Source organism: Oncorhynchus mykiss, chromosome 21, assembly GCF_057628025.1.
Source record: "Oncorhynchus mykiss isolate SJ-2025 chromosome 21, ASM5762802v1, whole genome shotgun sequence".
Taxonomy (NCBI): Eukaryota; Metazoa; Chordata; class Actinopteri; order Salmoniformes; family Salmonidae; genus Oncorhynchus; species Oncorhynchus mykiss.
The window spans coordinates 33,863,513-34,007,500 of record NC_143042.1 but is presented as its reverse complement, the minus strand read 5'-3'; the positions used below and the strand labels follow the sequence as shown (position 1 = coordinate 34,007,500).

The following is a 143,988-nucleotide window of genomic DNA, read 5'->3' as shown; positions in this document are numbered from 1 at the left end:
ATGAAGGTAACTTGCCTAAATAACTACAGACCCGTAGAACTCACATCTGTAGCTATGAAGTGCTTTAAAAGGCTGGTGTGGCTCACATCAACACCACTATCCTAGAAAACCTAGACCACTCCAATTTGCATACTGCCCCATTAACATCGACGGGGCTGTAGTGGAGCGGGTCGAGAGTTAAGTTCCTTGGTGTCCACATCACCAACGAACTATCATAGTCAAAACCTCCCAAGACAGTCGTGAAGAGGGCACGACAAAACCTTTTCCCCCTCAGGAGACTGAAAATATTTGGCATGGGTCCCCAGATCCTCAAAAGGTTCTGTAGCTGCACCATTGAGAGCATCCTGACCGATTGCATCACCACCTGGTACGGCAACTGCTCGGCATCTGACCGTAAGGCACGACAGAGGGTAGTGCGAACGGCCCAATACATCACTTGGCCCAAGCTTCCTGCCATCCAGGACCTATATAATAGGCGGTGTCAGAGGAAAGCACATAAAATTGTCAGACACTCCAGTGACCCTGTTTTCTCTGCTACCGCACAGCAAGCGGTACCGGAGCGCCAAGTCTAGGACCAAAAGGCACCTCAACAGCTTCTACCCCGAAGCCATAAGACTGCAGAACAATTCATAAAACCGCCACCGGACAATTTACAGACAACCCCCCCCCCCATTCCTTTTGTACACTGCTGCTACTCGCTGTTCATTATCTATGCATAATCACAACACCCCCACCTACATGTACAGATTACCTCAACTAACCTGTACCCCCGCACACTGACTCGGTACCGGTGCCCCCTGTACAAAAGCCTCGTTATTGTGTTACTTTTTACTTTAGTCTACTTGGTAAATATGTTCTTCTTCGTGAACTGCACTGTTGGTTCAGGGTTTGTAAGTAAGCATTTTACGGTAAAGTCTACACTTGTTGTATTCGGCGCATGTGACAACTAAAGTTTGATTTGATACTTTCCTAATGCACTGTACTCTTATATTAACTAATATGAAAGTCAATTAGGAATATTCTGGATATTCACAGATTCCATGGACACTCGTGAACAGGATATAAAAAGGTACATGTAAACAACTTATCCCGAATTAGACCTTAAGCGGAATATGAGTTACTAGCCGGAATACTGTGCGCATGCAAACGTTGTCACTGTTACACAAACAACAGAGAAACAAAGTACACACAACACCAATAAATACTCAAATGTACTGCACACACGCTTGACGCTGGTGGACAATTTGACCTCAGGAGGACTTTACCTTTGAGTAGAGACCACAGATCTTAGCAGCAGTCTGTCTGTCAGTCAGTCCCATAAGAGGGACCAGCTCATCCACAACAGCCCTCCAACCCTGTTCGGACTGACAACGGTCAATCATCTGAGTTAGTGCCGCCTCAACCTCTGACTCTCTGAGACTGAGGATGGAGAGGGAGAGATGGAAGGAGAGAAACAAATTGAAGGGGAGAGAAATGAGAAAGGGAGGTTTCTAGATGACAATTTAAGAAGTACTGCACACAAGAAGGAGAGCACCTGCGTAGTTAGGATCAAACACAAAGCCATAGATAAATAGCCTACATATACAGTGCAATCTGAAAAAGTATTCAGACAACTAGACTTTTTCCACATTTTGTTACGTGACAGTCTTACTGTAAAACTGATTAAATTGTTTTCTCATCAAATCTACAGTTGAAGTCGGAAGTTTACATACACCTTAGCCAAATACATTTAAACTCAGTTTTTCACAATTCCTGACATTTAATCCTAGTAAAACTGTCTTAGGTCAGTTGGGATCAACACTTTATTTTAAGAACGTGAAATGTCAGAAAAATAGTAGAGAGAATGATTTATTTCAGCTTTATTTCTTTAATCAAATTCCCAGTGGGTCAGAAGTTTACATACACTCAATTACTATTTGGTAGCATTGCCTTTAAATTATTTAACTTGGGTCAAACATTTTGGGAAGCCTTCCACAATAAGTTGGGTGAATTTTGGCCCATTCCTCCTGACAGAGCTGGTGTAACTGAGTCAGGTTTGTAGGCCTCCTTGCTCCCACACGCTTTTTCAATTCTGCGCACACATTTTCTAAAGGATTGAGGTCAGGGCTTGTAATAGCCACTCCAATACCTTGACTTTGTTCTCCGTAATATATTTTGCCACGACTTTGGAAGTATGCTTGGGGTCATTGTCCATTTGGAAGACCCATTTGCAACCAAGCTTTAACTTCTTGATTGATGTCTTGAGTTGTTGCTTCAATATATCCATATACATATGCCATCTATTTTGTGAAGTGCACCAGTCCCTCCTGCAGCAAAGCACCCCCACAACATGATGCTGCCACCCCCGCGCTTCACGGTTGGGATGGTGTTCTTCAGCTTGCAAGCCTCCCCCCTTTTCCTCCAAACATAACCATGGTCATTATGGCCGAACAGTTCTATTTCGGTTTCATCAGACCAGAGGACATTTCTCCAAAAAGTATGATCTTTGCCCCCATGTGCCGTTGCAAACCGTAGTCTGGCTTTTTTTTTTTTTAATGGTGTTTTGGAGCAGTGGCTTCTTCCTTGCTGAGTGGCCTTTCAGGTTATGTCGATATAGGACTCGTTTTTACTGTGGATATAGATACTTTTGTACCTGTTTCCTCCAGCATCTTCACAAGGTCCTTTGCTGTTGTTCTGGGATTGATTTGCACTTTTCGCACCAAAGTACGTTCATCTCTAGGAGACAGAACACGTCTCCTTCCTGAGCGGTATGACGGCTGCGTGGTCCCACGATGTTTAGACTTGCATACTATTGTTTGTACAGATGAACTTGGTACCTTCAGGCATTTGGAAATGGCTCCCAAGGATGAACTAGACTTGTGGAGGTCAACAAAAGTTTTTCCTGAGGTCGTAGCAGATTTCTTATGATTTCCCCATTATGTCAAGCAAAGAGGCACTGAGTTTGAAGGTATGCCTTGAAATACATCCACAGGTACACCTCTAATTGACTCAAATTATTAGCCTATCAGAAGCTTCTAAAGCCACAACATCATTTTTTTGAATTTTCCAAGCTGTTTAAAGGCACAGTCAACTTAGTGTATGTACACTTCTGACCCACTGGAATTGTGATACAGTGAGTTATAAGTGAAATAATCTGTCTGTAAACAATTGTTGGAAAAAATACTTGTGTCATGCACAAAGTAGATGTCCTAACAAGAAATTTGTGGAGTGGTTGAAAAACGAGTTAATGACTCCAACCCAAGCGTATGTAAACTTCAGACGTCAACTGTACACACAGCACCTCATAATGACAAAGTTAAAAACAGGTTTTTAGAAATGTTTGCAAATTTCATAAAAAATAAAAAAAAATCAGAAATATTAAATTTACATAAATATTCAGACTCTTCACTACTTTGTTGAAGCACCTTTGGCAGCGATTACAGCCTCAAGTCTTCTTGGGTATGACGCTACAAGCTTGGCACACCTTTCTCTGCAGATCTTCTCAAGCTCTGTCAGGTTGGATGGGGAGCGTTGCTGCACAGCTATTTTTCAGGTCTCTCCAGAGATGTTCAATCAGGTTCAAGTCCGGGCTCTGGCTGGGCCACTCAAGGACATTTAGAGACTTGTCCCGAAGCCACTCCTACGATGTCTTGGCTGTGTGCTTAGAATCGTTGTCCTGGTGGAAGGTGAACCATCTCTGAACTTTGCTCTGTTCATCTTTCCCTCGATCCTGACTAGTCTCCCAGTCCCTGCCACTGAGAAAAATTCCCACAGCATGATGCTGCCACCACCATGCTTCACCGTAGAAATGCTTGGCATTCAGGCCACAGATTTTAATCTTGGTTTCATCAGACCAGAGAATCTTGTTTCTCATGGTCCTAGGTGCCTTTTGGCAAACTCCAAGCAGGCTGTCATGTGCATTTTACTGAGGAGTGGCTTCCGTCTGGCCTAATTGGTGGAGTCCTGCAGAGATCGTTGTACTTCTGGATGGTTCTCCCATCTCCACAGACGAACTCTGGAGCTGTGTCAGAGTGACCATCAGGTTCTTTGTCACCTCCCTGACCAAGGCCCTTCTCCCCCGATTGCTCAGTTTGGCCGGGCAGCCAGCTCTAGGAAGAGTCTTGGTGGCTCCAAACTTCTTCCATTTAAGAATGATGGAGGCCACTGTTCTTAGGCACCTTCAATGCTGCACAAATGTTTTGGTACCCTTCCCCAGATCTGTGCCTCGACACAATCCTGTCGCAGAGCTCTACGGACAATTTCATTGACCTCATGGCTTGGTTTTTGCTCTGACATGCACTATCAACTGTGGGACCTTTTATAGACAGGTGTGTGCCTTTCCAAATCATGTCCAATGAATTGAATTTACCACAGGTGCACTCCAAGCAGGCTGTTGTAGAAACATCTCAGGATGCACCTGAGCTCAATTTCAAGTCTCATAGCAAAGGGTCTGAATAGTTATGCAAATAAGGTATCTGTTTTTTAAAATGTGTAATACATTTGCAAAAAAAATATAAACCTGTATTCACTTTGTCATTACGGGGTATTGTGTTTTGATTAAAGAGGGAAAAAAAGATTTAATACATTTTAGAATAAAGTTGTAAAGTAACAAAAATGTGGAAAATACTTTCCAAATGCTCTGTATACAGGCAACTTGCAAAATTGGGGTACACTGTATTTTGAAAGCAAGTGCTTCTACACAGGTGTGGTTCCTGAGTTAATTAAGCAATTAACATCCCATCATGCTTAGGGACATGTATAAAAATGCTGGGCAGGCCATTATTTTGGCTACCATGGCTATGCCCCATCCACAGAGCACAAGAAGTCACTGATAGGTTTGATGAGCATGAAAACGATGCAGTCTCAGTCGCCAGATGTCAACCCAATTAAACACGTATGAGAGATTCTGGAGTGGTGCCTGAGACAGGGTTTTCCACCATCATTAACAAAACACCAAATTATGAAATTTCTCATGGAAGAATGGTGTCGCAGACACTTGTAGAATCTATGTGAAGTTTAATTGAAGCTGTTCTGACTCACGGTGGCCTAACGCCCTTTACGTTGGCAGATACTTGTATGTATATATTGTCATGGATTCAGTTCCTAGATTCTAAAGTAGCCATTTCTATAGAAGCTTTGCAGGCACGTTTCCAACGTGCTTGCATTAATGACTTGAGAGTCGATAGATATGTATTACTCCCAATGTACGGGTTGTCACAGTGAAATACATATTTTTGTAAATATAAAAATGTGATAGGGCATTTGTAAACTGTTTTTCTGTAGCATCTTCCAAGGCCCGTCACACCTGTTCCAACTCAACACTAACAGCATCTCCCCATAATCCCTTTGTTCTACTCCTACAGGTAAGCCACACAGGTGACCACCAGGTGTAACTAACAAAATAGGAAGTTCCCATATACATACGTTTTCATACATTCTATACACAGTAACAAACAAGTTCTACACATGTCCTTCTCTAATACAAAATGGTTATTGTTATATGACTCTGCATACGCAATTGATGACTCCACACAGACACATAAACCACAGGTGACTGGTGGCACTTTAAATTGGGGAGGGCTGGCTCATAGTAATGGCTGGAACCGAGTGTACTTAACGGTATAAAAACAAATCAAACATAGATTGATACCAATTCATTTACTCCATTCCAGATATTATTATGAGCCGTCATCCCATCACCATCCTCCTGTGACACACACGTCTCTTACCCGTCTTTGTGCAGCAGTGAGAGGGTTTCTCTGGCTGGGGGTTCTAGGGGGAGGGAGAGCCCCCCTAGCATTCTGGTAGGAACACGCCCCTCCATCACATGGTCTGTAGCTGGGATACCCAGAGTCCTGAAACACATAGGATATGATACTGTTAGACCACACAGACACCTCTCATTCACATAAGCAGTGCCTACTACTTAAAACTGCATATTGTTTACTAATCGTACTACATATTTGGTGAAAACGCCCGCAGTAAGCAACAAATATCAGCATACTAGGCTGATCCTACTGAGAATGCATCATCTAATGCGCAATTCTACTAGATGAAAAGTGTAAATGAGCATAACATCCTGGCATTTAAACCATACTCATTATTTTCTTCTCAAAAAGCCTTTAAAAATGCATATACAGGTATTCGTACACAGTCATTAGCTGGGATACACAGAGCCCTGACAAGCTCAAAGAGGTCAACTCAGTACTGTTAGAATAACACGCATACCGCAACAACAAAACACACACCTCAAGAAGACTGAGCCCAAAGATGAGATAGACATACATTACAGGCAGAAATTCTGTGTAAACTTACTTGGCCATGAGTTTCTGGACATTGTCTGCATACAGGTTAGGGTCATCCTTCTCTTCCTGAGAGGGGGTGTATACTGGCAGATACTGTAACCAAATCAGAGTACAGGACATTAATACAGGTACTGTAGCCAATAAGAGAACATTACATTTATAGTTTATAGTGACAGGTAATACAGGCAATCAGAACAGGATATTAATACTGACAGGTAATATCGCTAATAAGAGAAGAGGACATTTACACCGACAGCCAATCTGAAAACAGAACACGATCATACCTCAACAGTAACGTTAGTGTAGAGCTGAGAGCAGGTGTGCCACAGTGTCTCAATCCTGGAGGGAACAACACCCATCAGTGAAATAACATTTAGAAAAAGCTTATTTCCGATATTATAGATAATGAAGTTGAATGATTATCATATTCCAAAGAAAAATTAATTTAGATGATGCCTTACCAGGTTGTGCCCTTGTGGGTCCAGCGCACAGTATCCTAGAAAAATAAGCCAGTTTTCTTTTAAACTCACACGTGCAGACAGTACGTCACCTGATTATGTTCAGAACATTGCATAGCCTACAGGTCACTCAGTTCAAAACACACCCTGTACAGACATGCTGTTGCACCATTGGAGTTCCAACATGGAAAGATTAACAAGAGTGCCCTCCACTTATATTGGCACCCTCGGTAAATATGAGCAAAACATCTTTGCTATTTATCCTCTTGGTCTTTCATTACAAATATTCACAAAAATCAAACCTTTAATTGAAGTAAAATTATAGAAAAAAAATAAAATGTGAAATAAATGACAAATATTTTTCTCTGAAACGTGTGACACAACTATGGGCACCCCTAAAAATTCTTATGAGTAAAATCTAACTGAAGTATATACCCATTCATATTTTACATTTAAGTTCACCTGAGTGATTAGGAACACTTAAGTGGAAAGCCATGACTTTACTGTTTCAGTTGGGGTATAAATATGAGGTGAAACACAGGCCAGGTTCCCATAGTCATCCATAACTATGGGAAAGACCAGAGAATACAGTAATGATGTGTGACAAAGGGTTGTTGAGCTGCACAAACCAGGAAATGGCTAGAAGATAAAAGCTCAACGGTTGAAAATGCCCATTTCTACCATCAGGGCAATGTCCTCTTTCAGGCCGATTGTTAACGTGTTTGAGGAGGATTGTTCGAGTGGCCAAAAAATCTCCAAGGATCACAGCTGGAGAATTGCAGACGTTAGTTGGGTCTTGGGTCAGAAAATCTCCAAAACTACGTTCACAAGTTGTTTGGGAGAGTTGCCATAAAGAAAAGGCCTTTGCTGTCAAACAACAAACTCAAGCACCTACATCTTGCCAAACATTACTGGAACTTTCATTGGGACTGGGTTCTATGGTCAGATGTCAAAATAGAGCATTTTGGAAACAAACACCAGAGGTGGGTTTGGCGTAGACAGAAAGATGCCCACGCAAAAAAGTACCTCATCCCCACTGTGAAGTATGGTGGTGGATCTTTGATGTTGTGGGGCTGTTTTTCTTCCAAAGGCCCTGGACAACTTGTTAGGATACATGGTATCATGGACTCCATCAAGTACCAGCAGATATTAAATCAAAACATAACTGCCTCTGCTAGGAAGCTTAAACTGGGGCGGGGTTGGATCTTCCAGCAGGGCAGTGATCCAAAGCACACCTCAAAATCAACACAAAAATGCTTCAATGACCACAGAAACAAGGCTTTGCCATGGCCATCCCAGTCCCCTGACCTAGGGGTGCCAATAATTGTGGCATACATATATTTGAGAACCAACATATATTTGTTTTATGATAAGAATATATTTTTTCTTTCAATTATTTTTACTTGAATTAAAGGTTTGATTTTTGTGAATATAAAGATGTTTTTCCTTCTTCCCCACAGCCAGTTTTGCTCATATTTACCAAGGGTGCCAACATTAGTGGAGGGCACCGCATCTATGATTAGAAAGCAAACAACATGCTATTTTCCCACGACCAGAACACTGTAGTCCTTAATAGGAAGGGTGTTCTCAGGCCCAATTCCAATCCATCGGCAAGTCAACTACTCTGTCTGGAGCTGGTCTAGTGGTAGTGCGGTCATCCCAGACCATATATGCTCCCAGAGGCAGCGGTTCATTCCACCACTCACTTTCTATTTCCCCTCTCTACTCACCAGTTTGTTGGGGTAGTGCAGCAGGACTGGTTGGACTGGGACTCCAGCCAGGAAGGCACCTTGAAGGGAGAGAGAGAACAGTAAACCAGTCAGCTCACACCTTTCCTTCTCCCCTCCCTACATAACACAACATGCCATCCATTTCTTTAGGTTCGGCATAAGTGACAGTTTGTTGATTTAAGCCAATATATTCTTTGTGTGCTCACCAATACCAGGTTCATATGCTATTAGAAATTATATGAACTATTGGAATAGAAGCAAAAGTGCAAACACCGCCAATCTGGCACCCTAGGCAGGCTAAAGCAAAGGCTAAAAGCATTTGAAAGATGTCAAATAGTATTTGAGCCAAGGTCTGGTTCTCACCACGTTTAAACTTGATGAGAATGGTGCCGTTCGTAGTGGTGCCTTCTGGGAACATCAGCATCTGAGAGAGGGAGAGAAAGACCGTGATTGATGAATAGAGACAATGACAGAGATGGGGAGTGAGAGAGCAAGGGAGTTCGTATAGCCAGTCCATCAGTAAGGTTCATTAGGAGGAGAAAGAGGGAGAGAGAGAGAAAAAGATGGAGGGAGGGATAGAGATTGAGACAGTGATTGATATATACTGAGAGAAAGAAGGCGTTAAACCAGTTCTATAACAGTCGTCCATTCATCAGTAACGTTAATTGTTCTATAGTTACATCATTCTAACGTGCCAGTTAACTCAGAGTCGTCGCGCTACATGGCACAAGACTGATGCAGTGAGGTTACATGTGTGTAACTGGTTGGATGTGAGCCCACGTCGCCTATGTGATAACCCAATATCTCAACCACTGGAAATCCTTGAACAATTGGGTTTACATGTCTCGGACAAGGCTACTCCGTTACACCTGTTACCTCCATTGGCCAAATAGGACCTTTGAACACTGCTTACCTGTGGCCAGTAGCCGTTGGAGGTGAGCCTCTCTATGATCTGCGCAATAGCTTGTTTCCTGGACTCTGGATTCTTCCTATTTACCATCACTGACTGGTTAAACTCCAGGAGGGCTAAAAGGAGAAAAAAAGGAACCATACACAAGGCTGTTATTATGTGACATAACCATAATAACGTGATCATTATATTAGTTAGGACACAAAAGCCACTGAAGGCCTATGCTACTGAAGAGATAGGAAAGGGAATACGAAGGGAAAAAGGTAAGAGAGAAAGAAAGCGGAAAGGTCGGGAAAAGATAGCAGGAGTACAAAAACAAGAAAAGTCATGAGGCAATAGTTTGTTTTAGGAGTTTGTCAACATTTCTCAATACTCCCTGTTCTCCAATCCCTCCCCCATCTCGCCTTCCTTTCCCAACCTCCCCCCCCCCCCCCTCTCATTCTCCATCTCACCCCAACATAGTAGAATGAAGTTGCCCCCAGTGCGGTATTTTATCCCCAGTGATTAAGGTTACCATTTGAGGACAGTAATCAGATACTAGATCTGTGTCTTTTAAGGGCAACTTTGATCCAGAGTCACTCCAAGTATCCCGCATAACACTCACCCCCTATTACAGGCAGGCTCTGGTTCTCCAATCTGGACACCACCTTAGCCAACTGTGTGTGTGTGTGTGTGTGTGTGTGCACGCGCATGTGTCCCACTCCCAGTTACCCCCACACTCACCCCCTATAACAGGGATTTTTTGGTTTTCCGATCGGGACACCACTGTAGCTAACTGGGTTTCCGGCAGTACCAACATGTCCAGGAAGCTACTGTGAGGCGCCACTGCCAGCACAGGAGCCTCCTTACGTCCTGCCCTACGTCCTTTAACCCGGACCCAGAACCCCAGGAAGAAAAACGCTGCCCGGCTCAGGAACCGGATGATGGAATGTAGCAGCCACCAACGCCACCCCGCCACTACTGGCCGGGAGCGTTCCTCCTCTGACAAGCCGGCCAAACGCAGCCGGGCAATAGGCCACATCATCAGAAAGCAGAGGGCGACCAGGAAGATTCGTATGGGGAAGAGGATGGTGCCCAACACAATGCCCTGTGGATTGGAGGGACATGTTAATATATGGAGAATAGTAAGTTAAATAGGGTAGGTAGCCTGCAATGTATAACATTCATTACACACACAGATGCACACATTCTGGCACAGGCTACAATGTATCATATTGTATCACAGTTCCTAGACAAGCTGCTACATGCTACAATGAATCCAGAATATAGATGCGTGCACGGTTGATAATCAACAATAGGTACATGCATGCAGACACACAAACCATCCAAATGTGTCCTCTTTTCAACTCAAACTCTTACCACATTTCCTCAAGCATAATAAGACAACTCACCCGTATTCTCTGTGCCCTGGTCAGTTTCAGTTTGTGTATAAATGGGTGAGGGTAATCGGATGTTGCTTGGCGACTGTCCCGCCTCTCCATGGCGACTAGGCAAGCCTTGACAGACTCAATATCTGTAAAAAGTAGGTCAGACCCAACCAGATTTCAAACTAACCCTTTGAGGTTTGATGTGCGAGGTATTCACTGAATGGCGATGAATATCCCGGTGCGTCGACAGTTTAATTCCGCCGCAACTATTTGGCGTTGCGTAAAAAGTTGTGATATAAAAGTTATAAAAGTGCCTCTCAAAATGTTACGTTATCAAGATGCAGAGAGCCAAAACCAGTCCGAGGGATAGGGGGAGTGCGACAGTTGGTTGGATAAAAAGAAACAAAGAAACAAGTTCAAAAGTGAAAACGATCCAAGTGAAATCGAAGATGTGAATCCGAATTTAAAAATTCGTTGATTTATTGTACTCTAATACAAGGAATTTAATACGAAATGTGCGCTCGTGTCAATGCATATGGCGTAAAAAATAAGAACAACAACTCGCATTGGTGATCTTCTTCGGTGGGGTTTTAGGGCGGACTATATCCTGAAAAGTTATATTACCGCCCACTTTTTCTTCTCCTTCCTCCTGAAAATAAAATATTCCATTGTGGGAAAGGAGGGGGGGAGAAAATAATATATAAATAACTCGAAACCCGTCCCACTCCTTCAATCACAATCCAATCATGTAAAGTGGTGGGCCGTAGCAAGCTATTTGCTTTCGTTTTCGAGATGATCGATCTGTCGAGGGAGGAGCTATTTATTCTGAAAACATTTCCGTTTGTTGGCAATGTCAAATCTCGGAAATGTTTTCAAAATACTTACTTTCATATTCGCTAGATAGACAGGCAAACGCCACCGAGTACTAAACTGTACACCAATCAAAACGGGTGTACCATGGTACTATCTCTGCTGGTCACGACTGCCAATCACGTTATACGTCTCTAAGGTAGTAGACAATTTTTTTTATATTGGGGGAGTTTTTCTTCTGCACTGTTCAGATTTGTTGAACAGTGCAGAAAACCTCCCCCGACCGTTTTTTGAAATTGTCGTCAAGCGCCTGCTATGTTATGTTAGTCTCAAGATGTCACCAGCTGTCTACTACCTTTAGATACGGATAATTTGATTGGCAGAGGTGATCAGCAGAGATAGTACCATGGTACACGAGTGTTTGTCTGTAACCTGATTTCTGAGAATTTCGTATTATTCTGTAGTTAGTCCTAAACAATACATTTGGTATGACATGTTACGTTTGTATGGTATTTATTAATTTATGGATGTCCATCACCCATTTCGTAAAATATGGTACACATTACAATTCGCATTATATGTTGTGAATCTGTACAATCTGTACAATATACATTATGTATGATGTATGATATATTGCAAGGTGGATGAGCGATCAAAATATTTTTCCCAGTCTGAGCTCGTTTTTTTCCGAGTTCCCAGTTGTCTTTAACGCACTGTAGTCGGACATTTGAGATTTCCCAGTTGTTTTGAACTCGGCATTTGCAACAACGTGATTCAGAATGACAAGGTGAACGCGATTGGTCGACAGTCTGCTGTGTGGGGCGTTATACAGTACGTTTCTCCATTCGTGGCCCAAATGAGCCCAACATAATACCCATAAAAACTAGTAGTAAAACACGGAAATGGTTCCAAACTTTTTTCAGCATTTAGTTTATTCATTGTGGATTTTAGAAACACTTCAAATAAGTGTTTCGTGTAGGCTTACCCTGGCGTGACGTTTTGATAAGAGTGTAAATCTCTCGGACAAGGTGACTTTTATTACTATATTTGGCGCTCAAATTCAAAAATACTAATTGGCATCAAAGCAAACATCTTTAAGAAAACATCATGCAAGACTATACACATCCTTGCAAGCTTCTGTACATCATCTCTAGCTGACACATTTGCTGTCAGCACACTAGCTACTAGCCACCTTGATCCAAAACTAAAATATATTTTAATTTACTGTTCCATATTTTATTTAACTAATATTTGTTGACTTATTTATACATTGTCTTGTGTCTTGCACATGATTCTATACTAGTAGCAGTAGCTTTTTGCAAAGATGCTACAGTGCATTTGGAAAGTATTCAGACACTTTCCCCTTTTCCACATTTTGTTACATTACAGGCATATTATAAAATTTATTAAATTCAACATTTTCTTCATAAATGGGGTGGCAGGTAGCCTAGTGGTTAGAGCGTAGGCCAGTAAATGAAAGGTTGCTAGATTGAATCCCTGAGCTGATAAGGTAAAAATCTGTCGTTCTGAAATAGAAATAGAAATAGAAAGACCTTATTTACATAACTATTCAGACCCTTTGATATGAGACCTGGAATTGAGCTCAGGTGCATCCTGTTTCCATTGGCCATCCTTGAGTTTCTACAACTTGATTGGAGTCCACCTGTGGTAAATTCAATTGATTGGACATGATTTGAAAAGCCGCACACCTGTCTATATAAGGTCCCACAGTTGACAGTGCATGTCAGAGTAAAAACCACGCCATGAGGTCGAAGGAATTGTCCTAGAGCTCCGAGACAGGATTGTGTCGAGACACAGATCTGGGGGAGTGTACCAAACTAATTCTACAGCATTGAACACAGTGGCCTCCACCATTCTTAAATGGCCACCCGGCCAAACTAAGCAATCGGGGGAGAAGGGCCATGGTCAGGGAGGTGACCAAGAACCTGATAGTCACTTTGACAGAGGTCCAGAGTTCCTCTGTGGAGATGGGAGAACCTTCCAGAAGGACAACAATCTCTGGCACACCACCAATCAGGCCTTTATGGTAGAGTGGCCAGACGGAAGCAACTTCTCAGTAAAAGGCACATGACAGCCCGCTTGGAGTTTGCCAAAAGGCATCTAAAGGACTCAGACCATGAGAAACAAGATTCTCTGGTCTGATGAAACCAAGATTGAACTCTTTGGCCTGAATGCCAAGCATCACGTCTTGAGGAAATCTGGCACCATTCCTACGGTGAAGCATGGTGGTGGTAACATGTTGTGGAGATGTTTTTCAGCAGCAGGGACTAGGAGACTAGTCAGGATTGAGGGAAAGATGGACGGAGCAAAGTACAGAGAGATCCTTAATGAAAACCTGCTCCAGAGTGCTCAGGACCTCAGACTGGGGTGAAGGTTCATCTTCCAACAGGACAACGACCCTAAGCACACAGCCAAGACAACGCAGAAGTAGCTTCGGGACAAGTCTCTGAATGTCCTTGTGGCACAGCCTGTGCCTGGACTAGAACCCTATTGAACATCTCTGGAGACAGGAAAATAGCTGTGGAGCGATGCTCCCCATCCAACCTGACAGAGCTTGAGAGAATCTGCAGAGAAGAATGGGACAAACTCCCCAAATACAGGTGTACTAAGCTTATAGCATCATACCCAAGAAGACTCGTGGCTGTAATCACTGCCAAAGGTGCTTCAACAAAGTAAGGAGTCAGAATACTTGTAAATGTAAATGTGGTATTTTATTTTATTTCTTAAAAACCAGTTTTTGCTTTGTCATTATGGGGTATTGTGTGTAGATTGATGAGGAAAATAAACAATTGAATACATTTTAGACTAAGGCTGTAAACTAACAAAATGTGAAAAATGTCAAGGATCTGAACACTTCCCGAATGCACTGCAGCTATCTACCTACCTAGATATTAGCAACATACCTTTATTTTACCAAATGCTCTTCTGCTTCAGCTGGTGGAGATTTTTCCTTATTTCTGACAGTTATATGAACAAAGTGAAATCTATTTCAATTGATGGTGTCAGAATGCACTGCTTTATTAAAGCAATTCAGAACTAACTTATGTTGCAGACTCAAAAGCCTGATTAACTCATTGCAGAATGTATCCATAAGAAGGAATGAATAAGCATATTTGACAATACACCTAATCACCCATCAATCACATTTGTTTTAAATAAATCAAAATAGTAAACAATGCATACATATGCCTTTTATACACAACATAACATATAAACATCTGAATTTAAGTAAACATTAAATTATTCATTCATCAATGCCACAAACCTTGGACTTTGAAGTGCACCGTATGAACTATTGTTACTATCCAAGAGCGCACAGATTCTTCTGCTTTTCCCTTTTAGGAATTAGACCAGTAAAAATAACACAATGTAAAACAGCATATTGTGCTTTTGTGGGTGAGTTACAAATGGACATTGGATGCTTAAGGTAGGTTTTATATAAAATACTAGGTCAACTCCGGTAGAATGAGAAACACTTAGACTCAAAACAAGGAAGCCATGCCTAAACGCAGCTACTGTATATCAACACCCTTCTTGTAAATTTAACAGGTCCATGTTGCTAGTGTCAATTGTAAGCAGTGCATTTACCACTGCATTCAGTCTGAACCCCAGAATAAGCAGGACAGCATTACACAGGTGACAAAAAGGTAGTAAAAACAGTACATCACAACACTTTTAAACATGTTATCAAATCAAGAGAAGAAAAAGCGAAAGAAGCAGCATTGGGAAAATGGGTGAAGCTAGGGTAGGTTTACAGAGATAAGATTGAGAGTTCTAAAGTGTTGACACAAATGATAAACTAAGCAATACGATGCAACAAACTACTACACATATGAAACAATGTACTCCACAGGCCAGTACAATAGCCTACACATGGAGGGGTACCTAATGGCACAAGTGTGCAGCACTTAGTGGTTGTGAGATGGTTTGGCTTGAAAAGGTTTTTTCACCTGGTCACAGACAGTTGGTGTTGTGCACTGAAGTTCAAGGTGAGAGGAGGAGAACACGTAGATGCGAAAAGGAATTATACAAAGATCAAAGTTTACATGCTATTTGCATGTGACTGCTATGAAGGTGAACTGTGTTTGCGTGCGATCAGTTGTGTATTAATTCTGCCGATTCTGTTGAAAAACGTTTCTTAAATAGAACGTTTCGGTTCCGGGATTAACATACCTGAATTTGTCCAATAGAAACTCTTGTTTGCAACTGTTGGACTAATGATTACACCCTAGATCAGCTAGATGCAGGCAAGCGTGGGCAAGGCGGTATTGAATGTGTCACTTTCTGTCACCTTGATTACTCACATTTCTCGACCTGTGCACCTGTTGTAAACTTTTATTCATAGGCTAGGTTGTAGCAACCTCATGATGGGTATAAGGAAGTAGTAGCCTAAATCTATCGATGTTACATTGAGCTGGGTGAATAGAATATGAATGACAGTCATCTAATATACTGTAATAGAAATAAGTGGCACATATAGGGGTGGTAATGTGTGAGATAATGGAGTCCAGGTGTTCCTCATGATGAAGTACAGGTGCGTGTAATGATTGATGCCTGCTGTGCATAATGATGGATCCCAGGACCGGTGGTAAGTATACAGTCGACGTCAAACGCCGGAGGGGAGGAGCGGGAGTAGACATGACAGTACCCCCCCCCCCCCGGACGCACGGCTCCAGCCTCAGGATGACGCTGACCCTGAGGATGAGGAGCGGGCCAGTCCAAGCGGCAAAGGTGGAAATAAGGTGAGATATGGTAGTCACTGGGAAGCTGTAACCTATACGTCACCTCGTTGATCCTCCGGAGAACCTTGAATGGCCCCACAAACCGGTTCCTCAGCTTCTTGCAGGGCCGGCAGAGTGGGAGGTTCCTGGTAGAGAGCCAGACATGATCCCCAGGGTGGTACAAGGGGTCGTACCGCTGTGACGGTCTGCCTGATCCTTTTGACGGTGGACGACGAGTTCTGGGCGTACTCCGTCCATGGAAGGAATTGAGCCCTGACTCCTCAGGAACCTTCCCAGCTCCTGGTTTATCCTCTCCACCTGCCTGTTGGACTGAGGCCTATACCCGGAAGTGAGGCTGACTGTGACCCCGAGCTTCTCCATAAAGGCTCTCCTTACCCATGATGTGAACTGGGGGCCACGGTCAGAGACGATGTCCTCCGGAAGACCATAATGCCGGAAGACCTGCTGGAATAGTGCTTCAGCGATCTGGAGAGCAGTAGGGAGACAAGAAAAAGGGATTAAAGGACAGGATTTTGAAAATCTATCCACAACCGGTGAAACTGTCAGAGGAGGGGAGATCAGTAACAAAGTCAATGGATAGATGGGACCAGGTAAGCTGAGGCACTGGAAGGGGAAGGAGTTTCCCTGCTGGAGCATTCCAGGGGGATTTGGTTTAAGCACATACGGAACAGGAGTTGACGTAGCGAGTGACGTCCTGCGCCAAGGTGGGCCACTAGTACTTCCCAGAGATGGATTAATTTGTGTGAGAAATAGCTGGATGTCCAGCGGCGACAGCTGTTTGTGCCCAGGTCAGCAGCCGATCCATTATCCCCATGGGAACATAGATGCGCTCAGGAGGACAGTTAGGGGGTCCGGGCGAATGTCCACATCTACATCCCAGACCACTGGAGCTATGACTGGGGAGGAAGGGATTATAATTGCACTCTGGACAGGTCCCTCTCCCAAATTGTAGAGACGGGACAGGGCATCGGCCTTAGTGTTCTTTAAACCTGGGTGATAGGTCAGTGTGAAGTCGAACCTTGTGAATAAAAGGACCCACCTTGCTTGGCGCGGATTCAGCCTCCCCACTGTTCGTATGTACTCCAGGTTCTGATGGTCAGTGAGGATGACAAATGGTTTCTTGGCGCCCTCCAGACAGCGTCTCCACTCCTCTAATGCCAAATGCACGGCAAGGTGCTCTCGATCGCCAACGTCGTAATTCCTCTCTGCAGGGGACAGTTTCTTAGAGTAATATGCACAATGATACAATTTGTGGCTGATTTGGTAGCCTAAGTAGGAGACAGTCTTCTGATGAAATTGGCACTTCTAAGCCTTGACGTACAGGTGGTTAGCCAGGAGGTGTTCCAGGACTGCTCGAACGTGAGTGATGTGATTCTCCAAGGTAGCTAAGAAGACCAGGATGTCATCGATATACACGACCACCTGGCGTTCGAGCATGTCCCTGAACACCTCTTTAACGAATGCCTGGAACACTGAACAATGCTAAACGCAGTCTTCCACTCATCCCCCAGGTGAGATTGTTTACACTCCGCAGGTCCAGTTTGGTTAAGAACCTGGCCCCGTGGTGCTGTAGGATGGCTGCCGGCACCAACGGGAGAGGGTAACTAACGGTACTTTGTGGCAATTTCATTGAGTCCTTTGTAATCAATACATGGACAAACCCCTCCATCCTTCTTGGCCATGATGAAGAAACCAGCTGACACAGGAGAAGTGGACGTGCGGATGAAACCTTGGAGGATTACATCCAAGAGGCGCTCCATGGCCTCCATGGCGTGGAGGCATAGACCCTGCCAGCAGGTTGATAGCACATTCCCAGGGACGATGAGGGGGAAGACAGGGGGCGTGGGTCTTGCGAAAATACCTCCCGCAGTCCTGGTATACCTCTGGGATGTTGGGCTGAAGGCCAACCACAGGACTCTCAACCGACGTGGAACCACATGGGATGGGGAAGCAGGTCCTCCAGCATTCGGGTGACCAGTCTGATTCTCATCCTCGACTATGAGTTGGTGGGGTTATGGCATTGAAGCCAAGGGAGGCCGAGGTTGATTTTGTGACCTGGTGCACTGGTGATGAAGGTGATGTTCTCCTGATTAATGGACTCCACGGTGAGTGGTTGGGTGATGTGTGTGATGTTCCGGATCCTAGTGGACAATTATTAAGGGGTGTGAACCGGGAAAGGAGAGTGGGTATGAGATGTTAAGAGAGGAGATAAGGGTCTGGTCTATAAAGTTCCCTGTGGCACCGGAATCCACTGACGCTGTAGACACAGTACATGCGGACAGTCAACAAGTGTGATGGACACCAAAAAGAGTTTAGCAGAAAGTGATGAAGATGGAATACTCACTCCTGCCCTATGAGGTGGAAGAGCACATATTCTGCCGTAATTAGAGTAAGTGCTCACCTCCCTCTCTGCCCTCCAGGGATAATCAAAGATGCATTTGAACAGGGACATGAACCCCTCATATGAATCTAGCTCCTCCACTCTCCCAGACGGCCGTGGCCCATTCCAAAGCCCGCCCAGTCAGCAGAGAAATAACCGTGGCAACCTTGGACCTCTCGGTGGTGGGGGCTTCCCTCTGGTGTGTAAAGTAGAGGGAGCACTGAAGTAGGAAGCCGGGGCATTTAGATGGGGTACCATCATATTTATCCGGTAGGGACAAACGGGCGTCGCTGACCTGAGCGGGTTGCTGAATAGGCTGTTGTGCAGGCTCGACTGATTGTAGAGTATCCTCCGCTAGTTGACGGCAACGCCTCCTGGGTATGTTTGAGATGTTGCACACTGCGAAGAAGCTCTCCAATAGCCGTCCCCAGTTGTGCTAGCTGGTCCTGGTGTAGAAGGTATCCCTGCTTGTCGACCATCTGGGAAATATTTTGTTCTCCTGCTGCTTCCATTGTTTAAGTCAGTATTCCATAACAAAGACGCTGTGAGTCGAGAAGCAGGTGCAGGTGAAACATTTAATAAAACAACAAACATGGAACGAGACAACATAACAGTAGCGTCTTTGCATAAACACAGGATCAATACTGACTGGGGAAGAAACCTAAGGGAGTGCCAGATATATGAGAGGTAATGAGTGAGGTAATGGAGTCCAGGTGTGCCTCATGATGACGTACAGGTGCATGTAATGATTGATACCAGGTGTGTGTAAGGATGGATCCCAGGAATGGTGGTTAGTATACAGGCGACGTCGAACGCCAGAGGGGAGGAGCGAGAGTAGACGTGACACACATACAGTGTACAGTCTGCAAGCAGTTTAGCAGTTACATCGGTGGACCCCGGTGGCAATACATTTATAAAACCAAAAGCTTACCTTGACTTGGAAGAGTACCAGTGTTGGATAGTCATAGCCAGCTAGCTAACATAGCATCCCTCTATGTTTAAGCCGGGTGTTTGAATAGGATAAACTAGCTAGCTGCATTTGCTAGCTAAGTAAGTGAAAGTGAAAAAAATCTGAAATATAGCTAGCTCTCTCTTGCTTTCAGTACTAGATTTATTATCTGGTCCTTTGATTGGTCAACATGTCAGTTCATGCTGCAAGAGCTCTGATAGGTTAGAGGACGTCCCCGGGAAGTTGTCATAATTATTGTTTAAGTCTATGGAATGGGGTGAGAACCATGAGCCTCCTAGGTTTTGTATTGAAGTCAATGTACACAGAGGACGGAAAGTAGCTGTCTCTGGCTACACTATGGTGCTACCCTACAGAATATGTTTGAGGCTAATGTAGACCTTCATTGCAAAACAGTGTGTTTTAATCAGTTATTTGGTGACCTGAATATATTTAGTATAGTTTTATCTAAAAAGGATAACTGCTATTGTTTCACTATTTTTATGAAATTCACTGAGGAGGATGGACGTTTGTTTTACTATCCTTGTTGGGCCCAACCATTTATTCCCATTCAAAATCCTTTTTTCCCCAACCTTAACCCCTAACCGTAACTCTTTGCAATTACAGTTTGTTTCCTTTCACAATATAACAATGTAATTGAATCACAATTAAACACTAAACAATAACTTGACAGACATGAATATACAGTGCCTTGCGAAAGTATTCGGCCCCCTTGAACTTTGCGACCTTTTGCCACATTTCAGGCTTCAAACATAAAGATATAAACCTGTATTTTTTTGTGAAGAATCAACAACAAGTCGGACACAATCATGAAGTGGAATGACATTTATTGGATATTTCAAACTTTTTTAACAAATCAAAAACTGAAAAATTCAGCCCCTTTACTTTCAGTGCAGCAAACTCTCTCCAGAAGTTCAGTGAGGATCTCTGAATGATCCAATGTTGACCTAAATGACTAATGATGATAAATACAATCCACCTGTGTGTAATCAAGTCTCCATATAAATGCACCTGAACTGTGATAGTCTCAGTGGTCCGTTAAAAGCGCAGAGAGCATCATGAAGAACAAGGAACACACCAGGCAGGTCCGAGATACTGTTGTGAAGAAGTTTAAAGCCGGATTTGGATACAAAAATATTTCCCAAGCTTTAAACATCCCAAGGAGCACTGTGCAAGCGATAATATTGAAATGGAAGGAGTATCAGACCACTGCAAATCTACCAAGACCTGGCCGTCCCTCTAAACTTTCAGCTCATACAAGGAGAAGACTGATCAGAGATGCAGCCAAGAGGCCCATGATCACTCTGGATGAACTGCAGAGATCTACAGCTGAGGTGGGAGACTCTGTCCATAGGACAACAATCAGTCGTATATTGCACAAATCTGGCCTTTATGGAAGAGAGGCAAGAAGAAAGCCATTTCTTAAAGATATCCATAAAAAGTGTTGTTTAAAGTTTGCCACAAGCCACCTGGGAGACACACCAAACATGTGGAAGAAGGTGCTCTGGTCAGATGAAACCAAAATTGAACTTTTTGGCAACATTGCAAAACGTTATGTTTGGCGTAAAAGCAACACAGCTGAACACACCATCCCCACTGTCAAACATGGTGGTGGCAGCATCATGGTTTGGGCCTGCTTTTCTTCAGCAGGGACAGGGAAGATGGTTAAACTTGATGGGAAGATGGATGGAGCCAAATACAGGACCATTCTGGAAGAAAACCTGATGGAGTCTGCAAAAGACCTGAGACTGGGACGGAGATTTGTCTTCCAACAAGACAATGATCCAAAACATAAAGCAAAATCTACAATGGAATGGTTCAAAAATAAACATATCCAGGTGTTAGAATGGCCAAGTCAAAGTCCAGACCTGAATCCAATCGAGAATCTGTGGAAAGACCTGAAAACTGCTGTTCACAAATGCTCTCCATCCAACCTCACTGAGCTCGAGCTGTTTTGCAAGGAGGAATGGGAAAACATTTCAGTCTCTCGATGTGCAAAACTGATAGAGACATACCCCAAGCGACTTACAGCTGGAATCACAGCAAAAGGTGGCGCTACAAAGTATTAACTTAAGGGGGCTGAATAATTTTGCACGCCCAATTTTTCAGTTTTTGATTTGTTAAAAAAGTTTGAAATATCCAATAAATGTCGTTCCACTTCATGATTGTGTCCCACTTGTTGTTGATTCTTCACAAAAAAATGCAGTTTTATATCTTTATGTTTGAAGCCTGAAATGTGGCAAAAGGTCGCAAAGTTCAAGGGGGCCGAATACTTTCGCAAGGCACTGTATATATACAATAGAGAATATATTAAAGGAAACAAATCTTTTAGCCCGTTTAAACATGAGCTTCAGTCTATCAATAGTGATATTCAGTAATAGCATAGCAGGATTTGCAAGTATTGTGGTACCCATTTATTCCCCAGTCTATTCCATTACAGAACATATGGATAATTTCACTTGTACATTTTGATGTTTTTTAAAATTTTGGTTATGATTTTTTATATAATTTACAGTTTTTTTGACCCCCTTTTCTCCCCAATTGGTAGTTACAGTCTTGTCCCATTGCTGCAAATCCCATACGGACTCGGGAGAGGTGAAGGTCGAGAGCCATGCGTACAACAAAACACAACCCCGTCAAGCCGCACTACTTCTTAACACAATGCACGCTTAAGCCGGAAGCACCAATGTGTCGGGAAGAAACACCGTACACCTAGACCGTACACGCTAGAGCTTGATGGGACAAGGACATCTCGGCCGGCCAAACCCTCCCCTAACCCGGACGATGCTGGGCCAATTGTACGTCGCCTCATGGGTCACCTGGTTGCAACACAGCCCAGTATCGAACGGGGATCTGTAGTAACGCAGCTAGTACTACGATGCAGTGCCCAAGACCGCTGCGCCACTCGGGAGGCCCATGTCACCTCTACTTGATTGACATCTTCAGTATAGGTTGGATTCTATCAAACCTATTCTGTTCAGCCTCAGAGGAGTCCAATAAATCCCATTGAACACTTTAAATTGATTCAGCATCCCTCATAGGGATCTGCATCTGTTGTACTATTTTGTTCCATTCCTCCTCTACAAATGTTACCTCTAGGTCTTTTTCCCCATACAGCTTTTAGGCCCTTACAAGTTTAATTAAATCCACCTATAAAAGGTGGCTATATATAAGCCCTGCGGTATGTGGTCATTTGCAGAGGATTTCTATCTTCTATCTTTTCTATCAGAATATACAGGGAATTTGTTGTTTTTCAGTCCCACCTTAAACATACGTTATCTCCAGTTTAGAGATTGTATCTCCAAAAGTGTTGTTCCTGTAAATTATACTTGGACCTTAGTTCTTCAAAAGAAGTACATGTGTTTTCTTGATATAGACACCCAGTGTTCTTTATTCCCTTTCTATACCACTGCGTCCTCCTATTTTCAATTTAGGATTGTTCCATAACAAAGCAGAGCTTGTCAAGAAAGGTGAAGATTTCTCTCTCTTATGAATCTGACTATTATTGGATTCTGCCGTCCCACCTTTTGTTGACTCTGATGCTCCAAATGGGGCATTAAGTTCTTCTTTGATGTCCACCAAAAATTGGCCTATTGGAGTTCTCAATGAAGAGAGAGCCTATTTGGGCAGTTATAAAGGCTTCTCGATATAACTGCATGTCAGGGAGCTTTAATCCTCCCTTCTCAGTCTTTGCCTATAATCTCGGCAGTTTCATCTTGGCCCTTTTATCAGCCCAAATAAAGGGAGTATTAATTTTGTCCCTGGATTTTAAAGGTACAGACAGGTATGGATAGTGGCAACATGCTGAGGATGTAATTCAGTTTTGGACAGTAGCTCCCACACTCATGGGGATTCTTTCCTTTCTTGAGGATTAGGGCGATTACTGTCTCACTCATGGAAGGTAGGAGCTCACCTGTGTTAATCAATGTGTTAAATGTTTCCAATAATCCCTGGGTAGCCCATCCAAGCCTGAAGTTTTACCAACGGCTGCTTGTTTTATAGTTTCGGTCAATTCTTCCAAAGTAATGGGGCGGTCTAGTCAATTCCTGTATTCCGATGTTAGATTATGCAGGTTCAAATTCTGAAAGAATGTCTCTGCCCTCTGCATATCTAAAGGACTATCTGAAGTATAACGTTTCTGATTGAAGTCTCTAAATATATTGTTTGTTTCTTTATGATTGGTAATCAACATGCCGGTCTTATTTCTGATTCCACCTATTTGCTGAATTGTTTCAATTGACTTGGACAACAGTTTTGCTGCCTTTTCACCTGATTTGTACCATCTCTGCTTCAACCTGTACAGGGAATATTCCACTTTTTTACTGTATAAAGTATTCAGCTCGTATTTGTTTTTTTGTTGTCAGATTTGCTGTTGTTTGCTGTTGTTGAGATTGGACCAATATCCCTCTCCAGCATTTTGAGCTTTGTTTCAAATTGATTCACTTTCTATTTATCCAATCTTTTAATAGTATCTGATCGTTGTCATTACTTCACGTATGTAAGCTTTAAAAGCTTCCCAAACAAGTATCTGTCATTGTTTGTTTCAAATAATATTGTAATGTGTGTTTTAAGGAATTCACAAAACACCTTGTCCTGTAAGAGGCTGGTGTTCATTTACCAACATTTCAATGTTTCTCTTTCTTCTCCTATTCCAGAGGTCAGATCAATGGGTGCATGATCTGTCATAGCTATTGTGCCCACACTGCCAATTGTACACCGCTCTATGGGACTCCCAATCCCGGCTGGATGTGATACAGCCTGGATCGACCAGTTTTAGATTAATCTCAAATGTATCAGGGACCTGATGATAATCCCCCCTAGTAACAGAGGAAAATCATCTAAATCCAGCATTATTTTGCTAAATAATTGATGTCACTTGTTAAATCCACTTCAATCAGTATAGATGAAGGGGAGGAGGCAGGTTAAGGAAGGATTTTTAAGCCTTGAGACATGGATTGTGTATGTGTGCCATTCAGAGGGTGAATGGGCAAGACAAAATATTTATGTGCCTTTGAACAGGGTATGGTAGTATGTGCCAGGTGCGCCGGTTTGTGTCAAGAACTGCAACGCTGCTGTTTTGTTTATGCTCAACAGTTTCCTGTGTGTATCAAGAATGGTCCACCACCATCCAGGACATCCAGGCAACTTGACACAACTGTGGGAAGCATTGGAGTCAACACGGACCAGCATCTCTGTGGAGCGCTTTGACACCTTGCAGAGTCAATGCCTTGACATATGGAGGCTATTCTGAGGGCAAAATGGGGGGGTGCAACTCAATATTTGGAAGGTGTTCCTAATGTCTGGTATAAATTCAGTGTGTGTGTCACCTCTGTGAACGCATTTCTCTTGTCCTGAACATCCTTGGAAAAGTCAGGGAAAATCTCCACCGTTGCCCCTTTCCAGTGAAAAGTTCCAAGAGCTTTTGCTCTGAGCCGGACCTTCTCCCTGTCGGTGTATTGTAAGATTTTCACCAGGTTGGGGCAGTGTCATCACTGTCCGATGTGTTCTCTCGATGGTAATGTTGTTAACATCCTCAGGTGTGTCTTAAAATGTCTTTCACACAATCAAATACAATCTTATTTGATTTAGCAGAGAGAACAGCCTATAACTTGGGTGACTGGAGTCTTTGACAATTTTTTGGGCCTTCCTCTAACACCGCCTAGTACATAGGTCCTGGATGGCAGGAAGCTTGGCCCCAGTGATGTACTGGGACGTACGCACTACTCTCTGTAGCGCCTTACGGCCGGATGTTGAGCAGTTGCCATACCAGGCGGTGATGCAACGGATCAGGATGCTCTTGATGGTGCAGCTGTAGAACCTTTTGAGGATCTGGGGACCCATGCCAAATCTTTTAAATCTCCTGAGGGGGAAAAGGTGTTGTCGTGCCCTCTTTACGACTTTATTGGTGTGTTTGGACAATGATAGTTTGCTGGTGAGTTGGACAACAAGGAAGTTGAAACTCTCGACCCACTCCACTACAGCCCGTTGATGTTAATGGGAGCGTGTTTGTCTCACCTTTTCCTGTAGTCCATGATCATCTCCTTTGTCTTTCTCACATTGAGGGAGAGGTTGTTGTCCTGGCACAACACTACAAGGTCTCTGACCTCCTCCCTATAGGCTGGCTCATCGTTGTTGGTGATCAGGCCTACCACCGTTGTGTCATCAGCAATCTTAATGATGGTGTTGGAGTTGTGCTTGTGTTGAGTGTGTGGCAGATGTGTTGAGGATCAGCGTGGCAGATGTGTTGTTGCCTACCCTTACCACCTGGGGGCGGCCCATCAGGAAGTCCAGAATCTAGTTGCTGAGGGAGGTGTTAAGTCCCAGGGTCTTTAGCTTAGTGATGAGTATTGTGGGTACTATGGTGTTGAACGCTGAGCTGTAGTCAATGAACAGCATTCTCACATAGGTGTTCCTTTTGTCCAGGTGGTAAAAGGCAGTGTGGGTTGCGAATGACATTGCGTCATCTGTGGATCTGTTGGGGCAGTATGCGAATTGGGGTGGGTCTAGGGTTTCTGGGATGATGATGATGTTGATGTGAGCCATCACCAGCCCTTCAAAGCACTTCATGGCTACCGATGTGAGTGCTACAGGGCAGTAGTTATTTAGGCAAGTTACCTTCGCTTTCTTGGGCACAGGGACTATTGCGGTCTGCTTGAAACATGTACGTATTACAGACTCGGTCAGGGAGAGGTTGAAAATGTCAGTGAAGACTTGCCAGTTAGTACGCTCATCCTCCCAGTACATGTCATCCGTCTGGCCCTGCAGTCTTGTGAATGTCGACCTGTTTAAAGGTCTTGCTCATCTCAGATATGGAGAGCATGATCACACAGTCGTCCGGGAACAGCTGGTGCTCTCATGCATGCTTCAGTGTTGCTTGCCTCGAAGCGAGCATAAAAAGCCATTTAGCCATTTCACTGGGCAACTCACGGCTGGATTTCTCTTTGTAGTCCATAATAATTTGCAAGCCACATCCGACGAGCGTCAGAGCCAGTGTAGAAAAATTCAATCTTAGTTCGGTATTGATGCTATGCCTGTTTGATGGTTCGTCTGAGGGCATAGCAGGATTTCTTATAAGCATCTGGATTAGTGTCCCACTCCTAAAAAGCAGCAGCTCTAGCCTCTAGCTCAGTGCGAATGTTGCCTGTAATCCTGGGATATGTACGTATGGTCACTGGGGATGACGTCGTCAATGCACTTATTGATGAAGCCGGTGACTGAGGTGGTATACTCATCAATGCCATTGATGTTTGTGCTAGCAAAACAGTCCTGTAGCGTAGCATCCTTATCATCTGACCCCTTCCGTATTGAGCGAGTCACTGGTACTTCCTGCTTTAGTTTTTGCTTCTAAGCAGGAATCAGGAGGATAGAAATATGGTCAGATTTTCCAAATGGAGAGCTTTGTACTCGTCTCTGTGTGTGGAATAAAGGTGGTCTAGAGTTTTTTTCCTTCTGGTTGCAGATGTGACATGCTGGTAGAAATTAGGTTAAACAGATTTAAGTTTGCTTGCTTTAAAAAAAAATCACAAAAATTTGCACAAATGCTAAGGAGCCTGGAAAACAGCAGCCATTCCCTTCGGCGCCATTCTTGGTATTGTATTTATGTGGACTTCGTGAATCCCTCTGATCTGAAGTGTGTTTCTCCGACTGCAATGTCCCTGGTATTGAAGTTTTTCAAGTTTTACGATCACAGTTGTCATTTTTTCAACAGTATCGGTGTTCTTGTCCTCTAAACTATCAAAATAAAGAAAGTTGCGCACTCCATGTATAATCTCCCAGCAATTGAATGGGTATTTACCAACGTTTCGGCATCACTGTGCCTTCCTCAGGGTCATGTCGTGAATACTTGAACCAGGTTATGTAGACACACAGTGCAATTAGTGTAGCCAATGACAGTAGTGAGGGGTGTGTCATAATGATTAAGTTAGTTAAAATGAATTAATGAAACTGTTAAAAAATAGTATATGGCATATTAAATAAATGATGCTATTGTTATCATATATAAACAATGGAATATTGTACATCATATTAGCATCCACATTCATTATTGTTTCATTCAATTTCACATAATAATTTTGTATTTCATTTTTGTTACATGTATTCTTTTGGTTCAACCTTAATATATAATGAACATCATCAACTGGAGGAAAATATTAGGTGTACGCTAATAAGCTGTAAAAAATCATTTTTAATTTATAATACTTGTTCATAGAGGAAAATTTGTTCATAAAAAGGGCCTGAGATCAAAGTTAATATTCAGACCACTCGGGGTCAATGTTTTTAGATTGGATCTCCAGTAAAGCCTCCCTGGGGTCAATGTTTTTAGATCGGATCTCCAGTAAAGTCTCCCTGGGGTCAATGTTTTTAGATCGCATCTCCAGTAAGCCTCCTTTTGTAGTATTAGGATCTCGATGTTACCTCCTCTCCTTGGTAGAGCAACATGCTCAATGCCTGTGTATTTGAGGGAGGAGATGGGATGGTTAGCTTCAACAAAGTGAGCTGATACTGGAGAGTCAATGTTCTTACACCTGTTTGAGCTGCTGTTTTCAGCTATGCATTGTTTCAATTGTCTTTTCGTTTGTCCTACATAAGCTTTTCCACATGAACACGTGATGAGATAGATTACTCCCTTGGTTTTGCCTGAGATGACACCCCTAACAGGGATCTTTCAACCTGTATGTGGGTGTCTGAAGAAAGACGTTTTTATAGTGCTATTACACTGTGCGCACGAGCCACCTTTGTAGTTCCCATTTGGGACAGGTGTCAAGAGTGTCTGAGTGGGCTCAGGGGGCATGTCAGATCTCACCAAAATATCCCCAATAATGCGACCACGCTTATAGACCACCAGTGGGGGTTCCTTGAAGAGGTGTGCGATTTGTTTTGTCTGATTGCAGAATATGCCAGTGCTTTTTCAGGATTGCTTTCATCTTCTCCGAACCCTTGATGTACTTGGTGCAAAAGACGGTAGCGTTGTTTTTCTTCTTTGGTTGAGTTTTTAGTAATTCCACTCTTGGTTATTGATATATTTTCATCATTGCAGCATCAAGAGTTTTGTCCTTGTAGCCTCTCAGTTTGAATTGATCTGTCATTTTTTTTAGCATTGCTGTCAAAATCTGACTGGTGGCCACAGATTCGTTTAACCATGCATAACTGGCTATATGGTACACCATTCTCGAGGGGAAGGGGATGCATACTATCTGCACACAGCAAGGTATTGCGATCTGTGGGCTTTGTGTATAAGTATGTGTGTAATGCATCACTCTCTTTGATAATCCATACATTCAGGTAGTTTATTTTTCTCTTATCAGTCTGTATGGTGAATTTTAGGTATTCAGAGCTCTCGTTTAGCAAAGTTTGGAATTAATTTAGTTCCTGCTGACTTCCTTCCCAGAGCACAAAGACATCATCTATGTATCTCTTCCGTATAAGTTTTTTAGAAAGTAAGGGATGTGTCTCTGTTTTAAAAAGGAATGCTTCTTCAAATTGTCCCTGATTAGCGTGGTAGACCTGTGTATACATGTCACTGAGGATGACATTTCAAGTGGAGTCATGTAAGTTTCACTCATATCAAAGAACTCACGCAATCTCAGATTACGGAAAAACTTCAATAGATCGATCTGGCCATCAAAGTCATTAGTGTATGCAGTGGGTACAAATGTTAACCCCTTATTGAGAACACGGAGGTGAGCGGATGTCAGGATCTTACTTGATAAGTTGAAGACGCATTTATCTCCTGTTGGACTGGGGGCCAGTCCTGGGTCTCAATTGATAGGTGTCGCGGGGTGGTAGTGGATTTCTTCTTCTTCTATGTGTCGAACTCTCTTGGTAATCAGGCCGGGGTTGGGTTGTTGGCCTCGACGTTGCCCCCGATGTCCCAGCCCTCTGTTGTACAAAAAACACTCACCGTTGGTAGAGGAGCCAGAGTTAGCGTTGTCTGTGGATAGTTGGTCTGTCAGAGGCACTCGGTCATCGGCTTGTCTCTTCCGACTCTTTTTTTTAACCTTTATTTAACCAGGCAAGTCAGTTAATGACGGCCTAGGAACAGTGGGTTAACTGCCTTGTTCAGGGGCAGAACGACAGATTTGTACCTTGTCAGCTCGGGGGTTTGAACTTGCAACCTTCCGGTTACTAGTCCAACGCTCTAACCACTAGGCTACCCTGCCGCCCCACTTCCTGACGGGCTGATCCCAGGTGGTGAAGGTAGGCAACAACAAATCTGCCACGCTGATCCTTAACATGGGGGTCACGGGGATTGTGTGCTCAGCCCCCTCCTGTACTTCCTGTTTACCCATGACTGCATGGCTACTCACATTTCCAACTCAATCATCAAGTTTGCTGATGACATGACAGTGGAAGGCCTGATTACCAACAAATGACGAGACAGCCTACAGGGAAGAGATCCTTGGTGGAGTGACTACAGGAGACAGATGAGGGAGCACGCCCCCATCCACATCGACAGGGTCCCAGTGGAGAGGGTCAAAAGCTTCAACTTCCTTGGTGTGCACATCACTGAGGACCTAAAATGGTCCCACCACACCGAAACCGTGGTGAAGAAGACGCAACAGCGTGTCTCTACAACCTCAAGCAGCTGAAGAAATTTGCCATGGCCCCCCGAGTCACAGTCTGTTCCAATATTCCATTCACCCAGCTCAATGTAACATTTATAGGTTTAAGCTACTACAGGATACTAGAATTTGCCCTATACCCATTATGATGTTGCTACAACCTAGCCTAGAAAATAAAGTATAGAATGTAGGTGCACATGTCGAGAGACAAATTGGAGTAATCAAGGTGACAGACGGTGACACATTCAATTGCACCTTGCACACTCTTGCCTGCGTTTAGCTGATCGGGGGTGTAACCATTAGTCCTACTAAAACGAGAGTTTCTTGGACAAATTCAGGTAGGTCTCTCCCATTTCATTCCGTTAGCTTCCATTTAAGAAATGTTTTGCAACAGAATTAGAGGATTTAATACACACCTGATCACTTTCATAGAAGTCACATACAGCATCAAAGATTTTTACAACTAACTGAAGATAGACCACAGCCTGTCGTTTCCAATGGGAGCAAATTAATCATAGAGGGCAGAACAAGCAATGAGTCTGGGCAGAGCCAAGACGAACTAGCGAGATCCTATTGACGCGTTCTACCATGTGTTTGCATATTTCTGTTAAAGAATGCCCACTCTGAAGTGCACGTGTGTAATAACTCAATTCGGCCTTGCACTCCTTCAAAACAAAGCAATTTTATAAACTTTGGCAAAGGGTAAAGTCAACAAAACTTTGTCCACTCTGTTTGTAACATATTTTTGGCAACAGAAAACTGTATTTTAGCTCAAATGTTTTATTGATGAGAAAATGAGGAGAATGTCGGACAAAATCCATCTCTGATCATCTTCTCCCACTGCCGGCCACTGGGCTTTCTCTGATCACCATATTTGGTGGCGAGTGGAAAAGCCAACCGGACATCCGGTGAAACATCTGGCTCATTGTTCTAGCTGTAGCATAATTTTGATCGTTTTATAATTCCTTCTCGCATCAACGCACTCTCCTCCTCTCACCTTTTCTCTTCGCTTGTGGACTTCAGTGCGCAACACAGCAGCTGTCTGTGACCAGGCACAAAAACCTCCCCAAACCAAACCTTCATACCATAACTGCTAACTGCAACACAGCCCCTACATACTCACCATATTAACGTTATAGTCAACAAACTAGAACTAACGCGTTAGTAAACCCAGAATCATGCAGTACAGTGTACAGCAAGCAGTTTAGCAGTTACACCGGCGTGGCCCGGTGGCAATAAATTAATGAAACCAAAGGCTTAACTTGACTTGGAAGAGTTGCAGTGTTGGATAGCCTTAGCCAGCTAGCTAACATAAATATAATTCCTCTCTGTTTGAGTCAGGTTGTTGAGTAGGCTACATTAGTTGCATTAGCTAAGTAAGTGAAACCAAGAAGAAAAAATACAAGGAAATATAGCTAGCTCTCTCTCGCTGCTGCTTCTCCTTCATTTTTGAAGAAATTAATTTGTCAACTATTGTCTCTCTTTTTGAGTCAACTACTCACCACTGTTTATGCAGTGCACTGCTATCTAGCTGTAGCTTATGCTTTCAGTACTAGATTCATTTTCTGATCCTTTTATTGAATAGACAACATGTCAGTTCATACTGCAAGAGCTCCGATATTATGATGACTTCCGGAGGACGTCCTCCAACCTGACTGTGTAAGTCTATGGAAAAGGGTGAGAACCATGAGCCTTCCTCAGTTTTGTGTTGAAGTCAGTGTACCCAGAGAAGGATGGAAAGTGGTTGTCCTCCAGTTATACCATGGTGCTATCCTAGAGGGTGCTGATGAGGCTACTGTAGACCTTCATTGCAAAACAGTGTGCTTTAATCAGTTATTTGAAGGGGTGAAAGTAGATTTAATTTCTTACCGGTACGGGACACCCAAGTGCGTGCACACATTTTTTTGAAATACTACAAAGATTACAGGGTAACCTACTCTGCTGAAAAACAGATCAATAAAGTCGCCACAGGACAATTTACATTGACCCCCCTTCCCTTTTGTACACTCGCGTTTGTTTGTTACCTATGCATTGTCACTTCGCCCCCACCTACATGTACAGATTACCTCAACTAGCCTGTACCTCCGCACACTGACTCGGTACCGGTGCCCCCTGTATATAGCCTCCACACTGACTCGGTACCGGTGCCCCCTGTATATAGCCTCCACACTGACTCGGTACCGGTGCCCCCTGTATATAGCCTCGTTATTCTTATTGTGTTACTTTTATTATTACTTTTTATTTTAGTCTACTTGGTAAATATTTTCTTCTTGAACTGCACTGTTGGTTAAGGGCTTGTAAGTAAGCATTTCACGGTAATGTCTACAGTAGAGGTCGACCGATTTATTATTTTTCAATGCCGATACCGATTATTGGAGGACCAAAAAAAGCAGATACCAATTAAATCGTCCGATTAAATTTTTTTTTTTTTTAAATGTATGTATTTGTAATAATGACAATTACAACAATACTGAATGAACTTATTTTAACTTAATATAATACATCAATAAAATAAATTTAGCCTCAAATAAAATTAAACATGTTCAATTTGGTTTAAATAATGCAAAAACAAAGTGTTGGAGAAGTAAAAGTGCAATATGTGACATGTAAAAAAGCTCATGTTTAAGTTCCTTGCTCAGAACATGAGAACATATTAAAGCTGGTGGTTCCTTTTAACAGGATTCTTCAATATTCCCAGGTAAGACGTTTTAGGTTGTAGTTATTATAGAAATTGTCCTATAATTCCTCTCTATACCATTTGTATTTCATATACTTTTGACTATTGGATGTTCTTATAGGCACTTTAGTATTGCCAGTGTAACAGTATAGCTTCCGTCCCTCTCCTCGGCCCTACCTGGGCTCGAACCAGGAACACATCGACAACAGCCACCCTCGAAGCAGCTCCAGCAAGGGGCAAGGGGAACAACCACTCTTTATTATTATTAATGTACTTGTTTTACATTTTTGCTGCACTGTTAGGAGCTAGAAATACAAGCATTTTGTTACAGCCAATTTAACATCTGATAAACTGTGTATGCGACCAATAAACTTTGATTTGTTATAAATCAAATCAAAGTTTGTCACGTGTGCCAAATACAACAGGTGTAGACCTTACAGTGAAATGCTTACTTACAGGCTCTAACCAATAGTGCAAAAAAGGTGAACAATAGGTAAGTAAAGAAATCAAACAGTAAAAAGACAGGCTATATACAGTAGCAAGGCTATAAAAGTAGCGAGGCTACATACAGACACCGGTTAGTCAGGCTGATTGAGGTAGTATGTACATGTAGATATGGTTAAAGTGACAGCTGTAATCGCAGCAAAAGGTGGCGCTACAAAGTATTAACTTAAGGGGGCTGAATAATTTTGCACGCCCAATTTTTCAGTTTTTGATTTGTTAAAAAAGTTTGAAATATCCAATAAATGTCGTTCCACTTCATGATTGTGTCCCACTTGTTGTTGATTCTTCTCAAAAAAATACAGTTTTATATCTTCATGCTTGAAGCCTGAAATGTGGCAAAAGGTCGCAAAGTTCAAGGGGGCCGAATACTTTTGCAAGGCACTGTATGATGAACAGAGAGATAGCCCGGTTACCCAATGTGCGGGAGCACTGGTTGGTCGGCCCAATTGAGGTAGTATGTACATGAATGTATAGTTAAAGTGACTATGCATATATGATAAACAGAGAGTTGCAGCAGCGTAAAGAGAGGGTTTGGGGGGGTTGGGGGGGACACAATGCAAATAGTCCGGGTAGCCATTTGATTACCTGTTCAGGAGTCTTATGGCGTGGGGGTAAAAACTGTTGAGAACTGTTGTCCTAGACTTGGCACTCCGGTACCGCTTGCCATGCGGTAGTAGAGAGAACAGTCTATGACGGGGGTGGCTGGGGTCTTTGACAATTTTTAGGGCCTTCCTCTGACACCGCCTGGTGTAGTGGTCCTGGATGGCAGGCAGCTTAGCCCCAGCGATGTACTGGGCCGTACGCACTACCCTCTGTAGTGCCTTGTGGTCAGAGGCCGAGCAATTGCCGTACCAGACAGGGATGCAACCAGTGCTCTGGTGCTCTCTATGTTGCAGCTGTAGAACCTTTTGAGGATCTCAGGACCCATGCCAAATATTTTTAGTTTCCTGAGGGGGAATAGGCTTTGTCGTGCCCTCTTCATGACTGTCTTGGTGTGTTTAGACCATTCTAGTTCATTGTTGATGTGGACACCGAGGAACTTGAAGCTCTCAACCTGCTCCACTACAGCCCCGTCGATGAGAATGGGGGCGTGCTCGGTCCTCCTTTTCCTGTAGTCCACAATCATCTCCTTAGTCTTGGTTACGTTGAGGGAAATGTTGTTATTCTGGCACTACGGCCAGGTCTCTGACCTCCTCCCTATAGGCTTAACAATGTAGAAGTGAACCAATTTTTACAGATTGACAATTGGAAACGTGCCAAGTCAAATGTGCACCAGGTGCAACACACCTTGTACGACCAGATGGAATACTGTTCATGTACTCTACAGTGCATTTTCTTTTCTTCACTTTACTAGCTCGTTGACCAATGCTAAACTATAGCTAACGACAGCCAGCTAGTAGCCAATGCTATTGGAAAACATTGATCAGTCACGTGTGCATTGGCGATTTTAGCATGTAAATCTTTGTGGGGCAAATTCAACATTTGTTTTTAGATGCATGCCAGCAAAGCTACAACACAACACTAAACAATACATTAGTTGCACTATAAAGGTGACAAACGGTGACCACAAACTGTTAGGACCTACATAAAGCTGTTCCAACAGCAGAGCTTCCTTTTCAGCACCATGGAGTGAATCCTTACCAAACGGTGCTTTTGCGATAGCGCGCCGGACCTCGGGCTGGAAGGTCGAGGGTTCGAGACCTGCTCCCTGCTGTGTCATTACAATATTTTCCCGAGTCCCCAGTTGTCTTGAACTCACTGACGTCTGACATTTCCCAGTTCCGAGTTTACAGTTGTTCTGAACACGGCAGAAGTCATGCTGGCTTGACAGCATGGCTATTGTATTCAACCTTTTCTGGCCCATGGTGTTGTTTGTGAATATTTATCACTCGAAAGCTCAGAAAAGAGACCCTTGAACCACACACCCTCTCCATCGAATAACAGGCAGGGGAAGCAAAATAGTGATTGCTTTGCAATGCTTGCAGTTTGCCACTGATTACTTCCAAACAACTCATTGCTGAATTTGCGATTTCCAACTTGTTGTGTAATGTTTATGTTCAATGAGCACCGATACATTGTATCTATAATTTATCTTCGTATGACAACGATTGAAAAGGATTCGCCAGCAGATTGTCGACATAATTCAGATGTTGACAATCAAAACTACGGTAGATATAACGTGATTTGACGTCATTTTATCTGTGGCCAATGACCTTGAGGCTTCTTGTATGGGCACTTCTAATGTAAATCTATGGCAGCACCCACGGGGCTGGAACTGCCTCGCTCTCCCTGTCGATTCTGCGGTGACGTAGTGTCCCCATGTATTCAGCCTTCTATTTTTTTGGCCAAGCGCTTTTTGATTTGGTGCCATCCAGTGGCTGATTTGTGTAGCCGCAGCTAACGTACTATGCTGTGCTACTTCTTTGCTGGTGGTGAAACAGGAAATTAGGCAGTTCAGCCTCATTGTTTAAAAAAAAATATATATATACTGCATTTTATCTTCTGCCATCTTTCTTGTTAAGCCTTCGTAAAGCATTGCCATTTTACACAGTTTCAACTATAAAATTGGAGGTTTATGGAAATCCTTGACTCTGGTTCAGTTCTTGATTGGAGTTTGGCTGGCTGTCAAATTATGGTTGCATACACCTTAATTGAGGAGGACAGTACACCATGAGTCACTGAACATTGAGTCAATCAACCGCTGGCTGCCTCTCCACCACAGAAAGCACCGAGCTAGGCTGAAACACCTGCATTTTGGAACTGCCTTACGCAAGAAAGCAAAAAAAGAGACCATGTTTGTTTGCAAACTGCTATGTGACACGTATTAATGCCAAATAACTACACAAAAGTTTTTTTTTTTATCTTAACAGGTGGGGCAGAGCCCCGAATGACTGGTCGCCACTGCATCCTGTCACTCGTTAAACAGTTACATATTGTTGACAGCAAAGGGTGATGCAAGTCTAACCTGCATTCTAATGCGATTTAATTACCTGTGTTATTCAGTGCAGGGTGGGTTACTACCACCTATTTCGAACACATTTTGAAGTGGTTTTGTATTTTCTAGTGAAGTAGCGAGTCATGTGGGAGTGCGGCTAGGCGTCCGAAGAAGGGGACCAAATACAAATGAATGGCATTCATTGGTTTAACAAGAGCGAGTGCTGCTCAACAATTGTGTATTTTCAGTCAGTCGTCTCATTTGTTTTCTTAATCCATTTTATTTACAAAGTTGTCGATTTGTAGCTTCCAACTTGCAAGTGTACATACATGAGAATTGTTTTTCAAATGACTTAAGACTTTGCAATGTACAAAATGTATAAGAAACAATATTTCTAACAACTAACATTCCGGATTTCGCCAGGACACTAATGAATTGCCTTTGTGATTCAATGCAAAAGTAACCTACATATACCTCTTCAAATGTATCTTCATAGCCTTCACCAATGTGCCCAACTTTCCCTTTCCTTCACTGCAGTGTTTATTCCAGAACAACATTTCCACATTTGCCAGTAAACTTAGTTCCACACATTTCTAATGACTGTCACCATTCTATTTAACAAACAAATTAACGAGTTAACCATTTTATTTGACACAAAGATAAATGAAAAATGTGTTATGGTGACACCTTAAATTGACCGTGTGGATTTAGTAGAATGATGAACGGTTTTACAAACATTACATTTTCCTATTATCAGATGTTGAATGTGTTCTGTAACATTTTATAACCTGTGACAAATAATCTCAAATGACAAACAAAATGTAGATAAATAAAAAGCTTGAGGAGTCCACAAAAACCTAAAAGCCAGAGAATTGAAAAGACTTGGAAGAGATTTAATGTATTAACAGAACAGTTCAGCATATTTCAGTATGTGTGCGTCTTCTGTCCTCTTCACAATACCATCCCTCCACCCATGATCTCCATCCTCTGCAGAGAACAGAAAAATATCAGTTTATATATTTGTACTACCCATTACAACAGGAACAGACATTGTAAAATGTTATGCATATTAGGCTTATGGGTTGTTGTATGTATACTGAACAAAAACGCAACGATCATTGATTTTACTGAGTTACAGTTCATATGAGGATATTAGTCAATTGAAATGAATTCATTTGGCCCTAATCTATGAATTTCACATCACTGGGAATACAGATATGCATCTGTTGGTCACAGATAAAAAAATAAAAATGGGCCTCAGGATCTCACTGTATTTTTGTGCATTCAAAATGCCATTGATAAAATGCAATTGCGTTCGTTATTCGTAGTTTATGCCTGCCAATAACCCCACCGCCACCATGGGGCACGTGCTCTGCGGTGATGAGGCCCGTTAGACGTACTGCCAAATTCTCTAAAATGACATTGGAGGCTTATGGTAGAGAAATGAACATTAAACTATCTGGCAACAGCTTTGGTGGACAATCCTGCAGTAAGCATGCCAAGTGCACGCTCCCTCAAAACTTGAGACATCTGTGGCATTGTGTTGTGTGACAAAACTGCACATTTCAGTGGCCTTTTATTGTCCCCAGCACCAGGTGCACCTGTGTAATGATAATGCTGTTTAATCAGCTCTTTGACATGCCACACTTGCTAGGAGGATGGATTATCATGGCAAAGGAGAAATGCTCACTAACAGGGATGTAAACGAATGTGTACAAAATTTGCGAAAAATAAGCTTTTCGTGCAAAATATCTGGGATCTTTTATTTTAGCTCATGAAAAGTTAGACGAACACTTTACATGTTGCTTTATATTTTTGAGTCTATTTAGGGGTTCACAACAAAGCTGACATGGTAAAACAAATAAAAAATCCAATCACTGAACACCTCTCCTGCCCCTTGTCACCAGAAACAACGGCAGTCTCAGACTAATGCATGTAGCGAACGACAAAGCAGCGGAAGAATTTAATGTGTCGTCAGGCTAAGATTTTCCTCCATCTTGACATTTTGGAAAACCTTTTACAAATGTTTAATCATGAACCATAAGTCCAAAGAACACAATGTGGCATGTAGGACCATGGTACATCTCTTAACGTTTGAGAAGAGCTAAGGGATTGGTTAAGAGATGGCTAAGATATTGATAAATCAGGAAATCAGACTTGATGTGTCCATTTAAATCCACTCCACAATGGCCTATTAACTTTAGACTTTTTAGGGTCAAAGACATTACCATGATGAATCATGTTAATTTTGGCATTGATATCTTAAAGAAATAAGGGCTTGTTAGCTAGCATTTGTCATCTCAGCCATTTTCTTGTAAAACAGCTCAGCTAGCTAGCGAAATGCTAATTCACAATGTCAACGTTAGCTAGATAACGTGTTAGCTAGACTACTTCTAGACTTGGGAGCCTGCAGGTTAGAAGATTCCCCCATGGGCAACAACAACTGGCTAATAGAACTGAACTGATGTACATGGGGCAAGGAAATTTGGTATGTGAACCTTATAAACTTATAAATTCAAGACCCTGTCTTTCAAAGATTATTCATAAAAATCCAAATAACTTCACAATCTTCATTGTAAAGGGTTTAAACACTGTTTCCCATGCTGGTTCAATGAACCATAAACAATTAATGAACATGCACCTGTGGAACGGTCGTTAAGACACTAACAGCTTACAGACGGCAGGCAATTAAGGCCACAGTTATGAAACCTTAGGACACTAAAGAGGAATTTCTACTGACTCTGAAAAACACCAAAAGAAAGATGCCCAGGGTCCCTGCTCATCTGCGTCAACGTGCCATAGGCATGCCACACCAGATACTGACGGTTACTTTTGATTTTGACCCCCCCACCCCTTTGTTCAGGGACACATTATTCCATTTATATTAGTCACATGTCTGTGGAATTTGTCTCAGTTGTTGAATCTTATGTTCATACAAATATTTACACATGTTAAGTTTGCTGAAATAAATGCAGCTGACAGTGAGAGGACGTTCCTTTTGCTGAGATTACGTCCTTAGATGGCTGCACCAGACCAGTTGGTGGCACTATATATAATTGGCACCAGAGGATACTAGAGCAATAACTATTGATCAAGTGGACTTTGTCTGATGCAAATGTAAAATTACGCAGACAGACATTGTGGATTTTCGTGATTCGTATAATCACATAGTTGCCCTCTTATTTTTTTTAACCTTTATTTAACTAGGCAAGTCAGTTAAGAACAAATTCTTATTTACAAGGACGGCCTAGTGGGTTAACTGCCTTGTTCTGGGGCAGAATGACAGATTTTTACCTTGTCAGCTCAGGGATTTGATCTAGCAACCTTTCGGTTATTGGCCCAACGCTCTAACCACTAGGCTACCTGTATGTGGTCTGAACGCAGTGAAAAGTGGATATTTTATTAGGTAAAATTAGAAACGGGATGCCCTGCCACTTTTAGCCAGCGTATTACAGCTGTGAGAGTATCAATTCTAAGTGGTAATGCTTTCAAAAACTGAACGTAAAGACAGTTCCTACATGATAATGCATGCTTTGTTATCCGATTGATCATGTCTTTTCTGTCATCCTGTTCATTGCTGCTAGCAACTATGTTTTTTTGCTGTTTTTCGTCTTTTTAATCACAACAGCACAGGTAAGATTTCCAATGTATTCATTACACATGACAAACCTGAAAAATAAGTTAATAATCACCCTATAACACATAAGAGAGAACAGGAAATTGGACGGATAACAGCATAGAAAAAAATATCACCTGAGGCGGTTCTATGAAAGCGAGCCAATCAGAGGAGTGAGTTGGGAGAAGACCCATTGACTGACACTTGTAGATAGCCAATGCCGAGCCCAACAGGTTCCCTACAGAATAGACAAGCCCCTGGAGCCACTGCTGGTTAGAGTTCTCCAACAGCTTGAATGCTGAAGAGAGAAAGGGCAAGAGTGAGCAGTGATAACACGCTTATAAATGACATTATACAAACCGGGTAGTTAGGGTCCCAGATGCTGATTGGCTGAAATTTTATTTCAGCTTTGTGTAGATCTGACAATGTACCACAGATATGACACAAACACTTATTTACTGTTCTACTTATATTGTTAACAAGTTTATAATAGCATTAAGGCACCTCAGGTGTTTGTGATATGGACAATATACTCCGCTTTGCGTTGTGCCTAAGAACAGTCCTTAGCCGCGTTTGATTGGCCACTATAAACTGGGTGGTTCGAGCGCTTAATGCTGATTGGCTGAAAGCCGTGGTGAATCAGACCGTATACCACGGGTATGACAAAACATTTATTTTTACTGCTCTATTTACGTTGGTAACCAGTTTACAATAGCAATAAGGCACCTCTGGGGTTTGTGATATATGGCCAACATACCACGGCTAAGGGCTGTGTCCAGGCACTCACCCCATACATGGAAAAACAGATAATCAAAAGGAAGTTCTGGAGTGCTCAATGACAAAGGTTGGTGAACACTGCTGTAGTCTCAGAGAGCTAGGCACTGGCAGAGCTACTCTTTGGCTTATTTGTGCAGCTGTAGTGACGATTGTATTGTATTATGGATCTCCTATATCTGTTTCAACCTGCCCAGAGACTATGGATGAAAATGTGCACTTTTGATAACTGACTCATACATTGACTGATGTGGAAACTGAAATGTTGATTGATGTGCACTGTCTGTACCTGTTGAAACACACTTCTTTCATATTGTGAGATGCAGGGCACCCTTGCAAAAGAGACATTGGTCTCAATGGGACTTCCTGCTAAAAGAAAAGGTTAAAAAAAAATACAATAAATACTCACTGGCAGACATGGACATGAGAGCCTGGATGGGCCTCCAGGCCATCATACAGACCATCATGATAGGGAAGATTGAGATGGTGTTCCCAGACATGTACATGATGAAAAGGTTCATGGGAATCTGCTTCAGAGGGCCCAGGGCCACGTCCCAACAACGCTGTTATAGAGGAGGGAGAGAGAAAGAGTGATGGGGTAAGGAAGAGAGAGGAAGCTAATAACACTATATTAATAAAGTAAGATGAAAAAGTAGATAATGCAAACTTTGAACAATACATCATGATGTTATGAAATCACCCTCTTCTGGTGACCTACCTTTTCCACCAGGTTTTTGTCTGTTTCCTGGATGCTGGTGTCTGGGACTGGTTTGTCTGAGTATCCAATGGGGTACATCACATCTCCCTGGTTACTCTGTCTGTCTCCACGACCCCTGGAAGACAAAGTGGACAATTAGAGGGCGATCCATGGGGAAGAGGTCGGCACAGAAGCTTTAGGTTATAGATTAGTTATAACAGGGTGGATCTTGAAGCATTTTATGCCTGTTTCTCTGTGTAACTGTTGATTTGGACTCATTTGAAATGTCAGCACAATATCAAGTGTATCAGATAGTGAGAGAGGATAACAGTGGAGAAAGATAGAGGTTGTGTCAAAGGACATGCCAGATTCAAGCAATCTTTATTTCTTTAAAATCTAACCTTTAACTAGGGAAGTCAGTTAAGAACAAATTCTTATTTACAATGACAGCCTATCCCAGCCAAAGCCGGGCAGCGTGCACCCCTCCCAATCACAGCCTGGATTCGAACCAGGGACTGTAGTGATGCCTCTTGCACGAAGATGCAGTGCCTTTACACCGCTGCGCCACTCGGGAGCACTGAAGACGTGTGCAGTAAAATGCAGCATTACCGCTAGGACAGCCAGGCTACAGGTAATTTGTCTTACCTAGCATTGCCCAAGCTCAACTCCAGAGCCCATTTCATCCTCCTAGCTCCTGCTCCTCTTGTAGACACTGCCCCTCCTCCCTGTCCCCCTGGAGACGCCATGGCAATGTATAACTGTGTTGGACCACAAGAAGAACATAATATTACAACATGAAAGGACTGAGTGACATTTGACAATGACCAAAACACTGATATTTTATTTTTGCTGCGCTTCATAGAAGATCTTGCTAGTGTCAGCGACTAGGTTATTCCTAACCCATTCAGCGCCTATTGACGACAGTATCTTCTGGCTGGGGGTGTTCTGTTAAGAGCCCAGACAATCATTCTGAACGTTTAAATGCATCGCTTACGGTAAGGTTTTTGGAAACACAAGGAGTGTATCTTTCATATCTGCGAGGAATAATAATAAAACATGTTAAATTAACACACTTTATATGGTTGGTAGTGTTGTTTACGGAAAGACAGGGGAGGCCCGCTGTGTTAATTAGCTATGTAGCGTGCTCCGAAAAAACGTTTCGCAAGCGATGTTTGACGTTTCTAAACGTTAAAACCCAGCGTCGGAATTGACAGTTATGGAGAATATTTCTTAAACTAGGTTATTCCCTGACTAGCCACGAAGTGAGGCATTGGCTTGACATAAAGCAAGATGGGGGTGAAATGTTAGGGTTTCTTAGTTTAACGTTCCCCATCTATGCTATCAGGTAGGCCATCATTGCTGGTCATACAAATACTTGTATTACATATGAACTAGGGTTAGACTATATGTTTATGGACTAACGCTACGCTAAATGACACACAATCATGATGCTGTCCAGATACGGCATTCATGAAAACTGGTACTACTGCTAACAACGTATAAACATCCATAGTTAGCTCCTACTAGGTTAACCGAAGCAGCTAGCTAGCTTGTTAGCTCACATCTAGCCAGATAAAGATGTTTTAGATATGAAATGACAACACTCCTCACCTTAGAGACGTTCCAACTAGTCTTTACTTTACTTTTATGTTACTCTCGAGCAGAATTAGCCAACCGTACGTGAATATTCGTCAAATTATTCACAAGTAGTTAATTCAGCTTAAATCGACGACATACGATGGCCGGGCACACAATGGTGACGTTTCAGTATTGACGTCGCGCCTCACTTCTTCTTAAAATGTTATGTCAGACTATACCTATTGGTGTATTGCTGCCACCTACTGTACCGGGTATTGAAAACAAAATAAATCAAACAACAATCCAACTCCTTCAGTCACATTCAAATCACATCCCTACACAGGCTCAAGTGCATTAATCGACAGGATTCCTTGTAATGCCTCTGCAGAAAAATCCCTGAGTCAGCTGCACGTACAATGATGCCTATTTTCTCAGATTTGATCTGTTTGCGCATTGCAGTTGATAACCATAACCAAAGTAATGAGAAGGGAGACTCATCAAAAAAACAATAGAATGGATGGAGTGTGCTTCCGCACTCCATCTACAATGCGGTCAGTCATTGTGCACCAACCACTTGATCCAATTCTTCACGTAAAGTGTATTCGGAAAGTATTCAGACCCCTTCACTTTTTCCACATGCATCGCTGCACAGCTATTTTCAGGTTTCTCCAGAGATGTTCAACCGGGTTCAAGTCCGGGCTCTAGTTGGGCCACTCAAGGACATTCAGAGACTTGTCCCGAAGCCTACATTGTCTTTGCTGTGAGCTAAGGGTAATTATCCTGTTGGAAGGTGAACCTTCGCCCACAGTCAGGTCCTGAGTGCTCTTGAGCAGGTTTTCATCAAGGATCTCTCTGTACTTTGCTCCGTTCATCTTTCCCTCTATCCTGACTAGTCTCCCATTCCCTGCCGCTGAAAAACATCCCCACAGCATGATGCTGCCACCACCATGCTTTACCATTGGGATGGTATTGGCCAGGTGATGAGCGGTAACTGGTTTCCTCCAGACATGATGCTTGTCATTCAGGCCAAGGAGTTCAATCTTGGTTTCATCAGACCAGAGAATCTTGTTTCTCATGGTCTGAGAGTCCTTTTGGAAAACTCCAACAGGCTGTCATGTGCCTTTTACTGGGGAGTGGCTCAGTTTGGCAGGCGGCCAGCTGTAGGAAGAGTCTTGGTGTTTCCAAACTTCTTCCATTTATGAATGATGGAGGCCACTGTGTTCTTGGGGACGTTCATTGCTGCAGATATGTTTTTTGTATCCTTCCCCAGATCTGTGCCTCGACACAATCCTGTCTCGGAACTCTACGGATAATTCCTTCAACCACACGGCTTGGTTTTTTGCTCTGACATGCACTATCAACTGAGGGACCTTATATAGACAGGTGTGTGCCTTTCCAAATCATGTCCAATCAATTGAATTTACCACAAGTGGACTCCAATCAAGTTGTAGAAACATCTCAAGGACGATCCATGGAAACAGGATGCACCTGAGGTCAATTTCGAGTCTCATAGCAAAGGGTCTGAATACTTATGTAAATAAGGTATTTCTTTTTTCTATTTTTTATAAATTTGCAAAACATTCTAGAAACCTGTTTTTGCTTTGTCATTATGGGGTATTGTGTGTAGATTGATGAGGATGATTTTTATTTAATCCATTTTAGAATAACATAACAAAATGTGGAGAAAGTGAAGGGGTCTGAATACTTTTCGAATGCTGTATATTGCTTTGTATTTATTTCTAGCGCCACCCCAGGGATAACACTCTTGATAGGCGCCCTGCTTCGAAGATCCATACATGACACATTTCAATCCGACATATTCTTGAGGCGCAGAGCACTCTCCTTCTGTTCCATAGAAACACACACAAAAACAAAATACGCCCAGTTCTCATAATTCTCATCTACGCCATCTCATCCAACGCATCCACAATTTTAAATGAGATGTCAAGCGGTTCTCCCAGGTAATAACAATGATCCAAAACCCTTATTACAACCCAATTGTTTTTTTCCTTTTGCATTCGCCACTGTAATCCAATTCTTCTCCCTCTCATCTCCGTTCTTCACGCCATCTAATCAAATTCAAACAGAACATCCGTTTCGTCCATTTCCACCTTCTTACTGTCGCTTTTCACTGTCATTGTGGGAAAAACACAAAAACACATACACAAACACTCGCTTTCAAACGCACACACACACGGACACACACACACACACACACACACACACATACACACATGTAAATAGTGCCACATGCACACAAACACATTCAGTTGGCCTTGCTGTTTAGATTTTTGTTGTCCTTGATGTGTTTTGTTTTTGCATTGTTGTTTTCCTTATTTTTTTATTTGGTTCCTTTTGTTGGTTGTTGGTGCATCAGGTTTGCTGGTTTTGGTTGGGTTTGAGGGGGACGGTGGCTTAGTGGGGGTGGAGATGGGAGTGGTTGCTAAATTACGGCTTCACTGCAGGTAGATTATATGTTTTAAAGTTCAATAAATAAAACATTTTATTATTATTTTTTATTAGAAATTCAGGGTTAGTTAAGATAACATAGTGGTGTGTAGTGGCCCCACACTCCACCTGTCAGTAGGTTGCGATCCGCTAATAAATACTTAAAGAAGAAGACACAGGGAGAAGAGAGAGAGAGAGAGAGAGAGAGAGAGAGAGAGAGGGAGAAGAAGGGGAAAGGGAGAGAGAGAGAAGAAAGGGAAAGGGAGAGAGAGAGGGAGAGAAAGAGAAGAAAGGGAGAGAGAGAGAAAGAAAGGGAGAGAAGAGAGGGAGAGAGAGAGAAGAAAGGGAGAGAGAGAGAAAGAAAGGGAGAGAAGAGAGGGAGAGAGAGAGAAGAAAGGGGGAGAAAAGAGGGAGAGAAGAGAGAGAGTGTGTGTAGAGGAGGGGGGGCCCAAGTAAAATTACACTGGTTCCATATCATTGATCATCAACCCCCCCCCCCCCCCCACAGTATGTATGTGCAGATGTAGAATCTTAGTTTGATCATTTTTTCACAGCAGGAAAATAATCCTGCAGCAACAGGAAATGTGAATTATTGTGTGGATTATAATTTCTTGATACTTTTGTAAGGGTTGATCAATATTTGGTTAGGGTGAAGTCTGACATTTTAAAGTGGAAATTATAATACATTACAAGTTTCCTTTTTCTGTTGTGTAGGAAATTCCCGGCAACAACAGGGTGATCAAATGAAGATCCTACACCTGTATATATTCAGAGAAGACAATTGTCGCAACTGAAGAGCCTTTGTCTGCCTTTCAATGAGCAGGAAATGATGTTGGTGTAAGTATACCCATGCCAATAAAAATGCTTATTTTAACTTACTGTAGGGGGTGTGTACTTCCGAGTAGGAACAAAACAAACAATAAATAATAATAATTTGAATAAATGTTGTTTGTTTTCTGTTATTCCATATCCAATTTTGGCACAATAAATAAGAAAACAAGTCCATTTCCCGATTTTGTTTTTTTCAAATTCATAAAGGTTTTCAAATTCAGCTGTTTTCTGTTTTTCCACTCTTTGTTTTGACTCTGAAAATCAGAATATTGAAACGTACACAGGCCAAAGAGGCAAGTGATGATCAGTTCTTTGAGGTCGAGAGATGCTCTGAAAAGTCCATTTTAGCATTTTTTTGGGAAATCAATTCAAAATTCCAAAATATAGTTTAATATTGAATTCACGTCATCTTGCTTCACCAAACTATCATACGTCGAAACAATTGTTTAAATACGACATATTTCTACACGTCCAGTGCTTCACAGGTTCCTGAAACGTTATGAGTAAAAGGAAATACACACATTTTCATGAGCTTACAAAAACATCAATGCAATTTGGTATTTGGTAGCGTACACAGAAGCACAACCTTCCACATCTTAGTTTATTTCTATGTACATTCATATACTGTATGCCCAGGCGTGCTTATAAAGTCATTCAGAATAGACAAAATACATCAATCTCTTTTAAAAAACAAAATGAAAAACATTGATCTGAAATTACACGATCAAAAGTTCAATACAGTACGTTATAATGACATCTGTAATTGGTTTAACATATTCCTCCAAAAGACAGCACCTCCTTCCTCCTAATGCAGCATCCCCGTTCACAGCATTACTGCATGAGAATAAATAAGGACGACTGAAGGTCAGAGTTTGATGTGTGGCTGGATGGGTGACGACGATTGGTTGGAGAGGTCAGAAGAGAGAAGATGATTGGTCAGTCGGTGTTGATGAAGTAGGTTGTAAGTTCTCCCTTGCCCTTGACGGTGATGACTCCTCTCTTGGTCACACTGAAGCCAAAGGTCTTCACCACCTGCGCTGTTTCCTCTGTCACCTGTAGAGGGAGACAGAACCATTTAACAAGCGCTCTCTCTCATTCAAAATGTTTCTCCCCTCTCTCCAACCCATCACTCTCGCTGTCTCTCCCTCCCCTCTCCATCTCTCTCCATCTCTCTCTCACCTGGATCTTGTCTAGTACTCCGGTGCTGTCCATCCTACTGGCCACGTTCACAGAGTTCCCCCAGATATCATACTGTGGTTTGTGGGCTCCGATCACCCCCGCAATCACTGGACCATGGTTTATCCCTATAAAAGGCAAAAGAGAAAGTTAGTTGGGAGGGGGGAGATGGTTATCAAATCAAGGGAGTTTAGTTGTAAAAGTCTCAATCTCTTTTTGTCGTCCGTTGATTCCGTGCATCCTTTCTCAACCATATTGAAAGAGAAAGTCCAAGGTCCCTCCTGTCTGACCTTCTTCTCCAAATACATTTTGAGAAGCAGGCAAGGAGAGAGGATGCACGTAATTGAGGAAAGATGAATTGAGTCCGTATCTTTCTTGTCCCTCTGGCCATACAGACAGACTCACCGATGCGTAGCTTAAAGCTGTTGAAGGAGTGTTGGTTGATGGACTCCAAGTTGTTCTTCAGAGCGATGGCAAACTCTACCATGCTGCGCACATGGCTGTAGGACACATCACAGTCCTGTTGGTGGAGACAGAGAACACTCAGTCAGAATCAATTGTGAGCTCAGAATTCAGTCTTGGTTTAACCAGGCTCTGAGAACACACTGAATCAGAACACTTAGTTAGAATCCATACAGGCAGACAGACTAGAGACCGTGTTCGAATAAATACTTCAGACATGGATTTCCTCCTTCCTAACTTCCAAGAGTTAAGAGCTTTCACTTCATTGATGTGACCATGTTTGATTGGGGGAATGCAATAGGATAATAAGTAACCTTTCTTTTGCTTATCCAATCATCACTATCTTAGAGAAGGGAGTAAGTAAGATTGTGTTTTTACAAGTATTTGAACAGGACCCAGTGAGGCAGAACAAAGCTGTATACAATAGGCTACTACCAACCTTTCGCTCGTCCCCTATAGCAGGATTGGTCAGACCAGCAGCTGCCATGTAGGTGCTGCCAATAGTCTTAATCTTCTCCACAGAACAGAACTTTGGCTTTGAGAGAAGCTGTTAGAGAGAGAGAGAATAGAGAAGGGGGCATAGAAAGAGAAAAGGGGTAAGGTTTGGTGACAAGACTAATGGTCGGTTCATTGTTAGATTACCAGTTAAAAAAAAAAAAACTCCTGTCCCTTCTTCCGTCCTGAGTAGTTCCAGACCAAGCTCTGAAATGACCCTCAGTTCAAAAGTAGTGCATTATATAGGGCGGCCACCCCCAGGGGTACGCACAATGCCGTTGGCGGTACATCAAATAAAAATGTTATTCACATTTTCACACAGTCCATTTCGATTTTCCAACAAGGCTTTACATTTGGGTGATGTTTTTTTTTCTCGCCCGAGTAGCCTCGTTTCCCTGCCAAAAATATAATGAAACCATCTAGTGTTCAGCAAAGTAACAACACAATGTCAAATACAGGCATCCTAGTCAAATAATTAACATCCAATCACATTAATCGTTACTCTCTCGCGGGAATTCCACTAACGGTCTGTATGTATGGTTAAAAAAAGTAAGACCTGCGTCCTTAGAGATACATACCAGCAGTACTACACCTGCACCTGTCGACAACACAAGTTGTTCTGCTTCCACGAGCACATCCAATGCTAGCATCAGTAATTCTGCATGTGTTGCTAGCCCAGCTAGCATGGACACTGACAATTGTGAATCTGATGCAGCCGAAGAGCTACTGCCCCTTTACCCGGGAAAGCACCGAACAGGCCGAAGAGGCCCAAATATGACGAGAACTACATTGATTTGGGGTTCACTTATACTGGGAGTGGTGCCTTTCCTCAGCCACAGTGTGTTATATGTGCCAAAGTACTATCTCACAACTTGATGAAACCTTCACTCTTGCGTAGACGTTTAGAGCGAGAATTAAGACGACTTTCGAGTAGTAAGGCATTAATAAAAGCAACAGATACCATTAATAAGAAGGGGCTAGAAGCGTCTTATATGGTGAGCTCCCGAGTGGCTAGGACAGGCAAGCCCCATGCTATTGTGGAGGACTTCATTCTTCCCGCTGCCGCGGATATGGCTGGGACAATGCTGGGGGAAAAGGCCCCAAAAACTATACAGACAATGCCTTCATCAAACAACACTGTTTCACAACGCATCAGTGACATGGCAGGAGATGTTTTGAAACCATTACTGCTTCGTAACTTCACAAGCCAGTGAATTGTATGCGTTACAGCTGGATGAGTCAACAGACGTGGCGGGCCTGGCACAGCTGGTATATGTCCATTACGTTTATGGGGGGTCAATTAAGGAAGACATTCTCTTATGCAAACCACTGGAAACCGAGACAACAGGAGAGGATATTTTTAAAGTACTGGACAACTTTGTGACATCAAATGGACTTTGGTGGTCAAGATGTGTTGGTATCTGTACTGATGGCGAAAAAGCCATGACAGGTTATGTTATGGTGCGTGAATGAGGACCCAAAAGCGAATTAACAAACAGAGTACTTTAATGACGAACATACGTGGGCTCAGATGGACAGGTAGATTCCGACAGGACAGGACAAGGTTGCAGCACACACGATGATAGTCTGGTTCAGGCATGAGACACATAAACAAACAAACAAGAATCCGACAAGGACAGGAGCAGAAACAGAGACAGATATAGGGACCTAATCAGAGGGAAAAAGGGAACAGGTGGGGAACGGGGTGAATGGGTAATTAGGAGGAGACAAGGCACAGCTGGGGAAAAGAGGGGGAGAAAAGGTAACATAACAACGACCAGCAGAGGGAGACAGGGTGAAGGGAAAGGACAGAGACAAGACAACATGACAGTACCCCCCCACTCACCGAGCGCCTCCTGGCGCACTCGAGGAGGAAGCCTGGCGGCAACGGAGGAAATCATCGATCAGCGCACGGTCCAGCACGTCCCGAGAGGGAACCCAACTCCTCTCCTCAGGACCGTACCCCTCCCAATCTACTAGGTACTGATGACCACGGCCCCGAGGACGCATGTCCAAAATCCTACGGACCCTGTAGATGGGTGCGCCCTCGACAAGGATGGGGGGGGGGGGGGGAAGACGAGCGGGGGCGCGAAGAACGGGCTTGACACAGGAGACATGGAAGACCGGGTGGACGCGACGAAGATATCGCGGCAGAAGAAGTCGCACTGCGACAGGGTTAATGATTTGAGAGATACGGAATGGACCAATGAACCGCGGGGTCAACTTGCGAGAAGCCGTCTTAAGGGGAAGGTTCTGAGTGGAGAGCCAAACTCTCTGACCGCGACAATATCTAGGGCTCTTCGTTCTACGCTTATTAGCAGCTCTCACAGTCTGCGCCCTATAACGGCAAAGTGCAGACCTGACCCTCTTCCAGGTGCGCTCGCAACGTTGGACAAAAGCCTGAGCGGAGGGGACGCTGGACTCGGCGAACTGAGATGAGAACAACGGAGGCTGGTACCCGAGGCTACTCTGAAAAGGAGATAGCCCGGTCGCAGACGAAGGAAGCGAGTTGTGGGCGTATTCTGCCCAGGGGAGCTGTTCTGACCAAGACGCAGGGTTGCGAAAAGAAAGACTGCGTAAGATGCGACCAATAGTCTGATTGGCCCGTTCTGCTTGACCGTTAGACTGGGGGTGAAAGCCGGAAGAGAGACTGACGGAAGCCCCAATCAAACGGCAAAACTCCCTCCAAAATTGAGACGTGAATTGCGGACCTCTGTCCGAAACGACGTCTGACGGAAGGCCATGAATTCTGAAAACATTCTCGATGATGATTTGTGCCGTCTCTTTAGCAGAAGGAAGCTTAGCAAGGGGAATGAAATGAGCCGCCTTAGAGAACCTATCGACAACCGTAAGAATAACAGTCTTCCCCGCTGACGAAGGCAGTCCGGTGACAAAATCTAAGGCGATGTGAGACCACGGTCGAGAGGGAATAGGAAGCGGCCTGAGACGGCCGGCAGGAGGAGAGTTACCGGACTTAGTCTGCGCGCAGACCGAACAAGCAGCCACGAAACGACGCGTGTCATGCTCCCGGGTGGGCCACCAGAAACGCTGGCGAATGGAAGCAAGCGTACCCCGAACGCCAGGGTGACCGGCTAACTTGGCAGAGTGAGCCCACTGAAGAACGGCCAGACGAGTAGGAACGGGAACGAAAAGAAGGTTCCTAGGACAAGCGCGCGGCGACGGAGTTTGAGTGAGTGCTTGCTTTACCTGCCTCTCAATTCCCCAGACAGTCAACCCGACAACACGCCCCTCAGGGAGAATCCCCTCGGGGTCAGTGGAGGCTACTGAAGAACTGAAGAGACGAGACAAAGCATCAGGCTTGGTGTTCTTAGAGCCCGGACGATAAGAAATCACGAACTCGAAACGAGCGAAAAACAGCGCCCAACGCGCCTGACGCGCATTAAGTCGTTTGGCAGAACGGATGTACTCAAGGTTCCTATGGTCAGTCCAAACGACAAAAGGAACGGTCGCCCCCTCCAACCACTGTCGCCATTCGCCTAGGGCTAACCGGATGGCGAGCAGTTCGCGGTTACCCACATCATAGTTACGTTCCGACGGCGACAGGCGATGAGAAAAATACGCGCATGGGTGGACCTTGTCGTCAGAGAGGGAGCGCTGAGAAAGGATGGCTCCCACTCCCACCTCTGACGCGTCAACCTCGACAACGAACTGTCTAGAGACGTCAGGTGTAACAAGGATAGGAGCGGATGTAAAACGATTCTTGAGGAGATCAAAAGCTCCCTGGGCGGAAACGGACCACTTAAAGCACGTCTTGACAGAAGTAAGGGCTGTGAGAGGAGCTGCCACCTGACCGAAATTACGGATGAAACGACGATAGAAGTTCGCGAAGCCGAGAAAGCGCTGCAGCTCGACGCGTGACTTAGGGACGGGCCAATCAATGACAGCTTGGACCTTAGCGGGATCCATCTTAATGCCTTCAGCGGAAATAACAGAACCGAGAAATGTGACGGAGGAGGCATGAAAAGTGCACTTCTCAGCCTTCACGAAAAGACAATTCTCTAAAAGGCGCTGGAGGACACGTCGAACGTGCTGAACATGAATCTGGAGTGACGGTGAAAAAATCAGGATATCGTCAAGGTAAACGAAAACAAAGATGTTCAGCATGTCTCTCAGGACATCATTGACTAATGCCTGAAAGACAGCTGGAGCGTTAGCGAGGCCGAAAGGAAGAACCCGGTATTCAAAGTGCCCTAACGGAGTGTTAAACGCCGTCTTCCACTCGTCCCCCTCCCTGATGCGCACGAGATGGTAAGCGTTACGAAGGTCCAACTTAGTGAAAAACCTGGCTCCCTGCAGGATCTCGAAGGCTGAAGACATAAGAGGAAGCGGATAACGATTCTTCACTGTTATGTCATTCAGCCCTCGATAATCTATGCAGGGGCGCAGAGACCCGTCCTTCTTCTTGACAAAAAAAAACCCCGCTCCGGCGGGAGAGGAGGAGGGGACTATGGTACCGGCGTCAAGAGCTACAGACAAATAATCTTCGAGAGCCTTACGTTCGGGAGCCGACAGAGAGTATAGTCTACCCCGGGGGGGGGGTGGTTCCCGGAAGGAGATCAATACTACAATCATACGACCGGTGTGGAGGAAGAGAGGTGGCCCTGGACCGACTGAACACCGTGCGCAGATCGTGATATTCCTCCGGCACCCCTGTCAAATCACCAGGCTCCTCCTGTGAAGAAGAGACAGAGGAAACAGGAGGGATAGCAGACATTAAACATTTCACATGACAAGAGACGTTCCAGGAGAGGATAGAATTACTAGACCAATTAATGGAAGGATTATGACAAACTAGCCAGGGATGGCCCAAAACAACAGGTGTAAAAGGTGAACGAAAAATTAAAAAAGAAATGGTTTCACTATGATTACCAGAAACAGTGAGGGTTAAAGGTAGCGTCTCACGCTGAATCCTGGGGAGAGGACTACCATCCAGGGCGAACAAGGCCGTGGGCTCCTTTAACTGTCTGAGAGGAATGTCATGTTCCCGAGCCCAGGTCTCGTCCATAAAACAGCCCTCCGCCCCAGAGTCTATTAAGGCACTGCAGGAAGCTGACGAACCGGTCCAGCGTAGATGGACCGACAAGGTAGTGCAGGATCTTGAAGGAGAGACAGGAGTAGTAGCGCTCACCAGTAGCCCTCCGCTTACTGACGAGCTCTGGCCTTTTACTGGACATGAAGTGGCAAAATGACCAGCGGAACCGCAATAGAGACAGAGGCGGTTGGTGATTCTCCGTTCCCTCTCCTTAGTCGAGATGCGGATACCTCCCAGCTGCATGGGCTCAGCACCCGAGCCGGCAGAGGAAGATGGTAGTGATGCGGAGAGGGAGGCGACGGAGAGCGCAAGCTCCTTTCCACGAGCTCGGTGACGAAGATCAACCCGTCGCTCAATGCGAATAGCGAGTTCAATCAAGGAATCCACGCTGGAAGGAACCTCCCGGGAGAGAATCTCATCCTTTACCTCTGCGCGGAAACCCTCCAGAAGACGAGCGAGCAAGGCCGGCTCGTTCCAGCCACTGGAGACAGCAAGAGTGCGAAACTCAATAGAGTAGTCTGTTATGGATCGATTGCCTTGACATAGGGAAGACAGGGCCCTGGAAGCCTCCTCCCCAAAAACAGATCGATCAAAAACCCGTATCATCTCCTCCTTAAAGTCTTGATACTGGTTAATACACTCAGCCCTTGCCTCCCAGATTGCCGTGCCCCACTCACGAGCCCGTCCAATAAGGAGAGATATGACGTAGGCGACACGAGCAGTGCTCCTGGAGTAAGTGTTGGGCTGGAGAGAAAACACAATATCACACTGGGTGAGGAACGAGCGGCATTCAGTGGGCTCCCCAGAGTAACACGGCGGGTTATTGATTCTGGGCTCCGGAGATTCGAAAGCCCTGGAAGTGGCCGGTGGATCGAGGCGGAGATGGTGAACCTGTTCTGTGAGGTTGGAGACTTGGGTGGCCAGGGTCTCAACGGCATGTCGAGCAGCAGACAATTCCTGCTTGTGTCTGCCTAGCATCGCTCCCTGGATCTCGACGGCTGAGTGGAGAGGATCCGAAGTCGCTGGGTCCATTCTTGGTCGGATTCTTCTGTTATGGTGCGTGAATGAGGACCCAAAAGCGAATTAACAAACAGAGTACTTTAATGACGAACATACGTGGGCTCAGATGGACAGGTAGATTCCGACAGGACAGGACAAGGTTGCAGCACACACGATGATAGTCTGGTTCAGGCATGAGACACATAAACAAACAAACAAGAATCCGACAAGGACAGGAGCAGAAACAGAGACAGATATAGGGACCTAATCAGAGGGAAAAAGGGAACAGGTGGGGAACGGGGTGAATGGGTAATTAGGAGGAGACAAGGCACAGCTGGGGAAAAGAGGGGGAGAAAAGGTAACATAACAACGACCAGCAGAGGGAGACAGGGTGAAGGGAAAGGACAGAGACAAGACAACATGACAGGTTAGACATATTGGAGTGGTAACGCGCGTGCAAGCTGTTGCTCCCAACGCCACTTGGGTACACTGCAGCATCTACCGAGAGGCTGCCAAGGTGATGCCTGACAGCATGAAATACTTGTTGTACACTACAGTGAAAATGGTTAACTTTGTTAAAGCAAGGCCCCTGAACTCTCGTGTATTTTCTGAATTATGCAATGATATGGGCAGTTACCATGTAACGCATTTACAACATACAGAAGAGTGCTGGTTATCAAGGGGCAAAGTATTGACACATTTTTTTTTTAAATTGAGAGATGAGCTTAAAGTTTTTTTTACTGACCATAATTTTCATTTGTCTGAATGCTTGCATGATGACGAGTTTCTCACACAACTGACCTATCTGGGCGATGTTTTTTCTGGCCTGAATGACCTGAATCTAGGATTACAGGGACTCTCTGCAACTACAGTGGTTCCTCCTTTAAAAGTTGCGAGCTTACGCCGTGGGACTTAGCGGTACCCAGCGTCACGGCTTCATTGTCAGATTTTTTAAAAACTTTACGGAAAAAGCATAATCTGAGAACGGCGCTCAGAACCCAAAACAGCCAGAGGAATATCTGCCATTTTGGAGTCAAAAAAGCTAGAAACAACACAATAAATATTCACTTACCTTTGATGATCTTCATCAGAAGGCACTCCCAGGAATCCCAGTTCGACAATAAATGACTTTTTGTTCCATAACGTTCCTTCATTTATGCCCAAATAGCCACTTGTTGTTAGCGTGTTCAGCCCAGTAATCCATCTTCATGAGGCGCAGGCACTTCGTCCAGACAAAAACTCGAAAAGTTCCGTTACAGTCCTTAAGAAAAATGTCAAACGATGTATGGAATCAATCTTTAGGATGTGTTTAACATAAAACATCAATAATGTTCCAACCGGAGAATTCCTTTGTCTTCAGAAAAGCACTGGAACATGAGGTAACTCTGTCGGGAGTACGCGTCATGAGACCAAGGCTCTCTGCCAGACCACTGACTCAGAGGTCTCATGAGCCCCTCCTTTATAGTAGAATCCTCATTCAAGTTTCTAAAGATGGTTGACATCTAGTGGAAGCCGTAGGAAGTGCAACTTTATCCATATCTCAATGTGTATTCGGTAGGCCAAGCTTTGAAAAACTACAAACCTCAGATGTCCCACTTCCTGGTTGGATTTTTCTCAGGTTTTCGCCTGCCATATGAGTTCTGCTATCCACTCTAGGATAGGGGACGCTTGCGTCCCACTTGGACAAAAGCCAGGGAAAATGCAGTGCGGCAAATTCAAATAAAATGATATAAAAATCAAACTTTCATTAAATCACACATGTAAGATACTAAATTAAAGCTACACTCGTTGTGAATCCAGCCAACATGTCAGATTTTAAAAAGGCTTTTCGGCGAAAGCATAAGAAGCTATTATCTGATGATAGCACAACAGTAAATAAAGAGGGTAGCATATTTCAACCCTGCAGGCGCTACACAAAACGCAGACATAAAATATAAAACATGCCTTACCTTTGACAAGCTTCTTTTGTTGGCACTCCAATATGTCCCATAAATATCACAATTGGTCCTTTTGTTCGATTAATTCCGTCCATATATATCCAAAATGTCAATTTATTTGGCGCATTTGATCCAGAAAAAAACAGCTTCAAATTTGCGCAACGTCACTACAAAATATCTCAAAAGTTGCCTGTAAACTTTGCCAAAACATTTCAAACTACTTTTGTAATACAACTTTAGGTATTTTTAAACGTTAATAATCGATCAAATTGAAGACGGGTCTATCTGTATTCAATACAGGAAGACAACAAACCAACGCTACTTTTCAAGTCTTGCGCAACTCTCAACAGTGTTACCCAGTTCCTAGATGGCCGTAATTCTTCATTGCACAAAGGGATAACCTCAACCAAATTCCAAAGACTGGTGACATCCAGTGGAAGCGGTAGGAACTGAAAATAAGTGCCTAAGAAATATTGTTTCCCAATGAGAACTCACTGAACAGACAGAGACCTAAAAACAAAAAATCTGAACGGTTAGTCATCGGGGTTTTGCCTGCTACATAAGTTCTGTTATACTCACAGACATGATTCAAACAGTTTTAGAAACTTCAGAGTGTTTACTATCCATATCTACTAATAATATGCATATCTTATATTCTTGGCATGAGTAGCAGGAAGTTGAAATTGGGCACGCTATTTATCCAAAAGTGAAAATGCTGCCCCCTATACCTTAAGAAGTTATACTCACAGACATCATTCAAACAGTTTTAGAAACTTCAGAGTGTTTTCTATCCAATACTAATAATAATATGCATATATTAGCATCTGGGACAGAGTAGGAGGCAGTTCACTCTGGGCACGCTATTCATCCAAAAGTGAAAATGCTGTCCCCTATCCCAAAAAGGTAAATAAAGAATTGTCTAATAGCTGAGCTAGGTGTGACCCCCCCCCCCCTCCCCTCCCCTCCCCAACTTGCAACAAATCATTTGTATCTACCTACACACGGCTAATGTTCTGGGGGAAAAAATGGTATATATATATATATATATATATATATATATATATATATTTGTCATGGCTGCCGAGTGGCGCAGTAGACTAAGGCACTGCATCTCAGTGCAAGGGGCATTACTACAGACCCTGGTTCGAATACAGATTGTATCACATTTGACCATGATTGGGAGTGCCATAGGGAGGTGCACAATTGGCCCAGCGTCATCCGGGGTAGGCTGTTAATGTAAGTAAGAATTTGTTCTTACCTGACTTGCCTTGTCAAATAAGGGTTACATTTTATAAACAACTGGCTGCAACCGTAGCGCAATCAATAGGAGGGGAACAGTGGCTGGTGCTGAAAATATAGCTAATTTGTTATGCAAGTGTTGCACACCAACAGATGGAGAAAACCTACACCAGTCGAGCAATTCATTTCAACAATAATCTTCTTTACAAACAACAAGAGGGCTTAATTGGAGTCTATTTCTTTGGAGCCTAGACTTATATGAAATAACTTTACTGGCTAAGGTAGGCTATGAGTGTCATGCCCTGACCGTAGAGATCTTTTTATTCTCTATGTTTGGTTGGTCAGGGTGTGACCCGGGTGGGAAACTCTATGTTCTGTGTTTCTATGTTTTGGCCGGGTATGGTTCTCAATCAGGGACAGCTGTCTATCGTTGTCTCTGATTGGGAATCATACTTTTTCCTTTTGTATTTTGTGGGTAGTTGTCTTTGTTAATGGCCTGTATAGCCCTAGTAAGCTTCACGTTCATTTTTGTTGTTTCTTGTTTTGTTGGCGACATTTATATTAAAGTAAAATGTACACTCACCACACTGCACCAAGGTCCGGTCATTTCCACGAAGACGGCGATCGTGACAATGAGGCTTAACAGCCTAATAGAAGTAGGATTTGTTTTATTAGGCCTGCTTACAATTGCAACTGGTCAAAAATGTAGCATCCTACATAAAACAATCATTTCAAGAAAAAAAGTCTGCATGTTCCAACTAAAACAAAAGTATTTGATCCCCTGCTGATTTTGTACATTTGCCCACTGACAAAGAAATGATCAGTCTATAAGTAGGTAGGTATATTTGAACAGTGAGAGACAGAATAACAACAAAAAAATCCAGAAAAACGCATATCAAAAATGTTATATTTTGATTTGCATTTTAATGAGGGAAATAAGTATTTGACCCCTCTGCAAAACATGACTTAGTACTTGGTGGCAAAACCCTTGCTGGCAATCACAAAGGTCAGATGTTTCTTGTAGTTGGCCACCAGGTTTGCACACATCTCAGAAGGGATTTTGTCCCACTCCTCTTTGCAGATCTTCTCCAAGTCATTAAGGTTTTGAGGCTGACGTTTGGCAACTCGAACTTTCAGCTCCCCCCACAGATTTTCTATGGGATTAAGGTCTGGAGACTGGCTAGGCCACTCCAGGACCTTAATGTGCTTCTTCTTGAGCCACTCCTTTGTTGCCTTGGCCGTGTGTTTTGGGTCATTATCATGCTGGAATATCCATCCACGACACATTTTCAATGCCCTAGCTGAGGGAAGGAGGTTCTCACCCAAGATTTGACGGTAAATGGCCCAGTCCATCGTCCCTTTGATGCGGTGAAGTTGTCCTGTCCCCTTAGCAGAAAAACACCCCCAAAGCATAATGTTTCCTCCTCAATTTTTGAAGGTTGGGATGGTGTTCTTGGGATCATAGGCAGCATTCCTCCTCCTTCAAACACGGCGAGTTGAGTTGATACCAAAGAGCTCCATTTTGGTCTCATCTGACCACAACACTTTCACCCAGTTGTCCTCTGAATCATTCAGATGTTCATTGGCAAACTTCAGACGGGCATGTATATGTGCTTTCTTGAGCAGGGGGCGCTGCAGGATTTCAGTCCTTCACGGCGTAGTGTGTTACCAATTGTTTTCTTGGTGACTATGGTTCCAGCTGCCTTGAGATCATTGACAAGATCCTCCCGTGTAGTTTTGGGCTGATTCCTCACCGTTCTCATGATCATTGCAACTCCACGAGGTGAGATCTGCATGGAGCCCCAGGCTGAGGGAGATTGACAGTTATTTTGTGTTTCTTCCATTTGCGAATAATCACTCCAACTGTTGTCACCTTCTCACCAAGCTGCTTGGCGATGGTCTTGTAGCCCATTCCAGCCTTGTGTAAGTCTACAATCTTGTCCCTGACATCCTTGGAGAGCTCTTTGGTATTGGCCATGGTGGAGAGTTTGGAATCTGATTGATTGCTTCTGTGGACAGGTGTCTTTTATACAGGTAACAAACTGAGATTAGGAGCACTCCCTTTAAGAGTGTGCTCCTAATCTCAGCTCGTTACCTGTATAAAAGACACCTGGGAGCCAGAAATCTTTCTGATTGAGAGAGGGTCAAATACTTATTTCCCTCATTAAAATGCAAATCAATTTATAACATTTTTGACATGCGTTTTTCTGGATTTTTTTGTTCTTATTCTGTCTCTCACTGTTCAAATAAACCTACCATTAGAATTATAGACGGATCTTTTCTTTGTCAGTGGGAAAAGGTACAAAATCAGCAGGGGATCAAATACTTTTTTCCCTCACTGTAACTAAAAAAAGTGCACCTTTGTAAATCCCAAACTCTAAAAGTAGTTGAAAAGGTAGATACAATGCAAAGGGACCAGGATGACTGATCCGTGTAAAGGAAAGAATGAATGAGGCCATGTATCGTGAGATTTTGAGTGAAAACCTCCTTCCAACAGCAAGGGCATTGAAGATGAAACGTGGCTGGGTCTTTCAGCATGACAATGATCCCAAACACACCGCTAGGGCAACGAAGGAGTGGCTTCGTAAGAAGCATTTGGAGTGGCCTAGCCAGTCTCCAGATCTCAACCCCATAGAACATCTTTGGAGGGAGTTGAAAGTCCGTGTTGCCCAGCAACAGCCCCAAAACATCACTGCTCTAGAGGAGATCTGCATGGAGGAATGGGCCAAAATACCAGCAACAGTGTGTGAAAACCTTGTGAAGACTTACAGAAAAAGTTTGACCTCTGTCATTGTCAACAAAGGGTATATAACAAAGTATTGAGATAAACTTTTGTTATTGACCAAATACTTATTTTCCAACATAATTTGCAAATAAATTAAAAATCATACAATGTGATTTTCTGGATTTTTTTTCTGGATGTTATGCTCTTAGTGTAACCTTTATTTAACTAGGCAAGTCAGTTAAGAACAAATTCTTATTTACAAGGACAGCCTACTCCTCCTTCCCCATCGGGAAATTTACCCACGCGCCCTGCCCGCACGACACAGGGATTCTTTAGCTAAATAGACCAGTACTGTACTCCCGACCGTCACGTTGTACAGAGCCATATTTTCCATTCTATCTTAACGGAAACACCATAATATTAATCAAATTAATTAAGCCAAATTTCTTAAAATCAATGCCATTTACTATGTTATTACAAAAAAGGTTTTAAAAAAAATCTCTGGTAATGCAAATATAGAAGACTATAAAATGCTTCTCAAAGACGCCCTCTGGTGGTCAAACTAGCAGTAACTTGCAGTAACAGAAAAAATGGCTGACAATTAAATAACATGCCACAGAATGCTGCAGCAGCCCGCAAGGTGTGCTGCAGTATGACACAACTGTTAAAGGAGCAACCACTGTATAGTCAATGTGCGGGACAAAATTGAGGCTATGATTAAGAAGTTGGAGCTCTTCTCTGTCTGCATTAACAAGGACAACACACAGGTCTTTCCATCATTGTATGATTTTTTTGTGTGCAAATTAACTCAAGCTTACGGACAATGTCAAATGTGATATAGCGAAGCACCTGAGTGAGTTGGTGTGCAATTACGCAAGTACCTTCCCGAAATGGATGACACAAACAACTGGATTTGTAATCCCTTTCATGCCCTGCCTCCAGTTCACTTATGGATATCTGAACAAGAGAGCCTCATCGAAATTGCAACAAGCGGTTCTGTGAAAATCGAATTGAATCAGAAGCCATTGCGCTCAGAGTATCCTGCCTTGGAAAATCGTGCTGTTAAGACACCGATGCCCTTTGCAACCACGTACCTATGTGAGAGTGGATTCTTGGCCCTCACTAGCATGAAAAATAAATACAGGCACAGACTGTGTGTGGAAAATGATTTAAGACTGAGACTCTCTCCAATACAACCCAACATTTCAGAGTTATGTGCATCCTTTCAAGCACACCCTTCTCATTAACCTGAGGTAAGTTATTCACAATTTTTGCTGAACAAATAAGGTTTTAGATGTAAGATGGCTAAATAAAGAGCAAAATTATTGATTATTATTATATTATTTTTTGTGCCCTGGTCCTATAAGAGCTCTTTGCCACTTCCGATGAGCCGGGCTGTGACAAAAACTCGCACTCATTCTTATGTGTAATAAATGTATCGTATAGTGTGTGTGTGGCAGGCTTACAATGATGTCAAAAAACAACATTTGAGAGTGCGCTGACCCTGGTGCTATAGAGGGGGGTGCGCAGCTGGAGGTTGAATGTTTGAAGGGGTACGGGACTATAAAAAGTGTTGGAACCACTGATATAGGAAATAACGTGGCATTTTTGTACCTCGTCAAAGTCTGAGATGATCTCATTGAGGAAACGTAAACACTCCAGTCCATCTCGGTTCACACTGCTCTCGCTGTAGAACTCCTTAAACTGGGGTACCGAGGCGAACATCACACACACACAGTCACATGATTGGCTGTACAGGTCCTGCAACACACCCACAAGACACACATTATATCACAACACTGATACAAACACGTTATATACACACACACACACAAAACACGTTATAACGTCATATCACAACCCACACACATTTCACAAGCACACACGTCATATCCCAACACATACACGTTATATACATACACAAACATATTATATGCATGTACACACACACACACACACACAATAATGACGCCTCGCTTCGTCCTACCCAAGGCCTTGGTATTTGCATAGTCATTTACATGTTTTTTTAGCATGATGTGGCCCTAACACAGTTACAGCATTGTTGCTGGTGGTGGAGCCCATTTGCCTCACTGACCACTACCCACTGTACTCTCCAGACCTAGGTTCAAATACTATTTATATCGTTCAAATACTTGCTTTACCCTGCCTGGAGTGCCAGGTAAGTGTTTTTTTTCCTATTGGTTCCATTGCAACAAGCAAGCTTAATCAAACACAGCGAAAGTATTGAAAATTATTGCAAATAGTACTTGAACCCAGGTCTGACACTGACACACACAAGTTGACTTACCTGGTTGCGTATGGTCTTGCCCATGAATTTAGATGCTACATGAAGAGGCAGGACATTCTTCAGTAGTAGTTTGTTAACATTCTCCATGGTCTCCATCTCAACCCTCTCAGTTCTGAAACACTGCTGCAGTAGGAACTCCACGCGACAGCCCAACTCGTCCTGACGAACACACACATCGTTAAACACACATATACACACTCAAACACACACACACACACACACACACACACACACACACACACACACACACACACACACACACACACACACACACACACACACACACACACACACACACACACAATTTAAACACACACGCATAGAGTAAATATACACAAACACATATACAAGCAGAAAGGCATGGACGCCACAAGCACGAACACATGCTGAAAGCAAGCACGCACGTATGAACACACACTCAGATACGTCCCCTTACCTGTCGTGCCAGTATCAGGCATGTAAAATAGAAGATGAACAGCCAAACTCCAGCCATGATCTTAGGCTCCTTTAGGACTCCAGGCCTGTGGGAACACACACACACGCACACACACACACACACACACACACACACACACACACACACACACACACACACACACACACACACACACACACACACACACACACACACACACACACACACACACACACACACACACACACACACACACACACACACACACACACACACACACACACACACACACACACACACACACGTAAACACACACTTTGAGACACTTTGAGATCATCCCTCTCTCCTTTGTTCTCTCTGTCATGCCACAGTCTTTCTTAAAACGTACTCAAACAAACACGCATATACTGGTCTGACTCAGCCCAGGTCATTAGAGTTTCATAGCTTTTTTCTGAGTCCAGAATGTGAATCCCAGACGATAGTAGCATTTTCCCTTTATTTGTTCAAGCAGCCCATACAAAGGCCCAAGGAGATAACACCGCCTCAGGCTTCATGGACTAATGTATTGAGATACTCTCTGTGTTATGTTCCGTAACACCAAAGTGTATCGGGCAGTTACTAAAAGTGTGTGTGTAAGTGCAGGTGTACAGTTGAAGTCAGAAGTTTACATAAACCTTAGCCAAATACATTTAAACTCAGTTTTTCACAATTCCTGACATTTAGTCCTAGTAAAAATTCCCTGTCTTAGGTCAGTTAGGATCACCACGTTATTTTAAGAATGTGAAATGTTAGAGTAATAGTAGAGAAAATGATTTATTTCAGCTTTTATTTATTTCATCACATTCCCAGTGGGTCAGAAGTTTACATACACTCAATTACTATTTGGCACTGCCTTTAAATCACATATGTCAGAGTCAAGGCCCGCGGGCCACATCCGGCCCGCAAGAAGGTTTTTTACGGCCCCTGGGATGATCTTGATTTATTATTAGAACCGGCCCGCAGCAAGCCGGCAGCCCGCAGATCTTTTACACGCACCAATACTACATTTCCCACAATGCAAAGGTGACGCACCGAGCAGTAGGCTGCTTCATTTCAATATTTATTGGCACAGCAGTCGTCAGCATCACAGTAAAATTAACTTTCAGATACCCATCAAAAATGGCAAAACGGAAGGTGGATACTGAGAACCGGGGGTTTCAAACAAGGTGGGAGTCGGAGTATATGTTCACGAAGGTAGCTGGAAAACCTGTGTGTCTTCTGTGTGGAGAAAGTGTGGCGGTACTGAAAGAGTATAATCTGAGACGACATTATGAAACGAAACACGCGGACAAAAACAAGAATATGGACATGGAACAAAGGCTACAAAAGGCAGAGGAATTAAAACGAGGCCTCAAATCTCGACAGGCTCTGTTCAAAAAAGCCAAATCACAAGGCCAGGCTGCTGTCAAGGCCAGTTTTATTTTGGCAGAAGAGATCGCTAAATCAGCCCGGCCATTTACGGAGGGGGATTTCATCAAAAACTGCATGATTAAAGTTTGTGACGAAGTTTGCCCAGAAAAAAGGCAACTCTTTTTAAATGTGAGTCTGAGCAGAAACACCATTGCCGAGAGAGTAGACCAGTTGTCCATCAATCTAAAAGAGCAGCTTGTGAAAAAGGGAAAAGATTTTATTGCATATTCCTTGGCTGTGGATGAGAGCACCGACATTTCTGACATTGCCCAGTTGTCAATTTTCATCCGCGGAGTGGACTCCAACCTAAGCGTGACAGAGGAGTTTTTGGCTTTACGTCCTATGCATGGCACAACTACGGGGCATGATTTGTATGAAGAGGTGTCAAGATGTGTAAATGAGATGGAGCTGCCTTGGGAAAAACTTGTGGGTTTGACAACCGACGGAGCACCTGCGATGTGTGGACACAGGAGCGGACTGGTGGCGAAGATACGGGAAAAGATGCAAGAGGAAAACGCGACAGGTGAGCTGACAGCTTATCATTGTATCATACACCAGGAAGCGTTGTGCGGTAAAGCCTTGAAAATGGAGCATGTAATGAGCATCATCACGCGCACAGTTAACTTTATCAGAGCCAAAGGTTTGAATCACCGCCAGTTCAAGGCATTTCTGACGGAGTTAGAAACGGAGCATGGTGATTTGCCTTATCACACAGAGGTGCGATGGCTAAGCCAGGGAAAGGTGCTTCAAAGATGTTTCGAGCTTCGTGAGGAGATTTGTCTGTTCTTGGACAGCAAAGGGAAAGACACAACACAACTCCGAGACGAAATGTTTCTGTGTGAAATGGCTTTTCTGTGTGACATTACGAGTCATCTGAATGCAATAAACTTGCAGCTGCAGGGTCGGGATCGTGTCATCTCTGATATGTACAGTACAGTGAAGGCATTTAAAACCAAACTGACTCTGTGGGAGACGCAGATGCGGAAAGAAAATTTGAGCCACTTTCCCAGCTGCCAGACCATGAAAGAGAAGCTCTCTACCAGTGCGTTCCCGAGCACACAGTTGGCTGATAAAATAGGTATGCTTGCCGCTGACTTTCAACGCCGATTTGCTGACTTTGAAGCACAAAAAAGCAGGTTGGAACTGCTCGGTAACCCATTTGCTGTTGACGTGGAAAGCTCACCACCAAACCTCCAAATGGAGTTGATTGACCTCCAATGCAATGATGCACTGAGGGCAAAATATGCGGCAGTGGGTGCTGCGGAGTTCGCCCGTTTCCTCCCCGGCACAATGCCCCAGCTGCGCATCCAGGCTGCTCAAACGTTGTCTATGTTTGGCAGCACATACCTGTGTGAACAACTGTTTTCTTTGATGAACCTGAACAAAACATCACACAGAAGTCGACTTACTGCTGAACACCTCCACTCAATTCTGAGGATTTCTTCAGCTCAGAGCCTTACCCCGAACATTGATGAACTTGTGGAAAAGATGGGACACCACCAAGTATCACCCTCAACCTCAAACAAGTGAACATTACTGTGCAATCACATATTTAGAGTTTTTACTCAGTTCAAGTTTAAAAGTTAAAATTTAATATTTGTTTTCACTGCATGTTACTTCTCCTTAAACAAAGTGTTGTTTTTGATTAATAGATTTTTGCACTTTATTTTTTTGTATTTCAATCCAATTATATTTTAAAAATATTTCAGTTGAGTGGATGATAGAAAATTGCTATTATTGTTTTTTCTTTGAAGTAAATTTAGCCCACTTTTGCTAAAATAGAAAATATAGTCTACTGATGGTGCCTTGAATACCGGTTTCTTTCATTTAATGTTCATGTTATGGGGATATTTATATAAAGGAAATTTGTCTTTTGTGTCTGTTGAAAATTAAAGATTACTGACAGAGCCATAAGAAAATATTGCTTTATTTATCTGATCATATTGTAATATATTTGTTAGGTTTTCAGTAGGTTCAATTAGGTTCACTAGACTATATGCGTCATTTAAAAAATTTTCAATGAACATTCGAACAGTCCGGCCCTCGTCTTGTAGCTGATTTTTTTATTTGGCCCTCCGTCCATTTGACTTTGACACCCCTGCTTTAAATTGTTTAACCTGGGTCAAACGTTCGGGTAGCCTTCCACAAGCTTCCCATAAGTTGGGTGAATTTTGGCCCATTCCCCCTGACAGAGCTGGTGTAACTGAGTCAGGTTTCTAGGCCTCCTTGCTCCCACACAGTTTTTCAGTTCTGCCCATAAATGGTTTACGGGATTGAGGTCAGGGCTTTGTGATGGCCACTCCAATACCTTGACTTTGTTGTACTTAAGCCATTTTGCCACAACTTTGGAAGTATGCTTGGGGTCATTGTTCATTTGGAAAACCCATTTGCGACCAAGCTTTAACTTCCTGACTGATGTCTTGAGATATTGCTTCAATATATCCACATAATTTCCACCCTCATGATGCCATCTATTTTGTGAAGTGCACCAAGTCCCGCCTGCAGCAAAGCACCCCCACAACATGATGCTGCCACCCCGTGCTTCACGGTTGGGATGGTGTTCTTCGGCTTGCAAGGCTCCCCCTTTCTACTCCAAACATAACGATGGTCATTATGGCCAAACAGTTCTATTTCTGTTTCATCAGACCAGAGGACATTTATCCAAAAAGTACAATCTTTGTCCCCATGTGCAGTTGCAAACCGTAGTCTGAATTATTTATGGCGGTTTTGGAGCAGTGGCTTCTTCCTTGCTGAGGTATAGGACTCGTTTTACTGTGGATATAGATACTTTTGTACCCGTTTCCTCCAGCATCTTCACAAGGTCCTTTGCTGTTGTTCTGAGATTGATTTGCACTTTTCGCACCGAAGTACGTTCATCTCTAGGAGACAGAATGCTTCCTGAGCGGTATGACGGCTGTGTGGTCCCATGGTGTTTAGACTTGAGTACTATTGTTTGTACAGATGAACGTGGTACCTCCAGGTCAACAATTTATTTTCTGAGGTCTTGGCTGATTTATTTTTATTTTCCCATGATGTCAAGCAAAGAGGCACTGTTTGAAGGTAGGCCTTGAAATACAGTACATCCACAGGTACACCTCCAATTGACTCAAATTATGTCAATTAGCATATCAGAAGCTTCTAAAGCCATGACATAATTTTCTGGAATTTTCCAAGCTGTTTAAAGGCACAGTCAATTTAGTGCATGTAAACTTCTGAACAACTAGAATTGTGATACAGTGGATTGTGAAATAATCTGTCTCTAAACAATTATTGGAAAAATTACTTGTGTCATGCACAAAGTGGATGTCCTAACCGACTTGCCAAAACTATAGTTTGTTAACAAGAAATTTGTGGAGTGGTTCAAAAACGAGTGTTAATGACTCCATCCTAAGTGTATGTAAACTTCCGACTTTCACTGTACATGTTACTATCTATTATCCAGTCTAACGTGGTGTCGTTGTAGAGCAGTGCTTCTCAATTATTTACTGTTACGCCCCCCCCCCTAGGAAGAAGTAAACATTTTGCGCCCCCCAACTCTCCGCCGCGACTGTAAATAGTATAATTTGTCTATAAAATTGTTAGAAGTACACCTCTGCATAACATTGTATCCTTATTAACATGAAAGAAAAGAAAAAAATAAAAAATAAAGAAATATAGATCAACTTACAACAAAGAAAAACTTTTTTTAACATGTTTTTTTAGTCTGTAACAGAAAAGACTTAAAGTGCATCAATTTGCCTGAAATGTAAAAAAAATAAAAAATCTTATTTAAACTGTAATTTTTTTTGACCATTTGAAACTGAAAAATAAAATAAAATATAATCAATAAATAATAATAAATTCAAATTGATCAGCAACATTAACTCAGGAGCACAATATATGAAACACTTTGACCTATAAAACAAAAATGAATAAAACAATTTGTGCTGATTTTTTAAAATCAAAATGAGGAAGTCAATATTAATGGCTACAATGAGCACGTTTTGCAGAGCACAGCTTTTCGAAGCGGGGTTTGAAGCATGATACTGCAACTCTCAGCTCTTGCTCAATGTTTAGCTGGGACCTGTACTTGGTCTTCAGTGCAGCAACAGCAGAGAAGCCAGTCTCACAAAGATAAGATGTTGCAAAAGGAAGAAGAACGCCCATGGCCCTCTGCCCTAAGAGTGGATACTGCCTCTCTACACTCAGCCAGAATTCACTCAGTGTCTGTGATGTGAACTTCAGTCTCAATGTGGAGTTAGACGTCATATCAATGAACTGGTCCTCCTCTGCAGAGCTGAAACCAGTTGGAGCTGGTGCATTGAAAGGATCTCTTACCCAGTCATAATGGGAACTGTTTTCAGGGAAGTACTTTTTAAAGAATCCCATCAGTGATGAAATATGCTCCTTAATATATGGGATCACTGAGGTGGCATCATAGTCAGTAGTGTCAACAAATTCATGCAGGTTCTCGAATGAATCAGTATTTCCTTCATCAAGTCGCCTGCCATACATTGCAAGCTTTCGAGTGAAAGAGCTGATCTTGTCTGTGACCTGAGGGAGGTGTTTATCTTTCCCTTGAAGCTGTAGATTTAGTTCATTTAGCTTTCCAAATATGTCACTCAGGTAGGCCAGTTTTGCCAGGAAGTTCTCATCACTAAATTTTTCTGCGAGGTCATACTTGTGCTCCTGCTCCAAAAACGTTCTTATCTGCTCTCTGAGCTCAAAAACTCAGGACAAGACTTTTCCTCGTGACAGCCACCTTGCTTCGATGTGAAACAGCACAGCTTGATGTTCAGCTCCCATCTCCTCACAGATAGCAGAGAAGACTCTTGTTTTTAGTGGTCTGGTCTTTATAGAATTGACAACATTTACAATGTCAGTCATAACCTCACTTAATTCAGAGGAAAGGTGCCTTGATGCCAGTGCTTCTCTGTGTATAACACAGTGTGTCCACTCAGCATTAGGTGAGGCCTTCTTGATGAGTGCCCGAAGTCCTTTTCTTATCCCTGCCATGGTCTGTGCACCATCACTGCAAACACCAATGCAGTTCTCCCACTTTAGCCCATTCTCAGTCAGGAAGCAGTCCAGCATTTTGAATAGCTCTTCAGCTGTGGCTCTGTCTCTGACATATTTACAAAACAGTAGATCCTCACACAGGGAGTTTGTCATGTCAAAACGTACATAAGAGATAAACAAACAGTCTTTGTTGCTGTCAGTTGCTTCATCGAACTGTAAGGCACGTTTGTCTTTGAGTTTATCTACCAGCTGTTCTTTAAGATCGTTAGCAATGTCATTTATACGTCTGGCGACAGTGTCATTGGACAGAGGGATAGTTGTTATTTTTGCAGCACTTGCGTCATCCAGCAGGACAGAGACCAGGTCTAATGCTGCAGGCAGTATCAGCTCCTCTGCTATGGAGTGTTTTTTTTGTTGCACTGAGCAATTTGGTACGCCACCTTATAGGATGCTAACAGTGCTCGCTGGTTTACTGAAGTAGCATTCACAAAGCGGGAGGATTGTTGGCAATATTCGGCACGTTTTCGCTGAAAAAACTCAAGCAGCTTATCAGCGTGATTGGGGTGTAATGTCTTTAAGTGACGCCTTCATTTATTTGGCTTCATGCTGTCCGCTGCCAACATTTTTAGACACAGCAAACATACCGGTCTTTCCTCGTCTCCCACCGTAGTCACAGTGAAGCCAAGCGCTACATACGCTTCGTCACATTTCCTCGTCTTAGCTTTCGGGAGACTTACGTTTGTCTCATTATCTCCGTCTCTCTTCCGCCTTTCTTTTCATCCCTGTTAAATATTTTTCCATGGTGTCTGTTAAGGGTTTGTTATCTGCACTTCATAACTCCTGCTCTGTGCTGTGTGCTCTTGTTCGGTGCAAAACAACCCTACTCCCTGCGGCAAAAAAAAGCATGTTCCCCGGTGTCACACGCCGGCATCGCTTCGAGCCCCCCCAGGGGGGCGCGCCCCACTATTTGAGAAGGACTGCTGTAGAACAACGTGTGTGTGTGTGTTAGTCTCACTTTGTATCATTGTAGAGCAGGGCCATGTAACAGTCTGAGCGAGGTGCGTAGACGTAGAGGAAGAGAGACAGGTAGACTACTACAGCCAGTGTGAGGAGCAACACCTTGACGGACATGCACGTCCTCACAAACACCACCACACCTAGCATGGCCAGCAGGCAGCAGTACAGGTAATACTGTGGGGGAGGGGGGGGGAGAAGAGAAAGAGAAAAATATATTGATATTACCAATTACCGATAATAGGCCCAAGTGTAGTTTTATGCACTGTGTGACAAGTGTATCCATTACACTACATGCAAATGCAGTTTGATTGGTTGATTGGTACTTACAGGGACGGTGTACAGGTTGAGGTTCTGTAGTTGTGATGTGTTGTACGAGTTGGAGGCACAGTTGTCTCCAGGTAGAAAGAACTGGGGGGGATGAAAAACACAATGGGTCAAAGTGTGTGTGTATCTGTCAGAGTGTGCCAATGTGCGTGGATTTATATATTTGTGCGTATGTGTGTGTGTGTGTGTGTGCTGACTCACAAAGTTCAGTATGGCCATAAGCAAGGTGATGAGTAGACAAAGGCAGACCAGCAGTAAACGTGCCGCCGGCCTTGTGGCCACTCCCTGTGACAGCGACGTCACCCACTGTAGACTGAGAGGGATTTTAGAGCGCCATCTCTAAAAACACCCACACAGACAATACCTGGTTAGAACACTCAAACAGTAGAAATGTTAAAGAGAAACATGCAGCTAGGGTTGAGCCGTCGTTTGGGTTAGGTTTAGTGTTACCTTGAGGTGTCCCGTGCAGACCACAGAGAGAAGCAACACTAGAACAGGGAAGGTGACGCCATACGACACAGCCATGTGAAAGTTTCTGAGAGAGAGAGAGAGAGAATGAGAGAAAGAGCGAGAGCAATGAAATGAATTCTCAATTTCTCTCCATTCGGTCCTCAGGCCCTCGACACCTCGTCCCCCCCTCTCTACTTTTATCTGGATGTTGTTTGTGGTTGATGCTCACAGTTAGTGCAAAACGCAAATTCCTTTTTTCTTCCGTTCTCTGCTCCATTTGCATGAGTTTGCATTGTGACGTTGGCATTTGCATCAAAACAGTAGTACGTGTTTGTGTTTTTGTGTGTGCATAATGTGCGTTGAAAGGTTTTTGTACCTCACGCACACGGGATACTCACTTCTGGGAGACGAGCATTTGGACAGTAAACAGAGACACGAAGATGAGAGCCATGCAGCCTACTGACTGGTGTAGACCTTTGACCTCTGAGAGACGAAACTGCAACACACACACACACACACACACACACACACACACACACACACACACACACACACACACACACACACACACACACACACACACACACACACACACACACACACACACACACACACACACACACACACACACACACAACACCATTAGCCTATATCATTACACACACACACACACAACCCTATAATACCAAACACAACTCAGATAGAATTCCCACTAATAAATTAGGCACAACAACAGGTACACCACCATTACATCAGATACACCGAACTAACACAACAGTCAGTCATAATAGGTTTAGAAATGTCATGTCATTAATATAGCTGTCAGTGCTGCCGAAACTGCAATCAAGTTTGACAGAAGGGGGTCCGCCCTATGTTCCCTCAGCCCTATGTCCGCATTGCATTTCCAGAAGAAGAAAAATTTGGATCTCAGCATCTACTCAATACATTTATATAATGATTGGATCAAATGTGTCAACTCATATGGCCTAGGGCCTACTGAAATATTGAATCACTGGTGACGACATGAAGTTGGAAAATGGCTCTCCCTCTCATTTGGTTTGAAGACCCCTGGTTTAGAAGTTAGACCTGAGGGAACATGGGGCTGAGGGAACATAGGGCTGAGGGAATTGACATGGGCTTCGTTTCAAATTCATAAAAGACACACCCTCATCCACTTATCCTTGCCTTATGCCCTTGGGGGAATCCCCGTGGCCATATTTGTCGTCGGTCCAAATGATTAGCCAAGCAAGGGAAGTTTGCAACATAAGCCCCTCAGCCCTCGTTTTTAATGGAGTTTGAGAGTGTACATTTATGTTCACTTCGGGGCCTAAAACGCCCCATATTTCAATTCGCGATGATTGTAAATCCGCTAAGAAAAGTCTGCCAAAATGTAAAACCTCAACATCAATATGGAGTCAACATACAAGTGTAAGTAAAAACTATTGTAATTAAGTTACAAATTGTGCTACTAATGCATAAACATGTCTCGTAAAAGTAATTATGTTTTTGTTTGGTTAGCTTTTGGAAATTGTAGAAATCAAACATTTTCCTTCTTCAAAAGTTCCAGTTAAGCAGGCTAACGTTAGGTAGCTAATTAATTTGCTAGCTTTCATACAGTAGGCATATATTAATAATGATATAGTTAATAAAAGTACACATGCAATCATAATTGACTGCCGCTGTCACACTCTGACCATTATTTGCTCTGACCTGGTTTAGATCTTATCTGTCGGAAAGATGTCAGTTTGTCTCTGTGAATGGTTTGTCCTCTGACAAATCAACTGTAAATTTCTGTGTTTCTCAAGGTTCTGTTTTAGGACCACTATTGTTTTCACTATATATTTTACCTCTTGGGGATGTCATTCGAAAACATAATGTTAACTTTCACTGCTATGTGGATGACACACAGCTCTACATTTCAATGAAACATGGTGAAGCCCCAAAATTGCCCTCGCTAGAAGCATGTGTTTCAGACATAAGGAAGTGGATGGCTGCAAACTTTCTACTTTTAAACTCGGACAAAACAGAGATGCTTGTTCTAGGTCCCAAGAAACAAAGAGATCTTCTGTTGAATCTGACAATTCATCTTAATGGTTGTACAGTTGTCTCAAATAAAACTGTGAAGGACCTCAGCGTTACTCTGGACCCTGATCTCTCTTTTGAAGAACATATCAAGACCATTTCAAGGACAGCTTTTTTCAATCTACGTTACATTGCAAAAATCAGACATTTTCTGTCCAAAAATGATGCAGAAAAATTAATCCATGCTTTTGTCACTTCTAGGTTAGACTACTGCAATGCTCTACTTTCCGGCTACCCTGATAAAGCACTAAATAAACTTCAGTTAGAGCTAAATACGGCTGCTAGAATCCTGACTAGAACCAAAAAATTTGATCATATTACTCCAGTGCTGGCCTCCCTACACTGGCTTCCTGTCAAGGCAAGGGCTGATTTCAAGGTTTTACTGCTAACCTACAAAGCATTACATGGGCTTGCTCCTACCTATCTCTCTGATTTGGTCCTGCCGTACATACCTACACGTACGCTACGGTCACAAGACGCAGGCCTCCTAATTGTCCCTAGAATTTCTAAGCAAACAGCTGGAGGCAGGGCTTTCTCCTATAGAGCTCAATTTTTATGAAATGGTCTGCCTACCCATGTAAGAGACGCAAGCTCGGTCTCAACCTTTAAGTCTTTACTGAAGACTCATCTCTTCAGTGGGTCATATGATTGAGTGTAGTCTGGCCCAGGAGTGGGAAGGTGAACGGAAAGGCTCTGGAGCAACGAACCGCCCTTGCTGTCTCCGCCTGGCCGGTTCCCCTCTTTCCACTGGGATTCTCTGCCTCTAACCCTATTACAGGGGCTGAGTCACTGGCTTACTGGGGCTCTTTCATACCTTCCCTGGGAGGGGTGCATCACTTGAGTGGGTTGAGTCACTGATGTGATCTTCCTGTCTGGGTTGGCGCCCCCCCCCTTGGGTTGTGCCGTGGCGGAGATCTTTGTGGGCTATACTCGGCCTTGTCTCAGAATGGTAAGTTGGTGGGTGAAGATATCCCTCTAGTGGTGTGGGGGCTGTATTTGGCAAAGTGGGTGGGGTTATATACTTCCTGTTTGGCCCTGTCCGGAGTGTCCTCAGATGGGGCCAAAGTGTCTCCTGACCCCTCCTGTCTCAGCCTCCAGTATTTATGCTGCAGTAGTTTATGTGTCGGGGGGCTAGGGTCAGTTTGTTACTGTATATCTGGAGTACTTCTCCTGTCCTATTCGGTGTCCTGTGTGAATTTAAGTGTGCTCTCTCTAATTATCTCTTTCTCTCTTTCTTTCTCTCTCTCGGAGGACCTGAGCCCTAGGACTACCTGACATGATGACTCCTTGCTGTCCCCAGTCCACCTGGCCGTGCTGCTGCTCCAGTTTCAACTGTTCTGCCTTATTATTATGCTGGTCATTTATGAACATTTGAACATCTTGGCCATGTTCTGTTATAATCTCCACCTGGCACAGCCAGAAGAGGACTGGCCACCCCACATAGCCTGGTTCCTCTCTAGGTTTCTTCCTAGGTTTTGGCCTTTCTAGGGAGTTTTTCCTAGCCACCGTGCTTCTACACCTGCATTGCTTGCTGTTTGGGGTTTTAGGCTGGGTTTCTGTACAGCACTTTGAGATATCAGCTGATGTACGAAGGGCTATATAAAAACATGTGATTTGCGTTGTTTGTTTCTATGTTTTGTTTGGTCAGGGTGTGATATGAGTGGGCATTCTATGTTGCATGTCTAGTTAGTCTGTTTCTATGTGTTTTGGCCTGATATGGTTCTCAATCAGTGGCAGGTGTTTGTCTCTGATTGGGAACCATATTTAGGTATCCTGTTTTGTATTGTGGTTTGTGGGTTATTGTCTATGTGATGTTGCAGGTTTGCACTCAGTTTTGATAGCGGTTATTTTGTTATTTTGTTATTTTGTTTAGTGTACTTCGTGTTTTTTTGTTTTTCATTAAAAATATGTATTCACATCACTACAACGATCGTGACAGCCGCGCATATAAAGCACCCACAAGCTACCGGTGGTTGAAAACACAATCATCGTGGGATGACGAATTTCAGTCCATTAAAAAATAAATAAATCCTTCCTCCCTCCCTCCCTCGCCCCTTGCCCTGTAAGTGCATACTCGTCAGACGTCATGAAACGTTATCAAAAGTGTCCACTTAATTTGAGGGCTGAGGGGAGAGGGTGTGTCTGTTAAGTGTTTGAAATGCAGCCATGATCCTGACAGATGAGATATTAGCCAAACGGGACATGTATTGGCATCAGGGCTAGTGATTTGGCAGTCCGTACATTTTTTTTTGTTGAAGTGAACCCAGACCTCTCCTTAACCAGTTTCAACTGAGATTGTTCATTATGAACTGTACTTGCTAGCTTAGTTCGTTGTTAGCTCGCTGCTCGCTAGCTTGATAAAACAGTTCTGGCAATATCATTTTGTCAGATAGCTAAATTGTCCAGTCAGCATTTTGTCTAAATTGATCCTCATACAATAACCAAACGATTGGATAAACAAATCATTTGTGGGTTCTATATAGAACCACAAAGCAGCCTTATTTTTAGGAGTGTACTGTTATACCAGACCGATCACAACATACGACACAGACATTAACACCACACTTCAAAAGACAAATCTAACACACAGACATGTCACAAAAACACAACTATTACACAACAAATGAAAAACAGCAGCATTAAAACTCCCACCTGTTTTTCCAGCTTTAGGTCATTGAATAACAGCGTGAAGCAGTTCAGCTTTTTTTCTCTCCGCCTGTGATAGATAGAATAAGAGAAGAGAGGAGACATATAAGTGGAGAAAATAACAGAAAACAACAAAGATCTTACAGATATGGAAAAACACTTACCCTGCGCCGTCAATAGTATCTAACGACCCTCTTATGCCGTCGTCCAGGACCTGACTGGTACTAAGGAGGGATTATTTTGATTCATTATTTAAAATTACACTTATACAACAATTGGAAAATAATTCCATGTCAAATGGAAGTCAAATGGAAATGCATGTTTACCTGCTGGAATCGGTCTGAGTAGGTGGTCTATCCTACACACACACACACACACACACACACACACAAAATCAAATATTATTTGTCACATGTGCCAAATACAACCTTACAGTGAAATGCTTACTTACTAGCCCTTAACCAACAATGAAGTTTTAAGAAAAATAACTGTTAAGAAAGTATTAACTAAAATAAACTGAAGTAAAATAAACAGAAAATAAGAAAATATACAAATTAAATAACAGTAGCGAGGCTGTTGGTCAATGCAAAAGTCCGGGTAGCCATTTGATTAGCTGTTCAGTAGTCTTATGGCTTGGGGTAGAAGCTGTTTAGAAGCCTTTCGGACCTAGACTTGGTGCTCCGGTACCGCTTGCCGTGCGGTAGCAGAGAGAACAGTCTATGACTAGGGTGGCTGGAGTCTTTGACATTTTTTAGGGCCTTCCTCTGACACCGCCTAGTATAGTGGTCCTGGATGGCAGGAAGCTTGGCCCCAGTGATGCCTTGTGGTCGGAGACTGAGCAGTTCCCATACCAGGTGGTGATGCAACCAGTGATGCAATCATTCTCTCTATTGTGCAGCTGTCAAACATTTTGAGGATCTGAGGACCTATGCCAAATCTTTTCAGTCTCCTGAGGGGGAAAAGGTGTTGTTGTGCCCTCTTCATGACTATCTTTGTGTGTTTGGACCATGATAGTTTGTTGATGATGTGGACACCAAGGAACTTGAAGCTCTCAACCCGCTCCACTACAGCCCCGTCGATGAGGATGGGGGCGTGCTTGGTCCTCCTTTACCTGTAGTCTACGATTATCTCCTTTGTATTGATCACGTTGAGGGAGAGGTTGTTATCTTGGCACCACACTACCAGGTCTCTGACCTTCTCCCTATAGGCTGTCTCATTGTTGTCGGTGATGAGGCCTACCACTGTTGTGTTGTCGTTAAACTTAATGATAGTGTTGGTCATGCTTGGCCATGCAGTCATGGGTGAACAGGGAGCCTCAGGATCCTTAGCTTAGTGATGAGCTTTGAGGGCACTATGGTGTTGAACGCTGAGCTGTAGACAATGAATAGCATTCTCCCGTAGGTGTTCCTTTTGTCCAGTTGGGAAAGGGCAGTGTGGAGTGCAATAGAGATTGCGTCATCTGTGGATCTGTTGGGGAGCTATGCAAATTGGAGTGGGTCTAGCGTTTCTGGGAATGTTGTTGACGTGAGCCATAACCAGCCTTTCAAAGCACTTCATGGCTACAGACGTGAGTGCTACAGGTTGGTAGTCATTTCAGCGGGTAACTTTGGTGTTCTTGGGCACAGGGACTATGATGATCTGCTTGAAAGATGTTGGTATTACAGACTCGGTCAGGGACAGGTTGAAATGTCAGTGAAGACACTTGCCAGTTGGTCAGCGCATGCTCGCAGTACACGTCCTGGTAATCCATCTGGCCCTGCGGCCTTGTGAATGTTGACCTGTTTAAAGGTCTTACTCACATCGGCTACGGATAGCGTGATCTCACAGTCGTCCGGAACACCTGGTGCTCTCATGCATGCTTCAGTGTTGCTTGCCTCGAAGCGGGCATAGAAGTAATTTAGCTCGTCTGGTAGGCTCGTGTCACTGGGCAGCTCGCGGCTGTGCTTTCCTTTGCACTCCGTAATAGTTTGCAAGCCCTGCCACAGCTGACAAGTGTCGAAGCCGGTGATGTACGATTCGATCTTAGTCCTCTATTGACGCTTTGCCTGTTTGATGGTTCGTCGGAGGGCATAGCGGGACTTCTTATAAGCTTCCTGGTTAGAGTCCCGCTCCTTGAAAGCGGCAGCTCTACCCTTTAGCTCAGTGCAGATGTTGCCTGTAATCCATGGCTTCTGGTTGGGGTATGTTTGTACGGTCATTGTGGGGACGATGTCATCAATGCACTTATTGATGAAGCCAGTGACTGATGTAGTGTACTCCTCAATGCCATCGGAAGAATCCCGGAACATATTCCAGTGTGTGCTAGCAAACCAGTCCTGTAGCTTAGCATCTGCATAATCTGACCACTTCCGTATTGTGCGAGTAACTGCTACTTCCTGCTTTAGTTTTTTCGTGTAAGCAGGAATCAGGAGGATAGAATTATGGTCAGATTTGCCAAATGGGCAAGGGCGAGGGAGAGCTTTGTGCGCGTCTCTGTGTGTTTCGTAAAGGTGGTCTAGAGTTTTTTTTCCTCTGATTGTAACACACACACACACACACACAATGTTCGAGTTCACTCTGAATATATACGATTAAACTCTGCCAATATTGAAAGATTGACAGAAGTGAAAAAAGAGAGAAAAAATACTTTTGTGAACATTGTTAGGATTGCTAAGGTAATATGTTCATGAAAGGCATAAGAACGAGTGGGAGAAAGATTTAGGGTGTCTGTATTTGTGAAAGTATGTCATGCATGTGTGTGTAATAGGAGAAGGTAGAAGGGACTAACACGGTCATGTTCATTAGGGCACACAATGGTAAACGTTTTAAAATGTGTGTTTCTTGTTGGACAAGTCCAGGTGAGTTTACTTCCATTTGGTGCCTTATGACCCTGGTATGTTACTTACTTAGGAATATGAGTGGGTGGGATGGGATATGGGGTGTGTGTTTGTGAAAGTTTGTCATGCATGTTGGCATGATTCTGTGTGAATGGCATAAGTGTGGATCAGCGTTGAGTGCGTGTGTATACGTGTCTGAGTGAGAACAGAGAAGGTAGGCGGGGTCAACAGGTACATTACTCACTGCGGATGGCTGTGATTGATTCGTGCTGGCGCAGGTCGGGTTGATTGGCAGCTGGGTGGGTGTGGCCTCAGGGTTGCTGAGGTCAGAGAATGGACAGATGGTCTGCCAGGACTGCAGGTACTGAGACATCCTCACTGAGGCTCGCTGCTTATGACCACTGACCGTCAGGATGTTTATCTGGAACACATGCAAACATCAGGGATGCAGGCATGTACACTAGGGCTGACCCCATTTAGTTGATATTTTCTTTTTGGCACATGAGGCAACAGTCTGATTCACGCCTGTCTCAGTGGATGCCTGTCTCAGTGGAGGCCGTGGGGATGGCACACCAGTATCACCAGTAGTATATTTACTGTTATTTCTCATAATTTCTAATCTACAATGTTTTTTTGGTTATGGTAATTTCTGTTAATACATTCAGTATATTATTATTACAGTCTTTTACCGTTCTCATTGTCGGAGTGGACACGTTGTTTGCGGCCCGCACAACCTTTAGGCTACACTTGTGAGGAACAAGTTTTTGTTTAATTCATCCATTTCGGAATTGACAATTTGTTCATTGTCGTTTGTTTGTAGCCCTCCTGTCAATGTTGAGTTAGGACACACACCTGATTATAGGCTAGGCTACCTGGCCTGCGCACAAATGTAGGCCTATAAATGTGCCCATTTGGGGATCTGATAGTATTTCTGATTGTCTTAACTCACCACCACTGTGGAACTTCTCAAAGTAATTTTTTCTTCACCTCAAACAGCAAGTCTGTTTTTACATCCATTGAGAGTGACAACAGTTCCTCAATGTAGCCTATTTGAAAAATCTTTCCAGCTCTCTTTCGATAGAGTGAAATGGGGAGAGAAGTGTAATGCTCTGATCCGGTGGAAACCTCATAAAATAGGCCTAACTGTCTTTCTGGAGCTCACTGGAGCGGAAACTCTGAGAGCCCAGAATATTTAATACAACGTTGCAAGTTTGCTAGCACAGCTTCAACCTCAGTTAGTTGTTGATACAACGTTTCAAGTTCCTTGCAGGCAGGCCAGGCTGAGCCAATTTGATTTATAGGATATTTATTTTTATCAGGATATTTTCTACTTGCAGGTGGCAATGTATTTATTTGCTTGGCTTTATGTAGACTATTTTACATAGTTGGTAATGGCAATAGAAGTTACTTTCAGAATTTAGATTTTGATATATGAAGACTTTGTTATAAATTAAATGTAACTGTTCCATGAAAATGTGCATACAAAAATCTTAACTGGCACACAGATTGGTAGAAATGGTAAGATAAATTGCCACTCCAAATGGAGAAGGTTGCCGACCCCTGGTGTAGCCTATTAGGAACGTTACAGCAGAATCTGCGAAGCCCCGCAGCAACAGGAGGAAGAGAGCCGGGAAAAGGTATTTTTTCTTCTGGTTAGGCTTGATCTCTGGCTCCCTCCAGTCATGTGTGTGTCTTAATGATTTAATCACACTGCACACACACACACACAAACGTCAGGGATGCACGCACGCACACACAAACACACACACACACACAGCCACGCACACACATCAGTGATGCACACACACACACACACACATGCTGAAACATGTACACACACATAATTTTTGTACAGGTGCAGGCATCTAAGAGAATTTAAATGCGTACATACACACACACACAGATACAAGGACAGACTTTCTAAAACATGCACATTGCACACACCTTTTCCTTCCTCTTAGAGGTGGTGTCTTCCTTATGGGGGTCGATCACCAGGTAGGTTTTCCTCCCCTTTAGCAGAGCATCCCGGCTTCCCCCGTCAGTGTCCTCCATTTGGTACACCCCAGCTAAGTGTCCCAGTGTCTCCTCTGTGATGTGGACACGCCTTGGGTGGGTAACATTGCAAATAGACATGTAATGATTAGAACTGGCACAATTCTTTATTCTGTATGGCAAACAATCATATTTGTTTTACGTTAAGGTGTTTCTATCTGAATGATCTGTTAAATTGGGCACACACTTGCAGAAAGTATATTTGCGTAAAGATATCATACACAAACATAATAACACATGTATAACACGTCTATTACACATTTACAATAGTTTATAACACATGTATGTCATCTTATTACACATTTATAACAGTTTATAACACAGATTATAACACAAGCAAATGCATTTCCTGGTTCCTTACCCTGGCATGCCCCCAGACTCCATATGGTTGGCCAGAGTCACGTCATGTGACCAGACGTCGTACTGCCACTTCTGTAGACCAATCACGCCACAGAGAACGTTGCCGGAGTGCACACCCACTCGCATACTGATCTCCACACCAGTAGCCTCCCGTAGTTTACTACAGGACATGACATGGTTATAACCATGGTTATAACAATCAGCCAGGACCTCAAACCAATGTCATACAGATTGTGTTTAACTATTTTTTTGCATTAAATCATATTTATGGCAGCATCACAAGGTGATATGTCAGAAATATGTCTAAATTTAATGAAGTAGATAAGCACATGTGATTGAGATGAATCATTTAAATATTTGCATGTTATCATCAAATGAAATAACTTTATATAATAATCTGTAAAAGCAATTCACTAAAGTGATTCTCAGAGGTGATACACATGGAGTTGATTGACACATATTGAATGACAGTTAAACACAGATGAAGGGGAGAATGATATGTGAGTGGTGATGGAGAGCAGGGATTGAATGGTTGATGAATTGATTGGCAAACTGACTTGATAGCCGTGCACATGTTGAGTCCCATCTGAACACAGTTCCTGGCGTGGGCCGGGATGGGGTCTGGCAGACCCGACACGCAATAGTAACAATCACCCAGGATCTTTATACGCAAACACTCGTTCTTCTGGAGAGAGAGAGGGGGGGGGGGGGGGGGGGGGGGGGGGAGAAGGGTGGATGGGTATAGGGAGAGAGGAGGGAGGAGAGAGCGAGAGAGACAATAATAGTCAAGTTGTCTCAGTAAATGTGCACTACATCATAAGGATCCATTGACCTGTAGTTGAGATATTGTGTTGAGAGTATCTCTAGCTAGCCAAAACATACCTATACCTATACATCCAGCCCAGGGTAAGGTGAGGGGAAAGGTGAGTGACTGATTGGTTAAGGGACGCTCTCACCTTGGCAATGTCATCGAACCTGCCGAAGAGCTTATTGAGGACTCCCACCAGCTCCTCAGGAGAACAGGTACTGGCCAGCTTAGTAAACCCCACAATGTCAGCATACAGAATACTAGAGAGTGAAGGACACAACAGGGATGGTAGTGACCAGGTATAGACCCTGGACTAGGTCTGCTTTAGCCCTCACAGATAAAACCTGGAAGTTAACTAGTGTTCAATTCTTAAAGTGGCCATTTAATCCAAGTCTACTTATATTTAGAGCAGCAGCCTCTAAGGTGCAGGGTTGCGTAACTGGGTGGAAGCCAGCTAGTGATGGCTATTTAACAGTCATGGTATGTATTGTGTGTATAAGCGCACATTTCCTCACCTGACATCTTTGTGTTGCCGGATGTACAGACTGTGAAAGTTCTGTCCTTTCTCTTTATTCTCCGACAGTCGTTTGATGATCTCCGTCTTCAGCTCCATGGCGATATATCGTGGCAACACGGACAGGAGGAGGTGCTCCTGTTGTCAAGGGGAGGGGCATGAGGAGGGTTTGTGTGTTCATTGATTCAATTATCAAACTGTTGACTTACAGTAGCAGACTGTTTGCATGCAGGTCATAAAGATGGGCATCTATGACTGAACGCTCTCTTGGAAGAGGATGCCCTTTGACGGGCTCTAAGGGGATTGATTAACAGGACTGTAGAATTTCAGTTGAGTTGAACTGAACCGAATTTGAACCGAACAAGTTTAATTGATTCAGCTACCTGCTGGTGTTTTTGCATGTCCCTCTGGGAGCGCATGGCGCTGAACCTCTCTTTCTTCTTACTGGACTTCCTGTGGGCATGCTCAGTCAGCCACAGGTGAAACACTCCCACACAGTTCACACACAAAAACAACACAGCATTGGCCACCAGCTGTCAGGGAGGGAGAGCGGGGAGGAGGGGGAGAGAGAGAGAGACGTTTTTATATAAAAAAACAACATTTAACCAGGCAAGTCAATTGAGATCAAATTCTTATTTGCAATGAGTGAGTAGATGAGAGAGTAGGAAATGGAGGGAGGGAGAGGGAGAAAGAAAGAGCGGGCAGGTCGACAGGGAGAGAGGATAAGGAGAGAGAGATAGAGGGGTGGGAGAAACAAAGGGAGAAAGACAGAGAGGGCAGGTCGACAGGGAGAGAGGATAAGGAGAGAGAGATAGAGGGGTGGGAGAAACAAAGGGAGAAAGACAGAGCGGGCAGGTCGACAGGGAGCGAGGATAAGGAGAGAGAGATAGAGGGGTGGGGGAGAAACAAATGGAGAAAGGGCAGAGCAGCATAGCAGGTGTGGTTCTTACTTATCATTGTTCTGTAAAACAACAGAATCGCCATGTCGTACCAAGCTGAACTTAGACACACAAACAATATAGGAAACAGTGTGTTGTGGACTGTGCTAGCGTACACAGTGTCCTGGCGAATTGGAATTGGGATGCTATCAGATGATGCAAATGTGTGTGTGAGTGTGTCTGTGTGCTTACTGTCACTCATTCTTTCGTTCTCTGCAGCTCATTTGCAAGAGTTTGCCTGTGACCTTTCCATTTGCAGCACATTTAGTGTGGGTGTTTCTTTCACACCGAGCTGAGACAAACCAAGCTCTACTGTGCTGGACTTCATGGGTACACAACCCTTAAAGTTGCCAGAACCAAATCCACAATGACAATATATAAATAAAATATCTGATTTGCGTTGGCACAATAGTGTGAATAGGGTGTCTGCATGTCTGTGTCTATCGATGTGTGTGTGCGTGTCTATCTATGTCTATGTGTGTGTTTATCTACACTACCGTTCAAAGGTTTGGGGTCACTTGGAAATGTCCTTGTTATTGAAAGAAAAGCACATTTTTTGTCCATTGACAATTTCTTGCATGGAATAGCCTTCACTTCTCAGAACAAGAATAGACTGACGAGTTTCAGAAGAAAGTTCTTTGTTTCTGGCCATTTTGAGCCTGTAATTGAACCCACAAATGCTGATGCTCCAGATACTCAACTAGTCTAAAGAAGGCCAGTTTGATTGCTTATACAGGGAGGTTGTCAGCTGTTGTTGTCAGCTGTTCTTACATAATTGCAAAAGGGTTTTCTAATGATCAATTAGCCTTTTAAAATTATAAACTTGGATTAGCTAACACAACGTGCCATTGGAACACAGGAGTGATGGTTGCTGATAATGGGCCTCTGTACGCCTATGTAGATATTACATAAAAAATCAGCCGTTTCCAGCTTCAATAGTCATTTACAACATCAACAATGTCTGCACTAGATTTCTGATCAATTTGATGTTATTTTAATGGTCAACAAATGTGCTTTTCTTTCAGTAACAAGGACATTTCTAAGTGACCCCAAACTTTTGAACGGTAGTGTATGTCTACGTGTGTCTATCTATGTCTATGTGGGTGTTTCTATCTATGTCTGTGTGTGTGTGTGTGTGTGTGTGTGTGTGTGTGTGTGTGTGTGTGTGTGTGTGTGTGTGTGTGTGTGTGTGTGTGTGTGTGTGTGTGTGTGTGTGTGTGTGTGTGTGTGTGTGTGTGCTACTGTGTTTCTTTTACCTGCACTGCCAGGTTTGGTGTGTTAGGCCTGGTGACGGGAACGTAGACACTGATGATGATGATGTGTGACACACTGGTCCCTATGCCCACCATCAGAGCCCAGGCTAGGGACAGGGGCAGCACCGTGTACACACACAGAGACAGGAAGAGGAAGAACGCTACCTGTACAGGGAGGAAGGGAGGGAAAGAGAGAGAGAGAGAGAGAGTGAAGGAAAGTTTGATAAACCACATGGACAGAAATATAATTCATATTAAGATACATTTAATACACAAGACCTCGAACCAGAGAGACAGAGCTCCTCCACATCGCCTCACCACAGCTAGCCAAGTCTCAGAATACGTTCTGATATAGGATCAGTTTTCCCTTTTAGATTATAATCAGTACAATTACATGGACAGGGAGGACCTGATCTGAGATCAGCACACGCACACTAAGATGCTTTGTGAATACAGGCCTTGACCTGCTCCTCCCCCCTCATTCATTCTCCACCCCCCCATCCCTATCTTTGACCTGCTCCTCACCCCACCCCCAACCCTTCCAACCCTTCCCTCAACCCGGCCCCTTCTCCTGTCTGACCTGTTCCCATGCGGTGACGGGCCCTCCGGTGAAGGTGAAGACTATAGCTGTGACATACAGGGCCCCCCAGAGGCAAAGTGACAGCGCTCCTCCACACCGCCTCACCACGGCCAGCCAGGGCAGGGCCACCAGCAGGGCTGTGCTCAAACACAGCACCACACAGACCACGGACAGGGCCCCTACATGGACACTGATGTTCTGGAGAGCGGGAGAGAGAGAGCGAGAGGGAGTTAAACACCGCAACATACATCACACTGATACTCTGGAGAGGGAGAGCGACAGGGAGAGAGATAGAAGAGGGGAGGGGGAAGAGAAGGGAGAAGGGAAAATTGAGAAGGTTGAAAATGGCTAATAGTTTGTTCATTCAATTATAAGTATATCTAGAATCCAATACAGCACCTCAACCCTTAATTTACCTCCCCATCCTCCTAGCTCTTACCCCTGGCTACGGTACACCCTCCACACATCCTCCTTCCCCCCAGCTCTCTCACCCTGCGTGTGGCTGGGATGAGATTGATTATAGCCCCAGAGTCCATACTCCTTCCCCTCTACCTCCCCTTTACCTCCCCCTACCCCTCCATCTCCCCCTCTATCCCCTACATCCCCCCCCCCCCCACCTCTTTCAGCCTTCCGGTAGTTGGTATAAGGATGATGATAGCCACACAGAAGCCCATGGCCAGCAGCAGTCCAGGGAGCATGGCTGGTGTCTCCTCTAGGCACCTTATGAGAGAAGGGTTTATTTAAATAAAAGCAACATAACATTGGTATCAATGGCATCGAAGGCTAAACGATTTGATGCAATTGACGGTTTCCACAAATGTGAAGAATAAGCACACACTGGAATTATGCAACAAACAGTACACATTTAAAATGCATGTTTAGTGCAGAGCCGTGGGGTCGTGGTAACATTCCACGGCATATGTCATATGTACTACTCTCCACCGGAGACAGGGGTTCAATCCCTGTGTCCACTGTTTCTCCCACTTGTCCGTCTCCCTCCTTGATTTCTTGCTGTTTGAATAAAATAACGTGTAAAAAATACCTACAAAATAAATAAAAATACAGTTTTAAAAGGTAAAAATCATACAGACCTTATGAAGGCCTTGTGTACTGCTCTGTAGCAGCAGCACACCCCCTCCGCTACACTCCTCTGTGAGGGCGGTCTACCGTCGCCTTCACCCCCCTCCCTGACGTTCGGGGTGTCGTCCCATGTGATGTCGGGCGCCGGGGCCGATTGGTTGAGAGGGACTGAAGTTTCCGATCTGGAGGTGGATGTGTCGTCGGACGGGATGTCGGGGGTTGTGTAGTTGTCGTGGTTACGTCTGCAGAGGGTTGTTGTGGAGTCCATCATGGCCAGATCAGAGTTGTGATTGTGTGGGTTTGTTTTTAATTTAAAAGCATCAGTACTCTTTTTGTCCGAAGAATCTTCCCTGTTGACTTTGCCGTTATCATCTAAGTTGTCATAAGTGTCTGTGGTCGTTTTAGCGCTGTCATTATCAGAGTCATTGCTGGATTTTGTGCTGTCATTCATCAAAGTGTCTGTTTTAATGTCAGTGCCATGGTTACCTGTGCTCACAGTGGACGGGAACTCCGGAGATTCTTGGAAAGACGATTGGGCCTTGAGTGGTCCCGAGGCTAGCTCCACCTTAGCCACACCCACCTCTATGTAGACCCGAGGCTCACTGTGCGCTGATTGGCTCTCGGAATCACCGTTGACCTCATCTCCGAAGTCATCACATTGAGTCCTGATGTCATTCATTTTTGCTGTGATGTCATTCCTTTGCGTTATGATGTCACCGTCCTCGTCTTCTTCTGCAATCAGATGTTCATTGTCTGTTGTGCTGCTGGTCAAATCCTTCAGCTCCATGCTTGTGTCTTGCCCATCTCCCCTGTCTCCTCCCCTGTCTCCCATACCTCCCCCACCAGCAAACCCACTACCAGTCCTGTGGATGTCTCCCGTTCTGTTTCCCCCAATCACCAAGTATCCCTCAGGGTCGTCCTGCATGGTACTTTGGTGCTTTATCTCTATGTCCTTGTTGTCAGGGAAAGGCGACTGAAGGGCAAACAAAAGACAAAGTCACTGTATAGTCCCTTCAGGTCCCCTGGATAGTTCTAAGACATGCTACAACCACAATGTCGTCTTCCTTGGATGACTGTAAGTCCATGTGGAAATGGAGGAATGTTTCACTGTCAAAACAGATAAAGATGAAAAGTAACTCCAAAACCCACACATAATCCTCAGTGTTAAGTCATGCTAACCACTACTGCTAACCAGACCATAATTCTATTACCACTTATGCTATCCACATATGCTAAAGCTAACCACTTGTTATTTATGCTAACCAAGCCATAATGCTAACCACCACTTTCCTAAAAACAATCCTTTCTCTTCTCCAATAAAGAATTGTACTGGAAAGCGTACATTGTTTTAAATGTAAGACTAACCCCTTATGCTAAACCAGGACATAACAACTACTGTCCTAAACACAGCCTTTCTCTTCTTCAATCAAGTCATAAATGAGGCTGTTTGGTTGACTGCTGTCAGTCAGGTTTTTAATGCCAGTTAGATTACATGCTTCCCAGTCAGTCATTTCCCTATTGTGTTAAACTAGTTCTGCTAGATGAAGGTGTTTCCTCATTCACTCTGATGACAGGGGTGAAGTTTTCATAAGGTACAGAAATGCAAAACTGACCCAAGATCAGTGTTTAGGGGCAACTCCACCCTGCTTCACCCACTGATGACTCCACTAATGCAGACCTGGGTTCAAGTAGCATTTTAAATCGTGCTTGATTGACCTTGCTGGCTGTATTGAACCAATAGACTAGTCCCAAATCTGTAAACCCCACCCATCTTGCGCTCTAGGCAGGCTAGAGCAAATGCTTGAAGTATGTGAAAGATTTCAAATAGTATTTGAATCCATGTCTGTTCTGACGCTCCCTGTCCTCCTCCCTGTTGGTCTGTGACATGATAGTGACGCACCCCTAGCAATTATCATGACACTCATTCATGTCTTCTTTCTCTCTCTCTATCTCAAAGAGCAATATATGAATGAATGAGGAGAATTCTAAACAAATGAACAAAAACTATATTCAACTGCATTTCAAATGATATGTAACACAAATGAATAAAACTGCATTTCCACATTTCAAATCATATTTAGGTCTACATAACTGTTTACAAATGGGTACAGATGAAGGATCTTAATTTGATCACCCTGAATTTACGAAAGATACATCAACCCCTACAAAAAATGCTCATTAATTAGAGTCACATCGCATCACATAATTCACATTTCCTGTTGCTGCAGCATTATTTTTACTGCTGTTGCAAACTGGCTCAAATTAAGATCCTTTGTCTGAATATCCTAGTCTCAGTTATTAGTGTTGTGACACTAGGCTACACCAAATTCTTAGAAAAAAAGGTGCTATCTAGAACCTAAAATGGTTCTTCGGCTGTCCCCATAGGAGATCCCTTTGAATAACCCCTTTTTGTTCCAGGTAGAACCCGTTAAGGTTCCATGAAGAACTCTTTTCACAGAGGAAACACTTTCCAAGGTTCTCCTATGGGGACAGCCGAAGAACCCTTTTGGAACCCTTTTTTCTAAGAGTGTAGGAAGATAGCACACACGGTTGAATTACTGTGGTACAAAAATCACAGCTATCAGTAACAAAACAAAAAGTGAAAGTCGAAACCAGTAACCTACCTTTGTTTTTCAAGTTGTTTTATGTTAGTCTGGCTGACTGTTGCTTGCTCTCCCCCGTCTCTTTTTCTCTCTCCCTCCTGCTTCCTTCTCTGTTGCTCTCTGTATCGCTCACAGGTCCATCTCTCATTTTCCTATCCTCTTTTTTTATGACCTTTTTCTGTTTTCCTCCTCCACCTCCTCTACCCTTTTGCTCTTTCCTTCTCTTTCTATCTGTTTGATTGCCTTGAAACCCAACATACATCAACACATCTGAACTGAAACCATGATCCTTTGACTTCGAACATAATTTTAACATCAATTTAATTCACAGCTGTATAATGTCACATCCATGATTTAAAGCCACAACATGTCATGTGAACAACAACAAAACAGCAGCCTGCTCTTGGTTTGCTATAAAACTGAGGGATGACACTAGGGAAATGTAACTGCTCTCAAATTCAATTGAGCTATAACACATGAGGAATATATCAATGATAGTCAATGAAATATACTGCTCAAAAAATTGCAGAGTGATGCTTTAGGCAAAGAAGTGTGTGTGTGCATGGTTGCATCCCAAATTAGCCCTGGTCAAAAGTAGTGTACTATAAAGGGAATAGGTTACCATTTAGGACACACCTTATGTGTGCACAGACAAGTGCGCATGTGTGTTACAATGAAAAGTCCCTGCGCCAGCTATGCAAATACACTGAGGTAAACATAGATGAACGAGAGAGACAGAAGGGAGGGGGGGGGGGGGGGCAAGGGGAGAGACGTGAGAGAGGAAGGGGAGAACACGGGGATAAGAGGGCAAGGGGAGAGGAGAGAGAGGAGGGAGAAAGGAGAGACTGATGGCAAAGGAAGAGAGGAGTTTCAGCTTTCCATGGTGACATCATTAAGCAGTAAATTGGTTAACATACCAATAACAAAGAGAGTTTCAAACCTATCTGCCAATAAAAGCTAGTTTTCAGTTTTCACCTCCCAGACAGTCCGAGCAAATTATTGCTTTAGAAATAACTAAAAAGCTATTTTTGGCCATTTTAATGGAAATCTGTTACAGTATGGTACCCAAAAATGATATGATATAAAAAAAACAGCTGCATGTATAAAGTCATACACATGACAGTTATTATAAAGTGTTACCTCTATATCTTGATCTTGATCCTTATCTGGTCTCTTGTCTAGCTTATGCAATCACAAAGAGATGAAATGAGGTTATTCTCCATTCAGATTGAACCCATAAATAATAGTAATTATAGCTAAAGTTATAAAGTAAGTATAACTCTTGAAATAATCCACCGTTATAAATATGTCAGCAGTTTCTCAACATCGGTACATTATTAAAGCCAGAAACCATGATACCCTCACCTCGCTCTCTTTCTCTCCCTCTCTCTCTGTGTGTGTGTGTGTGTGTGTGTGTGTGTGTGTGTGTGTGTGTGTGTGTGTTGCCTATTCTTTAGGAATGTTCCTAAAATAGTTGGCGGGTTCTCTTTTTCCTCGCCCGAACTTGACAAACCAGTCCTAGATCACCACAAGCTATAGTACATAATGAAATGTACAGAATAGACTAGAATAGACTAGAATCTCATTTGTCCTAGACTTGAAATGATGGTTGGAAATACAGAGTGGGGCTTTCAATCATGGATGCAATATCATAAGCTATGGATTCCATTGATGTTTAGATTGTTTGACATCATGAACTACGTAATAAAATGTCTAGAATAGAATTTATGCCCCAGAGACTTGTTTTCTTGCATGCCAGAAACAAATGTATTGTCAGGTGAATTCTCCTTAAATTTACATTTAATTGTGTCACACCATGATTTTATGTGGCGGCAGGTAGCCTAGTGGTGAGAGCGTTGGACTAGTAACCGGAAAGGTTGTTAGATCAAATCCCCGAGCTGACAAGGTAAAAATCTGTTGTTCTACCACTGAAAAAGGCAATTAACCCACTGTTCCTAGGCTGTCATTGAAAATAAAAATGTGTTCTAAACTGACTTGCCTAGTTTAAAAAAAATTATCTTTCACCTGTCTTGTGATTGTCTCCAACCCCCACCAGGTGTCTCCCATTACCTTGTGTATTTATACCTGCGTTTTCTGTTTGTCTGTTGCCAGTTCGTCTTGTCCCATCAAGTCCTACCAGTGTGTGCTCTAGTTCTTGTCTTTTTCTAATCTTCCCAGTTCTGACCTTTCTGTCCTGATCCTGATCATTACAATTGTGCTGGGGACAATAGTGACAATGACAACAAGCTCAGTTCGACGATGCTGTGAAACACCGCCCCAGACCATGACGGACCCTCCATCTCCAAATCGATCCTGCTCCAGAGTACAGGCCTCGGTGTAACGCTCATTCCTTCGATGATAAACGCGAATCCGACCATCACCCCTGGTGAGACAAAACCGCGACTCGTCAGTGAAGAGCACTTTTTGCCAGTCCTGTCTGGTCCAGCAACGGTGGGTTTGTGCCCATAGGCGCCGTTGTTGCCGGTGATGTCTGGTGAGGACCTGCCTTACAACAGCCCTACAAGCCCTCAGTCCAGCCTCTCTCAGCCTATTGTGGACAGTCTGAGCACTGATGGAGGGATTGTGCGTTCCTGGTGTAATTAGGGCAGTTGTTGTTGCTATCCTGTACCTGTCCCGCAGGTGTGATGTTCAGATGTACCGATCCTGTCCAGCTGTTGTTACACGTGGTCTGCCACTGCGAGGACGATCAGTTGTCCATCCTGTCTCCCTGTAGCGCTGTCTTAGGCATCTCACAGTACGGACATTGCAATTTATTGCCCTGGCCACATCTGCAGTCCTCATGCCTCCTTACAGCATGCCTAAGGCACGTTCACGCAGATGAGCAGGGACCCTGGGCATCTTTCTTTTGGTGTTTTTCAGAGTGTTAAAAACCCTTTACAATGAAGATCTGTGAAGTTTTTGGGATTTTTACGAATTAACTTTGAAAGACAGGGTCCTGAAAAAGGGTTGTTTCTTTTTTTGAGTTTAGTTGGTGTGGACAATCTACCATCAATCATAGCTTAACATTGTTGCATTGGATTAGATACAAAGTATCTAAGATGAGAAGAACATGTCTAGACTGTGGTTTCTCACTCTACTTACTGTAAGCCATCAACCACACCTGTGTAGTGTCAGGCGCTTTGCTACTTTCGGAACATCTCGGCCTTGAGGCTGCATGACTATCAGCAGGTGCAGGCAGTTCTCAGCCTGAGAACTAAAGCAGTACATCTCCATTACCCAGTACTTTTCCATCATTGCGCATTGCAAGCATACAAAGGTTATCACATATATACAGTAATCATGGCATTGGTGTGGCCCCGCATACGACCCCCAGGGTAACCCCCAACAATCTTCTTGCCAATCTTCATAAGATGTTTGTTGCTAGGCAACCAATATAGCTAGCTATCTAGCTAACAATGGCAATCATGTTAGCCTACTTCGTACTGAGATTACTGTTTTAAAACATGTTCTTGGGTTTACAATAATCAATTCTGAAACTTTCATGTGCATTTTGTGAGTGAATTAAACATGTTCAATTGCTTTCAAGAGCTTTTTCTGTCACTGCTCTGAGTTTAAGACAGGGGTTTAGCTATGTTGGAATTAATAACATCTCCAATAACTGTATTTTCAAGAATCTAATTTATTCTTAACTTTTTGCCTAAGGAGAAACATAAGATGTGGTTTTGTTTTTGTTTTTAAATCCGTATTTGAGATTTTAAGGTAAGAAAATGTATCTGGCAGAATTGTCCATTTACAATTATTTTCACATTTCTTTGCTAAGAACATTTATATGTTCAGGTACGCTGGTTGAAAGTTACCCGTAAAATGTTTTTTGCTTACATCACACTGCATTGAGAGCACCATAGCAGCAAGCACTATTGAAAGCTTGAAAAATACTTCTCTATCTGATTCAATGTTGAGAACATGTTAGTCTTTGGTGTATTTACAGCTCAGTGTTTGTACTATCAGAACATTTAGACCAGGATTGCTGACAAACGCATTGGTCTTGTTGAGGTAGTGTCAGAGGTGGTGTCACGGCTGTTGGAAGGAGAGGACCAAAGCGCAGCGTGGTACGTGTTCATACTTTTATTAGTTCAACTGAACACTGAATAGCAAAACAACAAAGAGAACAACTGAAACAGTTCATACCTTAACGTTGTTGCCACCGAAAATATCCCCATAGCATGATGCTGCCAACACCATTCTTCTCCAAAGGGATGGTGCCAGGTTTCCTCCAGATGTGACGCTTGGCATTCAGGCCAAATAGTCCAATCTTGGTTTCATAAGACCAGAGAATCTTGTTTCTCATGGTCTGAGAGTCCATTTTGGCGAACTCCAAGTGAGCCTTGTACTGGGGAGTGGCTTCCATCTGGCCACTCTACCATAAAGGCCTGATTGGTGGAGTGCTGCAGATACGGTTGTCCTTCTTGGTGGTTCCAAACGGCTTCCATTTAAGAATGATGGAGGCCACTGTGTTCTTGGGGACCTTCAATGCTGCAGAAATGTTTTGGTAAACTTCCCCAGATCTGTAAAATATGGTGGTGGATTGTTTTTAATGTTATGGGGCTATTTTGCTTCCACTGGTCTTGGGGCCCTTGATAAGGTCAATTGCATCACAAACTTGACCCGTACCAGGATATTTGAAACCCATTGAAAACCCGTGGACCCGACTGATCCTGCCGTTCAGGAGGCCATCTTACAGCAGGTGAGTCTCACCTGCTCTTCCTCTCAGCTATCATTTACTACAGACTTGCCTGTCTTCTGCAGCGACCATTAAAAGTACCTTTTAAATCATCTTATGCACTTGGTCATGTTTATCACTGCCTATCACTGATGCTATAATGTGTTACGTAGCTTTATGAATGCATACATAAGGGGGTGAATAGTAAAGTGTTAGCCAGTGCTGGCTGCATAGTCAGAACACAAAATGCTGTTTTATTCCTCAGATAAAGAAAGAGCTGAGTAGATGTCTGATGTCAAACTGAGATGGACGGAGCAGCCCGATGGAAAGATCTTCGACAAGCAAGAATAGAGCAAGAAGAAAGGAGGAAAAAGTGAACCGAGTGTGAAGTTGGAACGGTAAATATTGTTACAGGAGGCTATTTGGGACATTTCTGACAGACATCCCAATTTGCCAAAACCTAAAACTGGCCTTACCATAACCAACCCCTTAACCCTAACCTAACCAAGAAATGTCAATGTTTCACCATTTATTCAACCTTTATTTTATGAGCCCTGAATGACATAAATTACAGAAAATACACACATCAATATAAATACAAAATGCAAGCAGAAGGAAAGAAACTACACGGTCATAAAACAAATAACACATTCATCAGTAATAAAGGTCCTAAAATCAGCTTTCTGAATTGCCACAGAGGCACCAAAACAACACATTTAAGAACATTTTGAAGATCGTTCCACAAATAAGGTGCATGAAAACTAAAAGCTGATTTACCTAACTCAGTAGAGAACAAATACATTTCCAGAGTTAACCAGGTGTGGTAACTCGTATGTCAAAGGTTCAGTAATGACGTTAGGTAAAGTGGGACTTTTTGTAAAAGTGCTTTATAAATGAAAACAAAGCAATGTATCAAAAAGGGCCAACCAACTTTCTGGTAGAGAATGCAGAGTGATGAGCATTACAATTGTCGCACGTAACAAAGCGCAATGAGCTATGACAAACGGCATCTAATGGCTTTAATGAAGTAGCAGCTGCTTTCATATAGATGATGTCGCCGTAGTCTAGGACCTATAGGAATGTTGACTGAATAATCTGCATTTTTAAATTTATTTTTTGAACCTTTACTTAAGGTCAGTTACGAACAAATTCTTACTTTCAATGACGGCCTAGGAACAATGGGTTAACTGCCTGTTCAGGGGCAGAACAGATTTTCCAGAACAGAAGACAGATTTGTACCTTGTCAGCTCGGGGATTTGAACATGAAACCTTTCGGTTACTATTCCAACACTCTAACCACTAGTCTACCCTGCCGCCCCAGGTCCTGACTCTCTATTTATCGAGAGACAGGACCTATTTCTATAGAAGAAGCTCATTTTTATTCTCAGCTTCTTAACTAACTCATGAATATGCTTTTTAAAAGACAGCTTTTCATCTATACAGATACTCGGAAGCAGGGACACGATCAATGTTGACACCATCTAAAGTACATATGCTTAACACAGAGCTATGTTTATGTGCTCTAGAGAACTACATATACTTTTACCTGTATTCAATACTAATTTCAGGTCAATAAAGTTTTTCTGTAATACAATGAAGGCAGACTGTAGTTCAGACAGAGCTTGGTCAACCGTGCTTGGTCAACAATAGCATAAACAACAGTACTTTAGGCATACAAGTGCAGGTTACAATTTTTTTTTACAGACAAGTCAATTTTGTTAATGTAAACAGTAAAAAGTACAGGACCAAGAAACAACCCCTGTGGAACACCTTCCATGTTTTTGATTCAATGTACTTAATTTTCTTGTTATTTCTAAGTGTAAACAACTGTCTTAACATGACAAACATGTGTTTGAATTTACATTCGGTGGGTTACATTCAATGTAACAGTCCCCACAAGGAGAACATGTGTAATTGGTTAATTCATTGATTGATTAATAAGATTTGATTGATTATATTTTTTCAATATTACCATCTAATGATTGTTCAATTTGTTAATTCTTGTTATGGTTTATATGCATTTTCTAACTCTTCTTACAATTATATTATTCCTATTTCAAACGGCATTTATGGTATGAACACACAGTATAAAAATAAACAATCGTCCTACTCTTTAAACTACAGTTCATGTAATAACATTAACAAAGTTATACTATTGAACACTTCTGAGTTTGAAATCATTCATTGGAAGTTGAGCATCATCAACTTCATAATTCCATGTTGAATAGATAACATTGTACACTGAATTCAGCAACACTACTCATCCCTAACACAAAATCCAACAGTGGCCAGAAGTGATACAACAAAAATAAAATAAAAATGTAAGGGTACGAATTATGTTTTAAAAATGGTTTTGCAGTATTTAACTCCTGTTTCCAACATTAACTGGATAAAAATCTATTAAGAAACATCATTTGAAGATCTGTATGTCTTTTAACTAAACCTATCATTCAAACACTTAAATAATATACATTACTACATCAATATGCACACGATGGACTAGACTGAATAGAAAGGAAGAAAGAAAGTTATTGGTCTTCGAACATTAGTCTTATTTTTCTGGAATACCACCTCAAACACACGCACGCACAACGCACACACACAAACAAGCGTCCTCCCCCCATCACTCAGTCTACACCCCCCTGCTCACTCTCTATCTGTTGCTGCAGCATAAAGTGTGACAGTGAATTGATGTCGGTCACTGTAGGGTTACACTGCAGCACCAGAGTAACAATGCTGTCTTGTCCTGGGAACACCTGGGATAAGCTCTCCCTAAGTCTGGAGGTCTCCGCTGCACTCCTCTCCATATCCAGGCCAAGGCCCATCCCTGGAACAAGGTCCATTCCAGGGCTACCGTGTCCAGCCTTAGCCTGCCCCTTCCTTTTCCCTCTGTCGCGGGCCTGCCTGGACTCTGGCTCTACAGCTACACCAGGTGTTCTGTCCCTGAACTTCAGGACCTCTGTCTGGGCCCTGGGAGCTTGGGGGAAGGGGGTGGAGGCAATGCCCGCAAATGAGTGACTGCCTGAGACAGGAGCCCTGAGAGAGAGAGAGACAGAGACACAGAGAGACAGAGAGACAGAGAGACAGAGAGAGAGAGAGAGAGAGAGAGAGAGAGAGAGAGAGAGAGAGAGAGAGAAAGAAAGGGACGTAGGGAGAGAAAGAGTATGAGCAATGTGTACATGTTTATGTGGGAGAAATCTAGTCAAAGAGTAAGAGGAAATGTGTATGTGTTACCTGTGCAGTGAGCGTAGGAAGTCATCCAGATGGGGTCCTTCTCGGCCCAGCGGGTCATCAGGCACCATGAAGTGATCACCTACAAACGTGTACTGGAGGAGTCTGGGTAATACAAAATCAGTATGACACTGAGACCTAATTTACAGCTTGTATTAGTCCTATCTGAACAGCTGTGATTAGGATGACATGCCGAACATGGGCCTCGCATTTACTTGCAATTAAACCTTGTTCATAAAATGCGTGCACTCTGGCCGCATTGTGTTCGGATCTAACTTTCCCTCCCATTTATACAGATCATTTGTGGTCACAATTCAATTATATACAGTGTATAGCCTATAAGCCTACATAAGTGGTTCACCAACCTTTAATGAGTGAAAATGCAAGCTGAGATCCACCGCTCAGATTTGATTTGACATTCATTAAAAAAACGTAAGCCTACGCCACATTAACCTATTAAAACCAGTACTGTAGCAATGAGGTTGTTGCAGTAGGCTATAAGCCCAAAACATAAAAAACATTTGAGGTAGGCCATATGATCACACAAGTAATAGATCAGTTGTTGTATTACTTGTGAAGCACAGCTGAGGGAGCATACATTTAAATAATTCACTTTTTATTATACTGGGCTTTTTTACTGGGCCAGCATCTGATGACAAAGGGCAGACAAAGGGTCTGCCTCTCAACATCCCTCCACTAACACTGACCAAAAAGCAGCAGTCTTCCAGATAATACCGAAACTCAAGTCGCACCCCATTATTTCTCCATAATGCACAAATTAATGTTGTTACTCCTATGAACAGAGAAAGTTAAGTATTTCTCGATATTAAAAGACCCAAGCCGCTAATAATAACACAAGCCTATAGATACACTTTCCTTTTACTCATTCATACTTCTGCAGTGCTGGTTGTAGCGCGAGTAGAACACACATTTTATGGCTTATAAAAGTTGAGTAAAATGCTCATAGCGTGGAACTGAGAAAAAATTGCTTTAATTCAAACAACGTGACAGAATAACCGACCCTAAATGGAGACAACGGGAATGAACCATCCGACACCGCCGCAACTTCGGGCGGCTGCAACTGGGGCGGCAGGGTAGCCTAGTGGTTAGAGCATTGGACTGACAAGCTGACAAGGTAAAAATCTGTCGTTCTGCCCCTGAACAAGGCAGTTAACCCACTCTTCATAGGCCATAATTGAAAATAAGAATTTATTCTTAACCAACTTGCCTAGCTAAATAAAGGTAAAACAAAATTTAAAACTGGCCTGTCTGCCACCGCAACTTCGGGCAACTGCAACTGGCCCGTCCGACAACTTCGGGCAGCTGCAACTGGCCCGTCCGACAACTTCGGGCAGCTGCAACTGACCCGTCCGACAACTTCGGGCAGCTGCAACTGACCCGTCCGACAACTTCGGGCAGCTGCAACTGACCCGTCCGACAACTTCGGCAGCTGCAACTGACCCGTCCGACAAACTTCGGCAGCTGCAACTGGCCCGTCCGACAACTTCGAGTGTCATCGTAGGGTATTTCGGAATGAACATGCCAATATTTGCTGACATTTTCACTGCAATATTGCAATAACTATTTACCTATTCCAGACTAAAGTGTGGGCATATATTCTGTTTTAATGCATATTGTGATGAGTGAGAATGTGATCGTTCGAACAGGTTAAAGAGCAAACAATGAAATTATTACAACATAAGTTGACGATAAATGACATCAAATCACGTTATCTACCATAGCTTTGATTGGACTGATCATGTCAACATCATACTTTCAGAATCTTAGCTAGCAAGCAGTCATCATCATGAATCAAGTTGACAATCCTTGTCATTTGAAGAGAAATTGTAGATAAAACGTATCGATGCTCATCGGCCATTGGACATAAACACTACACAGTTGGAAATCGCAAATTCAACAATGAGTGGTTTGGAAGGAATCAGTGGCTAACTGCAAGGGTTGCAAAGCAATCACTAGCCTGCTTTTCAGTGGAGAGGGTGTTTGGTCCATGTCTGGGTTTAAGGGTCTCTTTTACAAGCTTATAAGGATAAACATTCACATGCAACACCAAGGGCCAGATAAGGTTGAATATATTGGTCATGCTGTCAATCCAGCATGACTTCTGCCGCATTCAAAACAACTGGAAAATTGGAACTAGGAAATCTTAGACTTCAGTGAGTTCAAGACAACTGGGAACTCAGATTATACCCTTTGAGTGGTCATCCAACTCGGAATTCCTAGTCGGGAACTCTGGCCTCTTTCTAGAGCTCCAACCTGAATATCACTTTCGACTGTGTTTTTTTCAGTTCCCAGTTGTCGTGAAACCACCATAAATCCAGAGCATGCCAAACCGAAGACAAAGTTTGATGACAAAATTTGCCCACCTTTCTGTTCAAGTGAGCACAGCAAAACAAAGTCCAAAAATGTCTTGTATGCTGCTGCATAAAGGATGTAATATGCCAGGGAGATACATATACTGTAGCTAAGAAAGTAATACCAAATGTATGTTGTGTAGTAAGGTGTTAGTAGCCCATGTGCCTCACCCTAATAATTTGGTACCTTTCCCCCTCACAACGTAGCCTACTGTTCTGACTTGGTGGTGCACATGTAGTCTATTTTAGATAAATGTCATCATCGAATATTTTAAGAGCTTTCATTGTCTGCTTATATGCCCCCTTTATTTATCCTATGGTTCTGACTTGGTGTACAGGGAGAGTACTGTAAGAGCGGTCCATGTTCTGAATTATGTCGCTGTACATTTGAGAACAAATTGTTATATTCACTACGCCCGTCTTAGCTCGCTCATTAATATCTTCATCTAAATTACGGATTGCCTCTTGTCCGCTCATCATTCCCAGTTTGTACATCTGAAATGTCAGTAGAAACCACATTTGTTAAAGGAGGTCAGCCATATCAGCTAGGTTTTTTAAAAAGGCAGTAAATGAGGCTGAATGAACTGCTTCACTGCCAGGCTCCACTGATAGCCAGGTGTAGCGGTGGTAAGGATTCACTCCATGGTGCTGAAAAGAAAGCTCTGCTGTTGGGACAGATTTATGTAGGCCCTAACAGTTTGTGGACACCTTTTGTCACCGTTTATAGTACAATTAATGTATTGTTTAGTGTTGTGTAGAGGCTTTGCTGGTATGCATCAAAACATTTTTGGAGGAGTTTGCCCCACAAAGATTTACATGCTAAAATCGCCACTAACTAGGCCTAGTCTACTTGTAGGCCTACGCCTACTGTTTAAAAAATACCTACCTAAAGCAAAATATCAGAAATAAATGAGCCTATAGCTTACCGGATAATGTAAAGACACAATGTATGAAACTTGATGGGGAAAGTCTGAAGGGGAGAGAGAGACGGTTATAGTGCGATAGTGATGATGAAGACGAAATTGAAAACTCCAAACAAAAATGATATGCACCTGTCCTAAATAATGATCCGCCGTTGATACGTTTTTAGTAAAACGGGTGGTTAAATGCCGACACCACATTTGAATTTGTGTGCAGTGGTACGCTCGCCCCTTGCTCTTTTGACATTCAGTAGGTGGAACATTTAAAATAACGCTTTATTTTAGACGGAGCCTTGATGATGTTGCCCACTGAATGTGGTCAGGCTGGCCTAATTGCATTTACACTGAGAAAATCTGCATTTAGACCTGGCATGAAGATGCGGTTTTTTGATATACGTGAATACAAATGTGCATACAGTCAGCATTTTTTTTAAACAAGATGTAAATAGGGTCTGATGTCATAGAGATATGAGGCCAATATATCACTTTCAAATCAAAGGGGTGTTTGGTTTATACAAAAGGTTGACTTTAGTTGTCCAATCCACTAAGGGAGAATGAAAATGATATGGTTGCTGTCCTGTGCAATGCACACATCTATCCAAAATCTATTTCAGAAAATGTTTCTGATTTCAATGGACAGTTGCTAATACACAGTCAACTTATTGACAAAACATATGTCATGCCCATTTTATCTCAACTGTTTTCTCTCCTCCACTCCTTTCTTTCTCTTGCTCTACCTTTTCTTGATGATGTCTTTCCATTCATGGGACTCATCCAGCAGGTCTCTAAGGTTGTCATTTGTCACAATCACGCCATCTGTCTTCTGGGCCAGCTGCAGCATGAACCTGCAGAGAAGAGCGGGATGAACGACGAGGGAAGAGTGCAATGGGGATGTCAATTCATCCATTTAGAGAATATTCCTTATTAAGCACAAACAAGCCTTATAATGTACATATATGAACTTAAACTGTAACAAAGCTGTTTATAAGCAGTTTTAAGGGAGTTTATAAAATATATTCATGTAAAGTTTAGAAGCCATTAATAAGCGGCTATTAATATAAAGATTGTAAGCTGTTTATAAGCAATGTATATAGTTTAAAAGCTGTTTCCAACAGATCTATAGTATGACCGAAGCAAGGATCCAACCTGTCATCGTATGAGTTTATCCTCTTCCCCTGGACCTCTCTGGAGGGGGTGTAGGACAGGAGACCCAGGTTCTGGAGCTCAGTAAGGTAGTGCTGCTCTGAAAACAACACATACACATTTGCCACAATGAATGAATTCCTTAGGGATAATACTATACAGGCTTGGGGTCAATTCAGGAAGGAAATTAATTAATAGACAAACACATTAATGCCAAATCCATACAAAAAACTTCACTTCCTGAAGTGACTTGACAAAACTGGTGAAATGAAAGAGCTGGATGGATGTAAAAGTCTGGCCTTCCAGATGGACAGGAAGTGTTACCTTTGACCCGGGGGTCTCTCTTCTGCCTCCACTGGGGCAGGAAGGTGCTGATTCTGCGATGGCCGCGGTTCCAGAAGTGTTGCACGGCCAGGGCGATTCCTCGACACGAGAAGAAATTACCCAGACCGTGACTACAGAGGAGTGAAATAAAAACATTAAACACTGCTGTGTAGTATACTTGTTATTTGAATCATGAAAACAATAGCTGTTAGTTGGAGCATAGCATTACAACTAAAACAGTTGTGGAGTCATGTAATGCAGGGGCCACACAGGTATGTCACTTTGTTGTTTCTACACTGCTTTCTGTGAAAGCGTTTACTAAATAACTTAATGAATGAAGGAATAATCTCAACATTTTGCCTGCTCTTCTACATTTTCCATCTTATTGTTAATCTATTTGTCCTCTCACCTCTCTCATTCCCTCGTTCTCACCTCATGGCAACATTGCTCCCGTCGATGACCACCATCCTGAGCCCTGGGTCTCCTGGTTGGTCAGTCAGCTTGAGGTCAAATGGCGTCTGTAGTCCTTCCAGGAAGCGCTGCTGCCCGGTCACTAAAGACCCTGCTGCCATGGGCGGGAGACCCCATCTTTCAACAGCCGGGGCAGGGAGACCCTTTCTTTCTGGAACCTCTGTTGCTAGGGTAAGGAAACCCCGTTTCTCCTTCACTCTGGTTGCTGAGGAGTTATTCACGGTGAGGGCGGAGTCTAAGGTGGTCTGATGTGGCTGGGTGAGAGGGTAAACAAGTTGATGGGGAAATAAGGGAAGGTTGGTGGGTTGTGGAGGTAGTGTGATGGGGTAGGTGGGCTGGGGAGGCCCTCTGACTAAAGGGGGGCTGGCTCGACGGGGAGGGTGTGTCTGGCCGGGTTGCTGTCGTGTCTGTGTGGGGTTCTTCTGGAGACCATGGGTCGGGAACGGAACCTGGTTCATCACAGCATTCCACTGAGCCAGATCCGGTTCAACCCTAACTGGGCCATCAACGGTTCGGTTTGGCACCTTCACTCCTCCTACCTCATCCGCCTTCCTTTCACTCATTCCTTTGGCACTCTTCCTTTCTACTCCTCGGTTTTCAGTAGTTGTGAATGGTTGTGCCGGTGCCTTCCTCTCTTTACCCCTCTCCTTCTCCGTTTCCTCTTTTCTGCACTTCTTTTTCCGTACCTCTGAGACAACCTCATTCACCTCTCTTGGTTCGTCACGTACCCTGTCCTGGGATTTGGCTTCTGTCTCTCTGGTGCCCTCTCTCTGTAGCTCCAGGAGTAGCTGACGTATGGACAGTTCAGGTAACATACTGTATACTTCTGTTACCTTCTCCTCTGTGTACCCACAGTTGGCCGCAGCCCTCTTCAGCACCCCCAGTACAAAATCATCCTCGTTCCCCACCTCTCCTCCCTTACTGTTCCCTTCATCACTCTCCCTGCCCCCCTCACCTCTCCCCCTGTCTACCTCTGTTGAATCCTTGGACAAATCATCAGACACTCCTGCACTCCCCCCCCCTCTTTCCTTCTCCTCTCTTTGCTCTTCTCTAGCCCTCACCCCTTCTCCCACGCCTCCCTCCATCTCCACTCTTTTATCTATACCGCTTCTCTTTCCTGTCACTTCTTCACCTCCGCTCTCCTCCCCCTCGCTTCCCCTCTCCTCCACCTCTCTATGCGCTAGCTCCACAAGGCTGTTCATGGCCAGTCTGGTCCGGTCCTGCTCTTGTTGCACCAGGTCCAGGATCTGGGAAGCTTCTCTGGGTCTGGTCTGGGCTAGGACCCTCAGTACCACGTCTTCCGCATAGCCCATAGCCGTGAAGAACTTCAGAAGCAGGCCAAACTCCTCCTTGCTCCCTACTGACAACATGTTCCCTTCTCCCTCCTCTGTCTCTATCTCCTCCTCCTCTTCCAGGTGTCCCTCCTCCTTTACCTCCTGTGGGGAACGCCCTTGTACCTCTTTTGCCCCCTCCGACCCCTCGGCTCGACCACGAATGTCTTCGTTTTGGGGGAAAGAGTGGAAGATGGGATCTTGGGGGGCTGCTTCGTTCCCAATCCCTATCCCTCCTTGTGTCCCATATCCGCTTCCCTCTGTAACTTTTACAGTTGCGGTAGTGAACGTCTGTTGAGAAAACAGTCCAATATTCCGTAGACCAGGGTCTTGGTTGTGGTAGGAATGTTCGGAAGGTTTGGTCGTTGATTTGGTCATTGAAATCCCCTGTACTTCCTGTGTTAGTGCCTCTAATTTGAATTGGCTGTCCCATAGTCTCTGTGTATCAGTGTCCATTAGACCCACTCTGTCTCTAGACCCCCCAAGACCAAGGTTCAAGCCCAGCCCTGGAATGGGGTTTGAGCCCAGCCCTGGACCAGGATTTAAACACCCATGACTTGGGTTTGAACCCCCATGACCCGGGTTCAAGCCCCCGGGACCAGGGTTAGATCCCAGCCCAGATTCCCTCACCAGATCCAGTAAAGTCTCCTTCACTGCTCCCGGTAGCACTAGCAGGTCCAGAGTGTGCTTGTCATCCCATCTCTCCACCAGGGACTTGAAGGCCCGACGAGAATCCAGGGTCTCGCCTGCTTCCCTGTCCCTAGGCTCGCTGAGTCGTCCCTGGGTGCCCTTGGAGCGCTCCACAAGGTCTGTGATCAGGGAGTAGGCCCTGACCACTGGTTCTGCCAGACCTGAGATGAGCAGGAAGCCTGGGGAAACCACCTGGAGGAAGGAACATTTGAAATGTGCATTTCCTTCTTTCATTATCCATCTATCCATTTGATTGTGTGTGTGTGTGTGTGTGTGTGTGTGTGTGAATACACTTGTCTGTATGCCTGCATTTGAGTATGCGCCTGGAAGCGAGCATGTGTATGCTTACCACTATGCGAGCAGAGGTGTTTCTGATCAGGCAGTCCATGAACAGCCCCCGTGCTCCACAGAACACACAGTGAAGGACCCCTGGATACGGAACTTCCTGCGGGGCCTCCTGGTTCACAACTCCCTTAACAAACAACTGGAGGACAGAGGGGACGTAAGCAACTTCCACACAGACCATCCGCTGGCATGGCGCGGTGCTATATTAACACACTACCCCTCTGTCAAGGGGGGGGGGGGGGGTTGTTAGCGATGGGTGGAAACTCAGGACACTAGACAACAAGGACTCAAGTTCTCTCTTGAGAAAGACTCCCCCACCCCGAGCGAGTCAGACCTCTTCATTATACAACCCCATAGACTAGCAACCCAAGCAGAAAGTCAACCTCCCAGCACAGATCACTACACCCTCACTAAAATGAAGGATAAATTCACCCAGCTGGAGGTAAGGCAGGTGGAGCTGGGGACAGCAAGTGAACACACGCCAGTCAACACAGACCCAGACAACAGTCCAGCACAAAAACACCCCCTCAGCCAGACCTGAAGAGCTGGAGGGGGAGAGAGACATATCAGAACTCTGGATTGTGGTGTGACAACTTCAACAGGAGACAGAGCAGGAGCGGAAGAAGAAGGCCCAGCGGCAGGAGAAGAACAGAGCACTAGAGGAGAAGGTGGAGGGAGAAGGTGAGAAAGATGACGTGTGAGAGAGAACAACCCATTAGAGAGCTGGCCTCCACTGAAGAGAAGCGAGCAGAACAGCCCACCTCAGATCCTAACCATAGCCTCGACATCACAGCAGGACAGATAAATGAAGAACCCCAAGCCCAGGGGATCCCACCCCATAGCACACCCCCATAGCCCTACTGAAAACCCCCCTACACCCACAGAGGACATACATAAGCCACAGATTGTACTTTTTATGGACTCAAACAGGAAATATATAGAAGAAAATCTAATTTTTCCCAAACACAGTCTCTAAACTCTGGTGTCCAAACACCCCACCCATGCCCACATAGGCCCCTTCAGATCAGACCTATGGCCCTCCTGCCTACCCCATGGCCCCCACTCTCGCAAAGAGGACCTCCACATGAAAGTCACACATATGCTCAGGCCGTGAGCAGGTAAACAGGCCCAACCCCCACTCCTACACAAGCTCAAGCCAATGACATGTACCAGATGATGAGCAGGCTCTGCTCACACTTACTGGTCTGAGGCCGAACCACACGACTAACAACACTGGACACTTTATGGAACACAAAGCCTTCACTATCTAATCATGGACTATCCAAGGCCTGAGGTCATCTGCCTTTGGCCTAAAGACCAGGAACCTGGACTTCACCAAAGAAATCAGAAATACAGACATTGTCATCCTGGTTGCCCTCTAGGTTACAGAGAGCTGGAAGTCCCTTCCACCAAACAAACCGATAGTAAAACAGGGAAGGGACTCAGGGGGTATTCTTATTTGGTATAGAGCAGACCTAAGTCACTTTTAAATTAATCAAAACAGCAACATTTTGCTTGAAATTTAAAAAGGAAATGATCTCATCAGAGAAAAATTTCCTCCTGTGTGCTACCTATATCCCCCCACTAGAATACCCATACTTGATTGAAAACAGCTTCTCCATCTTGGAGGGGGAAATCAATAATTTCCAGGCCCAGATACATGTACTCGTCTGTGGTGACCTAAATGCCAGAACTGGACAGGAACCGGACACCCTCAGCACACAGGGGAACAAACACCTACCTGGAGGTGACAGCATTTCCTTCCCCATATGCCCCCCTAGACACAACTATGACAACATAACCAACAAAAACGGGTCACAACTCCTGCAGATCTGTCGCACGCTGGGTATGTACATAGTCAATGGTAGGCTTCGAGGGGACTCCTATAGTAGGTACACCTATAGCTCATCTCTTGGTAGTAGTACTGTAGACTACTTTATCACTGACCTCAACCCAGAGTCTCTCAGAGTGTTCAGTCAGCCCGCTGACATCCCTATCAGACCACAGCAAAATCACAGTCTACTTGAACAGAGCAATACTCAATCATGAGGCATCAAAGCCAAAGTAACTGAGTAACATTAAGAAATGCTATAGATGGAAGGAATACAGTTTGGAAACCTTACCAAAAAACAATTAGGCAACAACAAATTCAATCCCTTTCAGACAATTTCCTTGGTAAAACGTTCCACTGTAATTGTTACGGTGCGTGAATGAGGACCCAAAAGCGAATTAACGTAAACAGAGCTTCTTTAATAACAAAACAAAACGTAGGCTCAGATGGACCGGCAGGTTCCGACAGGACAGGACAAGGTTGCAGCAAACATGACGATAGTCTGGTTCAGGCATGAACAACACAAACAAGAATCCGACAAAGACAGGAACAAAAACAGAGAGAGATATAGAGGACTAATCAGAGGGAAAAAGGGAACAGGTGGGAAAAGGGGTGACGAGGTAGTTAGGAGGAGACAAGGCACAGCTGGGGGAAAGAGGGGGAGAAAAGGTAACCTAACAACGACCAGCAGAGGGAGACAGGGTGAAGGGAAAGGACAGAAACAAGACACAACATGACAGTACATGACAGTACCCCCCCACTCACCGAGCGCCTCCTGGCGCACTCGAGGAGGAAACCTGGCGGCAACGGAGGAAATCATCGATCAGCGCACGGTCCAGCACGTCCCGAGAGGGAACCCAACTCCTCTCCTCAGGACCGTACCCCCCCCCAATCTACTAGGTACTGATGACCACGGCCCCGAGGACGCATGTCCAAAATCCTACGGACCCTGTAGATGGGTGCGCCCTCGACAAGGATGGGGGGGGGGGGGGGAAGACGAGCGGGGGCGCGAAGAACGGGCTTGACACAGGAGACATGGAAGACCGGGTGGACGCGACGAAGATATCGCGGAAGAAGAAGTCGAACTGCGACAGGATTAATGATCCGAGAAATACGGAACGGACCAATGAACCGCGGGGTCAACTTGCAAGAAGTGGTCTTAAGGGGAAGGTTCTGAGTGGAGAGCCAAACTCTCTGACCGCGACAATATCTAGGACTCTTAGTTCTACGCTTATTAGCAGCCCTCACAGTCTGCGCCCTATAACGGCAAAGTGCAGACCTGACCCTCTTCCAGGTGCGCTCGCAACGTTGGACAAAAGCCTGAGCGGAGGGGACGCTGGACTCGGCGAACTGAGATGAGAACAGCGGAGGCTGGTACCCGAGGCTACTCTGAAAAGGAGATAGCCCGGTCGCAGACGAAGGAAGCGAGTTGTGGGCGTATTCTGCCCAGGGGAGCTGTTCTGACCAAGACGCAGGGTTGCGAAAAGAAAGACTGCGTAAGATGCGACCAATAGTCTGATTGGCCCGTTCTGCTTGACCGTTAGACTGGGGGTGAAAGCCGGAAGAGAGACTGACGGAAGCCCCAATCAAACGGCAAAACTCCCTCCAAAATTGAGACGTGAATTGCGGACCTCTGTCCGAAACGACGTCTGACGGAAGGCCATGAATTCTGAAAACATTCTCGATGATGATTTGTGCCGTCTCTTTAGCAGAAGGAAGCTTAGCAAGGGGAATAAAATGAGCCGCCTTAGAGAACCTGTCGACAACCGTAAGAATAACAGTCTTCCCCGCTGACGAAGGCAGTCCGGTGACAAAATCTAAGGCGATGTGAGACCACGGTCGAGAGGGAATGGGAAGCGGCCTGAGCCGGCCGGCAGGAGGAGAGTTACCGGACTTAGTCTGCGCGCAGACCGAACAAGCAGCCACGAAGCGACGCGTGTCATGCTCCCGGGTGGGCCACCAAAAGCGCTGGCGAATGGAAGCAAGCGTACCCCGAACGCCAGGGTGGCCGGCTAACTTGGCAGAGTGAGCCCACTGAAGAACGGCCAGACGAGTAGGAACGGGAACGAAAAGAAGGTTCCTGGGACAAGCGCGCGGCGACGGAGTTTGAGTGAGTGCTTGCTTTACCTGCCTCTCAATTCCCCAGACAGTCAACCCGACAACACGCCCCTCAGGGAGAATCCCCTCGGGGTCAGTGGAGGCTACTGAAGAACTGAAGAGACGAGATAAAGCATCAGGCTTGGTGTTCTTAGAGCCCGGACGATAAGAAATCACAAACTCGAAACGAGCGAAAAACAGCGCCCAGCGCGCCTGACGCGCATTAAGTCGTTTGGCAGAACGGATGTACTCAAGGTTCCTATGGTCAGTCCAAACGACAAAAGGAACGGTCGCCCCCTCCAACCACTGTCGCCATTCGCCTAGGGCTAAGCGGATGGCGAGCAGTTCGCGGTTTCCCACATCATAGTTACGTTCCGACGGCGACAGGCGATGAGAAAAATACGCGCAAGGGTGGACCTTGTCGTCAGAGAAGGAGCGCTGAGAAAGAATGGCTCCCACGCCCACCTCTGACGCGTCAACCTCGACAATGAACTGTCTAGAGACGTCAGGTGTAACAAGGATAGGTGCGGATGTAAAACGATTCTTGAGGAGATCAAAAGCTCCCTGGGCGGAAACGGACCACTTAAAGCACGTCTTGACAGAAGTGAGGGCTGTGAGAGGGGCTGCCACCTGACCGAAATTACGGATGAAACGACGATAGAAGTTCGCAAAGCCGAGAAAGCGCTGCAACTCGACGCGTGACTTAGGGACGGGCCAATCAATGACAGCTTGGACCTTAGCGGGATCCATCTTAATGCCTTCAGCGGAAATAACAGAACCGAGAAATGTGACGGAGGAGGCATGAAAAGAGCACTTCTCAGCCTTCACAAAAAGACAATTCTCTAAAAGGCGCTGGAGGACACGTCGAACGTGCTGAACATGAATCTGGAGTGACGGTGAAAAAATCAGGATATCGTCAAGGTAAACGAAAACAAAGATGTTCAGCATGTCTCTCAGGACATCATTGACTAATGCCTGAAAGACAGCTGGAGCGTTAGCGAGGCCGAAAGGAAGAACCCGGTATTCAAAGTGCCCTAACGGAGTGTTAAACGCCGTCTTCCACTCGTCCCCCTCCCTGATGCGCACGAGATGGTAAGCGTTACGAAGGTCCAACTTAGTGAAAAACCTGGCTCCCTGCAGGATCTCGAAGGCTGAAGACATAAGAGGAAGCGGATAACGATTCTTCACTGTTATGTCATTCAGCCCTCGATAATCTATGCAGGGGCGCAGGGACCCGTCCTTCTTCTTAACAAAAAAAAACCCCGCTCCGGCGGGAGAGGAGGAGGGGACTATGGTACCGGCGGCAAGAGCTACAGACAAATAATCTTCGAGAGCCTTACGTTCGGGAGCCGACAGAGAGTATAGTCTACCCCGGGGGGGAGTGGTTCCCGGAAGGAGATCAATACTACAATCATACGACCGGTGTGGAGGAAGAGAGGTGGCCCTGGACCGACTGAACACCGTGCGCAGATCGTGATATTCCTCCGGCACCCCTGTCAAATCACCAGGCTCCTCCTGTGAAGAAGAGACAGAGGAAACAGGAGGGATAGCAGACATTAAACATTTCACATGACAAGAGACGTTCCAGGAGAGGATAGAATTACTAGACCAATTAATGGAAGGATTATGACAAACTAGCCAGGGATGGCCCAAAACAACAGGTGTAAAAGGTGAACGAAAAATTTAAAAAGAAATGGTTTCGCTATGATTACCAGAAACAGTGAGGGTTAAAGGTAGCGTCTCACGCTGAATCCTGGGGAGAGGACTACCATCCAGGGCGAACAAGGCCGTGGACTCCCTTAACTGTCTGAGAGGAATGTCATGTTCCCGAGCCCAGGTCTCGTCCATAAAACAGCCCTCCGCCCCAGAGTCTATTAAGGCACTGCAGGAAGCTGACGAACCGGTCCAGCGTAGATGGACCGACAAGGTAGTGCAGGATCTTGAAGGAGAGACAGGAGTAGTAGCGCTCACCAGTAGCCCTCCGCTTACTGATGAGCTCTGGCTTTTACTGGACATGAAGTGACAAAATGACCAGCAGAACCGCAATAGAGACAGAGGCGGTTGGTGATTCTCCGTTCCCTCTCCTTAGTCGCGATGCGGATACCTCCCAGCTGCATAGGCTCAGCACCCGAGCCGGCAGAGGAAGATGGTAGTGATGCGGAGAGGGGGGCAACGGAGAACGCGAGCTCCTTTCCACGAGCTCGGTGACGAAGATCAACCCGTCGCTCAATGCGAATAGCGAGTTCAATCAAGGAATCCACGCTGGAAGGAACCTCCCGGGAGAGAATCTCATCCTTTACCTCTGCGCGGAGACCCTCCAGAAAACGAGCGAGCAAAGCCGGCTCGTTCCAGCCACTGGAGGCAGCAAGAGTGCGAAACTCAATAGAGTAGTCTGTTATGGATCGATTACCCTGACATAGGGAAGACAGGGCCCTGGAAGCCTCCTCCCCAAAAACAGATCGATCAAAAACCTGTATCATCTCCTCCTTAAAGTCCTGATACTGGTTAGTACACTCAGCCCTTGCCTCCCAGATTGCCGTGCCCCACTCACGAGCCCGTCCAGTAAGGAGAGATATGACGTAGGCGACACGAGCAGTGCTCCTGGAGTAAGTGTTGGGCTGGAGAGAAAACACAATATCACACTGGGTGAGGAACGAGCGGCATTCAGTGGGCTCCCCAGAGTAACACGGCGGGTTATTGATTCTGGGCTCCGGAGATTCGAAAGCCCTGGAAGTGGCCGGTGGATCGAGGCGGAGATGGTGAACCTGTTCTGTGAGGTTGGAGACTTGGGTGGCCAGGGTCTCAACGGCATGTCGAGCAGCAGACAATTCCTGCTTGTGTCTGCCTAGCATCGCTCCCTGGATCTCGACGGCTGAGTGGAGAGGATCCGAAGTCGCTGGGTCCATTCTTGGTCGGATTCTTCTGTTACGGTGCGTGAATGAGGACCCAAAAGCGAATTAACGTAAACAGAGCTTCTTTAATAACAAAACAAAACGTAGGCTCAGATGGACCGGCAGGTTCCGACAGGACAGGACAAGGTTGCAGCAAACATGACGATAGTCTGGTTCAGGCATGAACAACACAAACAAGAATCCGACAAAGACAGGAACAAAAACAGAGAGAGATATAGAGGACTAATCAGAGGGAAAAAGGGAACAGGTGGGAAAAGGGGTGACGAGGTAGTTAGGAGGAGACAAGGCACAGCTGGGGGAAAGAGGGGGAGAAAAGGTAACCTAACAACGACCAGCAGAGGGAGACAGGGTGAAGGGAAAGGACAGAAACAAGACACAACATGACAGTACATGACAGTAATAGTGAAGGTGTAAACTTGGCAGTAGAAAATCTTAACAGTATATTTGACCTCTCAGCTTCCCTATCAAATCGAAAAACCTCAAAAAGAAAACCGAAGAAAATGAACAACAATGACAAATGGTTTGATGAAGAATGCAAAAATCGAAGATTTTTTTTTAGAAACCTGTCCAACCAAAAACATAGAGACCCGGAAAACCTGAGTCTACGCCTTCACTATGGTGAATCACTAAAACAATACAGAAATACACTACGGAAAAAGAAGGAACAGCACGTCAGAAATCAGCTCAATGTAATTGAAGAATCCATAGACTCTAACCACTTCTGTGAAAATTGGAAAACACTAAACAAACAACAACAAGAAAAATGATCTATCCAAAATGGAGATGTATGGGTAAACCACTTCTCCAATCTTTTTGGCTCTATAACAAAGAATAAAGAGCAAAAACATATACATGATCAAATACAAATCTTAGAATAAACTATTAAAGACTACCAGAACCCACGGGAGTCTCCAATTTCCTTAAATGAGTTACAGGACAAAATAAAAACCCTCCAACCCAAAAAGGCCTGTGGTGTTGATGGTATCCTTAATGAAATGATCAAATATACAGACAACAAATTCCAATTGGCTATACTAAAGCTCTTTAACATCACCCTTAGCTCTGGCATCTTCCCCAATATTTGGAACCAATGACTGACCACCCCAATCCACAAAAGTGGAGACATTATTTGACCCCAATAACTACCGTGGGATATGCGTCAACAGTAACCTTGGGAAAATCCTCTGCATTATCATTATCAGCAGACTCGTACATTTCCTCAATGAAAACAATGTACTGAGCAAATGTCAAATTGGCTTTATACCAAATTACCGTACAACAGACCATGTATTCACCCTGCACACCCTAATTGACAACCAAACAAACCAAAACAAAGGCAAAGTTTTCACATGCTTTGTTGATTTCAAAAAAGCCTTCGACTCAATTTGGCATGAGGGTCTGCTATACAAATTGATGGAAAGTGGTGTTGGGGGAAAAACATACGACATTATAAAATCCATGTACACAAACAACAAGTGTGCGGTTAAAATTGGCAAAAAACACACACATTTCTTCACACAGGGCTGTGAGGTGAGACAGGGATGCAGCTTAAGCCCCACCCTCTTCAACATATATATCAACGAACTGGCGCGGGCACTAGAAAAGTCTGCAGCACCCGGCCTCACCCGACTAGAATCTGAAGTCAAATGTCAACTGTTTGCTGATGATCTGGTGCTTCTTCACCAACCAAGGAGGGCCTACAGCAGCACCTAGATCTTCTGCACAGATTCTGCCAGACCTGGGCCCTGACAGTAAATCTCAGTAAGACCAAAATAATGGTGTTCCAAAAAAGGTCCAGTCGCCGGGACCACAAATACAAATTCCATCTAGACACCGTTGCCCTAGAGCACACAAAAAACTATACATACCTTGGCCTAAACATCAGCGCCACAGGTAACTTCCACAAAGCTGTGAACGATCTGAGAGACAAGGCAAGAAGGGCATTCTATGCCATCAAAAGGAACATAAAATTCAACATACCAATTAGAATCTGGCTAAAAATACTTGAATCAGTAATAGAGCCCATTGCCCTTTATGGTTGTGAGGTCTGGGGTCCGCTCACCAACCGAGACTTCACAAAATGGGACAAACACCAAATTGAGACTCTAAAAAAATATCCTCCGTGTACAACGTAGAACACCAAATAATGCATGCAGAGCAGAATTAGGCCGATACCCACAAATGATCAAAATCCAGAAAAGAGCCGTTAAATTCTATAACCACCTAAAAGAAAGCGATTCCCAAACCTTCCATAACAAAGCCATCACCTACAGAGAGATGAACCTGGAGAAGAGTCCCCTAAGCAAGCTGGTCATGGGGCTCTGTTCACAATCACAAACAAACCCCACAGAGCCCCAGGACAGCAGCACAATTAGACCCAACCAAATCATGAGAAAACAAAAAGATAATTACTTGACACATTGGAAAGAATTAACAAAAAAAAACAGAGCAAACTAGAATGCTATTTGGCCCTAAACAGAGAGTACACAGTGGCAGAATACCTGACCACTGTGACTGACCCAAACTTAAGGAAAGCTTTGACTATGCACAGACTCAGTGAGCATAGCCTTGCTATTGAGAAAGGTTGCCATAGCCTGTCTTCTCTTGAGAGCCAGGTCTGCCTATGTGCACACTGCCCACAAAATAAGGTGGAAACTGAGCTGCACTTCCTAACCTTATGCATGACTATATTAGACACACATTTCCCTCAGATTACACAGACCCACAAAGAATTCAAAAACAAACCCGATTTTGATAAACTCACATTTTTATAGGGTGGAATACCACAGTGTGCCATCACAGCAGCAAGATTTTTGACCTGTTGCCACAAGAAAAGGGCAACCAGTGAAGAACAAACACCATTGTAAATAAAACCCATATGTATGTTTATTTATTTTCCCTTTTGTACTTTAACTATTTGAACATAATATGACATTTGTAATGTCTTTATTCTTTTGGAAGTTTTGTGAGTGTAATGTTCACTGTAAAAAATATATACAGTGGGGCAAAACAGTATTTAGTCAGCCACCAATTGTGCAAGTTTTCCCACTTAGAAAGATGAGAGAGGCCTGTAATTTTCATCATAGGTACACTTCAACTATGACAGAAAAAAGTATTTGGTCAATAACAAAAGTTTATCTCAATACTATATACCCTTTGTTGGCAATGACAGAGGTCAAACGTTTTCTGTAAGTCTTCACAAGGTTTTCACACACTGTTGCTGGTATTTTGGCCCATTCCTCCATGCAGATCTCCTCTAGAGCAGTGATGTTTTGGGGCTGTTGCTGGGCAACACGGACTTTCAACTCCCTCCAAAAATGTTCTATATACTTATTTTCTTATTTTCCACCATTTTCCACCATACCATACCATACTTATTTTCCACCATAATTTGCAAATAAATTCATAAAAAATTCTACAATGTGATTTTCTGGATTTTTAAAAATCATTTTGTCTGTCATAGTTGAAGTGTACCTATGATGAAAATTACAGGCCTCTCTCATCTTTTTAAGTGGGAGAACTTGCACAATTGGTGGCTGACTAAATACTTTTTTGCCCCACTGTATAGTTTATTTCACTTTTGTTTAATATATATTTCACTTGCGTTGGCAATGAAAACATGTTTCCCATGCCAATAAAGCCCCTTAAATTGTATTGAAATTGAGAGCGAGAGAGATAGAGCGAGAGAGATGGGTTGGGATAATGGTGGAGGGCAGATTGAGAGAGAGAGTGAGAGACACAGAGAGAGAAAGAGAGAGAGAGAGAAAGACAGAGTGAGAGACAGACATAGAGCGAGAGAGAGAAAGACAGAGAGAGAGAGAGAGAGAGAAAGACAGAGAGAGAGAGAAAGAGAGAGACAGAGAGAGAAAGACAGAGAGTGAGAGAAAGACAGAGTGAGAGACAGACATAGAGAGAGAGAGAGAGAGAGACAGAGAGAGACAAAGAGAGAGAGAGAGAGAGACAGAGAGAGAGAGAGAGAGAGAGACAGAGAGAGAGAGAGAGAGAGAGAGAGACAGAGAGAGAGAGAGAAAGACAGAGAGACAGAGAAAGACAGAGAGAGAGAGAGAGAAAGACAGAGAGACAGAGAAAGATAGAGAGAGAGAGAGAGAGACAGAGAGAGAGAGGTACTTGGGTCCTATATAATGTTATAACATAGGGTTTGGAGTTTTCCCCGGTCAGATGACGTGATCAGAAAACCCCCAGGTCCCTTATGACACATATAGTGAAATTACCACCTAGTGTTAATGCAAAAGACAAAAAGGTTCATCTCAACCGTAAAACATGTTAACATAAGGGCATTTCCATCTAAAAGGACCCATGAGCACCAACATCTGAAGTTCATAGGAGCATGTCAAATTGGGTGTGAAATGAAAGTTAAGAGTCTATATGTTATTTAAAAACATTTTTCAACCTTTTTCCATTCTAAAAATGTGAAATAAGCAAAGGCTTTGATTTCTGGTCAAACATGGAAAAGAGGCCTTAGACAACAAATGTCTTAAGAGGTATTAGAAAAACAAGTAATGACCCCTGCCAACTAATATCTACACTTACATTTGGTTTTGGAGAAATGATTTGCCTTCTCTAAGTGTGCCTTGTAATTCCGTTACCAAAAACCCACATATCTTGAAGATATTTTCTCATTCCTCTCCCTCATGTAGAGGGAGGAAAATGTATGTTCACAGAAGTAACAAATAAAGGTTGACCTACAAATTAGTTATAGTGTTGTTACTGACAAGAAGTTTGTTTATGAATTATTAAGTGAATGAAACTCATAATTATGATAATTAATCAGTAACAGAATTACTACAATTGAATTGGCTTCAATAGTAGTCAAACAACACAGTTGGGTCACTTGCTACTGTCCTCCCTTCCACTGGCATACTATTATGTTCAGCTCATAACAGTTTTATTCGCTTTCTGTCGTTTGGTGGTCAACGCAAGACTGTGACTGTCTTGAAAACCACTCCCCCCTCTCACTCTCTCCAGTTAATGTCACCTCTACCGGCTCTTACTGACACCTACCATGTTTCGATTTACTGTAACAAACATCCTCACCCACTGAGCACCGACCAACACTGGACGTCAATGTACACTAAAAAGTTGTTGAAATTTGGTCCTGGCCGGAACAGATCTGAACCACTCATAGACGACTATGTTGCACAAGTTTGGACAGCACAGTACAGTAGATCTCAGTAGGGAACAGTACAGTAAAGACAAGTATAGTAGAGTAAAGCACAGTACTGTGAAGTAGAGTTCAGTACAGTACAGTAGGGCACACTAAAGTAGAGCACAGTCTAATATACTGTACTGAACATATCTACTGTGCTGTGCTCTACTGTATTGTACTGTACTCTGCTGTACTGTGCTGTCCAAAGTTGTGAAACATAGACATCTATGATTGTTTCAGATTTGGTCTGGTCCAGACCAACCAAATGTGGTATTGTTTGGGGGCGGAGCTCATTAAAATAATAGCCAGATGTGTAGAATAATACCCATATATGCAAAAGAAGGATATTGCACATTTCTACCTTTGTTTACCTATTCAGGATACATCACCATGAAGAGAATGATATTTATATCCATAATTATGCATTTCTGTATCGTACAGATCAGGGACCCATAACGTAATTCCATTACCAGATGTAAATGCACTTCACCTGCTGTAGTTCAATAACAATATTTTTTGGGGGAAAACGTGGTCGCATAAAAAACTGAGGGAGATTTGACCGTAATTTTGTTACCAAACTTTGGTATCAGCACGGTTCTTCCAGTAAATGTTTATTTTTTATATCTGTGTAAATTGGTGTAAATGAAGTGTAAATCTGTGTAAATAAAGTCAAAGCGTAATTCTGTTACCATGAAATTGTAAATTGGTGTAAATGAAGTGTAAATCTGTGTAAATAAAGTCAAAGCGTAATTCTGTTACCATGAAATTGCCCATAGCATTAAAACTAAGAGTTCAGAACAATAATAATAAAAATAATAATTATACGAGTCATTTCTTACTTTGGCAGCCACAACGTCGTTCCTTCCTCCTCTTAGTTTAAGCCAGATTTGTCCATCATGTGGCAACACAGCATCCTCCTCTCTCCCGATCATAAAGGACACCCCAAATATCCTCTCCAGGGAGGGGTGGAAGGACAGTAGGGCTCCGCGTAGCGCGCCGGAACACGCAAACTCATCCTCCACCCGGTCCTCTCCTCCTCCATCACTCCATCCTTCTCTCTCTATTCCAGACATTGGAGAGAGATGGCTCAGGGCAGAGGCCATGGGAATGGGGGTTGTGTCAGAACTCACTGAGAGGGTGGGAGAGAGAGATAGAGACAAAGAGACAGACAGAGGGATATGGAAAGAGAGAGAGAGAGAGCGAGACACACAGAGAAATAAATGGTCTGTCAATTTATTATATTTCCATATTCTATTTCCAATAAAATATTAATAATGTAATATGCCCATGTCAGGCAATGATCTGCCATAGATCTATAGAGAGAAATAGTAATGTTTTTTTTTTTGTAGGCACTAACTCCGCCATGGCTCGTTGGACAAAGTCTATGGGGGAAATGAATGGCGTTTTTTGGATAAACGCTGAAAATAAGGACTGTGGTAAACACAGGCTTTGGAGATCTTATACGTTTTGTTCTAGGAGATAATCTTCATCAGCTAACGTCCCTTTTTGTGAATTTTGAAGAATTTATGTAATAAAAAATATCACATAAAGGCTTAATAATTCAAAGGTCATGTTAGCTGACTGCTATTATTTCATAGAACAAAACGTATAACATCTCCTACGCCTGTGTTAACCTTCTTTTCGGCGTTTATTCCAAAACTCTTTCCCCGTTCATTTTTATCATAGCGATGGTTGAACGAACGAGGTAACTCATTTCCGGGTTTTAGGACTACAAGCTGGCGAACTCTATGGGTCGAGCGAGATCTGGAAGGTTTGCCTCGCGAGGACTTCTTAGTAGGAATAATAACAGGAATTGACAAACATTCTCTAAACCCAATCTCGTCCACAGCTAACAATAGTTTTATTTAATTTACAAAGTTAAATGTAGACTTTACATTTAAATAATATTATGAACAAACTCAACAATTCTCTAAACGCATTCCTCCTTCTCCCAAAGTCGCTCTCTTTCACTGTGGCTCAAAATGTAGATTTCTAATAGGCTATTGGAATAATTTGATGCTGCCTTCTGCGAATTTAAAATAATACAGTACAAAATTCATAAATACCGTAAGATCAAAAAACGATGTGCCAGACCGACAGTAGCCGTTGGTAAAATAAAACGAGATAAAGTGTCAATTGAACAACATTTGAGTTTCTGTCTGAACTTGTGTGGTCTTCAAAACGAAACAATAGACACAACAACGTAAATGCTAGAGTATCTGCGACATTCATAAAGCCAACTCAACTCCTATCTCTTGCCAGTCACATGCACGACTTCAATTTGCTATTATCGGTAATACCGTAAACCGACAGTTAAGTTGCATATTCATTATTGATTAAATATCGTTGGTGCTTTAGAATCAGGACTAACGGTTTTACATAAATATGACATTCAAAGTTACTGAATACTTGTAAAACAAGCACATTAAACCCGACCTCTCGGTGAAGGGTGACACCAGGAAACAAAAATGCGCAGATACACCAGGCTGTACGATCAAAACACAGAGAGTAAATCAAGAGATAAGGGGAATTCCATTTACGTCATGCACGACATAGAACACTTCCCTTTCCATAGATAAGTAGGTGGTTCCGCTGTAAACTAGAATTAACTTCACCCTGTAATTCTTTGCAACTAATAATCGAATCTAGCATTTCGTGACAGTAATTGTCAGTTGAAGAATCCAAGCCTAAAACCATCATATTAACCATAACCCCTCTGTTTCGTTATTTCTATAAATTATAATGGCATTGGGGCAGGGTCGGGGTAGGGGAGAGAAAAAAACATTGGATATTTATATATGGGGACCTTTCTGCGTGGAGAGTTACCAGCGCTGCTTTGTAAGCGGTTCCCTCATGATATGCTCTTATTTATTTAGTTGTGGGGGTTTGGAGTCAGACACATGCTCTGCTGTAAAACATACAGTATAGTTTGAGTGAAGTTGGGTTTCTCTCCCTCTCTGTTCCTCTACCAGTTGTGGTGGATATCAAGTGATCTGGAGCAGTGCTTGCAATTAATTGTTCAGTTCTGTTTTCTATTAGTTTACAATTCTAACCTTGGCTAAAAGGGAATGGGAAAAATATAAAATAAGGAACATGGCATTCTCTCGCCCTAGGCTCGCAGGCCTGCCCATGTCAAAGGCCTGCTCATGACCACAGCAAGCTACACAGTGCTGGGTGCGGCCCAGAGATCAGTTCTTGCCACCTGGTCTCAGAGCATTTTATTATTCTGTACGTAAATCCGAGACACTCCATTTAGTATGATATGTTACGTTTGTATGGTATGTATTCGTTTGTGGATGTCCATCCCCCATTTCGTATGATATGCTACGAATTACAATTTATATTATATGTTACAAATTTGTAAAACGTACAATATGTTGCAATTTCTAGCTAGGTGGCTAGGTGACTAACGTTAGCTAGGTTAGGGGTTAGGGTTAAGGTTAGGCTTATGTTTAGGAGTTAGGTTTAATGGAAGGGGAAGGGTTAGCTAAAAGGGTTAAGGTCAGGGTTAGAGGAAAGGTTAGCTAACATGCTAAGTAGTTGCAAAGTAGCTAAAAAGTAGTAAGTAGTTGAAAAGTCACTAATTAGCTAAAGTCGTCTGTGAGGAGATTCGAACTCACAACCTTTGGGTTAGGGTTAGGAGTTATGTTTAAGGTTAGGGGAAGGGTTAGCTAAAAGGGTTAAGGTCAGGGTTAGAGGAAGGGTTAGCTAACATGCTAAGTAGTTAGTAGTTGAAAAGTCGCTAATTAGCTGAAGTTGTCTGATGAAATTTGAACTCTCAAGCTTTGGGTTCCTAGACATTTGAGTTATATGCCTACTCACCCATCCCGACCATCTACACTACTTTCATTTTTGCCTTAAGTAACCATCTCTTTTTTGTAACCATATAAAACTTAACATATTATACTAATTTGGTTGTGTCATTTACGTTTACTATGTTACATCTAGTCTATGAGAGCATGCTGCCACTAGTGGGGGGGAGACTGTTGGAGAGATTTTTCAAATGCTGTGAGGTAATATCATACGTTTTTTTAAACAGACTTCGTTGACTGTGTGAGGTGAAGAAAAAATAACTGAGAAACTCAGCTTGGTGGCTTAAGACAATAACAAATCAGACATCCAGTTAGCATATTTGTGCTCAGGATCACGCCTTCCATCAACATTAAGAGGACAGAGAAACCAGACACATGCTCATTGAGCACATGGAGCGCTCCTTACCAAATACAATGAAAAAATTGAAAACATGATGGTATGAAATAAACAAAAACTTGTTTCCCAGAAGTGTAGGAGGTTGTGAACTCCGCAAACAAGTAAAGAGGAAAAAGTAGTGTGCAGGGTGTGAAGGAGATCACAGGTGGAGAGCTACGAAATATGTCTAGCCAGATGTCTTGCTTCAAGCGTTTCTGATTTATTGTACAATTCAAATGTGGAGATTATCCCAAAGTCCCGTTACACCTGCACCAAAACATGGATGGTGCATGGGATGGAAATCTTCCTTTTCATAGTGTTAACTTCGGACATATCCAGTGCTTGACTTGAACTGAAATAGGTGCCTGTACTCATTTTGGGTGCTGGCACTGTTCATATTTATGTGAAGCAGCTCCACAATAGGTTTGAGCTAATATTCAGCTCTGGTTAGCTCATGCCCAAGTCAAGCACTTTGATTGAAAACTTTTACCATAGCAAATGTATCACAAATGACTTGTTTTAGCTGTGTATGGTAACAGAGAAAAACGTTTCCAATCTGCTATGCTTAATGAGCTCAAACAAAGCAACTGGGTTGGTTAATCTTCTTGCAAGATTCATAAAGGATAGTGCCTGTGTCACTGCTAAAACAATAACGCATAATATTGTAAACCTTTCTATTAGTAGTGGTAAATTCCCCCAATAATCTCAAAACAGCCAGGGTGGATCCGCTCCACAAGAAAAGCAGTAAAACAGATGTAGGAAACTAAAGGCCTGTATCAATCCTCAGCACAAACTTAAAAAAAAAAAAACTCCAATCTGGTTTTAGAACAGCTCATTCCACTGATACTGGCCATATCCACCTTTTTAACCACATCAAGCAGGAAAGTGAGAATGGGAAGTACAGTATACAAGTTGGGCCATGTTAGACTTGCAAAAAGATTTTGACACTGGACAATGCATCGGTCTAAATGATGTACTGTAGCAGTGAATTGGTTTAGGTCTTATCTGACCAACAGAAATGTAACAAAATGCTTTGGAATTAAGAAATATGTAAATATTAGGATGTGCAATGTCAGAGTAGCATTGACAAAAAAACTGTATAATAGAATACAGTATATACATATGAAATGAGTAAAGCAGTATGTAAGTAACATTATTATAGTGACTAGTGATCCATTATTAAAGTAACCAGTGATTCCACGTCTATGTTTATAGGCAGCATTCTCTAAGGTGCTGGGTTGAGTAACTGGGTGGTAGCCGGCTAGTGATGGCTATTTAACAGTCTGATGGCCTTGAGATAGAAGCTGTTTTTCAGTCTCTCAGTCCCAGCTTTGATGCGCCTATGCTGAGCTCGCCTTCTGGATGGTAGCAGGGTGAACCAACCTTGGCTTGGGTGATTGATGTCCTTGATGATCTATTTGGCCTTCTTGTGACATCGAGTGCTGTAGGTGTCCTGGAGGGCAGGCAGTGTGCCCCCAGTGATGTGTTGGCCGACCGCACCAACCTCTGGAGAGCCCTGTGGTTGCGGGCGGTGCTGTTGCCATACAGTGATACAGCCTGACAAGATGCTCTCAATTGTGCATCTGTAAAAGTTTGTGAGGGTCTTAGGGGCCAATGTTAATTTCTTCAGCCTCCTGAGGTGAAAAGGCACTGTTGCACCTTCTTCACCATGCTGTCTGTGTGGGTAGACCATTTCAGATGGTCAGTAACGTGTACGCCGAGGAACTTGAAGCTTTTCACCTTCTCCACTGTGGTCCCGTCGATGTGGATAGGGGCGTGGTCCCCCTGCTGTTTCCTGAAGTTCCTTGATCAGCCCTTTCGTTTTGTTGACGTTGAGGGAGAGGTTATTTTCCTGGAACCACTCCGCAAGGTCCCTCACCTCCTCCCTGTAGGCTGTCTCATCATTGCTGGTAATCAGGCCTATTACAAGTTTGTAATGTTGATGATGTTCTGTCAGAGGCCAAATAAATATCCTGTGGAATATGTCACGAACCGGCTCAAAGCCCGTAACAAAGGGAGATAAGGAGTAACAAAATATATATTTATTAACTAAAGCAACTAAGGAAAATATACAATGGTGTGTGTGTAATCAGTAATCAGTAGTGTAAGTGAGTGTTTTGCATGCATGAATGTGATAATGCAGGGTGTTGAAAGGTGGCAAAGCAAACAAACAAAAGGCCACCAAGAACCACAACACAATCTACAAAGGTGTCTGCATGGAGAGAGTCTCCCCCATGAATGTGGAAGAGGTTTATTTATCCTGGGAGACACCGGGCCCAGGTGTTTCCCATGAAGCTGACGACCCTCTCAACTCCGCCCACCGGCATCCTAATAAGGAACAAGAACAAAGACAGAATACGGCAGACAGAGTGGGAGGGTGTCACAAATACTGCAGGGATCAATTTTAGGGTCCTTCTTATTTCTTATATATGTAAATGATATGCTAGATACAGTAAAGTGCAAAATCCTGCTTTATGCTGATGACTCAGCGTTACTGGTATCAGGGAAGGATACGGCTTAGAGGAGACCTTGAGTAAGGAATTGCCTTATGTAAGAGATTGGTTGACTGAACACAAATTGTCACTACATGTGAGAATAACTTAATCAATTTTGTTTGGAACAAAACTTAGATTGCTTGGGGCTAACAAGATGAAGGTAAACTGTGCAGAATTTTAAACATTTTTAATTGAACCTTTATATGAAGTAGGTTGTTTTTTAAGATCAGGGAAATTTGCAATGAATGGGTGTGGCAGGTAGCCTAGTGGTTAGAGTGTTGGGCCAGTAACTGAAAGGTTGCTGGATTGAATCCATGAGCTGACAAGGTAAAAATATGTTGTTCTGCAGGTAACCTGCTGTTTTCTGGTTGGCCATCACTGTAAAATAAGAATTTGTTCTTAACTGACTTGCCTAGTTAAATAAAGGTCACACGCAAGTCAGTTAAGAACAAATTCTTATTTACAATGACAGCCTACCCCAGCCAAACCCAGACCACACTGGGCCAATTGTGGGACACCCGATCACGGTCAGATGTGATGCAGTCTGGATTTGAACAATGGACTGCAGTGCCTTAGACCACTGCGCTACTCGAGAGCCAAAACAACTTATAACTTGTAACTTATCTTGGTGTGTCCATAGATAAATCCCTTTCTGGAAACAAGATTGCTGCTAACTGACATTTCTATATCGTAACACTAGATACTTTAACATCAAAGTCAAGAAACTGCTTGTCTCAACCTTGATTCAGTGTCATTATGATTATGCCTGCTCTGCTTGCTATAGTGGGCTATCAAGAAAGCTGAACAAGAGAATGCAGGTCACACAACTTAAGCTCGATCAAATGTTTGACATCTTAAATGATCGTGCCCCAGGTTATATGAAATACCACATTGATATGGTATAACCAGCACAGTTACAATACCAAAGATAGTGTTATGTCTTGTAAAATCCCATGAGTAAACAGTACTGCGAGGTGCACGTTTTGTCTTTACAGGCATTTGTCTCCCCTTGGAGACCAAGGAAAGAAATAGTAGAAACTGCTTTAATAGCAGTTTTCATTTGGAGATTGCCCCCTTGTGCCCCCTACTGCTGGTCAGGTGTATGTATATATGTATATATACATTTTTTAAACATTTTATTTCACCTTTATGTAACCAGGTAGGCCAGTTGAGAACAAGTTCTCATTTACAACTGCGACCCGGCCAAGATAAAGCAAAGCAGTTCGACACAAACAACAACACAGAGTTACACATGGTATAAACAAAAGTACAGTCAATAACACAATATAAAACAATCTTTATACAGAGTGTGCAAATTAGGTAATATTAGGGAGGTAAGGCAATAAATAGGCCGTAGTGGCGAATAATTACAATGTAGCAATTTAACACTGGAGTGATAGATGTGCAGAAGATGAATGTGCAAGTAGAGATACTGAGGTGCAAAGGAGCAAAAAAATAAATAATAATATGGGGTTGAGGTAGTTGGATGGGCTATTTACAGATGGGCTATGTACAGATGCAATGATATGTGAGCTGCTCTGACAGCTGATGCTTGAAGTTAGTGAGGGAGATATGAGTCTCCAGCTTAAGTGATTTTTGCAATTCGTTCCAGTCATTGGCAGCAGAGAACTGGAAGGAAAGGCAGCCTGATTAGGAATTGGCTTTGGGGGTGACTAGTGAAATATACGTGCTGGAGCGCGTGCTAACGGGTGGGTGCTGCTATGGTGACCAGTGAGCTGAGATAAGACGGGGCTTTACCTAGCAAAGACTTATAGATGACCTGGAGCCAGTGGGTTTGGCGATGAATATGAAGCGAGGGCCAGCCAACGAGAGCATACAGGTTGCAGTGGTGGGTTGTATATGGGGCTTTGGTGACAAAACGGATGGCACTGTGATAGACTGCATCGAATTTGCTAGTAGAGTGTTGGAGGCTATTTTGTAAATGACATCGCCGAAGTCGAGGATCGGTGGAATAGTCAGTTTTACGAGGGTATGTTTGGCAGCATGAGTGAAGGATGCTTTGTTGTGAAATAGGAAGCCGATTCTAGATTTAATTTTGGATCGGAGATGCTTAATGTGAGTCTGGAAGGAGAGTTTACAGTCTAACCAGACACCTAGATATTTGTAAGTCAGAACCGTCCAGAGTAGTGATGCTGGACGGGCGGGCAGGTGCGGGCAGCGATCGGTTGAAGAGCATGCATTTAGCATTTATTTGAAAGATTGGGATGATATTCAATAAATAGATTGTTTCCTAGTTTAGGGATGATGTGCAATGAATAGGTTGTTTTTTAAGATTAGGGAAAAGTGCAATGAATAGTTTCAAGGATTTCAATATAAATTCATGTATTTATGGTTGTTTGTAATTTCGTCTTGCCTTTTAATCATTCAATGGGGTATTACTTTTGCCATCGAGGACCAATTTGGAAACAATTGAATCCATACTTTGTTAAGTGCTATCCTCTGGGTCCACATTGTACATTTTGTTGTATATGTCTATTACCCAAATAGATTCAATTCAATTCAACAACGTAAATTACTGTAGGCCTAATTAATCCATGTATTAACAGAAACTAATGTTACCAAATGACAGGGATTAAAGGTACATTTACTACTGGTGAGATACTCAGTGCACTCTGGAGATCAGTGCACTCTGGAGAGCAACATCTCAATCAGCTACACAAGATGCCCTAATTGCGGGCTTCCTAACAAGACATATAAGCCTACTCGTTTGTGATTTGAAACAATCTACAGCTTTAAAAGAAGCTCATGATCCTCTGTGGCTAAGTCATGCTCTTCCCGCAGCTATGAATAAGGGGGCAGTTGAAATTGATGGGGAGGCACAGTTTTGGGGGGGGTTCTTGCATCATAATTATATAGAATTCTGCTTACAGTGCATTCGGAAAGTATTAAGACCCCTTTACTTTTTACACATTTTGTTACTTTACAGCCTTATTCTAAATTGGATAAAATACATTTTTTTACTCATAGATCTACACACAATACCCCATAATGACAAAAACAAAAGCAGGTTTTTAGATATTTTTCAAATGTATAAAATAATTTAAAAAACTGAAATACCTTATTTACACAAGTATTCAGACCTTTCGCTATGAGACTCGAAATTGAGCTCAGGTGCATCCTGTTAAATCAAATCAAATTGTATTAGTCACTTGCGCCGAATACAACCGGTGTAGTCAAAACAGTGAAATGCTTACTTACGAGCCCCTAACCAACAATGCAGTTTTTAAAAAATATGGATAATTATAAGAAATAAAAGTAACAAGTAATTAAAGAACAGCAGTAAAATAACAATAGCATTGGTTAGTGGGGGGGGGGCATTGGTTAGTGGAGGAAATATACAGTGGGGGGAAAAAGTATTTAGTCAGCCACCAATTGTGCAAGTTCTCCCACTTAAAAAGATGAGACAGGTCTGTAATTTTCATCATATGTACACTTTAACTATGACAGACAAAATGAGAAAAAAAATCCAGAAAATCACTTTGTAGGATTTTTTATGAATTTATTTGCAAATTATGGTGGAAAATAAGTATTTGGTCACCTACAAACAAGCAAGATTTCTGGCTCTCACAGACCTGTAACTTCTTCTTTTAAGAGGCTCCTCTGTCCTCCACTCGTTTCCTGTATTAATGGCACCTGTTTGAACTTGTTATCAGTATAAAAGACACCTGTCCACAACCTCAAACAGTTACACTCCAAACTCCACTATGGCCAAGACCAAAGAGCTGACCAGGACGACTGATCCGTGTAAAGGAAAGAATGAATGGGGCCATGTATCGTGAGATTTTGAGTGAAAACCTCCTTCCATCAGCAAGGGCATTGAAGATGAAACGTGGCTGGGTCTTTCAGCATGACAATGATCCCAAACACACCGCCCAGGCAACGAAGGAGTGGCTTCGTAAGAAGCATTTCAAGGTCCTGGAGTGGCCTAGCCAGTCTCCAGATCTCAACCCCATAGAAAATCTTTGGAGGGAGTTGAAAGTCTGTGTTCACAGCAACAGCCCCAAAACATCACCGCTCTAGAGGAGATCTGCATGGATCGAATGGGCCAAAATACCAGCAACAGTGTGTGAAAACCTTCTGAAGACTTAAGACAGAAAACGTTTGACCTCTGTCATTGCCAACAAAGGGTATATAACAAAGTATTAAGATAAACTTTTGTCATTGACCAAATACTTATTTTCCACCATCATTTGCAAATAAATTAATTAAAAATCCTACAATGTGATTTTCTGGATTTTTTTCTCATTTTGTCTGTCATAGTTGAAGTCTACCTATGATGAAAATTACAGTTCTCTCTCATCTTTTTAAGTGGGAGAACTTGCACAATTGGTGGCTGACTAAATACTTTTTTTGCCCCACTGTATACATGTAAGTATAGTTATTAAAGTGACTATGCATGATGATAACATGATAACAACAGAGAGTAGCAGCGGTGTAATAGGGTTGGGGGATGCAAATAGTCTGGGTAGCCATTTGATTAGGTGTTCAGGAGTCTTATGGCTTGGGGGTAGAAGCTGTTTATAAGCCTCTTGGAACTAGACTTGGCGCTCCGGCACCGCTTGCCATGCGGTTGCAGAGAGAACAGTCTATGACTAGGGTGGCTGGAGTCATTGACAGTTTTTAGGGCCTTCCTCTGACACCGTCTGGTATAGAGGTCTTGGATGGCAGGAAGCTTGGCCCAAGTGATGCACTGGGCCGTTCACACTACTTTCTGTAGTGCCTTGCGGTCGGAGGCGGAGAATTTGCCATACCAGGCGGTGATGCAACCAGTCAGGATGCTCTCGATGGTGCAGCTGTAGAACCTTTTGAGGATCTGAGGACCCATGCCAAATCTTTTCAGTCTTCTGAGGGGGAATAGGATTTTTCGTGCCCTCTTCACCACTGTCTTGGTGTGCTTGGACCATGTTTGTTCGTTGGTGATGTGGACACCAAGGAACTTGAAGCTTTCAACCTGCTCCACTGCAGCCCTATTGATGAGAATGGGGGCGTGCTCTGTCCTCTTTTTTCCTGTAGTCCACAATCATCCCTTTTGTCTTGATCACGTTGAGGGAGAGGTTGTTGTCCTGTCACCACACGGCCAGATCTCTGACCTCCTCCCTGTAGGCTGCCTTGTTGTTGATCAGGCCTACCACTGTTGTGTCTTCGGCAAACTTAATGATGGTGTTGGAGTCATGCCTGGCCGTGCTGTAATGAGTGAACAGAGAGTACAGGAGGGGACTGAGCATGCACCCCTGAGGGGCCCCTGTGTTGAGGATCAGCGCGGTGGATGTGTTGTTACCTACCCTTACCACCTGGGGGTAAAGCCCATCAGGAAGTCCGGGATCCAGTTGCAGAGGGAGGTGTTTAGTCCCAGGGTCCATAGCTTATTGACGAGCTTTGAGGGCATTATGGTGTTGGAATGCTGAGCTGTCGTCAATGAATAGTATTCTCACATAGTTGTTCCTTTTGTCCAAGTGGGAAAGGGCAGTATGGAGCGCAATAGAGATTGCATCATCTGTAGATCTGTTGGGGCGATATGCAAATTGGAGTGGGTCTAGGGTTTCTGGGATAATGGTGTTGATGTGAGCCATGACCAGCCTTTTGAAGCACTTCATGGCTACAGACATGAGTGCTACGGGTCAGTAGTCGTTTAGGTAGGTTACCTTAGTGTTCTTGGGCACAGGTACTATGGTGTTCTGCTTAAAACATGTTGGTATTACAGACTCGGACAGGGAATGGTTGAAAATGTCAGTGAAGACACTTGCCAGTTGGTCAGCGCATCCTCGCAGTACTTGTCCTGGTAATCGGCAAGTAGCCTAGTGGTTAGATCGTTGGACTAGTAAGCGAAAGGTTGCAAGATCAAATCCCTGAGCTGACAAGGTAAAAATCTGTCGTTCTGCCCCTGAACAAGGCAGTTAACCCACTGTTTCTAGGCTGTTATTGAAAATAAGAATTTGTTCTTAACTGACTTGCCTAGTTAAAATAAAGGTAAAATAAAAAATAACCTTGTGAATGTTGACCTGATTAAAGATATTACTCACATTGGTTGCAAAGAGCGTGATCACACACCAGAACAACTGGTGCTCTCATGCAGTTCAGTGTTATTTACCCCGAAGCGAGCATAGAAGAAGTTTAGCTCGTGTCACTGGGCAGCTCACCGGGCAGCTATGTTTCCATTGATCATCCTTGAAATGTTTCTACAACTTGATTGGAGTCCACCTTTGGTAAATTCAATTGATTGGACATAATTTGGAAAAGCACACACCTGTGTATATAAGGTCCCACAGTTGACAGTGCATGTCAGAGTAAAAACCAAGCCATGAGGGTGAAGGAATTGTCCGTAGAGCTCCGAGACAGGATTGTGTTGAGGAACAGATCTGGGGAAGGGTACCAAAAAATGTCTGCAGCACTGAAGGTCCCCAAGAACACCGTGGCCTCCACTATTCTTAAATGAAAGATGTTTGGAACCACCAATACTCTTCCTAGAGCTGGCTGCCCAGGAAAACTGAGCAATCGGTGGAGAAGGGCTTTGGTCAGGGAGGTGACCAAGAACCCGATGGTCACTCCGACAGAGCCCCGGAGTTCCTCTGTGGAGATGGGAGAACCTTCCAGAATGAAAACCATCTCTGCAGCACTCCACCAATCAGGCCTTTATGGTAGGGTGGGCAGACGGAAGCCACTCCTCAGTAAAAGGCACATGACAGCCCGCTTGGAGTTTGCCAAAAGGCACCTAAAGACGATGTACAAAGTACAGAGAGATCCTTGATGAAAACCTACTCCAGAGCGCTCTCAGACTGGGGCGAAGGGGTGATGGTCAGATTTGCGTTTATTGTCGAAGGAATGAGCGTTACACTGAGGTCTGTACTCTGGAGCTGGATCAATTTGGTGGTGGAGGGTCCGTCATGGTCTGGGGCGATGTGTCACAGCATCATCGGTCTGAGCTTGTTGTCATTGCAGGCAATCTCAACGCTGTGCGTTACAGGGAAGACATCCTCCTCCCTCATGTGGTACCCTTCCTGCAGGCTCATCCTAACATGACCCTCCAGCATGACAATGCCACCAGCCATACTGCTCATTCTGTGTGTGATTTCCTGGAAGACAGGAATGTCAGTGTTCTGCCATGGCCAGCAAGGAGCCCAGATCTCAAGCCCATTGAGCACGTCTGGGACCTATTGGATCGGAGGGTGAGGGCTAGGGCCATTCCCCCCAGAAATGTCAGGGAACTTGCAGAATATACGCAGGGGAGAAGCCATACCACTGGGATGGGCTACAGGACAATAGGCAAGCAGCTTGGTGAGAAGGCAACAACTGTTGGCTCAATTATTAGAAAATGTAAGAAGTTCAAGATGACGGTCAATCACCCTCGGTCTGGGGCTCCATGCAAGATCTGACCTCGTGGGGCATCAATGATCATGAGGAAGGTGAGGGATCAGCCCAGAACTACACAGCAGGACCTGGTCAATGACCTGAAGAGAGCTGGAACCACAGTCTCAATGAAAACCATTAGTAACACACTATGCCGTCATGGATTAAAATCCTGCAGTGCACGCAAGGTACCCCTGCTCAAGCCAGCGCATGTCCAGGCCCATCTGAAGTTTGCCAATGACCATCTGAATGACCCAGAGGAGGAATGGGAGAAGGTCATGTGGTCTGATGTGACAAAAATAGAGCTTTTTGGTCTAAACTCCACTCGCCGTGTTTGGAGGAAGAAGAAGGATGAGTACAACCCCAAGAACACCATCCCAACCATGAAGCATGGGGGTGGAAACATCATTCTTTGGGGATGCTTTTCTGCAAAGGAGACAGGACGACTGCACCGTATTGAGGGGAGGATGGAGGGGGCCATGTATCGCGAGATCTTGGCCAACAACCTCCTTCCCTCAGTAAGAGCATTGAAGATGGGTTGCGGCTGGGTTTTCCAGCATGGCAACGACCTGAAACACACAGCCAGGGCAACTAAGGAGTGGCTCCGTAAGAAGCATCTCAAGGTCCTGGAGTGGCCTAGCCAGTCTCCAGACCTGAACCCAATAGAAAGTCTTTGGAGGGAGCTGAAAGTCCATATTGTCCAGCGAAAGCCCCGAAAGCTGAAGGATCTGGAGAAGGTCTGTATGGAGGAGTGGGACAAAATCCCTGCTGCAGTGTGTGCAAACCTGGTCAAGAACTACAGGAAACATATGATCTCTGTAATTGCAAACAAAGGTTTCTGTACCAAATATTAAGTTCTGCTTTTCTGATGTATCAAATACTTATGCCATGCAATAAAATGCTAATGAATTACTTAAAAATCATACAAATGTGATTTTCACAAATCGGCAGTGTTTGAAATACTTGTTCTCCCCACTGTACATATAGTACCAACAGTAACAGGGAAGTGTATCTGTATATATTAAGTTTGATAGTAACACAATTCCATAATCACTCACTCCTATATGTGCTAACACATGCCTCTGCTACACCCTCCTATGTAGTAACACACACACACGTCTATGAAGAATGAACAAAGCACTCCTATTAGCTTATAACATTCCTCCACTGTGTATTCGAGCAGCGAAACAAATTGGTTGTGACAGTGTACGGTGTGAACCCCACAGGTTCCTGGCAACACACACACACACACACACACACAGACATACACACACGGCCCTCGCCAAAACTCCCATCTGTCACCGGATCCACCAGGACGAGCCGCATGAGCCCTTACCCAGAATCCTCCTCTCTGGGCGTTGAAGGTGGCTGCGCTATTTACAGGACTAACAGATGCACCGCTGGGAGAAAATGAAAGTTTCCCCTAATCACTGATTCAGGGTCAGATTTTCTTCCTAATGGAGAAAAGGAGGAGCAATTGTTTCAGCTAGTGATAATCACCTTGAAGAAAACCCCATATTTACTGTATGACCAAACCTTTTTATTAGCACGTACAATTATTTGCATGCAGACAACAAAAGCCAACACATATTACATGAATATTCAAGCATAAACTGGACACACTACAGTATCATTTAAATAATGGAGCAGTGTATTTAAAAGTGCATTCAAAAATCGTAGCATTCAGGATTTTCCAGATACAAAGCGAGTTGTAGCTCTCATACATACACACTCGTCCTCCTAACCCTAGCTGTGTCCTTACTTGATGTCTACCCTGTGTCACCTTGCTTGCCTTTCCCCTGACCCTCTCTCTTTTTCTCTTTTACTCTCCCTCCCTCTTTCACTCTCTACAAAGGAAACACCAGAAACCCAGAGAAGGTGGAGTATTTCCATCCCCCCATCAGGTTCCCTCTCTCCAGTTTGAGATAAGCCTTGTCTCCTCTCTCCATGGTAACCAACCCAGCGTTGGTGGCTGCTTCCCTGGTCACGTCCTGGTCCCCGGCGAATGCTGAAATCACCGGGTGTCCGTTCAATACCAGACTCACCTGAGAGAGAGGGATAGAGGCATAGGGGGTGGGAGGGAGGGGGAGAGAGAGAGTAACGCGTTGTTCACATTGGCAGTTTGAAGTGACTCATATCCTATTATTTTACATTTGAATATTTTTCCTGCAGTCTGAAGAGCCAAAACGCACATGGAATCAGATATTTAAAGCCACATTTCAAACCACCTTCGTAGGTGGTTTGATGTCCGATACAAATCTGATTCCTGGTCATATGACAAATCTGATTTATTTGCCCTCAAGTGTTTTTTTAAACTCTTATTTGGCATATCTTCTTGTTTGCTAGCTACTCTGTTGACAGTTTGACAAGAACATGTCGTAGTTAACGAGCTTGTTAATTATTTACAAACAAATTAGTGGATGTGCTAGAAAGCTAAACAGCTACCTAGCTAACTAGTTGACTGCTGTGGCTTGCCAAAAAAGTACTTGTTTTGAAAAATGAATCATCTTATCCAGTGAGGCTTTAAAAGTACTCTTACACTATGATTTTGAACATTCAAAGCAACTGGGAAACTTCCATGGCAGGCATTGTTGTCACCTTAGCTTGCTACATTGGCCTCCCAAGTGGCACAGCAGTCTAAGGCACTGCATTGCAGTGCTAGAGGCGTCACTACAGACCCGGGTTTGATCCTGGGCAGTATCATAACCGGCCGTGATCGGGAGTCCCATAGGGCGGCGCACAATTGCCCCAGCATCGCCCGGGTTCGGGGAGGGTTTGGCTGGTGGGGGTTTAAAAGTAGGCCATCATTGTAAATAAGAATTTGTTCTTAACTAACTTGCCTAGTTAAATACAAAACATTTTTTTTTTAAAAATAACTTCTGAGTTATAGGAAGCACGAGCACCATCAGCAATCAGCCTAAAACACTGTGCACACACTCCTTGTTACTAGCATAGCCATGTCAGCATATTACTGCTGTCTGAACACACACAAATCCAATTTGGTCACTTGTAACTTGCTGTTTGGACAGTCAGTATTTCAAAACAGATTTGAAAAGCATAACTGATTTGAGCATTAAGGCCTGCAGTGTGAACAAGGCTTTATGTCCTGGTCACCAGTGAAAGCAGTGATCCCAAATCGCTTTGTCCGTAAGGGAGGGACCGAGAGAGAGAGAGATAGGAAGGAAGAAGTGGCAGTCGGTGTCGTTTAAGATTAGGGATGATGATTTTTTAATTTTTTATGAGCATGGCCTTATTTGTATTACAGCATATTGGATGACCGTCATTCATATTCCATTCACCAAGCTCAATGTAACATTGGTAGGTTTAGGCTACTACATGATACTCAAATTCTTTCCTATAGCCATCACGAGGTTGCTACAACGTAGCCTACGAACGCACAGTGCCTTCAGAAAGTATTCATACCCCTGGACTTATTCCACATTTTGTTGTGTTACAGCCTAAATTTAAAATGGATTCAATTGATTTTTATTTCTCACCCATCTACCCATATTGAAAATGAAAACTTGTTTTTAGAAGCGTTTGCAAATTTCTAGAAAATTAAATTCATAAATAATTCGCACCCCTGAGTCAATACTCTGTGGAATCACCTTCGGCAGCGATTACAGCTGTGATTACAGCTGTCTCTCTGGGTAAGTCTCTACGAGCTTTACACACCAGGATTGTGCAACATTTGGATGTTGATCAATGCCGTACAACCATTTCCAGGTCTTTTCATAGTTTTTCAAATAGATTTCAGTCAAAACTTTAACTCGGCCACTAAGGAACATTTACTGTCATCTTGGATTATTGCACCACTGAAAGGTGATTTCATCTCCCAGTGTCTGGTGAAAAACAGACTGAACCATGTTTTCATCTAGGATTTTGCCTGTGCTTAACTCCATTCCGTTTCTTATCCTGAAAAACTCCCCAGTCCGTAACGATGACAAGCATACCAATAGCAAGATGCAGCCACCACCATGCTTGAAAATATGTTGAGTGGTATTCAGTAATGTGTTGTATTGGATTTGCCCCAAACATAGTAATCTTTTTGTAGTATTGCTTTAGTGCCTAGTTGCAAACACAATGCATGTTTTGGAATAATGACACATTCAATACGGCATTGCACATTGCATCTAGTGGATATAGGGTGTAATCATTATTCCAAACAATTGCAAACAATAGTTTCAGGTAGGTTTATCCCTGTTTTGCTCCATTTGCTTCCATTTTAGATAAAAAAAAAAAAAAACATAATCGGCAGAATGAATACACCCCTGATCACCCGCACACACAGTTCACTTTTATAGCACCCACATACGAACAGCATCATCACTTTGCTCATTGTATAATTATTTATTGCATCTATGCACTCTCCTCCTCTCATCTTTTCCCTTCGCTAGTGGACTTCTGTGCACCACACAACAGCTGTCTGTGGCCAGGCAAAAATAACTTTCATAGCATAACCACTAACTGCTGCACACAGCCTACATCGTTGTCAATGTCACCATATTAGCTAACATCATAGTCAACATAGCTACTAGAACTAATGTGCAGGTAAACCCAACAAATCTGTGGCAATAGATGAACAAAACCGAAAGCTTACCTTGACTTGGAAAAGTTCCAGTGTTGGATAGCCTTAGCCAGCTCCCTAACATAAATAGCATTCCTCTATCTTTGAGCCAGGTGTTTGAGTAGGCTAAATTAGCTAGCTGTATTAGCTCCAAATGTGAATGTGCTGCTTCTCCTTAATTTTTCATTAATTTGTTCAAAACTGTTCAACTATTGTCTTTCTCTCTCTTTGAGTCAACTACTTACCACATTTTATGCACTGCATCACTAGCTAGCTGTAGCTTATGCTTTCAGTACTAGATTAATTATCTGACCCTTTGATTGAGTGGACAATGTCAGTTTATGCTACAAGAGCTCTGATAGGTTGGAGGACGTCTGGAGGATGTATGTCTAAGAAAGGGGGTAAAAACTGAAAACCATGAGCCTCCTAGGTTTTGAATTGAAGTTAATGTACCCAGAGGAGGACAGAAAATAGCTGTCCTCTGGCTACACCATGGTGCTTCCCCAGAGAGTGCTGTTGAGGCTACAGTAGACCATTATAAAACAGTGTGTTTTAATCAATAACTTGGTGACGTGAATATATTTAGTATTATTATCTAACTTTTGAATGTTATACTATTTTATTTTTATGAAATCCACTCGGTACTCCCCTTCCTCCTCTGATGAGCCTCCACTGGATGGGAGAGAGAGAAAATATACATCAATTTGTGGTAATATTATTTGTGTTTTCATGTGTAACTCCTACCTGTATTGTCTGTCGGTTGTATACTTTGACCACATGGAAGCAGAAACTGAAGACTCCTTTTCTGGGAGCCACAAAGATGCTGCGTGCTGGGTCAAAATGGCTGCCCACATTCACCAGGATCTGAGAAAGAGACGGAGCGAGAGAGGTGGGGGAGAGAGAGAGGGATAGAGGTGGAGGACCGAGAGGGAGAAAGAGAGGGGTGAGAGACGGAGAGGGAGAGAAACAAGTTGATAAAAGTTGACAAAAGTTGACTTTTTTATCATATAAAAGTTGACCACAGTTATTCAGTCTATTGGATGGTCATGGTATGGTCTCACTAACCTGGTCAAAGTAGATGGTCATGGTACGGTTGCTCATCTCAGAGGGTTCGTGGTTAGTGTTCCGGACAGCGGAGAACGCCACTCGACCGGCCCCTGACCGCACCGACATCCCCAACGCGTTACCCGACGGTTCCGACGACGGGGTGGAGTCACAAACCACCAGACACTTCCCCTCCAACACGATTGGCTCAGTGTCATTCTGAGCTCTGGCCCCCAGGGGACCCCATTGGAGGATTAAAATTAGTCCAAGGAACAGGGCGTGGTTAAGTGTTATTATGGGGTGGGGCAAAGATGAACAAGGAAGAGGAAGGCGTTGCATATTGTCTCAAATGGTTGTAAGGTCTTGGGTGTTCTTTGGATGTTGGTTTTTCAATTTTGACACAGTTGGAAATGTCAGTTTCCCACACAGTTTCAGTAGAAAGAAACAATCATTTGTGAATACTAGACAAATTTCAGTAAACCAATGTCTGTCTTTTCAGTCTTGTCTAAACCACACGGTAATCAGCTAGACCACAGTTTAAATCCTTCCGGAATCTTCAGTTGGCTCTGAAAGGTTGAATCCCAGATGGTCAATTGATCCAAACCCACTGAATCTGAATGGTGGATGTTGTATGCCCGATCACTTGAAACCCACCTTTGGGCCACGACCCAAACCTCCTGCAGGTACGGCCAAGTTTGTCCAGGTTCCCGACCTGTTTTAGAAGATTTGTAATACAAGTCTCAGTGGAGTTGGTCAGGTGGTTTTTCACAGGCCAACCTTGACTCTGCCAAAGATAAAGATTCAGAACAGAAATGTATTCACTGAGGAAGACAGTCTAAAGTCTTAGAATCATAGTATACAGCATTAAAATATCAAGGTATCCTAGACAAACTCTTGAAGCAGGCCTAAAGTGAATGTAGTGCTCAAATGTAAACGATAGTTCAATTTTTGGGTGGTGTAGATGGGGAAAGAATTGAGGGATGAGAAGGAAAGGAGGAGGAGGTAGAATATGGGATAGTTTAATGGATTGGCTTAAAGAGGGAGGGGGGAGAGAGGGGGCTGAGGCTATAGAAGCCAGCTGGACACAGGAGGAGGGCAGGAGAGGGGGAGGGGAGAGAGGAGGAGAGGCCTGCATCATCACTTCTGAGCTACCATCTGTAGGACACACTCTCCTCACATTCCTTTACACACACACATGCATGCACACACACACACATGCACATAGATGCACGCATGCGTAATCACCCATGTATTTGCAATTCCATATATTTATCTATATACAAAATACACATAGAAACTGTACATTTCCCCATTGTTCCCCATTGTCTAAATTCCTTTAAGCTCATTGGATGGTGAAGGTCACACAGTTCAAAATTAGCAGTTTTACATAAGACGTCTATATTTGCCCCATGTGGAAAATGTTATCTTTATTGACAAAGATTACTACAGAAAACATAAATGAAAGAGTAGTAAAGTGACTGAAATATGTCATGACAACAATATTGAACCATTTTCAAAAAAACATCTCACATTACCATGGAAAATGTTAGTTTTTTTGTGTATAGCAGGAAAAAATATATAATAATTACAACAGTGAGAAAAACGAAATGTTAAATCTTACCTTTTACGATTAGTATATTTCCTGTATCGACGTGGAAGTTACTCTGTCCCAAGAGGCAGATTCCCCTTTCTCTGTCTCTTTTCTCTCTATTTTCACCGACTCCCTCTCCCTCTCTCTCTCCCTTTCTTTTTCTCTCACTCACACTTTCTCTCCCCCTCCCCACCTCTCTCTCACACACTCACTCACCCACTCTCACACCTCTCCCCCCTCTCTTCCCTTTCTCTCCTTCCTCGATCTCATCCCACCCTCTCTCCTTCCAACTCTCTCTTTTTCTCCCTATCTCCTCCCCTCTCTCTCTCTGTCAGGGAACCCCTGTGTTCAAACAGACGTTTAATCATATCACAACCATCATAAATCGTCTGTTTTCTCTCCCCCACAAACGCCTACCTGTTCCACACTCCTCCCTCTTCTCTCCATCATCTCAGATCCTCTTTCCATTCTCTATCCTTTCCCGTTCCCTTTAATGCCATTGAGCTACTGATAAAAGGTGATTTTTGCTTACACTTGTTGCGCATCTAGATTTAGATTTAGAAAAATGTAAGAATTGAATATAGACTTCTCACAGTAGAATAAGAATATATATATCAGTAATTTGACCTTACGTGCTTACAAAATGTTGATTACATTTTTTTTTATCCGTCCATCAGTAGAGTTAGTTATTTCTATTTCTGGCCAGAATTGAGAGACGATCTCCAGTCAGACAACAGTCTCAGAACAACGTCACAAGCTATAGACAGGACCACGGGGGGGACTATAGACCTAACAACTGTATAAGCCCTTTCCACCAAACAGGGCTGTGTTCTTTCCTCCGCCATGGAGACGGGCTAAAGTACTGATACAGGGTCTCGGTGAAGACACACCAACTATAACTATAAATATGGGCCTTATTTTCCACATTATAAAAGGAGACCAATCCCTCCTCATAATCCAGAAACACCCCCACCTTCTTGGGCTTGTCTCTCAGGTGGCCCGGCACAGGCGTAAACCATGGAAACAGTGCCAAGTAAACTTAACCAAAGCATGGATTACTGTCATACCTTGTCTAAGAAAACCATTATGTCATTTTGTAATTTTGGGGAACGATCCATTTAAGTTCAGTTCATTTCAATTCTATTCAATTTATTAACATAACTTTATTTATCCCATCTAGGGAAATTTAGAAAGGCAAAGTCAGTTTACAAAATGACATGTTATATCAATGTATCAGTATTGAGATAAAAGAGACACTGACCTGTATGAAGTGTTGTTGGTCCTCAGTGTGAGAGCTGCTCCAGCTCAGTGCTTTTGTTTTTTACCTCAGTGATTTCCTGATCCAGCTCTTTGATTAGCCCCTCAGCCCACCTCTCTGCTGCTTCTCCTCAATCACCTTGATGAGCTCAGCCTGGCTTCTCTCAAGCCTGGCTTATTTCTTTTTCAGCACAAGACCAAAGAAAATAGAAAATAATGCAATATTAAAGACAATGGTTTTGAACAAGTGTTCTTGCTGAAGTCCTGCATATTCATCAAACCACGTTAAATGAATACAACTGCAGAGGACTCAGAGTTGAGCCCTGGGGTACCCCACATAGATGAAAACAATAACAGTCAGGATGCTTATCATAAGAACTCACTCTACTGAGCTTACGGTACTGTATATTTAATGAATATTATTTATCAAACCAGATTGAATTAATACAATTTTAATGGACCCAGAGTTGAGCCCTTGGGTACCCCATAACATTCAGGATGCTTATCATGAGAACTCACTCTGCTGATCTCCACTGAGTGTTTGATCTCATCCATCTTACTCAGTCTGTCCTGAACCATCCTCAGCAAATCTCCTTCAGTCTTTTTCATAAGTCTCTGAAGACAAAACCCGGAAACTGTAGGATTACTAGCCTGTAAAACTGGAAATGTCTTTGGATAACACTGAAAATCACATTTGTTGGAGAGTATGTGCCTGAATTGACAAGATACAATTTAGTAACACTTTATTTAAAGCTTGCAGGTATAATGTTTTATTATGAAGTTAATCATACAGCTTTTAATATTTAGAGCTATGTTCAACTTGCTCCCATCTTTTTGCACTCTCTCTCTCTCTCTCTCCATAGGAATAGTGTTGGGGCCCTTGTCTCGGTGCACCTCGCACACACTGGTTGTTCCTGGTTGTTCCTGCAGATGAGGCCCAGGGGCCGCTCGTGCTTCCTGCACAAGGCGGGCGTGGTGAAAGTTGCTGTGTTTGTCAGCCTGTGCATCTGGAGGGACGGCTCTCTCTGGTGAGGCCACAGGTGTGTCTTGCAGTATGACCCCTGGCACACAAGACAGGACTTAACAGCCTTCTGCTTCGTCCCAGTGCAGAAATTGCAGGAAACTGCATCGGGCTCAGGATTGAGCCCTGGGGATCACTGTGCCACTGATAGTCCTATATCTAGATAATCGTCTTCCTCCGCTTGCCGGGCTTTGACCTTTATAAGATAATATAAAAATGTATAATAATATTAATAATTATAGAAATATAATATACAGTTGAAGTCGGAAGTTTACATACACTAAGTTGACTGTGCCTTTAAACAGCTTGGAATATTCCAGAAAATGATGTCATTAGAAGCTTCTGATAGGTTAATTGACATCATTTGAGTCAATTGGAGGTGTACCTGTGGATGAATTTCAAGGCCTACCTTCAAACTCACTGCCTCTTTGCTTGACATCATGGGAAAATCTAAATAAATCAGCCAAAAGAATTGTAGGCCTCCACAAGTACATCCTTGGGAGCAATTTCCAAACACCTGAAGGTACCATGTTCATCTGTACAAACAATACTACTCAAGTATAAACACCATGGGACCACGCAGCCGTCATACTGCTCAAGAAGGAGACGCATTCTGTCTCCTAGAGATGAACGTACTTTGGTGCGAAAAGTGCAAATCAATCCCAGAACAACAGCAAAGGACCTTGTGAAGATGCTGGAGGAAACAGGTACAAAAGTATCTATATTCACAGTAAAACAAGTTTGATATTGACATAACCTGAAAGGCCGCTAAGCAAGGAAGAAGCCACTAGTCCAAAACCACAAAAAAAAGCCAGACAAGGGTTTGCAACTGCACATGGGGACAAAGGCTTTTTGGAGAAATATCCTCTGTTCTGATGAAAAAAAAATAGAACTGTTTGGCCATAATGAACATCGTTATGTTTGAAGAAGAAAGGGGGAGGCTTGTAAGCCGAATAACACCATCCCAACCATGAAGCACGGGGGTGGCAGCATAATGTTGGTGGGGTGCTTTACTGCAGAAGGGACTGGTGCACTTCACAAAATAGATCATGAGGTTGGAAAATTATGTGAATATATTGAAGAAACATCTCAAGTCATCAGTCAGGAAGTTAAAGCTTGGTTGCAAATGGGTCTTCCAAATGTACAATGACCCCAAACATACTTCCAAAGTTGTGGCGAAATTACTTAAGGACAACAATGTCAAGGTGTTGGAGTGGCCATCACAAAGCCCTGACCTCAATCCTATAGAACATTAGTGGGCAGAACTGAAAATGCGTGTGCGAGCAAGGAGGCCTAAAAACCTGACTCAGTTACACCAGCTTTGTCAGGAGGAATGGGCCAAAATTCACCCAACTTATTGTGGAAAGCTTGTGGAAGGCTACCCGAAACGTTTGATCCAAGTTAAACAATTTAAAGGCAATGCTTCCAAATTGTAATTGAGTCTATGTAAACTTCTGACCATCTGGGAATGTGATGAAAGAAATAAAAGCTGAAATAAATAATTCTCTCTACTATTATTCTGGCATTTCACATTCTTAAAATAAAGTGGTGATCCTAACTGACCTAAGACAGGACATTTTTTACGAGGTTTAAATGTCAGGAATTGTGAAAATTTAGTTTAAATTTACTTGGCCAAGGTATATGTAAACTTCCAACTTCGACTGTATAAACACAATACATGCCATTTATCACCTTCAGCGATCCCTTACAGTGCTCTGTGAAGTCCTTTAAAGCACAGTTGATGCATAACTCGAGTCGGCGGCGGAAGCAACCCTTACAGAGGGGGCACTCAAAGCGGTCGCTGGTGTCCCAGTAGCCTTTGACACAGGCCAGGCAGAAGTTGTGGCAACAGGGTATAGAGAAAGGGTTAGTGAAGATGTCTAGGCAGATACAGCACTGGAACTTGTTACAGGAATCAGGGATCGAAAGAAGAACCTTCACTCTGTTACATCACCTTTTACGTGTGTTTTGCACATGTGCAATTATGTTAAATAAACCTGAACCTGTTTCTTTGTTTGCATGAGATTTACAACTAGACTACTTTACAACTAGCTGAAGCATTAAAGGGTAGGTAGCATAAACGTAACCACATGTAACATATGCATTTGCATTAGCATACACATCAAAGTCCCTATGCAAAGTTCTACCTTATTTTTAATTTTTTGGAGTTATTACATGAAATCGATCAGAATTCCGATGTCGAAAAATATTTTTCTGGGGTGTGATGTGTCGTGGAAATTTCCTCTATTTACCAAATCATGAGCGCAAACCACACACAAGTCAGAGTTAGTTATCAAAGTCCATCTTTAATTATATCAGCTCTATCACAATCCTGTGACTCTCAGGCAATTCAGTGTCTAACCATGAATTCTCTGAGAGCCCCTTCCACATTTCAAATGAGGTCCTTTATAGCAAAGACACACACAGGATAAGACAGCATCGGCATAATTCATCGTTCAGCTTTGTCTCCTTACTCAAACCCCAGAACCATAAACCAACCCTCCATATCAACAGGCATATATCAAATTGTCATTTAGATACAACCAACTCTAAATACAACCAATCCTATCTTGACAAGATCACAGAGACACACTGACTGGCACACAGACATTGTGGAGCCAAGAGATATGTTTACACATGATGATACTTTGACCTCTCCCCTCTCTGCGGCCCATGCAACTTAGTCTTGACATAGAACAGATAACTGCAACCCTGCCACAGTATTATACAAAAATAACATTCTTGATGAGATGTAACTTACAAACATATGATGAATATAAAACATCTTACATATGTTACCAACAAATTCTGATTATTCCACGACAGATGTCATATGGAGGACCAGGCAAGAGCCTATTCCCTATCATGTAAACTCCAACAGAAATAACTTAAAATGTACAACTTTAAATTAAACCAAATTGTTGGCACTCATCACTACTGGTTTTAATGATATTTTCTGCCAATTTACAAGCAAACACTTTATGAATGTATTGTTACAAATCAACTTGCAAGGTTGCTAGCCAACTAGCCTGCTAACAGTAGCCCTACTATTCTGCTAACGTTCAGCCTTACCAGCCTGCTAATGTTACGTTAGCACTGAATGAAAAATGAAAAAAAAAAACATCCATGATAAAGCAATTCAGGCAGTGGTAACAAGGCTTATCTGACATACATTATTAAAACAAAGTGTAAAACCAATAAGAGCTTTTTCCAGTGAACATTATAGCTACTTTTGCTATAAACACCTAGCTTACAGCTACATTAAAGTGTTCGACAGCTAACATGAGCTATTTGGCCAACTAGCTATTAGCCTAGCCAGACTAGCCAACCACCATGGTTATGCTTGGCAAGCTAGAGCCCAACAGCTAGAACACAACTAACACACCACAACACAACTAAAATATAAATAGAGGAGAGACTTACAGACTGATGCTTGGGGCCCCATCTGATGGTAAAACTTTTAAAAGGGTGCAGACTGAGTTAGCTGCCAAAGTGAGTGCAGACTGAGTTAGCTGCCAAAGTGAGGGGGAGGTGGGCGCTTCACCGGGCCGAAATCCCTAAAAATAGATTCCAGATATCAGTCAGCTAGCATGCTAGCACTAAGCCAAGGTGGTAAAAGTTACAAAACCCATAACCTACAATACAGAGAACATGTCGAAAAGTAAAAAATAAAATAAAAAGTTGAAAAAGAAAAAAAAGAAGAAAAAAAAGCAGAACAGACAAGGTACTACACAAATAGAGCAAGCAGACATGATTTTCTCTTTAGTTTTGAGCCCACAGCAAGAAAGCACCAGAGCCTGCCAAGCTAACGTTTTTCCCATTAGATAACCCAGCCACAAAGTCTGTGAATAGTTTGAGGTGTGGCTAATGTTAGC

The 143,988-nt window shown here is 43.4% G+C and overlaps 5 protein-coding genes and 1 pseudogene across 13 annotated transcripts in view; all 6 read right to left on the bottom strand.

Annotated features, from left to right (window-relative positions):
• Window positions 1–11,692, bottom strand: part of LOC110500395 (lysophospholipid acyltransferase LPCAT4) — a 16,438-nt gene extending 4,746 nt beyond the window's left edge. Inside the window, exons 1-10 of the mRNA XM_021577746.3 lie at window positions 10,774–11,692; window positions 10,106–10,469; window positions 9,386–9,498; window positions 8,836–8,896; window positions 8,473–8,531; window positions 6,746–6,780; window positions 6,569–6,623; window positions 6,295–6,377; window positions 5,709–5,834; window positions 1,266–1,419 (exon numbers count right to left, since the gene is read on the bottom strand). Of these exons, the coding sequence (XP_021433421.1) occupies window positions 1,266–1,419; window positions 5,709–5,834; window positions 6,295–6,377; window positions 6,569–6,623; window positions 6,746–6,780; window positions 8,473–8,531; window positions 8,836–8,896; window positions 9,386–9,498; window positions 10,106–10,469; window positions 10,774–10,863 (1,140 nt within the window). The 5' untranslated portion in view covers window positions 10,864–11,692. The remainder of the gene's footprint in view (window positions 1–1,265; window positions 1,420–5,708; window positions 5,835–6,294; window positions 6,378–6,568; window positions 6,624–6,745; window positions 6,781–8,472; window positions 8,532–8,835; window positions 8,897–9,385; window positions 9,499–10,105; window positions 10,470–10,773) is intronic.
• Window positions 11,693–36,607: 24,915 nt separating this feature from the next.
• tmm85 (Transmembrane protein 85) lies at window positions 36,608–43,415 on the bottom strand. 2 transcript variants are annotated; one of them, NM_001160551.1, is given in 7 exon segments: window positions 36,619–37,334; window positions 40,101–40,261; window positions 41,147–41,300; window positions 41,456–41,570; window positions 42,080–42,192; window positions 42,429–42,468; window positions 43,046–43,206. In NM_001160551.1, coding segments are annotated over 5 exon segments (567 nt in total). In that variant the 5' UTR covers window positions 42,181–42,192; window positions 42,429–42,468; window positions 43,046–43,206; the 3' UTR covers window positions 36,619–37,298.
• Window positions 43,416–46,633: 3,218 nt separating this feature from the next.
• Window positions 46,634–93,411, bottom strand: LOC110500394 (adenylate cyclase type 4). Of its 5 annotated transcripts, none has more exons than XM_090214462.1 (28): window positions 90,436–90,497; window positions 90,211–90,248; window positions 86,479–87,574; window positions 86,005–86,107; window positions 85,388–85,585; window positions 84,811–84,972; window positions 83,000–83,149; window positions 82,618–82,754; window positions 82,251–82,362; window positions 81,852–81,979; window positions 81,296–81,454; window positions 80,827–80,986; window positions 79,127–79,303; window positions 76,393–76,424; window positions 76,231–76,290; window positions 76,073–76,136; window positions 71,737–71,834; window positions 71,339–71,423; window positions 71,090–71,227; window positions 70,892–70,972; window positions 70,563–70,738; window positions 63,122–63,206; window positions 62,686–62,844; window positions 61,992–62,138; window positions 48,369–48,476; window positions 47,873–47,987; window positions 47,471–47,595; window positions 46,634–47,344 (listed from the first exon to the last, which is right to left on the bottom strand). In XM_090214462.1, the coding sequence occupies exons 3-28, from the start codon at window positions 87,390–87,392 to the stop codon at window positions 47,228–47,230; spliced, it is 3,990 nt and encodes a 1,329-aa protein (XP_090070588.1). In that variant the 5' UTR covers window positions 87,393–87,574; window positions 90,211–90,248; window positions 90,436–90,497; the 3' UTR covers window positions 46,634–47,227. The 5 variants fall into 5 exon arrangements, with proteins under 5 accessions (XP_090070588.1, XP_090070587.1, XP_021433419.3 ...); XM_090214461.1 differs by having other exon boundaries at window positions 89,092–90,248; window positions 90,436–90,483; XM_021577744.3 differs by having other exon boundaries at window positions 86,479–87,440; window positions 90,436–90,473.
• An 860-nt stretch (window positions 93,412–94,271) lies between these two features.
• Window positions 94,272–118,808, bottom strand: LOC110500393 (NEDD4-binding protein 1). Of its 2 annotated transcripts, XR_005038599.2 has the most exons (10): window positions 118,652–118,808; window positions 117,425–117,714; window positions 104,583–104,717; window positions 102,174–104,425; window positions 101,742–101,872; window positions 101,421–101,517; window positions 101,012–101,119; window positions 100,281–100,324; window positions 96,986–97,087; window positions 94,272–96,787 (listed from the first exon to the last, which is right to left on the bottom strand). XR_005038599.2 is itself a non-coding variant. In XM_036957810.2 (9 exons), the coding sequence occupies exons 2-9, from the start codon at window positions 117,686–117,688 to the stop codon at window positions 96,379–96,381; spliced, it is 3,498 nt and encodes a 1,165-aa protein (XP_036813705.2). In that variant the 5' UTR covers window positions 117,689–117,714; window positions 118,652–118,808; the 3' UTR covers window positions 94,272–96,378. The 2 variants fall into 2 exon arrangements, 1 of the variants encoding a protein (XP_036813705.2); XM_036957810.2 differs by lacking the exon at window positions 100,281–100,324.
• A 13,343-nt stretch (window positions 118,809–132,151) lies between these two features.
• Window positions 132,152–138,294, bottom strand: LOC110500392 (cerebellin-1). Of its 2 annotated transcripts, none has more exons than XM_021577738.3 (4): window positions 137,866–138,294; window positions 136,266–137,028; window positions 135,945–136,064; window positions 132,152–132,678 (listed from the first exon to the last, which is right to left on the bottom strand). In XM_021577738.3, the coding sequence occupies exons 2-4, from the start codon at window positions 136,581–136,583 to the stop codon at window positions 132,481–132,483; spliced, it is 636 nt and encodes a 211-aa protein (XP_021433413.1). In that variant the 5' UTR covers window positions 136,584–137,028; window positions 137,866–138,294; the 3' UTR covers window positions 132,152–132,480. The 2 variants fall into 2 exon arrangements, with proteins under 2 accessions (XP_021433413.1, XP_021433414.1); XM_021577739.3 differs by having other exon boundaries at window positions 136,266–136,956; window positions 137,866–138,171.
• Window positions 138,295–139,818: 1,524 nt separating this feature from the next.
• Window positions 139,819–143,703, bottom strand: LOC110500831 (E3 ubiquitin-protein ligase TRIM16-like; annotated as a pseudogene). The gene is made up of 3 exons (XR_016490084.1): window positions 143,537–143,703; window positions 141,739–141,930; window positions 139,819–140,239 (listed from the first exon to the last, which is right to left on the bottom strand). The product of XR_016490084.1 is annotated as an E3 ubiquitin-protein ligase TRIM16-like (transcript).
• Between the last annotated feature and the right edge of the window lie 285 nt (window positions 143,704–143,988).

Coding starts and splice junctions, on each gene's coding strand:
- tmm85 (XM_021576742.3), bottom strand. CDS start 42,180: ATGGCGTCTCCAGGGGGACAGGGAGGAGGGGCAGTGTCTACAAGAGGA. Junction 41,301..41,455: donor ACAAAAACCTGGTGGAAAAG/GTAGGTCACCAG, acceptor CCTCTATAACAG/CGTTGTTGGGACGTGGCCCT. Junction 40,262..41,146: donor TCTCATGTCCATGTCTGCCA/GTGAGTATTTAT, acceptor TTCTCTCTTCAG/CATTCAAGCTGTTGGAGAAC.
- LOC110500394 (XM_090214460.1), bottom strand. CDS start 93,324: ATGCCAAGCGTCACATCTGGAGGAAACCTGGCACCATCCCTTTGGAGA. Junction 83,150..84,810: donor CACCAAACCTGGCAGTGCAG/GTAAAAGAAACA, acceptor CCTCCCTGACAG/CTGGTGGCCAATGCTGTGTT. Junction 48,477..61,991: donor TCATCTCAGACTTTGACGAG/GTACAAAAATGC, acceptor TCTCTCTAACAG/CTTCTCTCAAAGCCAAAGTT.
- LOC110500393 (XM_036957810.2), bottom strand. CDS start 117,688: ATGGCCTCTGCCCTGAGCCATCTCTCTCCAATGTCTGGAATAGAGAGA. Junction 104,718..117,424: donor ACGACGTTGTGGCTGCCAAA/GTAAGAAATGAC, acceptor TCTGTCCTCCAG/TTGTTTGTTAAGGGAGTTGT. Junction 97,088..101,011: donor AAAGACATCATCAAGAAAAG/GTAGAGCAAGAG, acceptor TGTATTACCCAG/ACTCCTCCAGTACACGTTTG.
- LOC110500392 (XM_021577738.3), bottom strand. CDS start 136,583: ATGCAACGCCTTCCTCTTCCTTGTTCATCTTTGCCCCACCCCATAATA. Junction 136,065..136,265: donor TGACCATCTACTTTGACCAG/GTTAGTGAGACC, acceptor TCTCTTTCTCAG/ATCCTGGTGAATGTGGGCAG. Junction 132,679..135,944: donor ACAACCGACAGACAATACAG/GTAGGAGTTACA, acceptor CCTCTCTCTCAG/GTGAGTCTGGTATTGAACGG.